At 35.4% G+C, this 117,530-nt stretch overlaps 1 non-coding gene and 1 pseudogene across 2 annotated transcripts; both read right to left on the bottom strand.

The window, feature by feature from the left end:
• Positions 1-7,041: 7,041 nt before the first annotated feature.
• Positions 7,042-100,728, bottom strand: LOC147826788 (ribosome biogenesis protein NSA2 homolog pseudogene; annotated as a pseudogene). Its single transcript, XR_015453476.1, has 2 exons — positions 55,472-100,728; positions 7,042-54,492 (listed from the first exon to the last, which is right to left on the bottom strand). The product of XR_015453476.1 is annotated as a ribosome biogenesis protein NSA2 homolog pseudogene (transcript).
• LOC147826789 (small nucleolar RNA SNORD36) lies at positions 89,820-89,886 on the bottom strand. Its single transcript, XR_015438748.1, has one exon. It is a non-coding gene; the product is annotated as a small nucleolar RNA SNORD36 (small nucleolar RNA).
• Positions 100,729-117,530: the final 16,802 nt, after the last annotated feature.

Genomic DNA, 117,530 nt, shown 5'->3' with positions numbered 1-117,530 from the left:
AACAAAAATAAAAGGAAACATGTGCAAGAAAAAAAATGCCAAAATAGAAGGTTAATTCTGAGAAACAGAAATGTAGACTTGCTATGTTTTCATCTATGTATATTTCAGTATTTTGACATTTAAAAAGTAAAACATTCTCCCAAACTCAGCAGAAAAATGTAAAATGAAAAGTAGCATACCTCCTATTTTCTCCAACACCCATCCCCTTCCCTGGAAGTAGCCACGGCCATATATTCTTCCTTCTGGAAATCTTACGTGTTTGTGTAACTCTGTGCAGTCATGCTTCAGTATCCAAAGGGGACTGGATGGGCTCCAAGACTCTACCATGGATACCAAAATCCATGGGTGCTCAAGTGCCTTACATAAAATGGTGTAGGAACTTGCATGTAATCTATATACATCTTCCTATATATCTTAAATCATGCCTAATTATACAAAATATGTCATAAAATGTAACTGCTATGTAAACAATTGTTATACTGTATGGTTGAAGAAAGAGTCCATATATGTTCAGACATGATTTTGATTTCTTCCAAACATGTTCAAACCATAGCTGGTTGAAACCATGGATGCAATCCCACAAGCACTGAGAGCTGACCGTGCAGCCGTAGATAATGACATCTCAGCTTTTCAAGCTAGCAATATCAAACAACTCTCAAATTATTTCTAAACAAATTGAAAACTACAGGAACTTAATTTGTTCATTATTTACTTTCTCTACTCTTTTTGGATCATTTTAACTCAGTTTCAAGGAGATGCTGGAAAACTGTTTCACAGGAGAAATATGCATATTAAAGAAGATTTTATTTCTTAATCTTTCTGTGACTGGCTCTTCATTCAGATTTTTAGTTTATTTTTTATTCCATGGTTCTGAAATGTTGATTCCAGACTATTGAATCCCCTAGGAATCTCAGAGATGCCAACTAACTATGATATTTGGTAAAGGTAAAAAATCAAGCTTGAAGTAATCTTAATTTAATAAATCTTCACTGGCTTTCAAGACTATTCCCCCAACCATCTTCTAAAATATACGGGGCATTATGGACATTAGTTCCACTTCTAACAGCTCCATGCCAAAGCACATTAGAGCAGCAAAATATTGAAGGCATGTTTCCTTTTTCCTTTCTTCCTTCTTTGCAGGATACATGGTTTCCCTCTCTGCCCATCATTCAGAATTTGGAATTGTGTAGTTCCAAGTCATGAGCTCATTTACATCTGTTTTATTGAACTCAAAGGTTCACTTTGGAAATTTCCATTCACTCACTTTAGTAGTGAAGCTCCTGTAAGTGTGAAGGTACAGCTCCCTGTATCCTGAAAGTTAATATTATAGAAGTAAGTTTTCAATAGGAATGAAATTACTAACCAGAATCACAGGATGCAACAAAAATGGTCACAGAAACTTGTCAGAAATGATTTGGGGAAGCAGGACATTGTGCATATAAATTACCTGAAAGGCCTCTCAAAGAGGTGACATCCTGTGCAACCTCTTGGGTACACAATTTTAAGTGCTCTGTTCTGCCTTCTTCTAGTGGTTACTTCTGTGTCTTGGGAACTAAATTTACCCAGCAGTACTCAAATCAGAGTAGGGTAATAGGTTAATGTCAAATCATGGGGAGCTGTAAGTTCACCCTCTCATGGCTCATATTGTTCTTGAGAAAGCTTAATATTAGCCTGCAGCTCCACTTTTGCATGAATCTGATTTCCCCATAATGAAATGAAGCCCAAGAATCCTGCTTCAAGCATTTTCCTTCTTCCCAAGAAATCTGACTGCTTGCTTCTACACTTAAAAGCATTCTCTCCAGGTGCCTTTGAAATCTCAGGACCAATGGGCCTTGCCCTGGTCAAAGTAGAACTTCCTTCTCCTTGCCCCTTGCCCTAATAATCTGGAAGGACTGGTGAGGTTCCAGGTTTGCAGTCCCAATGCTTGTCGCCAGTGGGTTCACCCCCACAATCATGCTGAGATGAGTTTCTGCAGAAAAGCTGCGAAGCTTTGCCCTGCAGTTGCACATAGAACAGATGAACTGCTGGTGAATTTGAGCAGTCCATCATATTCATTTGCAGCTGTTATCAAATTTGCTTGCTTCCTTTCCTGCAAATTCCAGAGTTTTCTTTTGCTGTGCTATACATTAAGTTTTATTCCAATTTTTTGGATTTTGTGTTTTCTGTATTTTAAAGAAGGGAATGGGATTAATATGAGAAAATGGAAAACTAGGAACAAAATCTTTGTAAATAGGGAGGAATGGAGGGGTTGAAGGGAGGGCTGAGCAAGGGTGAAAAATAAGAACCAAGAGGGACTATGTAAAGGTGCAAATTTCCAATGATGAATGTCATTATATTGTATACCTAAAATGTACCAGTGATTAGAATGAATAATTGATAATGTAAAATAGGAAGAAAAGGTCCAAAGGGGTAGGGGTAGTGGGAGGGGCAGGGGAAAGGAAAGAAGGGAAAGGAAAAATGATGAGAAATGGAGAAAATGGAAATAAAGTCTTTGTAAATAGGGAAGGGTGGAGGGGGTGAAGGGAGGGCTAGGAATGGGAAAAAAATAAGAACCAAGATGCATTATGTAAAGGTACAATTCCCAATGAGAAATGTAATTGTGTTGTATACCTACAATGTACCAATAAAAGAATTTAATTAAAAAAAAAAGAAAAGCTGGGAAAGTTTGTTCTGAAACATCCTTCCACTTCTTTCCTTTAGTTATTTCTTTAACTATGTGACCAAGAATGAGCAATGTGATTCTAAAGGAATTCAAAGGGAAATATCAGGTAGCCTGTATAAAATTTGATTATATAATTGAAATCAGTTTAAATGTTCCAAATGTACATTCTAACAATTCCGAGATGTGACCCAGCTAAGCATCCACGTCTCTTGATATACATGGTCATGAATGATTTTCCAAAATTTAAAATATGTGCATAATCATATGTATATGCTTCTGTCTTGAATAAAGGTCAGAGTACAAGTGTAATAAGATAATATAAAAGCTTATACTGAAACAAATTTTGAAAGCTATGCTCCCATGCACATTAAGCCATGATTGTGTTAAATCTCCTTACTGTTGAGTTAGAGTGGTAATAACATTTAGCATAGACTCTGTGGTTCAATGGATAAGTGAATTAAAACAAAATGTTCAAACACTGAGATATTGTGGAGTCATTCATTTAAGGTGTAGAGCTACAATTATTTTTTATCTGAGTACTGACATTATACGGGATGAGATGATTGCATATGTTATATCAAATGGAATTACAGTAAATACTATGTCAATAAAACTTTTCAGACAAACAAACACGTTCTATTTACTCTGAAGAATTCCCTATCCGTGGCTGTCCATAAATTGCATTAGTGTGCAGGATAAATCACATGTATTCAATTTAGAAATATTTTAAATCATCTAATGGAGATCTCTGATACTAGATTTACCTTTACATGTCACAGTTTCCACATTACAGATATATATGCACATGTGTCTCTGACTAAATAAATAAGTCTACTTTTCAGGAATATTTCAGAGAAGAGACCTCAATAATCTGAAACCAGACTAAATATTTGTTAAAATTCCTTTAAAATCATATATATGTATATGCCTATATAGATATATGTATGTATACACATATATCATATATCTATAACATGTATATGTGTATGTGCATATATGTGTGTATATATGTATATATGTATATATGTATATATATACACACATATGATTTTTAGCTTGGCAGAGGAAGAAATAAAGGCACTGTTGACATGACTGACAATTGGCTGCAAGCAGTACTGTCTGTGTACTAGGCATGTTGATAGCATATACTTTCGAATGAATTAGATTAAGTGGTACAAGATTCAAAGAAGGTACTTTGTAACTTAAGCAATGATTCATGTTAAAAAAAAAACTCCTCTCTTTATCTAATCTCCTTCTCTGAAACATCTAAGACCACTTTACTTTTTGAATAGATGGTTTAAAGCCCACAAATAACTTTCATATAACTTTTCACTGGAGTATAGAAAAGCTGTTTATTTTAATGTTTATTTTATCTCCTGCTACTTTGCTGAACTTATCAGCTCAAAAAGTCTTTTGATGGAATCTTTAGGCTCTTCTAAGTATAGGATCATTTCACCTACAAACAAGGATAATTTGACTTCTTCCTTTTCTATTTTATAAATCTTTTTATTGCTTTGTCTTGCCTATTTACTCTAGCTAAATTTTCAAGAACAAAATTAAATTGATATGGTGACAGTAGTCATTCTTGCCTTTCTGACTGTAGAATGCTTTCAGTTTTTCCTTATTCAGATTGGTATTAGATGTGGTTTTGTTGTATGTGGGTCTTACTATATTGAAGAATGATCCCTCAATACCTAGTTTCTTCAGGGCTTTTATCATGAAGGGATGTTGAATTTTGTCAGAGGCTTTTTCTACTGCAGTTGAGATATGTGTGATTTTTATCCTCCATTCTATTTATGTGGTGTATTACATTTATTGGTTTGTATATGTTGAACAATTCCTGCGTCCCAGGAATAAACACAACTTCATCAAAAACATAGGAGAAATAATTGAAGATATAGTCAAAGGCTTCTGGAAAAGGACTCCAATAGTACAGGAAATAATAGCAATAATCAACAAATGAGGCTATATCAAATGAAAAAGTTTCTATATAGTAAAGGAAACAATGAATAGAATAAAAAGAAAACCTACAAAATGGGAGGATATTTTTGCCAATTACTCTTCTAACAAAGAATTAATATCTAAAATATACAAAGATCTCCAAAATCTTAATACCAAAAAATCAAATAAACCGATCGATGAATAGGTACAAGAACGGACACTTGTCAAAAGAAGAAGCATAAGTGGTTAGTAGGTATACAAATGTGTTCAACATGATTTACCCATTAGGTAAAATGCAAATCAAAACTATATGGAGATTTTCATGTTACGTCAATCAAAATGGCTATTATCTATATTATAAACACAATAAATGCCGCCAAGGATGTGGAGGAAAGGAACCTGTCTACAATGCTCATGGGAATGTAAATTAGTACAGCCATTATGAAAATCAATATTGAGGTTCCTCAAGGAACTAAAAATAGAACTACCACATGATCCAGCTGAATCACTCCTTGGGACGTACTTGAAAAAATTCAAGTCAGCATTTCATAGAGATACCGCATATCCATGTTTACTATAGGACAATATACAACAGCCAAGATATAGAACCAGCCTAAGTGCCCATAAATAGATAAATGAAGAAAAATTTTTTAAAAATAATGCAAATATTCAAATATTCAGTCATATTAAAGCACAACATTTTGAAATTTGCTAAACAATGTATAGATCATCATGTTGAGTCAGGAAAACATGTATCACACATTCTCCCTAATATATGGTATCTATAAAAGATGACAAGCAAGTAGAAGGGATATTATTATAAGTCAAGAGGAAGGGAAGGAGGAGGAAAAGGAGGTATAAGGGCAGGTAATAGGGGGCATAAATATGGTCAAATGTATTACACACATTGCAACCCTCATCCTCGCCACTGAAAACATGCGAAACTGCAGAGGAAGATGAAGCAAGGAGAGTAAAGGGGGCATGATTAAAGTATGTTATGTGTATGTACAAATTGGCCAAAACCCATTAATCTATACAAACAATATGCACTAATTAAAAATGTAGAAAAAGACCTGAAACAAAAATATATGTGAACTTTGACTTACAATAAAAATGTTCCAACCCAAGTATATGATAATTGAATACCTTCAACTATTCCCATCTGCTACTACCACTCCCAAGAGAAACCTGGCAACCAGGTTAATGTATGGTTAAGGAAAGAAGCAAAAATGAGAAGAAACAAAAATGAAAGATGGCCATCAAAAGAATTACCTTTATTTCTTCTATGCTGTACAATTAATAAAAAATTATATCGAGTATTACTTTACATTTTATTTTTAAATTTAAAGTTCATAAGTCCATGTGATGACATAATAAGAACGGGTATTATATGAAATAATGATATACATAGACGTATTTTTTGATGATTTTGAAGGTTCTCAAGTGTTTTGATTTGTCTGAAAGCTATGCTCACATGCCTGGTTGCACATTAATGTTTGGTTGATAGGTTTTTAAGTCACATTTCTCTAAAATATCAATTTTGGATATACTTTTAATATTGGCTGCAACAATATTATACTTAAATGCAATGCTATTTAAGTGGTAGTTTTAGCATATAGTATAATTTCAAGCATAATAATGGACGTTTTTTCTAAAGCAATTAACTTGTATTTATTGTGAGAAAGCATTATGCTAATTGTCTTAAAGAAATGCAAAGGAATTCAAGATAAATCTTTTCTTTGAATTTATTATGTTCTCAGTGTGCAGAAGAAAAATATTTACATAAAATAGCTTATGACTTAAAGCAATATATAATGAACCCCAAATAAATGGATTGACATTAAAGCATTATAAGAAGTCATACGTTATGCCTCCCTTAACAAGTATTTTCTAGAATTGAAAGTGAAATAGTATGGTACATTGAAATATAAGGATTTGCTTTCTAGACAATGGAACATTTGTTATAAATTTTCTTTTCTTAGTGGGGAATCATGTGGAGAGCACATAATAAAGCTAAAGTGACATATCCAAATTATATTATATTTTTACCAAATACAAAGTATAGTTTGAATAGGAAATTAATAAGATGACAATATGAATTGATGTAGGGAACAAGAAAAGAATGTTTGCTATCACCAATTGAACATTACACAAAAGGATTTTGTTATTGCCAAAAGGAAGAAAGGAAAGAAAATACAGAGACTTTGAAGGAAAAAATACCATTGTTATTCACACACAACAAACACATTCAAACAAAATGCAGAAGAAATTATAATGAATAAGTGAACTTAGCAAGGATGCCAGTGAGCTCAATATACAAAAATCAATTGTTCTTTATATAAAACCAATAAAAAATTAGAATAAAGTAAAGAAACTATTTAGAATTGCATCAAGACATCAACTATCAAGGACTAAATCAAATAAAAATACATTAAGAGCTCTATTCCAAAATAGAGAACATCAGTAAGAGAAATGGAGATAAATATAGATGTCATTAATGTTATAAATTGGAAAGGATGATCTATTTTTAAGATTTCAACTTCCAACAAAGTCATCTATAGGTTTGATGCAATTCAAAACTTTATGTTTTCTGTATGTGAGGAAAATGGGGGGAAACTGTCAAGCTGATTCCAAAATGTATATAAAAATGATCTAATCAAGCCAAGATTATACTGAATACATTATAAGTTGCTGTAGTTTGATAGTAAAGACAAAAATAGAACAGAGGAGCAAAATAGAGAATAGAAGTTGACCTGCAGGTATATGGATTATGACACAGTCACCCACACAAATCAGTCAGTGAAAGGACAGTCTAATAGTGGAGCTGTAGGAACTGGTTATCTGTGTGGAAAAAGTAAACCTTGACTCTTATAGCACATCATAATCAAAAATAAATTTCCATTCAGACATTATGCCAAATGCCTGTAACTCAGGGAGGCTAAAGGACAAGGATTCCAAGTATGAGCCCAGCCTAAGGAACTTAGCAAGACCATGTCCAAAAAAAAGCTGGGAATGTTGTTAGTTCAGTGTGGAAGCCCTGAGTTCAAGCCCCAGTCCTCACTCTCCCCCAAAGAGGAACACAGATCTAACTGCAGAATTAAAACATAACTAGGGAAAAATATGAAGTTATTTTAATGATTTAGGAGTACACAATGTTTTAATGGACAGATCACAGAAAGAACTAAATATAAAAAGAAAATAGTTAATTGGACTCTACCAAAATTAAGAATTTCATATGCAACAAAAGACATCATTGAGGGTCTGGGGATTTAGCTCAGTGGTTCGCTGCAGGCCCCACAAGAACAAGGACCCAAGTTCTATCCCCAGTACTGAAAAACAACAACAACAAAAAAGAGACATCATTGAAAAGTGAATAGGTGAATAGGCAAGCAACAGAATGAAGGAACATGTCTGCAACAAAGTGACAAAGTACTTACAACTACAATATAAAAAGACATCCTCCAAATTAAGAAGAAAAAGAGAAAAGCCAGCTAATTTTTACAAGGGCAAAAAAAGGTTCTTCACGAAGGGGCTATTCAATGATGAGTCCTATGAAAATATGTTAAATGTCATTAGCATAAATACGCAAGTTAAAACTAAAATATGATGCTATTTTACATCTCTCAGAATGGCCAAAATGAAAAATACTATTCATCTTAAGTACTGCCTAGTATGTAGAGCACTTGGAATGCTCACATATTGCTCATTGCAATGTAAACCAGTTCAACTACTTTGTAAAAACAGTTTAGTAGTGACAACTAAAGCTAAGTATGTTTGCCTATAGCAATTCCACTTCTTCATATAGACCCCACACAAGTAAATTATACCCAGAAAAAGAAATGAGACACAAAGGATACATATTTTCTGAGTCAATTTGTTTTCAGTTCATAAACAGAAAAAAATGAGTTCTAGAGTAATATAAGATACACTAGTATTTACATTTCATAGAGAGTTATTTTCTGGTAAGGGACATAAGGGAATGTCTAGGTAACGTACTGTTCCTTATCAGTATCTGTGGAAGTTATACAGGAGCTGAGCCGGGGAGATTTAGCTCAGTGGTTCTACCACCTGCCTTGCAAGTGCAAGGCCCTGAGTTTGATCTCCAGTACCAGAAAAAAAAAAAAAGAAGTTATACAGGAGTAAATTTATAAGAAATTTTAAAGGTGTGCTACTTAATATTGGTGCACACTACCAAGTATAAATGACACACTCTTAAGGAAAGAAGATGAGGTAAAGTAATTCACCTTCCAGCTATAAACTTGGAAAATAAATAGCTCAATTAATCCTCTCTGATCAAGGAAGTTATTCTCTCACAATTTCTTTTCAATTACATTAGACAGAACTGTGGGGGGGAGGACTAAAGAAGAGAAAAATAAGGCAATTTAGGATAAAATATTTCAAAACAAACGTGTTAAATATGTTCACTTTATCTGTTTTCCTTCCAAACTGCGTGTGCACGCGCACACACACACACACACACACACACACACACACACACACACAGCTTTTTCACTTATTTCTCTGAATCTCAACTGTAAAATAAATAACTAGGATCTTCAGTAGCAACAACAGAAGCTAGTCACAAATATTTGCCATTCTACTATGGCTTAACATCTTCTGAATGAAGAAGTTTTTTAGAAATCCTACAAATAAAATTTGTACGTTTAATGCCATGTCCCTTCGAAATCTTGGAGACAAATATAAAATAACAAATCATCAAATACCTCTTATGGTAGCACTGCAGCTAAATTGTTACTGCAGAGACTGGTAATTGAACAGGTCACATTCACAGTAGCGGTCTTTGTGGTAATTTATTATTATTACCAACTTTAACTATCCACCTTCATCTCCTAATTTCTTTTGTAAAAAGCTATCTATTTGCTATTCATAGAATCAGGACTTTAATTGGGTTGGCTATTATACCCAATGTTTAAAATTAAACTGAGAATAGAAAGGTTTCGGAATAAACTGACAAAATATGTTTTCGGATGGTATAGGGAAAGAAATACTTGAAAAGGTGATGCTATCATCCCAAGAGAATATTAACAAGTAAAGGATAGAACCAAATACGGTGTGCCACATATATTTGCTATGTTTTCAATATAACAAAATAATTTAGGAAAACCTTTGAAATTTTTTTTTCTTTTCCTTTCTTCTCTTTCCCCTTCCCCTCCCACCACCCCTACCCCTTTGGACCTTTTCCTATTTCAAATTATTAATTATTCATTTTAATCACTTTCATCCTTATTTACACTTTCAGTTTCTCATGCTAGAGATACTATTTGGTATTTACACATGTGTGTCCTATTTATTTCACTTAAGAGTATGGCCTCAATATGCATCCATTTAGCTATAAATGTCTCTAGTTTCTCGTTCTTTATGGCTGAGTAGTACTCCTTTTTATAAAAAAACCCACATCTTCTTTATCCAGTTTCCAGTTGATGGGCACTTGGGCTGTTTCCAAACCTTAGCTATTACAAACTGTGCCTCTATAAACATAGGTGCACATATATCGCTGTGGTATGATTCTTTTAACTCTTTGGGGAAGATACCCAGTAGGGAATAGCTGGGTCAAATGGGACCTCTAGTCCTAGTTCTTTGAGGTATCTCCATACACATTTCCACAGTGGTTGCACCACTCTGCACTCACACCAACAATGGAGAAGGGTTCCTTTCTCTCCACACCCCCGCCAGCATTTGTTATTGGTTGATTTCTTGATAGCAGTCATTCTTTGTGAGATAAGGTGGAATCTCAGTGTTGTTTTCACCTGCATCTCTGGAATGACCAGTGATGTTGAACATTTTTTCGTATATTTATTTGCTGTTTTTACTTCTTTGTCTGAGAAATGTCTGTTCATTTTGGATGCCCATTTTTGAATTGGGTCTTTGAATTTGGGAGATCTGATTTTTTTCAATTCTTTACATATTCTAGATAGTAGACCTTTGTCTGAGGTACAGCTGGTAAAAATTTCTTCCCATATTGTAGGTTGTCTCTTAGCTCTGTTGGTAGTTTCTCTGTTGGTAGTTTCTCTTGCACTGCAGAAGCTTTTTAATAAGATGAGATCTCAGTTGTTGATTCTTTGTGTTAGCTCCCATGCTACTGAAGTTTTGTTCATAAAGTCTTTTCCTATGCCAATATCATTGAGAGTTCTACCTAATTTATCTTCCAGCAAGTTTACTGTTTCTGTCTTGATATTTAGCTCTTTAACGCACTTCAATCTTAGTTTAGTGCATGGTGATAGGTATGGGTCTAGTTTTAATCCTTGGCAGGTTGAAATCCAGTTTTTCCAACACCATTTACTGAACAGGCTAACTTTCCTCCCATGAGGGCGACTGGCTCCTTTGTCAAAGATGAGGTGGCTGAGCATGTCTGGAGTTGTTTATGCATCTTCTAATCTATTCCACTGATCTTCAGGTCTGTTTATTTGCCAGTACCATGGTGTTTTTTTATCACAGTAGCTTTGTAGTACAGTTTCAAGTTGGGGATTGTGATACCCCAGCCATGTCTCTGTTGCCTAGAATTGCTTTTGCTATTCTAGGTCTCTTCTGGTTCCAAATGAATTTTTGGACTATTTTCTCTAGTTCTGTGAAGTATATTGTTGGAATTTCAATCGGTATTGCATTAAATCTATATAGTAGTTTTGGAAGTATGGCCATTTTCACTATATTGATTCTTCCTACCCAGGAACAAGGGATATCTTTCCATTTTCTTATATCTTCTTTGATCTCCTTCAGAGTGCTGTAGTTTTCAGTGTAGAGGTTTTTTGCTTCCTTTGTTAGGTCTGGAATTTTTTAAAGTGAGTTGAATTTCTATTGCTTGGAACAGTCTGATCATTATTTTGTGACTATCTCCCTTAAATAGGCAAATGACTCATATTTTATAATAAAGCATTACATTATTTCACGTAGTTTAACAAAATCAAAAAGTTGCAGAAATACATGCACCTGCTTTTTCTAATAATAGACTCTGATAAAGTTGTTTATACCTGAAACAGGCTGTATCTCAATCCTGCATCATCATCATATGCTAGCTAGGGTGATTAGATTGAGAGGTGTGATACTCATCTCACTGATGGATTTATAGCTAAAAGAGATGTTGGGAAGTGAAGCCTGGCTGGAGGAGGTGAGTCATGGGGGCGTGGCCTGGAAAGGTCCATCTCCTCCCCTTCCCTCATTCCTGCTCTCTGCTTCCTGTGTGCCCTGCCATGAGCAAGTCCCCTTTGCCACGCCTCTCTGCCAGGCTGGCCTGCTTTGGAGCCAGCCAACTATGGAATGAAACCTGTATAAAGTGATCCAAAATAAACCTCTCCTTTAAGTTGCAGGTATCGGGTATTGTGTCTCTACTAAGAGAAAGTAACCTTATTTTCATATTTTGGATTAGATTTTCCCCAAACAGTACAGAGTAAGTGTTTCATTTTAGACTGCCCTCATTCAATCCATGCTTTCATATACTAGATTATAGTGTCAGAATTATACAGCTATTATTAGTGAAATATTTTAAATTAAATTCTTAATACTCTATTTGAAAATGTAATGAAAATCATATTAAAATTGACTGACACTTAAATAAGAATGACAAAAAATCAAGAGGAATAATTTTCTACTGTGAAGGAGCATCTGACTTATGTTGTCAGATTCTTTGGCCATTTGAGTAGAGAAGTAAGATGGCCAATACCTACATAAAAATAGATCAGAGGGAGTCAGACCGTTCACTCATGAAAATGAGTCATGCTAGCTCTTCATTTGTTATAATGCCTATTTAACTTTCTTATGATTAGAAGATTTTCTAGGATACCTGTAAAAAATAGGAAATTATGTGTGTACAGGTATTAACTTTACGCTGAGGGCTGTGTTGCCATGTTATGCACATACATTTGAGTATGCATTATATAATAAATTTGACAAAGAAATATCACATGTTTTATCTACTGTGCAAAGCACTAGGAGCAAGTTCTGGTGTGTTATTTCATGGTAGGAAAACTATATACAACAACATATTGTACATTTCAAAAGATAGGAGATAGGATTTTGAAAATTTTCACCATAAGAAATGATGAATGCTTGAGATAACCTGATTTAACCATTACATGCATAATATATACATGTATTAAAACATTTCATGATATTAATATTTACACCTTTTATGTTAGGTATCAGTTAAAAAATAGAAATCAAAAAAGAATTCATAGCTAAGAAAAAGGTTAGCTTCTTTGAAGGAACTGTGAAACTTTCTCCTGTGTAATAAACTTTTGTGACTGAACACGTAACTCTTTCACTGTGGTTTCCACAAAGCTCAGAGGGAAACTGGAAGGTCAACTCTATCAAACAGACTTTCTTATTTTTCTGACACAGTTTTTCTATTTATATTTACATGTTTTGTAACCCCTAATCTATTTACCCATTTTATCACAGTTTTATTGGTTGGGGGTTTGTGGGAGCTGCTTGAAATCCTTTATGGTATGAGGTTTGGAGAAATAATTAATTTGCTGATTAATAGGTTGTATTGGCTAGTAATGGCTGCATATAAGTACCATAAACTAGTGACTTAAACAAGAGAAAGTCACTATTTCACAGTTCTGGAGGTCAGAAGTTCCAAAACAAGACACTGACAGGGCTGGTACCTTCTGAATGCTGAGAAAGAGAATCTGTTTACACCTCTCTCCTAGATTCTGGAAGCTTGCTGGCCATCTTTGGCACTTCATAGCTTGTAGCTGCATCACCATAACCATGAATTTCATTTTGTTCTTGTGAGTTAGTTGTATCTATGTACAAGTTTCCCCTTTGTGTAAGAACACAGTCACGTTGGATTGGAATACACCCTAATCATCTCAAGTGGATGATCTGCAAAGACCTTATTTCCAGGTGATGGCACATTCACAAATACTGGAGTTTAAGATTTCAACCTCTTTTGGGGAGACACAATTCAATTAGTATCAGAGATTACACAGAGAGTAAGAGCACAGATTGCAAGGAAATCACATCTATGTATGTGCCTTCAAAGTCTATACTTTTTTTTCCTTTTTAATCTACCAGGTAAGCTTACTTGTGCCTCCTCACTCCAGATCAGCTTGGAAATTTCTCCTCCTGCTTGTCCCCTCCTGACCATCATGTGACTCTTCCAATATCTCCAGCCATTCAGGGTACAGACAGGTGGTGCAAAGGCAAATGTGTCTTGTTCCTCTGGCACACACTATTTTACAGCAGGGCTTTTTCATGGTAATTTGTTAAAGAAAAGTGTGGTGTGTGGTCTGAGAGTACTGTGCTACCATCTAGGTTTTATTATGACCTCTGTAACAGTGATCATGGCAACGACATGAACTTTGCCTTCTTTATATCAGCTATGCAAGGATACTGCTTCTTTTTATTTACAGTGCCTTCCCATCTTTCCTTTGATGCCCATCTTTTGTGTGGTGTAGGTGATGATGATTTTGAATGGGTTAGGGGTAGCACTAAAATTAATGTAATTAGATCAGTTTGGCTCACTACAATAATAGCAATTACTTCCCAGTCCCCTTTTTTCCTTTCCCCTCCAAGACTGCAGTGAACATATGGATTACAACAGACAGCATCTCCAAATCTCTGAGGGCCCCAGGGACATCTCCTCTGAGGTTTGTCTCCTGAGGGGGGCCTTTCCTGGGATGCAGTGCTGGAGGCTGGGAGCCAGGCTCTTGCAGCTCAATCAGGGCTGGCGGGGGAAGGGTGTCCTCTCTGCAGTCTTCAGCCTCCTCATTCCCTGATGGCACAGCTCAGCAGGCAGCACCTGTGTGTCCTGCCATGCGGCACATGGGAACTTTCCCATCCCAGCTGTGCCTCAGCCTCTAGCTTCAGAAGCTGGGCTCCAACGCTCTCTGTGCCTCATTGCAGCCCAGCACTGGGTTCAATCTGCTGCCCCTTCTCCCTGCCCTCAGTCAATAAAATTCTTTCTTCTCCTTGCTGCCAGCATTTCTCTTAAATGATATAAAATAACTTTTAATTCCTGGATAAAATCTTCAGAAGGAAGACAGTTCTGCTTTTCTTATCTTTATCTCCTCTCACTGTCCTCAGATCAAAAGAGATGAAATTTCCCTCCTTTCTCTTTCTGTCTAAGCAGGGCCTCCCTTATGTAAAGCTCCATTTTATACAATCTGCATCTTGAGAGTGATTTTAATAAAGTGTTCCCTCTGTTGACAGTCTGGCTTTCAAGCCTCCTGTCTAGCCATGCACTGAAAATTCCCATTAGGGATGCTAAAGGCTGGATTTCATCTCTTCCTCTTTCTGTTTGCATTTCTTCAGTAACAATCCTAGTCAGCTCTCTCTGTGATGGATGCTTCAGCTCAATAAGGGAAAAGTCATGCATTCACAAAAATGTAAAAGGACAAGAAGTTCTTTCTTATACGTACACATACAGGCAAACATGAATATGCACACACACATACACACCCCCCAAATATCATCTCCACTACTCCACTACTTAATAATAATCTATACCTCTTCTTGAGCATGTAGTAAGTGGCCAACATGGAATCAGGCACTTGACATATATTATCTCATTTAATTCCAGCAACAACTGTGAAATGTGGGGCTTTTTATTTCCATTTTCCAGATGAGGAAACTGAACCTTAGAAGAAAGACATCATTTTGATCATGTTCAATTTCTTACAATCACTTATTTAGAATTTATGTACAAATAGCCAGAAACTTTTTGCTTACTTCAACCTAAAAAGCCTTAAGTACCAAAATTGCACCTTACCTTTAGGTCTCATTTTAATTCTTACAAAGCTGGCATTCTTATAGACCAATTCTAGATATTCTCTCCTGTTCTCACCCCAGATTTCCACCATGCCTGAAACTTCATCTATGGCTAGGAATTTCCCCGTCACCCATGGTATCACCACGTCCCTAATTGTCAACCACAATCTTCCCGCCCATGTGTAAAACTGATTCTCATTTTTGCTACATAAAGCTTCTTTCTCATCAATGTCCTGTTGTCCAAGCACTGTTTATGCCTAGTAAATAAAACTATCATCAATAACCTACTAGCATTCAGTAATTTCAATAAAACAAAAGTGGGGAATAATTTCAGTTCGAGAATTTACAGTTATACCCAAGGCAAAGGAACTGACAAAGGTTTGCTCTCCTCTTCCTCCAAAGCTCAGCCGACCTGCCAAGAACCAGAAGTGGAACTTGTTCAGGAAAGCTGCTGCAGCTCTCCAAACATTTCTGCTTGCCCACCAGTTTTATTCCTAGTCTCTCTCGTGCTTGAAATGTTGAAATATTTTGTTTTCTGAAATCTTTAACAATGTATGTTTATTTCACATATGATGAGGCCAACAGAATTCTATTCTAGCTGGGACAGACTTTTAGAGTTCTTTCAGAAAGCAAAAGCTCTTAGATCTAAGAGTCAGCACAATTAATGAACAAGAGAGGCAATCTCATTTCATGTCTTGTAGTAGCTCAGTTGCATGGAGGTCGATTTTCTTGGCTTCCATGCCTGAGTGGCATAAAGGTCAGACTAGCCTCAGCTCTTCCCTATTTCCTGCTCTGGAGAAGGACAAGGAGAGTGGCCCTCAGGAGAACTGTCCACAAGTGACACACTGTTGCCTTGGCAAAGGATTTGGACAACATACTATTTTGAACAAGGTACATTTTTTTCTGGAAAAAAACCCCCAAAAAACTATAGTTAGTGGCAAAACTGATGTAGCTACAGAAAAGAGCAGGCTAAAGAGGAGTGTCTTGTAAAAGGATTTCTAGGTTTGTTATTTTCATCATTCTAACATTTTGATGAATGCATAACTATGAAACAGGCTGGAGGCTGACATGTTAATGATGGAAGGTGTATCTGCTCTTCATTTGCTTTCAGACTTGAGCATGAATGTGTTAAAGGATGCTAAATCTTGAAGGATGCTATAAAAGTTTAGGCTTGCTAAACTATTGCGGCTGTGAGAAAATGTAATTGTTGAGTATTTATGGACACCTGTAAATTTCATAACACACAAAAGAAAAACCAGTTCATGAAGTTCATAGGAGATGCATATATATCTTTTCTTCACACTACTTTAATGACACAGTGGATTAAGAGGTATGGAGATTTACCACAGTGGAACAATTTTTATATGTAATTTGATCATCATTTCTAACCATGCATTGATTTTTAGTTTCCTAGTATCATGAATTGGCTAATGAGTGATTTCAAAGATTATTTCCTCACACTTACCTTATACTACTTTTTTAAAGCAAGTACTTAAAAATCTAATTGAATAAGGAAGCCTTCTTGAGGCAAAGGTGAATATTCAACTTCCAGTTGCAAATAATTTCTGTCACCCTTTTAAAACATTATAGGGCTGTGGTGGCAAACCTATAGCACACGTGTTGCTTTTAAGACAAAAGATGTTGATATATGAGTCATTTTCTTCTAAACTAAAACCTTCATATTCAGGTTTAACTGTAGTGTTGGCACTTTGCAATAAATAAGTGGGTTTTGGGAAGCAGTTTGGGCACTCGTCTCTAAAAGGTTTGCTGTCACCTTTATAGGACTTCAGGTTTGATACAATAGGTTCTGAAAAATAAAATAACAAAGACATTTCCCCTAACTCTGACGATTGTAACGTTCTGAAAGTAACACTAAACATACCTAACAATGTCAGAAAAACATATCAATGTTCGGGGTAAATTATTTTCAAGTAAAATCAATGATAGGGAGAACACATATAATGAAAGAAGTAAATCATTGATATCAAGAAGAAAACAAAGGACCCATTTCAATTAATTGATATTTTAAGTAACAAGGAAAATTAAACAGACCAAACAGATGAAACAGACCATTCTTCTATACTGTGCAATAGAGGATTAAAAATTAACAGTAACATAGCAAGTATGTAACATAGCAAGTATGTATTCTAGTTACCTAAAGTTAATGGTTGACTTAAAAGAAAGCAGGGACACATTTTATCTTTCTTTATTGCCTTATTTCTAGACATAGAAGTTAATGGAGAAGAGATGGGAAAATGATGTGAGAAGGATGTACTATAAATCTACTCTGTGGGGATGATCCCTAGGGGGATATTCACTTTCTACCATCAGGCACAGCAACATTCACTTTGCTTTCTTTTAGGACACTACTTGTTGAACTCTGTAATTGCAATTGCCTTACATTAATTCATTTCCTATGATAACGGAAAATATATTTAATCCTCAAATTTGATATGTAAAGTAATTAAGATTAACTCCCAAGATACTGTTGCAAGAAACTTGTTTCATGGATATGACTAGAAAAGCTGATATATTGGTCAATGAGAGAATCTGCTTCCAGCTCAGACAGAGATGCAGGTGAATGTCTTCCAAGGAGCGGTTGTACCACCCTTGCCATCAGGTCTGTGCAGGAAATGTTGACTCCTGGCATAAAACTTAGCTTACAGAAGAAAACACAGAGAGAGTGCCGAAGCAAGTAGGAAGAGGAGGACAGGTGGAGATTTGGACTGTAAGTTAGGGCACCACACAGTCATCTTCTTCTCTAGTAAGTAAACGAGGCCTTTAACATTGGTTTAACACATTAAAGTTCAATATAAATCAGTTAGAAAAGAATTAGGTATTTGAGCAAATCTATAAACAACAGCTAAGACTTTGTGTGAGGGGTCTAAAGCAAGTGTGACATCTTGATTCATAGAACCCATTGTCAGAGCCTGAGGAGTGAAATTAGAGAGATTTCCCAGAATCTGGGAAGTGGGCCAAATAGGACCAGAGCTGTTCTTCAGGCCCAATGGTGCTGGGTTTGTGTTAGGCAATTTCCCACCACTATAAAAATAGCTGAGATGATCTATTTATGAAGGCAAAAGGCTTATTTTGGCTCACAGTTTTGGAAGTTTTAGTCCATGTAACTTAGCACAGTTGTTTTATGGCTTGTACCAAAGCAGCACATAGTGATAAGGGGAACATGGTAGAACGAAGCCACTCAACTCACGGTCAAGAGCAAAAAAAGAAAGAAAGAGACGGGGTCCCACCGTCTGCATCAAGGGCACAGCGCCAGCAACCTCAAACTCCTCATTAGGCCCCTTCTGTTAAACTTCCGAAACCTCTTAAAAGCTCCATTTTGGTGAAAAATCCTTTAACATATTGAGACTTTCGGGGCACTTAAAGTTCAAAGTATACCCAGGTTATTTGGAGATTCCTAGTGAGGAAAGATTCTACTTACATTACAACTTACTGTATTATAGAGAATTGGTTATTCTCAAAAAAGTTTTGTGTCCATATCAAATCCCCAAGTTGAACAATTACTCCAGATGCATTACATATTAACAGCAAGACCAAGTGGGTACTGCTATTACAAGAGGATTTTTGCCTCCTCTTGTTGGCTCAAATCCCACATCTGAACCATCAGCAAATCTTTTTGGTTTTCCTTTCAGAATACCTATAATCTGACTACTTCTTATAATGTCCACTGCTACTACCTTGGTCCATCAACTCATTCCTTAATTGGAACAATATTCTCCTGACTGGCCTCACTATTTCTACTGTACCCCTCTCCCAACATCATTGCTCAACCTGGCCAACAGAATGGCCCTTTAAATTCTTAGGTCAAAGTCTGGTACTCAAACCCTTGACTGCCTCCCTCATTTTTCTTTGGTTTTCAAGAATCTACAAAGTCTAGCTAATCCCTCACTGCCTCCCATCTTGGACTTAACCTCTTGCTGTTTCTCCTCATGTTCAACCTGTTGTGGCCAAACTGACTTTTCTACAGTTCTTCAAATACACCTGGCCTACTTTCATCTCAAGGCCTTGGTATTGCTGACTAACTCTGCCTTGATTATTCTTTTCTATATCCTCACTCGTTCATTTCATTTTTGCTTTTCAATTTTGCTCAAATATCACTACTTCTGAGTCACACCTAAACCATTAAGTTGTTTTCAATGCTTCTCTCCCTGAAAAAATATTCTATCCTCTTCCCACTTTTTCTCATTACAGTTTATCAATTTATATTATACAGTTACTAATTTATTGCTTTTCTCCTCCAGAATTTTTAGTTTTAGCAGAGTAATAGCCTGTTTTGTTCACTTTCTAGGTCCCTAGTACAATACAGGTATCTAATATAGAAAAGCAACTTTATAAATATGATTTATAGATTTATTGACTGGATTAATGTAAAGTTAACCATTGTGGGATAAAAGACACCTTAAGACTAGTAAGCTAAGTTTTATTTGCTAGAAAGAAGGGAAAATGAAATGGTTGGGGTAAGGGAATAATGTAAGAGAAGAGGGACTATTTGGCCCATAGCCAAGTTCTAGATAATTTTCAGGATCTTAGATGGTCATATTATCCATTATGAATTTCCCAAGGATATTAAGTATACTGTACCTATTATCTTGAGTTTATAAGAGAATCCTAGGAGGTTTCAAGAAATTAACCAGCAGGGCTTAAGTCATTCTATTTAGATATGAAAGTCATTTACAGGTATGGCTAATATTAAGCTATATGTTTGAGACCAGTATATCTCGGTTGGAAAACATCCTTCCAGACATTTGGATATACTAAAGGAGGAGGAAGAAATGATGATTACACATTCATTGTCAGTGCTTCCCTGATATGATGAAAGTAAAGGAAAAAAACCAAACAAATGATACTCAATGTCACAGATTGTTCTGGCACTCTGAGTCACAGAAACAGAAAAGGTATTACACAGGCTTACACAATTTTACAGGAAACTAGCACAGGGTTCTTCTTTTCTCTTTAATCCTGAGGCTAAATAGTATCACACAAATGATGAACCTGGACTATCTGGTCAGTAGTTCTCAAATAAATGGTTAGATTTCTGTATTAACACTCACTGAAAATATTTCCACTTTTTTTGTCTCAACATATAAAAATTAATAATACATAAGTATGTATTCATTGTTTATGTAAATATGTGTAATATTCTAATCAAGAAAATACTTAATATTTGAAATATCCACACTGAGAAACTGAACTGAGCAGATCAAAGCTTACAATGAATCAATTTCCCAAAAAAGCTATATTTTTTCCCAGCAGTGGAGATAAATAAGTGTTTTCTTCTGTTTCTCTTGTAATTAAACTTGTTTGAAATTTCCAAAGAAGTGTGAAAAGGATAGTTATACAAGTGTAACAGCTCCCTGGTGTCTGGCCTTCAATGGGTCTCAGAGTCAGTGGGGAAAATATCTGAGTTCAAACTAGCTTCAAATAAGCCATGCTTCCTACATTCTGGGAAAGCACGCTGTAGTAAATAAGTGAAAGAACAAAAGTGATCTGACATTCATCTTTGCTAAGCAGCCTATTCACCAAACAAATAGCATATGTCTTAATGGTTCAAATGGGCTCAAGCAGTAGACACGTTCTTCAAATACTCCCAAATGGATGACGAAAACTGCAACTGAAATATATTGGTTTCAACTATGTTGACGCAAGTGAGGTACTTTATTCCCAGAGCCTTTTTTAGCTTTCATGATGTATCACATCTTCTAGTTGTTTTTCCTAATCCCTGCATGGTTTGGGTCTGAGAGATGGGTGGTACACAGGGGAATAAATCACAGTTGGTCCCATATAGCAGGAGTGGGGGTCATCATTATGCCACACATTGTCATTCTTCAGGTACATGGTGTCACAGATTTGTCTTCTAGCCAATTTCAACACATTTCTGGGAGGCAAATCAATGTTAAAATAGCTCCAAAAAGTCATAGCCTCAGAGAATATCACAACCTAGCTCTAAGTCATGAATATCCATACCACAGGATTGAAGATACATTTTATTTCTCAAACTAATCTAGGGCTGATCCCTGGAGAACTGACATGTCGACACAACTCAGCGCACACACAAAAAAAGTGGAAAATAAAGAGATGTGGATTGCAATTCCATTTCTACCATGGAGTGGCTGAGGACATTTGAACGAATAATTGAAATTCCTTGGGTTTCAGCTTTCTCAGTTGCAGAGTGCTCTTGGGCAAAGTGCTTATTTACTGTGGACTTCATTTAATTATCCATTCAAAGTAAGCTTTCTCTGGTATTTTATGGCATTATTAGAGAGACCTTTATTATAATACTGCTTTTGGAATACAGTTAATGTCCCTCCCTTCGGTAGATATTTAAGAGAATTTTGAGTGGAATTAGCCAAGTAATCAATGAAGGTTAGAGCCATTATGAAGGTTAGAGCCATTGAAGTTTAGAGGCATATGAAGGTTAGAGCCATTGTGGCTTGGGTTGAAAAGTCATTGGTAGGAAATCCTTCATTTTAGCATCTAGTTACAGCTTTGTCTTCTGCTACATGAATTACCTTAGCAAGTTACATTTACAAAATCCCTTATTTTGATAAAATTTTATTTTATGTTTTTTTGGGGGGTGGTACCGGGGATCGAACTTGGGACCTTGAGCTTGTGAGGCAGGCATCAGAACCACAGAGCTAAATCCCCAGCCTTTTACGTATCTTAACAATTAAACTTTTAACATTAAAATTTTGATTAACATTATTAATTGTACATATTTATGGAGTTCAGTGTGGTATTTCCACATATGCAGAAGTGTACACTAATCAAAGCCAACTTCTCTTTAGCTATCCTTCACTCCCTCCCCATCCTTCCCTCCCTACCCCAATCTTTCCAACTTGTATTAATCACTGTTGTACATTCAGATCAGCAGCTTTCACATTTAGTTTTCATATAAAAGACAACATGCCGGAATTGTCTTTTTGTACTGGCTTATTTCACCGAACATAGTATTTTCCAGTTCCAACCATTTTGCTCAAATGACAGGATTTCATTTTTTATTTATGGCTCAATAATATTCCATTGCGTATATACACAGATTACATTTCTTTATCCACTCATGGGTTGATGAGCTTTGAAGCTCATTCCATATCCTGCTACTGTGAACAGTGCCAAAAAAAAAAAAAATGGGGCATTCAGGTATCTCGTTGGTGTGCTGATTTCATTTCCATTGGATACCCAGAAGTGTGCCAGCAAGACAGAAAGATCATATGGTAGACCTATTTTTATTTCTTTGAAGAAAAAATGTTTGCACTAATTTACATTCCATCAGTAGTGAATAAGAGTTCCTTTCTCCCCACATCACTGCCGACACCTGTTATTTTTTGTTTTTTATAACAGCCATATCTAACTGGGGTAAAATGGTATCTCATTGTAGTTTTGATTGTCATTTTCTTTCAGGTTTTTTGGGGGGTTTTTTTGGTACTGGGGACCGAACTCCAGTCCTTACACTTGCAAGGCAGGCAGCAGTGATTGGCATTTTCTGATGGCTAATGATATTGAGCATTTTTTTCATATATCTGCAACTTAAAGATATTTAAGTACTTTTTGTGATGCCCGAGAGTGGCCATTTGTTTACATTAACACAAAAGTAATATCAATGAAATGCAAGGGAAAATGATTTGGCACACTGAAATATCAAACACTAGAATGGGACTTCGCATAAAGGTCTACCTCTGTTGGATGCTATGTCGTGATTCTGGAGGTTGGAAGTCTTGCCACTCAGTAGGGCCCTGTCAATATATCAGAAGGTCAAAATCAAGGTGATGACTTGCTGGAGTCTTATCCAGAGCAATGGGGAAAATTCCCTTCTTTCAAGTTGCTGCCAGCTTCCAGCTCACTGTGGCCCCAGGTCCGTGGCTCCAGTTTCTTTCACTGGGTGTCAGCTACCAACCCATTTCTACAGCTCCCACATTCCTTCTCATGTGGCTCTTCCACCTTCAAAGGAGCAACAGCCTCTCAAGTAGCTAGGTGTTGTGGCACATACCTGTAATCTCAGCACTCTGGAGATTAAGGGAGGAGGATCACAAGTTCAAGCTGAGTCTGGGCAACTGAGTGACTTAGTGAGACCCTGTCTCAAAACAAAAAAAATTAAAAAGGACTAGGGTTGTAGCTCAGTGTGAAGGCCCTGTGTTCAAGCCCTAGTCATAAAAACAAAAAAACAGAAGTCTTGTCAAGGCCACTCTGACTTACCCTTCTGCTTTCCTCTTCTGTCATTAGCATATACTTTAACAGTTCACATAATTAGATTAGGTTCCTGAAGATAATCTCCCTGTGCTATATAATATAACCCAATCATGGGAGTAAGGACTCACTGCATTCAAAAGTTGTGGATAGTAGCCATGTGGAATCTATGGGGCATTTCTAGTCTTCTTCATCTGAAAATTATAAGGACTAAATAATAATAAACTATTTATGAGGATAAAGAGATAATATAATCTTTTGCAAACAATAAATAGTGCTATATCCCTGCAAATCATGATAAATGAGTGTCTTCTACTTTTGTACAATTTAGGGATTCTGATGATTTCTGTGGCTGGGCCCCATTAACTACTTGATGCTGAACAAACATTCCCCTTTCATCTTGTACACAGTCAAATCATGAATCAAAAGCAATTTAACCTACATCCACTTAACCGAAATCAACGGGGTGAGGCGGGGGGGTGGGTGTCAGTAAACAGAAATATGAGAAATATGATTCAAGTAACCAAGTCATATAATAAATATAAAATAAAACTCTTAAATATACAGAGTCATTATGGTTTAGATAGTTATTTGAATAACTGTCTCAAAACCCTCCAGTTTTCTTCTGGAAATAAAAGGTAATAAATTATATAAAAGCAGAAGAAAATTGTTCATCTAATTTTTCTACTAAATAATAATTTAACATTCATTTCACTGAACATTTTGGTTCTGTTCATCCACTTTGAAAAGGTATCTGAATCACTGTAGAAAATTTTTACTGTTAGTGAAGTGCCTAAAGCATCACATCAATTGCCTCTGTAATATTTTAGGGTAAATTAAATTAAAAAATCTTGATGTTTAAAATCATTTTTGATATCTATTGAGAATCATCACTCAGTAACTTGAGAGCAATACTGTACTTGAAACCAGTACTTACACCAGATACTTAAGATGACTTTTAGCTGTTACATTTTGAAAACATTGGAAGTTATTGGTTCTATTTTTTTCTCCTACAAATACATCATTTTCATTCATGTTGACCAAACTATTTTTATATGACCTATTTAAATGTAATTGTCCATATACTACAAAAATTTTCACAATACAGGTTAGTGATATTCTAAGATATTTTCCACTGGTTTTCAATTAAGAACTTCAGAGAAAACTTAGCAATTTGTTCACAGGAGCCTGCAGCATCTTCCCCTTAATTCATACAGTCCACAGAACAGCCACACGACTCTTCATCCTTCCCTACCTCGGTATGCCTCTCCCTGGTTTATGTTCCTTCCTCCTCTCTCCTTTCTTTTCTATTCTTTAAACTTTTCTTTCTTTTTTCTTTATGTTTCCTTATTTCCTCTTCCTTACTTTTATTTTCATTGGATATATCAAGTTTAATTCTTCTGGCTTGAAAACTATACTCTCAATTGTATTCTTCCTTGATTACTCTCATGAAATTCAAAAAATATTTGCATTAATTTTCCTTAAAACCTCATCCCACCATATCACATTGTTTTGTTTTGGTGTTGAATACTGAACCCAGGACCTTGTACATACTACTCAGCTAAATCCTCAGTCTATCACACCATGTTTTATATTTGAGAGTTTTGGTGTGGACTGCTTTGCATATATTTCTTCTCTTTTAGTTACTGTCTATTTCCAAGCAATAAACCTTACCAATAGTTTTCTTATCCATGCTTCTCATGTTCTCCTATGTCCTGGATTTCTTTATTTTTTGACCTAGAGTACAACAATTTTTAAATAATTCATAGACTAAAAGAACAGTTTCAGGTTTACAGAAAAAATGATCTAAAAACCAAGTGGTTACGTACCCTCCACACACATAGACACAGGTTTCCTCATTATCATCTTGCATTATTGTAGAAAATTTTTTATACTCTTTGAACCAACACTGAAACCTATTAAGTCCATAGTTTCTGTTCTGGTTCCCTTTTTGTACAGTACATTTCATGGCTTTTAACAAATCCCACATTTTACATTCCCACCACTATATCGTTTCATACAGAACAGGATCACTGCCCTAAAATTCCTGTGTGGTCTGTTTGTTCACTGCTGACCTCCTTGTCCCTAAACTCTGGGGAATCACATATTTTTTTCATTGCCCCTTGGTTTTACCATCCCAAGACTGGCATATAGTTGGAACCACACTGTATGCAGCCTTGTCAGACTGGCTTCTGTACTTGGCAATATACATTTAAAATTTATCCACTTTTTTCATGGTGTTCTAGCTCATTTCTATTAATCACTGAATAATATTCCATACAGTGGATCTCCATTTGCAGTGATATCTTTAAAGCACATTCTGAGCCATAAAACTAAAATTGTTTCAATTTCTACTTAAGTTACATTTGAGCAAGATATAAAAGTCCATAAAGCTGTTTTAAAAATCAATATATTGCCTTAATGCACCTAGTATAACTGGTGAGTAATATGGTATCAACTTAATTTCTGTTTCTTTTCTATGCCTAGAATATTTTGCTATGTTTTGTCTCTGATGCCCTAAAATTCACAACATGTCCAGGTATAGGCCTTTCTCGCTATTTTGCCCTTTATGAAACCCTTTAATTTGAATTCTTGCATATTCAGATAATTGCAAAAATTATAAGGCATATTAGAATATAATATTTTCAGATAGTTTCTGCCTTTTATTTACTTTTCACTGTTTCTGGGACTTCTATTTTTTGGATATTAACATGTTAACATCTTCCCTCTATTTCACTTTTTCTTTCATTTATACATTAAATTTATTTATCCTTGTTTTCTGGAAAAATTCTTCATACTGATTCTACTTTACTCAATTTGTTAAGGTAATTTTATGGCCCAGAATACAGTCTTCTACTTAGTGACTATACCCTGTGAGCATGAGAAGCGTGTGTATTTTGCAGCCACTGAATGGAGCAGTGTATACACCTCAGATTACACTAACAGTGATGTTTAGGTCAAATTGCAGAATTGTATTCTTAATTATATTCTGTGTCATTGTGTCTTTATTTTTATTTATTTATTTATTTTGGTTTTTTAAATAGTTACCATAAAGTTTGCAATATGCACTCACTCTAAATAGGAATGTAGACTATGCCAAGGAAATGTAACTATATTACAAGTGCATGATATAACCTCTTTGGAGAGGGCTGGGGTAAAAATGGCTAAGTAATTTCAGAAATGAGTGGAGTCAGTCTCATATTAAGCATCATACTCTAGTTGAGTGATTTCTCCATTACAATGGTTAAATTTTTTGTCCTGCTACATATGTATATAAAATTCAGCAGTTAAGTGAATGGATTGAAGACAGTAAATGCAAAGTTCCTCATTTTTGGAGTAGGAATTTACAGATAAACAATGGAAGGAGGCTAGAATGAGTCTGGTGATAACAGAGTTAGACACAACAATATGAATTCATATATAACTCCATATATACATACAGTAACATGTACGAAAACTATAGATCACACACACCCAGACACACACACGCTTCTTTGCTTTTGTCAGGAGAACATGTCTATATCTAGAAACAAGAGCACCCAACAGAACAAGCATACCTAGCTCTAAAATCTTGGCTAATATTATTCTCAAATAAAGGAATCAGGGCTCTTTTACTAGAAGATTTAAGTGCTGGGGCAGGAATTATACATATGAGTTTGGAGAACCTTGTAGTTCTGGAAAGTAGAAAGTAAGACAATGGTAAAGAAAAATAAAATCCACATTGTTAGGAAATGTGAAAAGGACACAGGAACCAATGGCCAAAGTTGGAATAATTAGAGTTACACAATATAGTCTTATTGGATTATTCTCATGTCCAGGAGTCCATATAGATAGAAAGGAATTATTGAATAAATAAATAAATAAATGGAATAGAAGAGAAAAATCTCCCATGCAGAATCTCAAATCACTTATGTAGCTACTACACTCTCAAGAAATTGGAAAATAACCTTCAAATCTTTAACTGTGGTTCTGTGAATAGCATTTTTTTCCAAAAAGAATACTCCAAAAGGAGAAAACAAAACAAAACAAAACAGTAGTTTTGTAGTGAATAAATCTGACCACACTACTTCAGCCAGGTGAAGGATGAAAATGCTGTCATGCTCCTAAAATGTGCTTATGATAAAATGGATTGAAAGGATACTTTACTTCTGTCATCTCCATTCCTAAAACACATAACCCCAGTCAAATACTGAGAGAATTTAAAGAATTCCAGTAGAGAGGCATCCTACAAAATACCTGACCTAGTATTTCTGAAAAATGACAAGGTCATTAAAAATGAAGAAAGGGGGCCGGAGATTTAGCCCAGTGGTTCTGCCGCCTGCCTCGCAAGCACAAGGACCCAAGTTTGATCCCCGGTACCCCCCCCCCAAAATGAAGAAAGTCTGAGAAAATGTTACAGCCCAGAGGAGTCTAAGGTGACAATGGCTAAATGTAATGTGGCATCTTGGATAAAATCTGAGAGAGAAAAATGATTTTTGGTAAAAACCAAGAACATTCATATAAATTATGGACTTCAAAAATGATTATTATTCATTAATTACACCATACTGTGAGGTATTAATAATAGAGGAAGCTGGGAAGCTGGGAATAGGGTAATGTAGATGAGAATTGCCTGTACTATCTTTACAGTTTTTCTGTTAATCAAAAATTGCAAATAAGGTTAATTTTTAAAATTATCACTGTAAAATATTCATTACCACATTATCTATACAAGTAGAAAATTAAAAAGCAACCCTAACATCTAATAAAGAAATCGGTAAATAAATGATTTATCAATATGAACAAAACAAGTAAAAAAGCAGCTTATGTTACTGTTTTAAAAATTAATGTAAATGATGCATAAACTCAATGATCAAGTGTAGTTTCCTCTGGCAAGTGAACCAAGAGGGAGGATAGAAGAGGTTTTTGTTCTGTAATGTAAACTTGCTTATTTTATTTCATGTTTTAATACTATATATGTAAATTTGTTGAAAAATAACATCATTGAAAATATTGAGGAAGTCAGGCTCTATTTTGAAGACAAAGTATCTTTATGATGTTTCATTCAAATACAGTGAGTCCTCCTTGCTGGTGGGGCCATCGCCCAGCACAGACCTGAAAGCTTAAACCCTGTAACTGAATGTGCTTTAGAACAGATGCCCGTTATTCTCTCAAACACATCAAGTCCCTACTGACTGATGGAGTCAGTTCTAGAAAGTCTGAGGTAGTCCTCAAAGAAGCCACATACAATTATACCATACAGCACAGTTTACCTTTTCTTCTCTTTTACCCAAAGATTAGCTCTAGTGTTATTGTTTCTATCAAGTCTTTCTTTATTTATTCATATTAAAGGATGTTCACATTTCCACAAATTTTTCAGGCTTTAAGAGATTCACCAGGTGTCTGTACCTGTGTTCAAATACATTTCCTTCATTAGATAGTAAGCTTTATCTGAATATTATCCTGGTACCTAACACAACCCTTGAACATAACTAAATTTTTCTATGTTTGGTTAAATGACTGAAATTTCCTAGTATTTGTATTAAAATTACCATCTTCATGGCAATAATATTATTCTTAAAGCCTGGCATTATGGACTCTCACCAAGTTTTCTTAGTTTATATGGAGGTACTCTGATGTGAGAATAGCTGTTCAAATCAGTGTGTTTGTGAGGAGATGGTTAGGTAGTATCTTACTCAGCTGCCATCTCGCTCCATTTCTCTACAGGTCTATTCTTGATACTACCCTATATAAGAAGCATATGTTCTAACCAAATACACATTTCAATTTGTACTACTCAATGAGGAGCCATACTTTTGGGAAAGTGCAAGATAATGACTGTTGAAATTCTTACTGTCATGAGTGGTACTGAGAAGCTCACTCTAGGCTCTATTATTCATGAATATAATCTTAGGGTTTTATAGTAATTGAAGAGTCACTAGAAGATGGTGGCTGAGCATACAGTTTCTGTAGGCAAACTGTCCAGATATGAAACCCACTTCCTCAATTTATTGGCTATGAGATCTTGGGGAAATTATTTAAGCTCTATGTTTCCTTGTTTATAAAACAGGGAAATATTAGCCATCTTATTTATGTTGTAAGGATTGAATTAGACAACACCTTGATGGGCTTAAAATAGGATCTAACACACAGCAGGTGCTCAGTCAGCACAAGATGTCCTAAGGCAGCAAGGTGGAGGCACTAGCTCCTTAATTCATCAACTAACAAGAAAGCACACAGCCCAAGTGCCCATCAACTGGAGACTGGATAAAGAAAATGTGTTTTTTTTATAAAATGGAGTACTACTCAGCCATAAAAAATGACAAATTAGAGACATTTATAGCTAAGTGGATGCACACTGAGGCAATACTCTTAAGTGAAATAAATAGGACACACATGTGTAAATACAGAATAGTTTCTCTGGTGTGAGAAACTGAAAATGTAAATAAGGACTAAATGTATAATAGGTAATGTGAAATAGGAAGAAAAGGGGCAAAGGGGAAGGAAGTAGGAGGGCTAGGGGAAAGGATAGAAGGGAATGGGATTAATATGAGAAAATGGAAAAATGGGAACAAAATCTTTGTAAATAGGGAGGACTGGAGGGGTTGAAGGGAGGGCTGGGCAAGGGTGAAAAATAAGAACCAAGAGAAACTATGTAAAGGTGCAAATTTCCTATGATGAATGTCATTATATTGTATACCTAAAATGTACCAATGATTAGAATGAATAATCGATAAAGTAAAATAGGAAGAAAAGGTCCAAAGGGGTAGGGGTAGTGGGAGGGGCAGGGGAAAGGAAAAAAGGGAAAGGAAAAATGATGAGAACTGGAAAAAATGGAAATAAAGTCTTTGTAAATAGGGAAGGGTGGAGGGGGTGAAGGGAGGGCTAGGAATAGAGAAAAAATAAGAACCAAGATGCATTATGTAAAGGTACAATTCCCAATGAGAAATGTAATTGTGTTGTATACCTACAATGTACCAATAAAAGAATTTAATACAAAAAAAAAAAAGAAAGCACAGTAGAAGGAGACATTGTAAAGATGTGGAAAGAGCCCTGGAGTAAAAGTAAGAGGAAATAGATTGAAGTCCTAGTCTGACACTCACATTGTGTCAGCAGCCAAATCATTACTTCCTTGAGTATCAATTTCCTTACATTTAAATGTAGAAAATAACACCAAGCTCACAGCATTGTTTTTGAGGACTAAGTGAGGTGAAACAATGTGTTATAAAATGTGAAGCATTGTTGCTGTTTCATCATCAAACACACAGTGAGGAACATTTGCACTCTATTGCTTAGCTGGGAGAAGTACGGTACAAGTTTGTGTCAGGCAATACTGCTATTAGATCTACTATTAATATCTAATGGTGTCATAGACATTTTAAATCCAAAGGAAATGGAGTCTTCCCTTTAAATCTAACAAACTGAAAGGACACTCTTGAAAGCAAACTGAAAGCAAACACTAAAAATAAAATTAAATTAACACCTTCATAGTAAAAGCAGTTACCATATAAGTACAGTTACCATTTTTTTTAGGCTTTTCTGGGTAAGTGATAAAAAGATCCTCATTATAGTCCTTTCAAATTCTTTTAAAATAAGGAAAATTGAATTTTATAACACTGAAAATTATTATTAGCTTTAATTTCAATTTAATGATAAAACTATCCTAGAAATTGAAGATTGTCTTAAATGTGGCATTTCAAATGGAATTTGAGATAATTACTGTACCTACTCTATATAGTCCAAAACAGAAGGGCTCTTGTGGCATTTAGCTCATCTTTGTAGAATGGGGACTGGAGTGAGGGAACTGCATAAGCAATGCAAAACAAGAAATACAGCTTTTGCAGGTCTTTGTACAACTGTCCAAATAGTAAAAACATGGGCAAATGATACCTTACTTAACAAATCAATCCAGCTTTTTAAGCTGAAAGATTTATATTTTTCATTTCGACTTTTAGTCAATTGAGCAAAGCATGTGAGTTTTCAAGCAGGTCAGAAATCACTTGCTTCCTTTTTATGCCTCATTTTGCTCCCCTAAATGCCTCTTCTGCTGATAGCACCAGTTACTCTCAGTCATCCATGCATAGTGGCTTTTACTTCAGGGCACTTATCAGGCTTCCCACCTTCATCTGGACATGGACCTTAATTAGAACAATAATAGAAAGAACATGGAAAAGATGTCCACCTCAAGGTGTTTGTACCTTTGAGTCCAAAGACTTTATTGAAAAGAGTGAATTTTATAAAGGGGTTTCTAAGAGCTAAGGCCTGCTAAGTGGTAAGAGGAGAGAAAGAAAAGCATAGGGGGAAAAACAAATGGAAGGTGACAGTGCAATTGAAGAAAGGACATGTACATTAAATAAGAGAACAAGAAGAAATGGGTACCACGAAAGCACAAAAAAGAAAATGTATAACCACATAGTACTGGGGAAAGAGAGCCATTTTTCATGATAAAATTTCTTTCAAAATAGGCAAAAAGAGGCATAGGGACTATTAAAATAGAAAAAAAATCGTAAGTCAGCAGATCAGGAAAAAAAAGCATATGGACAAGACAAAGGTAAGTAAAATGAAAACACTGGGTGAATTTGGTATATATTATTATGTAATTGCAATAATAATAATATTGGTCTCTTCCTAAATCTGTTTTCTCTCCAAGTCCACTGCTGAGAAAACGTTACTGTATTCAGAAATAAGAGACTGGAGGAATAAATTATTTGGCATCATGGAAATAAGGCAGTTTCAGGTGCAAAAATTAGAACCTTAAAAAATTCAAAACATTCAGATGTAATACAGGGTCCCCATTCCACATCAGCCTCTCACAGGAATGGCATTTGACTATAAAATACCATTTGACTTTCAATACCATGTCCAGCTACAAGGGCATCCCACCGAATAAGATATACTATTTAATTTTTAAGTGATCTTTATATTAGAAAAAATAATGCCTAAATTTGTGAAAAAAATAGGAATAATTAAACTTCAGAATAAAATAAAAGGAACAATGTGAGGATTTAACTAAGATATAGAAATGCATTATACAATATTGTTTCCTAAGTACTATAAAGGCAGTGTGTATAAATCACAGCATACATATAGAAGAGTAAGGGATTAATTCTGCATGGAGTAAAGGGCAGAGGGGGGAAGAAGTTCCTCCTTTGCTATTTCTTACAGGACCTCAATAAAAAAAAATCCCAGGACAAAATATTAAATTCCAACTGTAGGAAGGAAATTCTACTGAGATATAAAGTAAAATAGTCCCAGTACATTGCTCTCTGGAAATACAATAATACAAAAATAAAGTGTACAAGTCAAAATGTATTATTAGATAACTTGACACTTATATGTTCAGAAATTGTTCTGCTACACAATGCAATACTTGAAGCACTGGATTTATGGCCTTTTGGCAAAATGAAAGGTACTTATATCATTAATATAACATAATTATATTTTTCATTATGAGTGTTCACTGTTATGAATTTCCCTTGTAAGGCTGCTTTCATTGTGTCCCATAGATTCCAATATGCTGTACTGTCATTGTCATTTAATTGTAGAAACTAATTTCTGCTGTGACCCATTGGTTGTTCAGGAGTGTGTTGTTCAACTTTCATGTGTTTATGAAGTTATTCTGGTTCCTTTTGCTATTGATCTCCAATTTCATCGCACTATGATCTGATAATACACAGGCGATAACTTCAATTTCTTTGCACTTACTTAAACATGTTCTATGAGCGAGTATGTGGTCTATTTTGGAGAATATCCCATATGCACCTGAAAAGAATGTGTATTCTGATTTTGTGGGTGCAACACCCTGTAGACATCAGTTAAGTCCATTTGTTCAAGAGTTTGGTTGAGTTCTAGTATTTCATTGTTTATTTTTTGTCTAATTGATCTATCTATTTGTGACAGTGGAGCGTTGAGGTCCCCCACTACTATCGTATTAGTGCTTATTTGATTTTTCATGTCTAATATTTGTTTTATATAGTATTTGCTGCATATATATTTCTGATTATCATCTCTTCCTCTTGGATTGTTCCCTTTATAAGGATGTACTGGCCTTCTTTGTCTCTCTTAATTAGTACTAGTTTGAAATCCATTTTATTTTCAAATATATGCTTTTTATAGGGCTCCGGTCAGGTGGAGTATTGTATTCCACCCTTTTACTTTCCATCTATGAGTTTCTTTTTGAATTAAGTGTTTCTTGTATGCACCTTATTGTTGGATCTTACTTCTTGACCCATTCAGCCAGTCTACTTCTTTTGATTAATGAATTGAGACCATTAACATTGATGGATATAACTGATAAGTATTGACTTATCCATGTCATGATCATTTCCTGTTGTTGGATTCTCCCCATTTGTATTTAATTTCTTGACTAGCCTGTTGGGTTCATTCTGTTGGGCTTCGTGGGGTTGTGACCCTCATAATCTTTTCCTAGGATTTTGTGTAAAATTTTTTGGAGTGTTGGCTTGGTATTCATGAAGTTCCTCAGGTGTTCTTTGTCGTGAAAGTATCATATTCTTCCACTGACTTTGAAAAACAGTTTTACAGGATACATCAATTGGGGTTGGAGGTTGTTTTCCTTTAGAACATGATATACTTCACTCCAGGCTCTTCTTGACTTGAGGGTTTGTGTTGAGAAGTCTGCTGTGATTCTGATGGGCTTTCCTTTGTATGTGATTTATTTTCTCTAACTGCTTGTAGTATTTTGTTCTTCTGTTGGGTTTCTGGAATCTTGACTATTATATGCCTAGGTATAGATTTTTTTATCATGGCTGGTTGGAGTCCTATATGCCTCACTAATCTGTAGGTAAAATTATTTTCCCCTGTTTGGGAAGATTTTGGTCATTACTTCTGTGAACAGTTTTTTTCTTTATGTCGTTGGCACTATCTCTTGTTACTTCATTGACTCCAATCAGTCTTATATTATTCTTCTTTGAATCATTCAGCAGCAGCTGGATTGATTTACTGTGGTCCCCTGCTATTTTTAAGAAATCCTTCTTTTCCTGGTCACTAATTGCAATCTTGTCTTCTATATCTGATATCTGTCCTCAGGTTGGCTCATTCTTCTGTGTAACCTTTCAATGGAGATTTGTTTTTTAGTTACACTTTCAATTTTATTCAACTGCTAGGCCTCACAGAAATTAGTATATTTAAGAATTTATTATAAAGCTCCTCTACAACTTTTAAAGTCAAGAGGTTCTATTATGATTTTTTATAAAATCAAACAGCATGACTTAAGAGTGTCAGTCTTCTACTTAAAATGTGTCCATGTTTCCATTCAATGCAGTCATGGTAACATCTAGTCATTAAATGGTTGGATTACTTTTAGCAGACTACCAGAACACTACCTAAAAATGGTTTTACCAACTTTAGAAAAGTACCTACAAGTGTTATGAATCATATCCAATTAAGCCCTTACCTAATATCTAAACATCTGCTCTTACCCTGGGCTTTATCCTTTTGGATTACCTTCTAAGGTTTGGTCACACCAGCAAACTGAAAGAGATTTTAATCTAAATAAAGAATTTATATTAACATTACTCATCTGTATAACAGTATTTTAGAAACAGATTTGTTCCTTTTATGTCCACTACTAGCAATATGATGTTTATGGTGTGATCCAATCTTTCATGGGTGAAAACTGTCACAAATACTATGCTTGTTTTCATATTGAATATCAAGCTTCCTTTAGTACAAAACTTTGCTTTTAAAAAATAAGCAAACCTTATTTCTGTAGTGTTCAGTGATTACCTGAAGTGATTTTTCTTTTATCTCCTAGAACTTATACCACACATTACCTATTTTTATTAGTGGTGAAATAGTTTGATAAAATCTAACTGTAAGAAAGGTTCAGCTTCTGTCAAGTGATTCTACCATATTGGATCATCATTTTCAAGAACTAGTCAGTCCTTTTCTAAGTGTCTGTCTATGTTCTAAAACTTCAACTATGTTTATACAACTTAGAAATGTTACAGAAATCTAAAATAGCAAGTCTTATTGGAGTACCTATGTTTGTTTTCTCAGTACTTTTTTTAATTTTAAAAGTGTAATTTAACCTATATTTTGTGATTGTTTTTTGGTCTGTGTTTTGAAAGTCTTTCCCTTCTCTTTTTCCCAATTTCAAAAATGAAGATATATTTAGATATTGAATTTATTTAGACATTGAATGATCTTGTTAAAGGCACAATTGATCATACTGGTTGTGAAGACAGACTTTTAAAAATAAACAATTTAAAGCATGTAGTGATTAGATTAATATACAGATATCCCAAAGCTCAAGCCATGACAATTTAATTCAGATCACAAAATGAGTTACAACCCTATCATGACTTTTTTTTATTTAATTGCAAATAAAGTTTCTTTTCAGGGCATCAGTGCAACTAAGTTGGAATTGGTAAATTCCAAATTTTTAATGCCATTATTAAAGTACTATAAATACACTGTATAGAGAACAAACCTAAACATTACTTTTTCTTAATGCTACCTTTTTTAGGACAAATGGTGAATGATGGATGTAGAATAGACTTTAGCAGATTTCATAGCCCTAGACCCCTAAATGAAGTTTGCATTGACCTTTACTTATATTTTCAACTACATTGGTGGCTTTTTCAGGAGTGACAAATCTATGTTGCTGAATACCCACTCTTTAATGCAAAGACTGATGTTTATTTTCTCAATGGTACAATCTCACTAAGCTCTTAGCAGACCCCAAGTAAAAGACCAATTTGTAAAACAGGGCCATTTTAATGTACTTACAATTTAATAAATAATTCTTTTGATGACTGCAGTTATGAAAAGTGTGGTAGTATTCATAGTAATGGTGGTTTTCCTGATTGGTCTGTAGTCTTCAATAAGTGTAAGAAGTTATTGTATGAAACATCTATCAGACCAGTAAGACTGCATTGATGCATCCATCATTCTCAGGATTGTTGGTTACCTGGGCATATTTACCCCAAATAACCTTGCCTCCTTGTGTCACAAGGCCCAACTCACTCATGTTCACTTCAATCACTGTACCTTTGGTAATAACACCCAAAGTTGTATATAGTGGTGATGAAGAATTTTTTTCACACCAAGTATTGGCAGGCAAAAGGTGACTTTCAGTTCAGGATGTGTTACATGGGCCTTCTTGAAATGCAAGCCCATTGGCCTAATGAACCTTTCATGTTTTGGTGGTTTTCTTGTAAAGCCATCTCTAACAAAGCAGACTAGTAACCATCCTCTTCCATGCCTTCTTTTTTCTCTTTCCAGTTCACATAACTTTCAATACTTCTGTCTCTCCCTGCAAACGAACTTTGGGTAGAAGGACTTCCCATTTTCCCACCTTTTCTTTTCATTTTTGTTTAATCATGTTGGAAAGTACTTTCGCCTGAGAATGTCCGGCTCTGTCCAGCAGATAGGCAGGTACTGCTCCCTGAGGAGTCTTTTCATCATGTTTTTTTTTTGGTGTTTCTCTTTTCACGCATCTTGATAGTCTTCTGCATTTGTATTTTCTTGGCATGATGCTGTTTATGGTAGAGCTTAGCCTTCAGGCCAATCTTTTTTTTTTTTTTTTTTGCCTTCTTTGAACGTTCATGGGCCTCTCGACTTTCCTTCTTTCTCTTTTTCTCATGGTAATCCTAACAATACCCATACCATTTATGGTGTAACTCAATATATTCATTTTGTGGCATAGTGACAGCTGCAGAGCCACCGGGGGCAGCCTCTGGCACGGGAAGAAAAGTTTCAACTTTGGGGTATCTCCGACACATGAGCTGACTCCTCACAGTCAGAAACAGGAAAGCTTCAATGGAGGTTTTAATCTCCTGGATATCTGTTTGCATCTATTTTATAAACAACCTAATGGTGAACCTCAAGATTCTAGAAAAAGAAGAGCAAGACAAACCCAAAGCTCATACAAAAGAAGAAATTATAAAGATCAGAGCAGAAATCAATGCACTGGAGACTAAGAAAATGATACAAAAAAACCAATGAAGCAAACAGTTGGTTCTTTGAAAGAATAAACAAAACTAACAAACCCCTACCTAATATCCAAAAAAGGAAAGAAAAGGCCCAAATCCATGCAATTAGGAATGAAAAGGGTGAAATTACAACAAACCCAGCAGAAATCCAGAGGATCATCAATACCTACTTTGAGAACCTATATGCCAATAAGATGGAAAACACAGAAGAAATACGAATTACCAAAGTTGAACAAAGAAGACCTAAAAATCCCAAACGACCCAATATCAATAAACAAAATTGAAAATGTAATTAAAAACTTACCAATGAAGAAAAGCCCTGGCCCTAATGGCTTCACTGCTGAATTCTAAAAGACATTTAGAGAAGAACTATTGCCATTACTGTTTACACTTATCAATGAAATTGAAAGGGAAGCAATACTCCCAAATTCATTCCTGGAAACAAGCATCACCTTGATTCCAAAAGCAGAGAAAGACCCACCCAAAAAACAGAACTATAAGCCAATTACCCTAATGAACATAGAGGTAAAAATCCTCAATAAGATATTGGCAAACATGATGCAGAAGATCATCAAGAAGATCATTCATCCCGACCAAATGAGATTCATCCCTTGGATGCAAGGATCGTTCAACATACACAAGTCAATAAATGTAATACACTATATTAACAGAACCAAAGACAAAAACCATATGATCATCTCAATAGATACAGAAAAAGACAAAATCCAACAACCATTCACGATAAAACTCTACAGAAAATTGGAATAGGTGATATGTATCTCAACCTGATAAAAGCCATCTATGAAAAACCAACAGCCAACATCATACTAAATGGTCAAGAACCGAAATCCTTCACACTAAAATGGGGAACAAAGATGACCACTATCACCAGTCCTGTTCAATACAATTCTGGAAACATTAGCCACAGCAATTAGACAAAAGAAAAAAATAAAAAGAAATAAAGATAGGAAATGAAGAAGTTAAATTGTCATTACTTGCAGATGATATGATATTCCATATAGAAGACCCCAACAATTCCACCAAAAGTCTTCTAGACTTAATAAACAAATTCAGTACAATAGCTGGATACAAGATAAACACAAAAAAAATCAATAGCCTTCCCGTACATGAAAAATAGACTCACTCAGAGAAAAACTGGACAATTCCTTTTACAATAGCATCCAAAAAAATGAAATAACTAGGAATCAATCTAATGAAAGAAATCAAAGACCTCTACTCTGAAAACTACAGTGCTATGGAAAAAGAGATCAAAGAGGATATGAGAAAATGGAAAGACATCCCTTGCTCCTGGGTAGGAAGAACTAATATAGTGAAAATGGCCATACTTCCAAAACTGCTATATAGATTCAATCCAAACCCAATTGAAATTCCAACAGCATACTTCACAGAACCAGAGAAAACAATCCAAAAATTCATTTGGAATAAGAAGAGACCTAGAATAGCAAAGCAATTCTAGGCAACAAAGACAAGGTAGGGGGTATCACAATTCCCAGCTTGAAACTATACTACAAAGCTGTGATAAAAACAGCATGGTACTGGCAAAAAAAACATACCTGAGGATCAGTGGAACAGATGAGAAGATGCAGAAACAACTTCAGATGTACTCAGCCACCTCATCTTTGACAAAAGACCTAAACATCCTCACTGGAGGAAAGACTGTCTCTTTAATAAATGGTGCTTGAAAAATTGGGTTTCAACTTGCCAAATATTAAAACTAGACCTATATCTCTCACCATATACCAAACTAACATCAAAATGGATCAAAGATCTAAATATTGAAACAGAAACACTAAACCAGCTGGAAGAGAGGTTAGGTAGAACTCTTGAAGACCTTGGCATAGGAAAAGATTCCATGAACAAAACCTCAGTTGCATGTGAACTAGCACAAAGAACAGACAACTAGGATCTCATTTTATTAAAAAGCTTCTTCACAGCAAGAGAAACTACCAACAGAGTGTATAGATAACCCACAATGTGGGAATAAATTTTTACCAGCTGTTCCTCAGACAACGGTCTAGTATTAGAAGTCCCATTTGACCCAGTTTTTCCCCTGCTGGCTATCTCCCCAAAAGAATTAAAAGAATCATACCATAGTGATATATGTGCACCCATGTTTACAGTGGCACAGTTTGTAATAGCTAAAACTTGGAAACAGCCCAATTGCCTAACAACTGGTGACTGAATAAAGAAGATATGTTTTGTTTTGTTTTTTATAAAATGGAGCACCACTCTGCTTTAAGAATGAGAAACTAGAGACATTTATAGCTAAATGGATACACATTGAGGCCATACTCTTAAGTGAAATAAATAGGACACTCGTGTAAATACTGAAGTTTCTCTGGTGTGAGAAACTAAAAGTGTAAATAAAGATCAAAATATATAATAGATATCGTGATATAGGATGATAAGGGCCAAAGGGAAAGGGGAAGTGGGAGGGGTAGGGGAAAGGAAAGGAATAAATACGAGAAAAGGAAAAAATGGAAAAAAGTCTTTGTAAATATGGAGGGGTGGAGGGGTTGAAGGGAGGGCAGGGGAATAGGGAAAAAATAAAAAGCAAGATATATCATGTAAAGTTACAAAGAATGTCATCATATTGTATACCTAAAATGTACCAATAAACTTAATGAATTTAAATATATATAACATAATTATAAAACATTTAAAAATGATAAATATTTTCATTTAAAACCAAGTATCTGATTCAGATTTTCACTCTAATAGCAGCCTTCTCACCTCTAAATAAAGTTGGGTGTCAGTGGCTCACGTGTTTTTTCCTGGAAGAATTATTTGGGGTCTTGTTGAAATCTATTATATTACTATAGGTGACATTCCCCAAGTTAACATCTAACTTTGTCCTTGGAATTTGTGCCCCAGTATCCTTTCACAGAATCCATTTCCAGTGGATTACTGCCCTCTCCCAGGTTTCTACTGGGACTCTTTTGAAGAAACAATAACACTCTGTAGATCAACATGTTAAATTCATATTGCTGAATAGCTTTTATTTAATGGACTTTGGAATTCTTCTGAAACCTACTCTTACTGCAAAATACTCTACAAAGCATAACACAATTTGCTTTAAAGAAGCCACTCACTCCTACCAAAGTTGAACCATTATATCTTACATTTAATGTTGCAGACACTGAGCTTATAAGTTTACTAAGTCAGATATTTTCTTCTCCCTCGTTCTACCTATTTTTTCTTAACTCTGTCTGGATTATCCCATGGTCAACTTTTGTTTCAGTGAAATTGCACCATCAGGAATGTTGGTTGTGGGCTATTTAGTAGCCTTGTCACCAGGCTGAGCTCTAAGGAGAACAGTAAGGGGACTGCATGGGTGAACAAATTGTGTTTACTTCATTTAATAAAAGCAATAGGGCAAGTGCCCAGAGGCAAAGTCTTTAGTCCAAAGGTCCATGGTGGAGTCCAAGAATGAAATGAAGCATAACCAGAGATTACAAATGAAGCTCCCTGGAGCCCAGGTTTGCAGCAAAGAAATTCCTTAATTGCTGTGTGTGGTGCCTCCTGTTCTCTGCTTTTCTGTCTTTCAAGCTTCACTCTTTCTGGCCAGCTCTACATTTATAGAATCTTGCTCATCTTAATTTCACATACTTTTTAACTAACTGGTTCAATCTAAAATGTTATGTGTTATTTTTTTCCGTTGTATCTCAATGGAACCTCTATTAGAGACAGTACTGATTCATATCTTTCTAGAGAGATAGCCTCAAAAAGAATTGTTAATTGAATATATTTCAAAGAAATATAATCACAGCTTACTACCACTACTATTTGGATGCCAGCTCACTTAGGCACCTCTGAGTTTTTGGATACTATTAAATGCTTCAGTATACTTTTCACATTGTACATTTGATTTTAATCCTATTTTATAATAGATCTGATGCTTATAGCTGTCAAAATTATGATAAATTCACTTTCTTCCTCAATATCTTTTGTTCATTACTAAAATCAGTAACAATATAAGTGATTTTGTGACAACACTGTTCTCAAATATGGGAGTAAAGGGAGTGATATATGATTAGAATATTTTTCAGGAAAGTTGCATCTCTTCAGTCTAATTAAATAGGAGTCATGTACTAGAAATCTTTGTATTTCCTATGGAAAATTCCATCCTTTCAACTCTAGTTCTTTTCCTCCCACGGTATTTCTTTCCTTTGCTTGGCTCCTAGTTTTAACATCAAAACCTGCTTGTCAGTTACCCTCCCCTCCTCTATGTCTAGGATGTTAAATAACAGTATCATTCAAGTAATGATTACATCACAGCAGTCTTAAAATTGAACATCACACATTTCAGTTCTTAAATACTATTTAGGTACTTCAACCTGTTTCTTGGTCAATGCAATCTCTATATTTTGGCACTTCCTTTCCTTTCAAGGATCAAAGGCAATAAAATAAAAAATTGAATTCCCCCCATTTTCTTTTTGAAGCAAATCATCTCTCTCTTGCCCCACTTGGTACTTTTAGAAACCTTTGGATGAATTACAGTATGTCATAAATAGTGAGTCCTTTGCTTCTTCCTCTTCCTAGCAGGCTCTACAAAAGGAAGAGAACAGTTAGTGTTATTTTTCCTTTGACAAAAAGTGTGTTAGCTAGGGCCGGGGATTTAGCTCAGTGGTTTCACCGCCTTCTGTGTAAGCACAAGCACCCAAGTTCGATCCCTGGCACCAAAAAAAAAAAAAAAAAAGTGTGTTAGCCCAAGGGAGCAGCATGGAGACATTTAAAATTTCAGAGAGGAGAGCAGAAGTGAGAAGAGGAGAGGAGACAGGACAGGGGGAGGGGAGAAAAGATGATTTGTGCAATGACATCAAATAAGAAATAAAGTAACAAAGGCATCACACCCATCTAAGTTCCACCAGAATGTGACCTTGACCTTGGTTTCTCTCTTAGATAACTTCTGTATCCTAGAAATTCTATTAAGAAGTGTGAAGATTAGAATATTTGCAAAGTCCCAAACATAAAAAATACTCAATGACCAGTCAATTACATGATTGTGATGTTGGTGAACGTAAAGTAGATGGCAGAATGAAGCCAACCCTTTTTACTCCTAAGAAACAATCCCTGTGAAGGTAAGAAGTAGAGATTGTTCATTAAGCTGTTAAAAAATGTTCGCCAGTGTAAAAAAACACCACTAAGGCAATGATAAATGCTCTAGGGTCTAATCTTATACAGAAGGTTCTAGGAATTCCTCTCAATTTATGCTACAAAGAAATCATAATCAGAGGAAAGAAAAAATACTATTGTCTCCTAAATAAGATGAAGAAGTCTAAATGAGGTTTGAAAGGGCACTGAGAATTTTTTTAACTGCCTATTCTTACTATTAGAACTACTGTAATCTTGATTTTTCTTTTTTTCAATGTTTAAAGAGATGGAGGTATTTATTACCCTGGTCTGATTTTTTTATTCATTAATTTTATTGGTACATTTTAGGTATAAAATATGCTGACATTCATTATTGGGAATTTGTACCTTTACATAATATATCTTGGTTCTTATATTTTTTTTCCTTTTTAAAATAGGAGCTCACAGTGAAACGATGGGAGGTTATGATCATTTGTAATTAACTTATAAACACATGAATCAGGCTGACTTCAAAAAAGAACAACTAATAAATATCACTTCCTTCTTGTTTATAATTTACCCTTTACAATTTAAAAATCTTCATGTAATCTGTATGCAATGGCTAAGAAAGAATCCTAGCTTCATCTGTCCCCAAAGGTCCCTATATTAATGTTTCTTCAGAGATCTGGCAACCATTCATGATGCTCACCTATCAGTCTGAAAAATGGGGAAATCATTAGGCAATATTAGCAAAAACCTGCTTCTTTTCATGCTGATACTTCAGTCCCATCCAATTTAGGATTAAATAGGTCATAAAAGAAGGAAATGCACGTCTTAGATGGAATACGGCTTACAAGAATAACAATATCACAAAATTTGCATTATGTTAAATACAACATAAAAGAAAAGAAAATATCTTATTCTCTTCCTACATATTTTCTTATCCGTTAGCTCCTTTCACTGTATGCAACTATACTGCAACTAGCAATATCTTGCTAGTTTCTAAAGCTTCAGGTACAGTAACCCTATTTGTGTTTTTCAAAATAAAATAATAGATTTTTACTTTTCTCAGTCCTGTCCTGTGCAAGCATATCTACCTACCACATACATGAGACTTTTTTCTACATAGTAATTAAAAAAGCTTCAAATTTATAGCCTATGACTTGTTACTGCATTAGTTACTTTCCCATCACTAGGACAAAATACTCAATATTCACAACTTAAAGGAGAAGATGAGTATTTGGCTCATGGTTTCAGTGGACTTAGTTCATGGTCAGCTGGCTCCAAGGCAGAAGTGGTATAACAGAAGGGTATGACGAAGGACAGTGGCTCACCCCATAGCATTCAGGAAGCAAACAGAGAGAAAGGAAGAGACAGAGACAAGAAAACACACTGCTAGGTCAGGATCCAAGTGAACCATCTCATTCAACCAGGCCCTACCTCCTAATAGCACATTGCACTATTCAGATTTAATCCACTGATATAGCACCCCATGATCCAATTACTTTCCAAAAGCTCCACTTCAGAATACATAAGATATTTGGGTAAATATTCTAGAACTTACATAATAATTATTTCACAAATGTAATCTAGAACAGGTATATCGCAATTCAAATGCAATACTGTTTGTGGAAACAGCATAATCTAGATTAAGAATCTGGATCTCTACTAATTTCACGTCTAATCACTTACATTATTAGTAAAGACAATTTAACCAGCTCTCTATTTTATCATCTGTAAAACAAAAACTTTAAAGCTTGGCTTCAGAAAGCCATATGGGTCACAAAAATAATAAACGAGATATGTATTTGGTACCATACACTCCATGGAGGCACAGTACTACAGAGACCAAGTCATTCCTTTGTTGTTAGAGAACACTGATTTGGATAACAAATCAAAGCTGGAACAGCACTAATCTGACTACATTTGCAATGCATTCACAGGATAGGTGTGCAGATATAGCTCATGAGAAGTTGCTTACCAAATATAATACCTTTGAGATGTGGAGAATTCACAGAAGAACATACTCTGGAATGACTAATGCATATATCAACAGGCAAGAAGAATTCCTACCACAAGCTATTCTTCTAAAACAATTCATACTCATTAAACTTCATTGGCACATTTTGGAACTGCCAAAGGTAAAACACCAATGAGAAAGGGCTCACAAGAGGCCTGGAAGGAATTACAGGGCAGAGGGAATTTCAATGGAATACTGAAGTTGGGTTATTCCTTCTAGTGAAAATTCTTCTTTCACTTAAAAACAATCAAGTGCCAGATCTGCTTCCAAATATTTCACCAGTAGTGTGGCCCAAGAGGACAAAATGCAAGGCAGATGCATAAAGGTTAAAAGAAGTGCCTGAGGCATAAGAGCTTTAGAATGACACCTGGAGATGACTCTAGAGATTATTTCTAACACAGTTACCTTATGCTGCATGAAAGATGATGAAAATTGGACTGGGCAAAAAATTAAAGATCTGCTACTCAGGATCACAATACAAAAAACCAAGTGCTAGAAATGTAATATTCTTGTTGGAAAGCTATCAAGCCTTTCTCCTGTGCATCCAGGTATATTTTTTGGATGAGCAACAGAAACTCATCTTTTAGAAAATGTACTGATTAATTGTTGTAAAGATAGCATGTCTGTTAAACTAGAAAATCCAAACACTTCATAGGAAGGGTAAGTGTACTTGGAAAGTGGAACTGGAAAAACAGACTCTCAGGTCCCTAAATTATGCAGGGTCACTTATCATACTCTAGGACACGAATGTTTCATTTCTCTACTTTTGTGAAATGCAGTATTTCAGTGTGTCTCTGGTCTCCTGAAGTTGTTGTATTGAATCAACACGACTTCCTTTACTCCCTTATGCATTATCTTCTCTACCTCCTTTCTTCTGCTATCTCATCATTCTGACTCATATATGACTTCTCATGGTCCTTGGTACACTGTGTTCTCAGCTTTCTTCCTTTCTTTCTGCATCTGCATAGTACCAAAGTAAGAAAGAATTTAATTGATCCAAGTAATTGCTCATCCTCCCTTTTTAGATAGAAATTTTCATTAGAGATTTGGCCAATGTATGGAGAGCTGACCTTGGCCTATTCTTGAATAGTTGGAGAAGATATCAAGGGCAGAATACTCAGTGGAAGTATGGGTTAGGTCCTTTCCACTGAAGACTCTGGGAGTGGAAGGCTCCTTGAAGAGTTCATCTCTTTTCACTTATTGTCAAATTCTGAAAAGTAAGTACCAAGCAGTTACCAAGTACAACCAACCACCCAACTGCCAGTGGAATACCTTGTCTATGCAGAGTGTTAGATATGCCAGTTGATATCATTTGTTTCCTGAAGTGAAATATCTACAATCCTAATACTCAGTAAGAAAATCTAACACAGAAAGATCTATATAAAAGGGTGGGAATGATTTTTAAAAGGCAAGACAATTATTATCATTATTAATTTACTAGAGGGCAGTGTGCATAAGGAAAAATTACTGAACTGAAAGAGATCTGGATTTTTGTCTTAGTATACTTTCTGTAAATTTTACCATAACCTTGAATTACTTACTTTATCTCCTAATTCCTTGTTTTTTTATTTCTAAAAAGAGGGTGAAGACTGAGGGTTGCAACTCTACAATTCTATTAGGTGGGGCTATTAATTATCTAAGAAGGGCATAGAGTAGAATATTTAAGGTGATCATGTTGAAATAATCTAACACCAAGATTGCTGGAAAATAATATCATATAATTTGACACTAATTTAATTTTGACACTAATTTAATTACTACATTTATTTCAGTCTATTACAATTAAAATATAATAGCATACTACTTGAATTGTCTGATTTATGGATTTTATTTTTTTGAGCTTAAAAAACAACGAGCATGCTGGGTGTGTCGCCTACGCCTCCATTTCCAACACTCTGGGAAGTTCAGGCAGGAAGATCACAAATTTGAACCCAGCCTTAACCGCATGGCAACTTAGTGAGTCCCTGTCCCCAAAATTAAAAAAAATTAAAATGCCAGAGATGTAGTTCAACATAAAGGCCCTAAGTTTAATCTCTCACACCACCAAAACACTGTCAGTGAACTTATAAGCATTTCTCCTATTTAATGAACCATACCTCAAGTTGAAAGGAGTACTATGGTTATATTAGATGTGAACTCAATATGACAAGGTGCATGGAAAGGAGAGACTGTATTGTCTTCCACAGTGGAACAGACATCAAAGTTTGATATGGACCTGTGGCTTACTCTAGCCATTCATCTGTAGATTGCAAAATGATTAATAGCCAGTTCACATAAAAACCATACTGTTGTTCAGACTTTAACTTATTTGAATAAACTGAATGCAAAAGGTGCTTCAATTCATGTAACTTAAGATATATTTCATGTTCCCTTATCTCCAATAACACTGTAGAAAAATGTTACATTTAGGACCCAGTGAGAGTTGTGTCAAATTTTAATCCTGTCATTTATTGACTGTACAAAGTGTCTTGGGCAAGTTGTAGTGTATAATAATACCCAGCCTTCAGAGTCATTTCAAAGTCTACATGAGACAATGCATGAAAAGTTTCTAACAGGGAGCAGGTATAGACTGGTGCCCGATACATGCAGAAAGCATGGTGTAGACAGCTGTAATCATCATTCTGTACAGGTGTCATCCAAGCCCTATCTCTTTGATCTGCCCACTTCCACTTTTTTGTATTCTTCACAAGTCAATGATCTCTAACTGATGTTCTTTACAAAATCACACTGTCACATCCCCTGCCCCAATTTATCTGAGAAATCTACTAAAATTCCTTCCTACTCAAAGGGAATCTACTCACAAGGGCTTAAATGAACTTCACAAGAGACATTCAACATAGCAGTCCTGTAAAAACATGAGGGTGGCAATTGCTACAGAAAATTTCACAGAAGCACAATGATGAAAATCAAGTAACTTGACAGAGATCACTTAGAGGGTAAGTTATAAATGAATATCTAAGAAGATAATTTTCTAAAATAATTGAGGCAATGGTAATATAGAGCCATTTCCCATGAAGGTTACATTGAAGAGTTCAAATTAGGAAGTGATGTTTTGCCAAGTGCCATACTGCAGAACAAGGATACATCATCAATTACTGTTGAAATGAAATATAAGGACAGTCAACAATGGACAATATCCATACTGCAATAATTTTAACATATTTAGAAATCCAGTCTGCAGCAAACAAAAGCTTTTCAAGATAATCAATTCGTAGAATTTTTCATATGGTATAAGTGCATATAGAGCCAACAAGATAATATAAAATATTTAAAAGTATTAAATCTCATTGTTTGTTTACCTTTGAGGTAGAAAACATTTCCTAATGTCTTCAAATTCTATGCTCAGTAGTTAATGTTTAAGAAACAAAACCTGTCACATGAAGCTGAAAGCAGATATAGAAAAAGTGCCTGTATCTGTTTCTCTTAGCAATGAATAACATCATACGTTAAGGCACAGTTTTCTTTTTTTTTTTCCTTAAATTATTTTATTGGTACTTTTTAGGTATACAATATGTTTACATTTATCATTGGGTGCTTGTACCTGTACATGATGTATCTTGGTTCTTATTTTTTTCCCCATTATCTGTGCGCCCTTCACCCCCTTCACCCTTCCCTATTTACATAGACTTCGTTTCCACTTTTTTTTTCTTTTCTAAAAATTTTTCCTTTCCCTTCTTTCCTTGCCCCTTCCCCTCCTGCCACTCCTACACCTTTGGACCTTTTCCTATTTCAAATTATGAATTATTCAATATTAAACCTTTTAATGTTTATTTACACTTTCAGTCTCTCACACTAGAGAAACTATTCGGTATTTGCACATGTGTGTCCTATTTATTTCACCTATGAGTATGGCCTCAATATGTATCCGTTTAGCTATAAATGTCTCTAGTTTCTCGCTCTTTATGGCTGAGTAGTACTCCATTTTATAAAAAAAACACATCTTCTTTATCCATTTTCCAGTTGATGGGCAATTGGGCTGTTTCCAAGCTTTAGCTATTGCAAACGGTGCTGATATAAACATGGGTGCACATATATCGCTGTGGTATGATCCTTTTAATTCTTTGGGAAAGATACCCAGCAGGGGAATAGCTGGGTCAAATGGAACCTCTAGCCCTAGTTCTTTGACCTATCTTAATAGTGATTTCCACAGTGGTTGCACCAGTCTGTGCTGCCACCAATAATTGAGAAGGGTTTCTTTCTCCACACACCCCTCCCAGCATTTGTTATTGGTAGATTTCATGATAGCAGACATTCTTTCTGGGGTGAGGTGGAATCTCAGTGTTGTTTTCATCTGCATCTCTTGAATGACCAGTGATGTTGAACATTTTTTCATATATTTATTTGCTGCTTTTACTTTCTTGTCTGAGAAATGTCTCTTCATTTCAGATGCCCATTTTTGAATTGGGTCTTTGAATTTGGGAAGCCTGATTTTTTTTCCAGTTCTTTATGTATTCTAGAAAGTAGTCCTTTGTCTGAGGTACAGCTGCTAAAATTTTTTTCCCACATTGTAGGTTGTCTCTTAGCTCTGTTGGTGGATTCCCTTATAGTGCAGAAGCATTTTAATGAGATCCCAGTTGTTGATTCTTTGTCCTAGTTCCCATGCTACTGAGGTTTTGTTCATAAAGTCTTTTCCTAGGCCAGTCTTCAAGACCTAACTTATCTTCCAGCAAGTTTAGTGTTTCTGTCTTAATATTTACATCTTTAATCCACTTTGATCTTAGTTTAGTGCATGGTGACAGATATAGGTCTAGTTTTAATCTTTGGCAGGCTGAAATCCAGTTTTTCCAACACCATTTATTAAATAGGCTATCTTTCCTCCAGTGAGGGTGGTTGGCTCCTTTGTCAGAGATGAGGTGGCTGAGTATGTCTGACGTTGTTTCTGCATCTTTTAATCTATTCCACTGATCCTTGGGTCTGTTTCTTTGCCAGTACCATGCTGTTTTTATCACAGTAGCTTTGTAGTATAGTTTCATATTGGGGATTGTGATACCCTTTGCCCTGTCTCTGTTGCCTAGAATTGCTTTTGCTATTCTAGGTCTCTTCTGGTTCTAAATGAATTTTTGGATTGTTTTCTCTTGTTCTGTGAAGTACATTGTTGGAATTTCAATCAGCATTGCATTAAATTTATACAAAAGTTTTGGAAGTATGGCCATTTTCACTATATTGGTCCTTCTTACCCAGGAACAAGGGATGTCTTTCCATTTTCTTATATCCTCCTCGATCTCATTTTTTAGAGTGTTGTACTTTTCAGTGTAGAGGTCTTTTGCTTCTTTTGTTAGATTGATTCCCAGATTTTTTATTTTTTGGATGCTATTGGAAAGGGAATTGTTTCCCTAATTTCTCTCTCAGTGAGTCTATTTGTGTGTAAGAAGACTATTGTTTTTTGAGTGTTGACCTTATATCCAGCTACTCTACGGAATATGGCAATTAAGTCTAGAACTCTTTTGGCACAGTTTTTTAGGTCTTCTATGTAAAGTATCATATCATCAGCAAATAAGGACAGTTTAACTTCTTCAATTCCTATCTTTATTCCTTTTATATCTTTCTCTTTTTTTAATTGCTGTGGCTGTTTCCATAATTATATTGAACAGGAGTGGTGGTAGTGGGCATCCTTGTCTTGTTCCTGATTTTAGCATGAAAGTTTTCAGTTTTTGATTATAATATGATGTTGGCTGTTGGTGTTTCATAGATAGCCTTAATCAGGTTGAGATAAAGACCTTCTATTCCAATTTTCTGTAGGATTTTTATCATGAATGGGTGTTGGATTTTGTTGAATGCCTTCTCTGCATCTATTGAGATGATCATATGTTTTTTGTCCTTGACTCTGTTAATATAGTGTATTACATTTATTGATTTAAAAATGTTGAACCATGCTTGCATCCCTGGGATAAATCCAGCTAGTTCAGGGTGTATAATCTTCTTGATGACCCTCTGTATTCTGTTTGCCAGTATCTTGGTGAGGATTTTTGCATCTATGTTCATTAGAGAGATTGGTCTATAGTTCTCTTTTTGGGTTGGGTCTTTCCCCGGTTTTGGAATCAAAGTAACACTTGCTTCCAGGAATGAATTTAGAACCCTTGCTTCCCTTTCAATTTCCTTGATGAGTTTAAAGAGCAATGACAATAGTTCTTCTTAAAATGTCTTGTAGAATTCACCAGGAAAGCCATCAGGACAGGCTTTTCTTTGTTGGTAAATTTTTATTAAATTTTCAATTTCACTCATTGTAACTGGGGTGCTTAGAATTTCTATACCTTTTTAACTTTGGCAATTCATATGTATCTATGAATCTGTCCATTTCTTCTGTGTTTTCCATTTTATTAGAGTACAGCTTCTCGAAGTAGGTATTGATGATCCTCTGGATTTCTGCTGGGTCTGTTGTAACTTCACTTTTTTTGTTCTTAAATGCATGGATTTGGGCCTTTTCTTTCCTTTTTTGATAAGGTTGGCTAAAGGTTTATCGATTTTATTTATTCTTTCAAAAAACCAACTCTTTGATTCATTAATTTTTTGTATTGTTCTCTTAGTCTCCATTGCATTGATTTCTGCTCTGATCTTTATAATTTCCTCTCTTGTATAAGCTTTGGGTTTGTTATGCTCTTCTTTTTCTAGGATGTTGAGGTTCTGCATTAGGTTATTCATTTGAGTTCTCTGTTTTCCTAATATGGGCATTCAGTACTGAGTAGAACTGATTTCATTGTGTCCCATAGATTCTTGTATGTTGTACTGGCATTATCATTTACTTGTAGAAACTGTCTAATTTCTTCATTAATTTCCTCTCTGACCCCTTGGTTGTTCAGGAGGGTATTATTCAATTTCCATGTGTTTGTGGGAGTTTTGCAGTTTCTTATGTTATTGATATCCAATTTTATTGCACTATGGTCTGATAATATACAGGGGGTAACTTCAATTCTTTTACATTTACTTAGACATGTCCTATGAGCTAGCATGTGGTGTATTGTGGAGAATGACCCATGTGCAGCCAGAAATAATATCTATTCTGATCTTGTAGGGTGGAACACTCTGTAAACATCTATTAAGTCCATTTGTTCAATAGCTTGGTTCAGTTCTGGAATTTCGTTGTTAATTTTTTGTCTAGATGATCTATTTGTGACAGTGGGGTATTGAGGTCCCCCACTACAACTGTATTAGTGCTTATTTGTTTTTTAATGTCCATTAATATTTGTTTTGTATAGTTGGAGGCATTCATATCTGGTGCATATATATTTAGGATTGTCACCTCTTCCTCTTGGATGGTTTCCTTCACAAGGATGTAGTGACCATCTTTGTCTGTCTTAATTAGTTTTGGTTTGAAATCTACTTTGTCTGCAAAGAAGATAGCTACCCCTGCCTTTTTCTGGGTTCCTGTGGCATGGAGAACTGTTTTCCATCCTATTGCTTTCGGTCTATGAATTTGTTTTTGAGATAGGTGTATTTCTTATATACAGAATATTGTTGGATTTTGCTTCTTAATCCATTCTGTCAGTCTATTTCTTTTGATTGGTGAATTGAGACCATTAAGATTGATAGTTATAATTGATAGATATTGACTTATCCTTGTCATGATGTTTTACTGTTGTTGGTTCTTTTATTTCTTATTTTTTCCCCCTTTCCCTTTAGTTTCTTACCTTGCCTGGTGGCTTTCCTCTGTTGGGCCTCATGGAGTTGTGACCTTCATTGTCTTTTTCTCGGATATTGCTTAGAATTGTTTGGAGTGTTGGTTTGGTGTTCATGAAATATCTCAGGTGTTCTTTGTCATGGAAGTATCTAATTTTCCCATCAATTTTGAAAGAAAGATAATTTTGTAGGATACAACAGTGTAGATCAGAAGTTATTTTCTTTTAGGGTTTGAAATACTTCACTCCGGGCTGTCCTTGATTTGAGCGTTTGTGTTTAGAAGTCTGCCGTGATTCTGATGGGCTTTCCTTTGTATGTGATTTGTTTCTTTAACTGCTTGTTGGATTTTGTTCTTCTGCTGGGTTTCCCGGATCCTGACTATTGTATGTTTAGTTGTAGATTTTTTTTGATCATGACTAGTTGGAATTCTATATGCCTCACTTATCTGTATGTCCAATTCTCCACCTCTGTCTGGGAAGTTTTCTACTATTATTTATGTGAACAGTTTTCTTTTAATGTCAATTGTACTTTCTCCTGTTTTTTCCTGGACTCCTATCAGTCTTATGCTATTCTTCTTTGCATCATCTAGCAGCTGCTAGATTGATTTCCTTTGATCCCTTACTATTTTTAAGAGCTCTCTGTTTTCATGGTGTGTAACAGCAATCCTGTCTTCTACATCTTTTTTTTTGGTACTGGGGATCAAACTCGGGTCTTTGTGCTTGCGTAGCAGGTGGTGAAACCACTGAGCTAAATCCTCGGCCCCATCTTCTATATCTAATATTGTATCTTCAGATTCCCTTAATCTGCTCTGCATTGCTTTCAATGGAGTTTTTAATCTCCTGCATATCTGTTTGAATCTGTTTCATGGATTCCATTTCTTTCTTATGCTGGGCATTCATGGCTTCCAGCATGTTTCTAAGCTCAACTATTTTTTTCATCTGTTTCTGTTCGAGAGCCTCTAATCATGTCTTTCACTCTGCTCACCATCTCTGTAGTTAGCTCAGAGATTATTTCTGCTTTGAATTTTTCTAGAGCCTCATTTATCTGTTTTCTTACTTCCTGTGCTATTAGTTTACGGTGTCTAGGTGTTTGATTATTGGATTTTTCCACCTCATTTCCCTCAGCATTTGCTTTTTGTGGGGTGCAAGTCTGAGTTTGTGCCTTGCTAAAATGTCTTTTCATTTTTGTTTTTGGTACTGTCCTTTGTTTAGTTCCTGGGTTGATTCATTGAAGTTGCTTATTGTAAGTATCTTTGTTGATGCATTCAGAACCCTTATGGAATGATTGCTTCTCAGAGGTGTCTTCCAGATATAGCTGGTCTTTAAGTTTTGAATCTCTGATGACTCTGAGGCTATCTCATTTTCCTTATACCAGGAAGGACAACTGATTAGGTCAATCACAATATCTTAGCCCAAATGATACAATCAGCAACACAGTAACATCAAGTACCTCTTAGAAAATGACAATTTGTCACAGTTATTAATCTATCACCTTTGACTGTGTGAATTAAATCAAAATCGAGGACCAACCCAACATATAAACTCTTCAATATAGCAACTTTATCCTTCAGGATGAGGAGTTAGAAGGAGTTGATGAGGGAGAAATAGGTAGGTAGAAGGATAGGGGAAGATTAGCAATGAGGCCAGAGGGCACAGGCAAGAGAAGCAAAGAGAATAGATGAAAAATAAAGAAGAAATACAAATTAGGGCCAGAACAGGAACACAAAGGGGAGATAAAGAACAATGTGGAACAGCAAGGGAGCGAGGCAGAGAAAGAAAGAAAAGAGAAAAGAAAGAAAAAAGAGAAAAATAAAAATTTGAAAAGAGCAGAAAAAGAAAAAAATTAAAAATAAGAGCAATAAAAATAGTGGTAATTTTGAAAATAACAAATAAAAGATAAAAATGAAGGGCCTCCTTCAGGATATGTCTCTGCTGTCATAATAGACAACGTGGGCAGCAGTGTTCAGTTATAAGTCAATGAGTCTCAGTAAGGCAGTCACAGACCCGTGAGATTCAGGCAGATTGCTTGCTACAAGTCCCAAGTTAACCTCCCTGTCCTCCTGTAGGATTGAACTCTGCAAGGTTCTTTTGCAGGTTCCAGCTGCCTTTCCCCTGAAGATAGTCCAGGTTCCAATGGGAGGTGATGATCCCTCCAACTTACCAAGTATGGTGGTTTGGTGTGCTTTTATTGCAGATTCTCTTCACTTTTCCGGTGGGCTTCAGTTTTCATCGGGGAGCCTGAGAGAGGCCCTCTCTCTGTTGTTCACTTCTGCAGCTCAGGACAATGGCCTCTATTTCCCCCTGAAGGCACAGTTTTCTTTTAGTGATCATGAAATGTTTTCTTTGAGTTAATCTTTGTGTGTACCCATGTACTAAACTAACACAACATATTGCCTCCTTCTGTAAATGCTTGCTCCTTTTGAACAGAAAATTTAGCCTCAAAATTTGCAATCTTTGTTCTTTAGAACAAAGTACAAGATATATACAAATATAATTGAGCTTCTTCTGGTCTTGGTCTAGAACTGAACTTATCTACCTGTTAATTGCTCCTTCTTTCTCTTCTCTTCCTTTTCTTATGACTGTTCCTTCAAGTCACTCTTTAAATATTTCTTGACTAAAGAAGAATCATAAGTCTCACAATTCCCCTTTATAAACACTTCTGAACATACCAGTATTAAAAATTGTTTACTCCTTTTCTCTCTAGAGTTTGAGATCATCTTTCAGTGAAAAAAAATTAGCAATTTCATTTTGAAGAGTTTGGAATGAGCAAGTCCCCAAGAAATGTTCAGTTTTAGAGAGGGTTAAAAAAACCATAATTCTTTTCTTTTCAAAATTGACGCTCTGTAAATAGTTTTTAAGGCCTAGTTTCACTTCTGAATAGTCAACAAGAGCTGAAAAATAATTCAAAATTCTTTAATATATTCTGTGCTTACAATGCAAAATGTCACTAATCTTCATGCTTTGTGAACAAAGGTACACAGAGGCAAAGTGCCTAATGGTGAAGGGCCAGTGAACAGAGCTGCTCAGAACAAACGCATCAGTCATGATTTGCCCCCTTTTCTCCTCAAATTCTTGACTGGAAGAGTTGAAAAGCACAGGGTAGGGGTTCCTATCTATGTTGGCATGGCAGGGTACAGGCGTCATACAGCTTTCAAACCAGAAGATCCAGCATGGGGATACTCTTGGTTGTTCCCACACAGGAAATAGGATCTTCAAGGTCCTGGTTACTCATTTTTTTGGCCAAAGTGGGATATAATTCCATATAGCTTTTCTCTAATACCTTGGCCTTCAGAATAAGTTCCAAATATTGTCTTAAATTCACCATCTGGCAATTTTTAAAGACGTTCCAGCATTTAAAGAGTCCAATGGGGATTTATGAAGGAGATCCTGAGAAAGAAAACTATAATTAATAAGATGAACAATCAGACATAATTTGAGATATTCTCCATGATAAGGGGCTTCAAGAAAAGGCACTCAGTTTTCTTCTTTGTTAAAGTTTTTATTGTGGCAATACTTTTATGATTTTTACATTGCTTATAGTTCAAATAGACCTGTATACTTCAGAATTTACTATCCTATATTGTATCGTATTTCTTATAAACAAAAAATTCCCTTAAGGACTAACATTTTATTATTTTAAGATAGAACTGGATATCCCATGTTCTTCTTTGGTGTCCATATTTGTAGAATTTTAGGTATATAGATTTAAATCTGATAAAGACAGTCTTATTAATTTGAATATAAAACCCTGGAGAATATATCCTCTGCCCATTTCTCTGGCCTTTCACACTACCGAGTTAATGTTTCAAGAGTTGCTTTATCTCCATTCTCTCTCCTTCCCCTTTGGTCTTCTGTAAACACTCCTGTTTCTTCTTTATTCATGGACCATTTCACTTCAATTTTCATGATTCAACTTGAAATCAGATGTCTTAAGGTTGGGTTAAGATTTTCTCTTGGATGCTTCCTCAGAACCTTGTGCAGATTCTTACCTAACATGCCTAACCCTGCTGGATCATTGCCTGCTCTCTTAGTCATTTCTGCCATCAGTTCAAGAGGAAAGAATTATGTATTACTTTTTTTTCCCCATCAAGTTTATTGGTACATTTTAGGTATAAAATACATTTACATACATCATTGAGATCTTGTACCATTACATGAATATCTTGGTTCTTATTTTTTTCCCTTTCTGTGCCCTCCCTTCACCCCCTCCACCCTTCCCTATTTGCAAAGATTTTGTTTCCATTTTTTTCCTTTTCAAATATTTTTTCCCTTCTTTCCTTTTCTGTACCTCTCCCACTTCCCCTGCTCCTTTAGACCTCTACTTCCTATTACACAATATCAATTATACATTTTTAAATTTAAAATATCAAGACCTAGGGGACATTACCAGAGATTTTATAGAATTTAAAAGGATATAGAAAGCATATTTCAAAAATCTGTTTTGAAATAAATTTGACAACTTCTAAGTACCTTGGAAGACAAATTAATGAAACTAACTCTGGAGGAAATATAAAATTTGAATAGCACCTATTAAAGAAAGTATATTCCTAGCTTGAAAACCTACTTATATGACAACAGGCTCATACACATTTTAACTGATAAATTATATCAAACATTTAAAGCAGAAAAAAAAGGAACATTTCTCCCCTCATTTTAGGAGATCAACATTGTGGTAATCCTAAAACTGGATAAAGATAACAGAAGAAAGAAGTATGAACATAGATAGAAATTTGTTTAACAAAACAAACTATTAGAAGTCAGATCTGGCAGTATGTAGAAGCGGTTTTGTTATAGGGATGGCAGTGTTGGTTCAGCATTGGAAGATCCACCCCCAAAAGTCATCATTTTAACAGAGGAAAGGAGAAAGTCATATGATCCTGCCATTAGTTGGAGAAAAAGTATTGGACTAAATTCTACAGCTGTTCATGGTAAAAGCTATCAGGAGACTAGAAGTAGAACAGAACCTTCTCAACAGATTAAAGACATGTACTCCATACTTCCAGAGAAAATGCCTTATATGAATGGAGAAGATACAATGTTTTCTCCTTAAGGTGGAGAACAAGGGCATACATGCCTACTCTTCATCTGTCCATTAGACTTTGAAACATAAGTCTAAACTAAAATAGTCTGGCAATAAAATGACACAACTGGGATAGGATTGGCAAGGTAGAAGCAAAATCTTTATATGTAGATGAAATGATCATCTACAGAGAAAATACTAAGAAATCTCTAGGAGCCCTGAGAACTTGTATTTGAATTTAGCAGGATTAGAAAACACAAGGTATATATATAAAAATTCAGGTCTATGTATATTTGCTATAAATGAAGAATTGGATATTGAAATTTAAAAGTTATGTAGGAGTACAAAGGACCTAGAAAATTTAAAAAAAACAGTGTTGGAAGATGTTTAGTACCTAATTTTAAGACTTCTTCTAAAGCTATAGTAATCAAGGCAGTGTTGCTGCAAGGAAAGATATATAGATCATTTGAATAAAACAGAAAATCTAGAAATAGAACCACACAAATATGGTCCACTGAGCTTTGAAAGATTATTTAACATTAGCATTTTATAGAATATAAACTCAATTCAAGAGCTGAGGAAAAGATAGTGTTTTCAGCAAACAGCACTAGAACACCTGGTATCCATATATAAAAAATTAACCTCAACCCTTTATTTCCATACATAAAAATAACTTGAAGGGATCTATGGAGAACTAAGACAATGGCCCTTAGTTTTGATTCCCATTATTTCTGTCTCCTGCCTCATCTCATAAAAACATCCATCACAGCATCTACTCTGTTCTCCATTATTCTTTACCTTCAACAAAGAAACTTATCCAGACATCACATCGACTATGATGCCATCTTTGCACTCCCTCAGACGTTTTTTCTTGCCATCAACATCACACAAAAAGACTTTCATAATTGGCCCCAACCTGCCTCTCTAGTACCATCACTCCTCCAAAATGAACTTTGCTCTCAATTATTTCAAGTGACTCTCAGTTCTTTAAATGCATGGAAACCTGGTCTCTCAGCACTTCTCTAAGCATGGTTGTATTTGCCCACACATCTTTGCTTTGCTGATTCCTACTATATTTTGCATTCCTTATCCATTTCTCTCCATCATCTAACCTGCATAGAATCTCTTTGTATTAGCCTTCCAATGATCTTTCCATAGCTTACCTTTTTCTAAATGGTTCTCCACACTGTAGCTGTACACCCTGTTCTTTTAAAATCTGATCATTTTATTCATTTGTGTAAGACTCAATAGTTTCCATAGCCCCCAAAATACAAAAGCTTAATCAAAACCTATAGGGTTTCACATGATCTAGATAGCACTTTGACAATGTATGAATTTCCTTCTTCCAGCACCCTTTTAAGCTGGAAACAACTTTCTCAAGACTTCTGTGCACTTGTCCATTACAAGACATATTTATACATGCTTTCCCATCTTTCCAAAGGACCCTTCCTCTCTCTCTACCCCTACCACTGTGTTTTGATAATGCCTGTATAATAATTAACATCAGTCCCTTTGCCTAGCATAAACATACCTGCCAGCTGGGTAATATTCTTGTATCTAGTCTCTAATATTACCATGTTTCTTTTGCTCTAAATTCTTATTTCAAACTACATTTAACTCCACTTTGTTAAATAATTCTTGCATATTATTTAAATATCAGCCACTTTGCCTGGCACAAATACACTTGATAACTGCGTGATATTCTTGTATCTAGGCTCTAATATTATAATATTTCTTTTTCACTTAGATCTTATTTAAAATTACATTTAATTATGAGACTAATTGACTATAATCTGAATTCCCTCACAGGGTTACAAGCTCCAAGACAGCAGCAACCATGCTGTTTTTATTTAAAATTTCAATGAACTGGAGAAGAATACTAATCTGATGATAGAAAAACAGAATGAATTTGAGGTAAGAAACAACACAGGAAGACCAAATAAAAGAATAGACAATTTCACCATTAGCATGTCAAGGTATAAATCACAAATAAAATTTTCAAATATCTATGATGCTAAGTCATTGGATAAGCACGTTAGGCTTATTTTTTTTCCTTATACACTCAAAGTGCAAAAAATTTAGTTCAATGCACAGATTTCTTGATAAAGACATAGATGTCTTGTGGTTAACATTCAGCTTCAAAAGAGAAACTACATACTATTCCAGAGCAGTGTAAAAAATTCTCTACCTCATACAATTACATACAAGTTCTCTGTGTCATGCAGTGCCGCTCATTTTGGCAGTTAATGAACAGAATCCTACACATAAATATTTAATAATCCTTTTTCAGTCATTCTTGCACTGTTACATAGAACACTGTCATATATTCATTAACATGTAATTTCTATTACAAGAAAATTTCAATATATTAGCTTTTTGTAGAGACTTCCTACCAGTTTTTTTTCCTCTTGTATAGAACTAAGTAAGCTATTGGGACATACATTTTTACATAAAGAGAAGAGCAATAGCAATATATTATTATTCATAATTATTATGCCAAATTCTGTGGAACATAACTGAGAAGCATAAAACATCTTTTGTTTCCAGCTTCCAAAAAAGACTGTTTGGAAGAAACTACCTAATCTAGACCAAATCCTTTATGATAACTTTAGAAGAAATTAGGGACATTATTGGTAAAATAACTAACTGCTTTTGATTTTTTAGACTACTCTAACATTGCAAAAAGCACTCAATTCCACACTTTACTTTAGTTGCCTAAACATAGCTAGTGGCTATGGACAAAAGTATTTTATAAACCAAACTTCAATTTTCCTTTAGTCATTAAAAACTGTAGCAATTAATAGCCATCTATATTCATACAGGGCATAACATTTTTAACAAAGATAAAGGGTCAGTTTAAAAATTCAAGAAAGCCTATATTTGAAAAAGGAAAATCAAATTTGAGACAGTGTGACTGGCAGCTTAAACTCAAAGGATGCTGAGTTATATATAGTGTACCGCCCGGAAAGACACTTAATTAAGGTTGAGGGGTGACTCAGCCAACAGAGCTTGTAAATAAATAATCCCCAATGCTAATTAGAGAAAGAGACAGAATGACTTCATTCATTATTCAGAAAAATTCAGTCCAATTTATGCACAGATTAAATGGCACCAAATTAAATATGTGTCCAATGAAAAGAACTGACTCTAGCGAAGAAGTCTTCTGTGGAATACCAGTTTGGAAGGCCGTTGAACTTTCTGTGATGTACATCCTATTTTAGGTGAATAACTTTAAAAGATTTTACATTTTATACAGTATATTGGGCAACACAGCCTATTAATAGGACAAGACCCACAGCAAAATGGTCATTAGAAGGGACGTCTCCTAAGACAGATCAGACATTTCTTAGGTTTTCAATTTTCTTCTTTCATGTCCACTAAAACAGCTTGCCATAGAAAAAATGCAAATTAAAACAACAATGAGATTCCATCTTACTTCATAAAGAATGGCTATATTTGAGAATTCAGATAATAACAAATACTGGACTGGCTGTGGCGATAAAGGAAAAGTTCTTCATTCTTGGGAGTGTAAACTGGTACAACTACTATGGAAATCAGCATGAAGAGTCCTCAAAAGACTACACAACAAAGAGAGGGATCAACAGAGTAAAGAGATAACAGGGAGAATGGGAAATTTTTTTTGCCAGCTACTCCTCAGACAGAGGAATAATATCTATAATAGATAAAGAACTAAAAAAAATTAGATCTCACAAATTTAAAGACCTAATCAAAAAGTGAACACCTAAGACAAATAGACACTTCCCAGATGAAATATAAATGGCCAATAAATTCAGGAAAACAATACTTAACATTGCTGGTCATTCAATAATTGCAAATTAAAATAACATAGAGATTCCATCTCACTCCAGAAAGAATGGCTATCATCAAGAAATCAACCAAGAACAAATGCTGGTGAGGGTACGGGGTTAGAGGTAGTGGAGGAACACTTCTCTGTTAGTGGGAGTGTAAATTGGTACAGCCACTACAGAAATCAGTATGGAGATTTCTCAAAAAACTAAAACTAGAGGTTCCATTTGATCCAGCTATCCACCTTGTAGGTATCTTCCTGAAAGAGTTAAAGTCATCATACTAAGGTGATACATGCACAACCATGTCTATAACAGTGTAATTTATAATAGCTAAATCTTGAGAACAGCCCATATATCCATCAATAGATCAATGGATAAAGAAAATGTGATATATATATATATTTATTTTTATTCTGCTATAAAGAAAGGTAACTTGAGGCATTCTTATGTAAATGGATGCACTTTGAGACCATAATCCTAAGTGAAATATATCATACACAGAAGTTTGAACATTACATTGTTTCTCTTGTGTGAGAAACCCAAAGTATAAATAATGAGCAAATAGAGGCTAGATATTAGGAAGTATAAAGAATTTGTTGAAATAGGAAGGAGAACAAGATGGGGAAAGGGAGGGAAGGAAAGGAAACAGTATTTAAAGGAGAAGAGAAAGAATTGAAGGAAAATAATGGAAATAGAGTTGGGAGAAGGGGAGAAGGTTCGGAGGGAGGGGAAGGGAAAGGGATGAAAAGAAGAATTGAAATGCGTTATTCTTCCCAGTGACTCTAAGTTACCTATCTCTAATTAGGTAGAAATCAAAATTAAAGAAACTGTCTTCATATAGATTCTATTGTTTAAACTCTTTCTCAAAGATAGCAAGACTGGAAACATCCCTTTTCCCTATTATTGACATAATTTTTGCTTTTTTACTATTATAATTTCTATTAATATTTAATAGTTTACTATTCTTATAAAAGTTTTGATAAGTGTCCCAAAATTTCCCCTAAAATTGATTTGTCTGTGTAGGCACTATGTGGTTTATAGATACCAAAAGATGAAGCAACATTAATGCAGAGGATGGACTAGAGGAAGGAAAAGGTAGGCTGAGAGATGAAAAGTAAGGTCAATGGACTAGTAGAGGTCTAAGATGGAGGCACTAAAAAGGAAACTAACAATATAGTTGAAAAGCATAACAAGAAGGGAGAATTTCTGGATTTTGAGACAGAATGGATATGGATAACAGGAGGGGAATCACAACTAAGAGGTGGAGGTTCGAGGATTAGGGGAATCATTATGTGACATCAAAGAAAGGAAGGAAGCCAGTAGGAAACAGTGGCTTATCCTACAATTGAAGATTTTGTTATAAACTTGTTCAGCTTGAAATAAATATGGTAAATAAAAGTAAACAAGAAGAATACATTGACCTATATATAATTAAAGTATCAATAGTTTGTATCTAGCTGCATCTAAAATGTATTAAACTAGCTGGTTTCCTGAATGACAGAAAGAAAATTACATTGACCATTTGCCTAACAAACTGCCTTCAAATATAAAGACCTTGCTTTGAATCAATATGATCAAGATTAATGCAAACTGTGTATAAGGAATAATTATTAGTACTATATATTATAGTATCAAAATGTAAACAATTGGTCTTTATTTATAAATATTTATCCCTAGTTTGTGTGGTCAAGAGACATAAATGTTTATAATTCTCTGGCTTTCATTTGTAGATTATCACTCATATATTTTCCAGTATTTTTCCTATAGACCAGATATGAAGTTCTTCCAAAGAGCTGGTGGCAATACAAACACAGCATTGTATTCACTAGGAACTGTTATCCGTTCCTGGTCATTTGAACATTTGCCTTTCTTAGATAATTAATAGCTGTGATGTATGTGTGCATGCACATGTCAGATTCTTACCCACCAACCCCAGAAATCCTATGATGAGAAAATAGTTGTGATAATGACTGATAACAACATCAAACTTGGAAAAACAGAGTTTTCTGTTGGATGGACTGGAGAATTTTTAAATTATTGATATACCCTCCCAAGATTTTTTATAATAAGTTAATTTCATCTTCCAAGAGCACCTGCATTTATCATGTCAAGAAAAGAAAACAATCTTAAATGCCTTAGACTTGGAGTCTCTTGGTCATTGGATTGATGTCAGATCAATATTTAATAGATGAAATTAGCTAATCAAGATATCTAAATAATGCAAAAAACAGCTAAGAAACTCAAAAGATGAAAGAATAAGAAGACTGGGTTCAAAGTAGGAAGAGGGGAACTGAGGAATTTTTTAGGCATTATTCATGTAAAGTTAACATTAACCAAATAACTGTTTCTGTTACCAAGCAGCTAAACTCAGAATTCCTTTTTACCAAACTGTGGTCATTGGATAGACAGCAGGATTTCTTACCTACTCCTGACATTTTCAAAATTTGTGTATTCATAAAATACATGAAAAATTACACAAAACATACACAAGTGGCTCCTAAGCTCCTGAGGGTCTACTAGACTTTTTTTAGTTTATTGCTTCATCTTGAATAAATCATACCAATATAATTGTGCCAATCATCCAGGAATCTACTTCTAAGGAAACTTTGTGAAAATGAATGTAAAAAAAATATAAAAGCTATAGAATACTTAAATGTAAATAATTATATTTATTGCATACAGTCTCATGAAAAGCTCTTTTTTAACCTAGACTGTCAATTTGGGACACTTTTATCTGTACCTTTCACTTGTACTTAAAATGGTTAATGAAAGAGACACAGAGTAATCCTCACACAGCACAGGAAAAATCCACAATTACTGAGAGTCAGTTTATCTGATTATCCAGAGAAACAAGCATGGGTCAGCCATAATTACCCTAGACAAGGCATTTTCTGTCAGCACTGAGAATTCTGGTTTTACTTTCTTTCTTGTTTTATCTTTTGAAACTGTCACAGACCCTGCAAAGGCAATCTGCTCTCCCTTCCCACTGCACCTCACAGTCCTTGTGTAGGGATGGTGTTCAGAAGAAACTCAGTATAGCAGGGGATATATGTAAGAACTAACATCAAGTATAACCTATAAAAGTTTAAATTTTAGCCTTAGAAAATTTGGCTCCCCTTTAAAAAGAGACCCATCAGAACACAACCCCAGCCCAATCTCCTGCCCCTGCCCTTCCCCCTTTAACCCCAGTCTTCCTTCGCCCCAGAGCTGGGTGGTTGTGTAGCAAGGACTTTCAGCCTGGGTTTTAAAGGCGCAAGGGTCTAGGAGTCATCCCTACTCTGCCTCTTGTAGCTCATGTCATTGTGCAAATCACCTCAATCCTCTGCAGCACCTTTCTGAGGAAGGGATAATGCAAATATGATCTGCAAAGCTGATGTAGGAGAAAAATGTCTGCGAAGTACCTAGCAAAGAATTCAACACTCTGTAGGTAGCAAATAAATCCATGTTGTTACAATTCTTTGCATAGAAAAACAGAGCCCTAAAAGAAAAAATAAATGTTCAGAACCTGCTATAGTTTCTGCACTGCCACAAGAACAACAGCACTGAGTGACAGCAATTTTTTATTCAGCTGTCAGTTACCCTCTGTATGAAAGCTTATCACATACTAATTAAACTGAGGTATGCCTTGCAGAGGGTGTCTCAGGGCTGTCACACACATCCTCCAGTGAAATGACACCTTCAAGAACTCTCTTATGAGTCTTTGGTATGCATACAAAAGATCCAATCAGCTTCATAATAACCAAAGAATTAGCTGGCTTGAAGGAACATTTGATCATTCCTTGCTATTTTGTCAGTGAAGGTCATAGAGACCACAGTGAATTATCTGGAGCAACAAACAGACAGGGAGACTCAGTAGTAAACTTCTCGGCTGTGGTATGCAAGGCTCAGTCAGTCAGTCTTCCCTTATCCAAAGCCCAGCACAGTGTTCAATAAGGAACAGAGGCCCCTCAATTATTTCATGACTGAATGGATAGACTGGTGTTCTGGGTTCTATGGAGCCAATGAAAAAACACCAAAAGCACCAAGTCTGTCAGATTAGGTCAAGTCTTGACAAGTAGACCCCTAGAAGCCCCGTTAAAAATGTGACATATAAGCATGCTGGATATTGGTTTGTTTGTTTTTCAATAAACAGGAAGCCCATGCTATGCTTAAATTTCAATATTTTGCAGAAGATATTTCTAATATTCAATAAAATGTTTTCCAGGTCTTTAAAAGGAACTATAATTTGAAAGGTGGGCCTTTCCCAAGATGTGTCTGGAAGCCAGGGAAGATCTTGAGTCACAATCCCCCCATGAATTTTCCTCCAAAAAAGTGCTCTGTGGTTAGGACAGGGAGTGAATTTCATCTGGAGGATCTCTGCCACACAGCTTCAATACAAAGCTTTTTCTTTTATTGATGCCCCTTTTAAAGACTGGAGTCTTAATGAGTCACCACTGGTTGATAAATTTGGTCCAATAAAGACAGTCTGATCTAACCACACAGCCAGAGAGTAATTTCCAGGAACACTTCTATATTCTTGCTCCTCTCTCTCCTCTCTCTACCTCACGACTGAAATTTATCTTATGTTGCAGCATATTTGCATGTTAAATTATAATTGTCAGGCTAATCTCTCATATTAATTTATGGGAGTAATTAGAATATGATTGAAAGAGCACTGGATTTGGGGGCCTATAACCACTAGGTTCCAATTTGAAACATGTCACCAACTCCCTTTTTGACTTTCAAGAAATCATAGATATGAACTAGGCCTTCATTTTCTCAGCTATTCTATAGGGCTGGACTATGAATCTCTTTATTACCTCTACAATAGTGAAATTTGTATAAATCCAAGGTTTTATTATGACACATAATAGATGTTCAAAAATATTAGTTTATGTAAAGTTACAATGTTAACAATTTGGTGTAAAATTATTTGGAACTATATCTTTTGATTTGAAGTGATTTTTGTCAAATAACACCTAATGACAAAAGCAGGAAAATGTGTGTAGTATGCTTTCATCTTTTAAAACAATGCTCAAAATCCTATGAATCCATGGTATGTATAAGTCTGTATATGTCTTTAAGTATGTGAGGTTTGGGGGGAAAATCCCAGAAACATTTTAGGTAGATAGAGACATAGTTCTAGGTAGATGTTTATGAAGGAAGCACTGATATTGTTGTGCAGAGGGAAACTGGAAACTAAATCAAAATGGAAAAGAATATCAAAGTTTGCTAAATTTCTCCCCAGAAATGTGTACATATGGTATAATCACGTTTGCTTATTTCAATAAAACTGTATATCACATACATGCATATATAGAGAGAGATTTTAAAGGCAGTTTAATTTATACTTTCCTGCTGAGAAGATCTAGTTGTTTTCAGCACCGGTATTGTTGGCTCTGAGGTGGACAACCGGGAAGTATCATCTGCATCAACTAGAAGGGCTTGTCCATTCCACTTGTGATGACTCATAAGGTCAACGTCATCAGCACAAACAGTTTATTCTATTGCTGTCGTTTCTTTAACCAGCTGTTGTGATGGTTTATGAGTAGCAAAGTTTACTAAGAGAACAGCTCCAGGGCTGGGAATTTGTAAAGGGGATCCAGTTAAAGGCCAAGGAGGCAGGGAGCTGGTAAAAGAGAAATTCAAGTGATCAAAATTACAGTCTTGCAAATAATGACTGAAGAGGCTTGAAAACAGGGAGCTAGCAAAGGCCTTAAGATTAGAAGTTCAAAAGGGGTGAAAGAGTAGGCAGACCTGAGAGGGGGTGGGGATATTAGAAGTTCTTGCTGAGAAAGAACAATTAGAGACAACTTTTTGTGACACGTGACCAAGGAAGTAGATTCCTGTGCATCTGGGGAGAGAAATGACCCTGCAAGAACCCAGTCATGGAATTGTCAAGCTGGACTCTCTAGTGGATTATTTGAGCAAATGAAAATATCACACAGTAGCAAGGGAGAGATCCAAGGATGGCCTTGAAACTATTTCCCAACTCACTTATGGCTATGGATAGAGAACATGTCCAGGTCCATAAATGTGCTACAAGGAGGGAAAAAATGGTGTGCATCCCATGGTGTAATCCTCCAAAGAAGATACATTATTAGTTTTTTTGGCATAGGAAGAGTATGAAAATATACTCTAGTGTGAAAGAAGGAAGCTGCCAGACTAACCACTGCCATTTTCCAACTCTGTGTGTGTGTGTGTGTGTGTGTGTGTGTGTGATGGGGAGGCAGAAATGGATACAGAAAACTAGTGTCCTTCAAGGAGATCTAGGTTTCAAAAGCAGAGGGAAAACGTTGAGGAGATAAGATTTACTAACAATGCTTGATCAAGACATCTGGGCCTACAGTCATACCTGCAGTGGAAAATAAGAGTCAGGCAATAGACCTAAATGAGAAGTGAAGTTTGCTTATCAAAAGGAGCCTATACTTTGAATAATACCTGAGGGTCTCCAGCATGGGAGAAGAAACACAAATTATTAGTCTTAAGATTCCCAAATTTGACTCTGGCTGTTTTGATATAGGTGTCAGATTGAGGCACTGCTTTCCAGAATCACATCCAAGGCTTCACGTGTACATTACAGTGCTGCCTGCAGTTGCTGGAAAAACAGCTGTTAGAACTACTGTCCCATAATTTACATAAAGTGGGTAAGGGAGGATAGAAGATTCACATCTCAAAAACTCCTCAAAATAGCATGCAACAACAAGCCAGGTTAGTGGTCAGAAGCAGAGCAAAGAAAATATAATGTTGATGTAAAGTTAAGTTCAGCTACCTATGGTGTCCAAGCTCATGTGACTTCTGCTCAAGCCCAATTCTCTCTATTGCAGGGACCTGACATTTTCTCTTAAAAACAACCACCTTTCCCAGGATACCTCTAGAGCTTCTTTCTGCTGCCCTTAACTTTGACACTGAAGCTAGGGTTAATCTATATTATTAAATTGTCATCAACCATTTACTTGTAGTTCAATAAGGACAGGATAGTGATGTCTAGGGTATGAGGAAATGGAGAGGTAATAGTGAAAGCTCAGAAACCATTTAAGCGACAGACATTTAGAAAGCCAAAGAGCTTCCTTTTGCTCTCCATCATATCCTGAAAATGGACATTACATGTATCTGAAATGACTGAGAAATTTGTATTTTGAATTAATGTTTTCTAGATAGACCACAGTGCAAAAATGGTGAAAGTTTGAAAGACATGCTTTGGCAGTCACTGATAGTGTACTCTTATTAACTCCAAGGGGAAATTATTGTACATCTATTTTATTGTCAATTGCTTTATGTATGCTTCATTAGGATAAAACAATCAGTGAATCATAGATTTGCTACATATAGACAATATCAAATCACCTGCCCGTGCCTCACTTCCACAAGTGTAAAATGGAATGATGCCGGGGGTCTTGTCTTCTGAGTTTGTAACATATACCACTCATCCATTCCACACACGCACACTTTTAAAACACTGGCAGAAATCAGAAAGACACTCAACTCACAAGAGGTATTATTTGTTATTTCTTTCTTGGCTTTTTTTTTTTTTGCTTAAATTCTTTTATTGGTACATTTTAGGTATATAATACATTTACATTTATCATTGGGTACTTGTACCTGTACATGATGTATCTTGGGTCTTACTTTTTCCCCATTACCTGTGCACCCTTCCCTATTTACATAGACTTCGTTTCCATTTTATTTTCTTTTCTCATAATATATAAAGAATTGAAAAAAATCAGACCCCCCAAATTCAAAGACCCAATTCAAAAATGGGCATCTGAAATGAGCAGACATTTCTCAGACAAAGAAGTAAAAGCAGCAAATAAACATATGAAAAAATCTTCAACATCACTGGTCATTCCAGAGATGCAGATGAAAACAACACTGAGATTCCACCTCACCCCAGAAAGAGTGACTGCTATCAAGAAATCAACCAATAACAAATGCTGAAGGGGGTGTGGAGAGAAAGAAACCCTTCTCCATTGTTGGCGGGAGTGCAGACTCTTGGCTTTTTTTGAAATGGAGAACTTCAGAAAGAAACAGGGAAATTAGGCTTTCCTCCACATAAAGAAGTGAAGCAAAAGAGAGATAGAAAATAAGAAGAAATCCATAGGTATGAGAGGGTATAGATATCTAGCAGCTAGGTACTATTTGACACTGTAGTGTCTTACAAAATGAGCTTCCATTTCCCCTCTCTAGAGCCAATCACAGCAGAGAAGGGTGACTGTAATATTTGAGAGATGTGCTCAAGTGGCATGTATATCATACACAGCCCCTTCTGAGATTTATCATCAAACATTTCAGGGTTTGCTGGTGTTCTGTCAGTTAACTTCTCTCCTGAACCACCTTAACAGGGTTATGAAATGCCTTACACTTCAGTAAAAAAAGGTCCAAATTCCTTTGAAACATGAAGCAACATGAATAAAAGACTTTTGTTGCTTTAAAAATAATTCCAAAATGATATAGGTATTATATTCTTAGAATGTAATATTTCAAGTAAGAAGAAACATATGTCTGAAAAGAAACTCAGCAGTACTTTCATTTGTTGTATAAAGTTAAATTTTAGAAATATATAAACTGATAGTAGACAGAGGAGAGGGATGGCACAGAGGATAAACAGACAATAGAGCAACTCCCGAGAGCACACTGTGGAGTGTCTCTCCCTAGAGACTGTGAAGGTGCAGTCAGCTCACTGGTGATGCTCTGGTGATTGGCTTAACACAGCTGGAAAAGAGAGGAGAGACAGCTCCGCTATTAAGAGTTGAAGAATTGGGGTGTTGTGAGCAGATGTCACTCTTCTAACACAGATGTGTGCATTCTTTCAGATAAGTGATGGCAAAGATGTGGTCATAGTAAAAGCCTTCAATCGGTACCACCTCTTGCCTGGCTCAGAGAAAAGCCACTCTCATGCGTCAATGACTACATTTATGCCAACTGGCTGCAGAACAGGCATCTGCCTCCAACTGAGGGAGGCACTCACTACCACTTTGATGTTGAATAGAGCGCTGCTTTTTCCTGGGCCTAGACAACCCAGTAATTATTTCTGCTGGTCCTACATGAGGCCACTGCAAGTTCAGACAGAAGATCCACCAAATCAGGGCAGGAAGGCAGGCCACAGGTTATGAGTATACCCTGTGGAATGATCAGTCTGGGTCTGTGCTCATGTGGGGCTTCTCATAACAATTATATTAATTATTCTAGCAATGACAAGAATAAATCAAGGAAAAATAAAATGATAATTTATACTGGCTCTTTGGGAATGAGATGTGTACTTGGTAAGGATGGCATATGTGAAGGAAACTTGTCAACACTCCACTTTTCTTCACCCACACAGACATCTGTCAACTCAGTCATGGCATTCTGGCTACCAAGCCCTTCTGAAGACAGCAGTCCCAACAGCTGCTAATACACAACAATGTCAGTCCATAGTATCTAAAACTGGAGTATTCTAATATTGACATGCATATCTACTTTTACCCATCTTGCTTTACGTATTTCTTTTGTTTCTTCCTCAATATCTATGGACATTTTTGAAACTCCGCATCCTTGTTATACTTTCAGAAACCATAGAAAAGGAGGGATGTGTTTCTCCTCTGGCCAGTTTTAGAAAAGAGAATCTGAAAACCTAGGGATTAGGTCTAGCCTTGTCCCCAGAGCATGAGAAAATTTAAACTGACTTAAACTGAATGCTGAGCCTCAGGATGTTACAAACCTCTTCTTTCTCCAAAATTTCCATTTCAGTGATGTTCTCTGAGAGAGTTTGAAGCTTTCTTTTAACGATATTGTGTCTTAAAGCTGTTTTTCTGGCATGTGGGGCATTGTCTTCAGTTACAGAAGTGACTGTATTTTGGGGGTATTTTCTCTTTGCCTTTTGTGACTTTGTTGGACATGTAAATGTGCTGCTGTGAAGACTGCTGGCTTCTTAGCTTGGGTGAAATCCTGCTTTAGTAGAGAACCTCACTTCTTGCTGCCACTCTGTGTCATTGTTCAGATATACCTACCTGGTTCCCATTCCTTCCTCACTCTGCCTTGTTGTTTTGATAGAATTTTGGGTGTTCAATTGCGGATCTATGGAAACTTGTTATCAAGAGCTCTTTCCTTGTTCCTCATCTCTGATGCACTGCCATGCTTTCTTTCCTGGATTCTACTAGTATTACAATCCTTGACCACTCATAGTGCTTCCGATGCCAAAATCTGAGGCTACCCAAAACCAGGTACTTATAATCACCCAAGGACTAGTGCTGAGGTACTTAATTCTCTCTCTCTCTTTTTTTCATTTTCCATGTCTCCAAGAAATAAAAAAGGAGGAAGAGAAGAAGTAAAATGAGAAATTGAGGAATAGAGCGTGGAGTAAGTAGAAGGGTAAGAAGAAAGAGAAATACACTAATTTCATGAAACTGAGGAGCTGGAGCTGTTGGCCCACTAGTTAAGATTCTTTCCAGTTTGATAAGCCTTTGAACTGTTCAGCTCTCCTGTGTGTATCCTACTAGATATCATCCACAGCTAGTACACTCCTGGGGCTCCTTTCTAACCCATCAGATCACTAAATACAAGTTAATTTCAATATTATCCAAAAGAAAACATAATTAGAAAAGCAATGTGCTGTGAAAATTATCATAAAATCCATTCAAAAGCCAAGTATAAATGCATTTGCATTATCATGGTTTAGGGTTGTTTGTGCCACGATTCCTCTCCATTAGAGCAGAAACAAAGTTGACATAAGCTATGATTTCATGGTGTATAAAGACTACCATTGAGAATTGAGCATGGACTACATTTGTGCTCAAATATTTTACAAACTTCCTCCAATATTAACATTTACTTAACTTCCTTTTATTACTATGCTACTTCAGTATAATATATACAGGTTACTTTCACTAGATCTATAATATGCCAAATCCATTCAACAGGAAAATACAGTTCAGAATTGACTGAGGAAATGCTGATGTTCTAAGATTAAAATGAATTAACTTAACTCCCTTAAGAGGCACTGTGCAGTGAACTGCAGGGAGGAAACTATAACCAGAGGTAATAGAAAGAATGTCTCAAATATATATAGGCACAATTTCAAATGAGACATAGCTTTAAACTAGCTTAGTGTGCCACTTTCAAAGACAGAGTGTCTCTGCTTGAAATTTGGCTATCAAATGTCTTTACCAAAATTCCTTGAAAAGAAATTCTTGTATTACTTTAGAGCTTCAAGATATCCTGCAATCTTGTTGCCTTTGCTAGATTATTCCTCCATAACATAAAAGGAGGTCTGGAAGAGATAATTATGTACCCAGAATCTTGGAGATTTGAGCCTCTCAATTTCCACATGGTAAAATTCAGGGGAGTTGTACTAACAACACAGGATTCAGTATAAGTTTAAAAAATAAAGGAAACTTTTTCACTGAATATGTTTTTTAAGTGAGCAATGAATATGATGAAAAATGCAACACTATAAAAAATGTAGAATAAAAAGTAAATCTCGCTCCCATTCCTAAACAATCATGTAAAATAACATCTTCCTTGGAATAATAAAGAGGATGATTATTCTTGGAATAAACATCTTTTACTAGAAAAGTTTTGCGAATGACAGTTGTCTTTATTTTTGTTGGGACAAAATACCTGACACCCACAAGTTAAAGCAGGAAAGCTTTATTTTGGCTTCATATAGGCCCATCAGAAGTTTCAATCTACAGTCACCTGGTTCTAAGGCAAGGTGGCATGGCAGAGTGGGATCCAGACCAGAAACTCTCCATGGCAAGGTAGATAGGAAGCAACAGCTTTCCTTTCCCTTTTATCTCACCCAGGCTACAAGCATTTTGGGTGATGTCACCCACATTCAGGGTGGGCTTTCCCATTATCCATACCCAGAACTATGATAAACCAATTAGCAGACTAAACCAGTACCACACGCCCTTAATCCCAGCATCACACACCCATGATCCATCCAGCTCTAAAAAGCCCTACCTATGAGTGCCTGTGGCTTTGGGAAGATATCTAGATACAAGATATAACAGACCCTTGAAAAGGTGGGGTACTGTTTCAATTATTCAGGCAGACATTTGTGAAATGTCTACTATGTCTTGGGCATCATTCTTCTTGAGATTACATTTTTTTCTCTCTCCTATACTCCCTAGTTATAGCCATTTGCCTCCCCTGGGTATCCAGCTGTTCACCTTGCATTAGAGTCAGTTCTGTCTGGGGGGCAAAAAAAAGACATTAACAAGATCTTAGCTATTAACTCAGCCCAAGGTGCTCCAATATTGGTCCCTGGGGTGGTCCTGTGCTTTGACCCTCATGATGGAGACGTTTTTCTTATATACTTTTTATCACAGCTGTGGTCCTGCTTTGTCCAAATGTGTCACCGTGAAAGCTTTTACAATCTGCCTGGAAGAGCAGCATGTTCATCACCCTGAGCTTTGGTGTTGAACTTCTTGGGCAGGTATATTTGCTTTCTTACTTAACAGCTATGTGACTCTAGGCAAGTAACTTAACTTCCATGTGGCTTTGTTTCCTCATCTGTCTAAAAAAAGCCTAACACTACTGATTTCACAGCTTCAGGAGAATAAGATAATCTTTGTAAAATTCTTAGTATCATGTCTCATGTTACTCCTCTAGTCATGAAAAGGACTGGGATCTAGCATCACTCTTGAAAATCACTTGCCTGAGACAAGTCTAGTCATTGAATTTTAGTCCTATTCCAGATCCTTCCTTTTTAAAATAAGCTTCTCTGATAATGTAAGCTTGCCTATATCTCCAAATATTTTCTCTTTCATCTGTCTGTCAGGTCACTTTCTTGTGCCTTCCCAGAATTCTATGACAGGAAATCCTTACTGGCATCTACTGTCTGCTGTCAGGACACTATGCATCACTTTACACCCTTCTTACCAACTTCCTTTTCTGTCTTTCTCCTTTGCTTCACAATAACTAACTCCACTCCCATGGCCATGAGGGTTGGATAGACCAACAGCTCTACTCTGATTTATCCTGTCAGGAGCCTGGGGTTCCAGACTGGTGGTATGCACCACTCTTGAGGTGATAGCACAGCTAGCCAATTGCATCTTTAAGGAAGGGAATACGTAAATGTGAAAAAAAATTCAACATCAGTTTCCACTAATATACTTTTTACCAGTTACCAAAGAAGTCAAACTTGCCTATGTATAGCAAGTTGATCTCAATTTCATCAGCAACATTTTAAAAGAGTGAATTCCAATTCACCTCTTAAAATGGCATGACTAGCTTGGAGTTATGGAGATAATTCCTACTTCTGAACTCTCTTAATCAATGAGCTTTCCCAACTTTGGTGGCAGCTGGAAATATTCTAAGCAAAGGGCCACAAAATTCTGATAATAGAAAGTACAATAAAAACACAAACTGTTTCATTTCATTGTGTTTCATAGTCAGAAAGTAAAATTTAAAACTATGTTGTTTTACTAGGCTGAAAGGAGCCAAGTATAACACCTTTGAGAATGAAAGATTTCTTTGGCAAAGAGAAGTATTTATAATCAATAAAAATTGCCTTATTTTATTTTGATTTTGAAAGCCACAATACATGTGGAAATATTATGGAATTTTACACACAAGTTAGTTTATATTTTGACATCATTATTGGTTTTGTTGGTTCACAAACTGTACTTGTATTCAGAATCACTGGTATACTCTAAAGCAACCCAAAATGAAAAATTCAGATATTATACTGCTAAAATTTAAAATAATGAAAATACAATCTACTCACCTAAAATAGTGGAACATACTAATTTAGCTGATGCAATTTGGTTGCTTAGACTATGAAAATATTGAAATCAAGAGATAATTTCTAAATCTGCTAATTGGCCCTTCTGCTTCACTGACACAGCAAGTTACATCCTATAATGTGTGTTGGCATTGGTCACTTACAGGAGATTTCCAGGGCACTGATACATGATAGCAGCTAATTTCAGAAAAATAAATATTAAATTTTTTTCTTTGAGTAGTGATAAAGAAAACATTCAATTAGACATCTAGAACAATCCTCCAACTCAAATGATAAGGCACTGAATATATAAGAACAAATGGTCATTTTCTAATATTTCTTGAATGTTTCTCTATCTGTACAATACATTCACTTCTACTTTTGTCTCTTTTCTCCTTTAAATATAAATGAGCCTTCTCAAAGTTATATTGATTCTCTGAGAAGAGGGTTTAATATGCTAGCTCTAGTATGTCACATCTTTTTCGTATAGATATAGGATCCAAGCTTCAGGGAGAAAATAGATCTAAAAAGATGGTTCCTCTCCCAAAATGTCTGAATACAAGAGAGATGACAGCAACTCTATGCTTATACCCAGCAGGCCCAAGAAAAAGTAGGACTTAAATGAATTAGATATTGATTGCTTGGGTATTTTTGAAATTTCTTTTAATGTGAATTGGGTCCCTAGACAAACGATTGGATTTGGTCATTAAATAGCAGCAAAAATAATTCTTGAAAATACAAAAAGCTCACAGTTTGTAGTTTCCTTGTAAGTCATTTATTCTAAGCTTCATCTCACTTTACATCTCCCAAAAGAGATGATTTCTCAGGCCACTGGTGAGCATCTCTTGATAAAGGATATTAATTAGTTTATTAACTAATGAAGGTAATTTTCAAGGTTTATAAACTAGGCCTCTTCACTTAACTTCCATAATCCCATAACTCCTATTGTCGGAAAATTACAAGTCATTCATTTCTTTTCTGATAACTATCCCACATGGTTTGAAAAGGAATGATTTTCTAAACATTTTAGTAACCAGCTTTGGGATTTTTATTCAGACATTCTCAAAAAGATATACTGAAGTTCAGTGTCTCCGAGCAATGCCTACATAAAACCCCATGGGAAGGAAGTCGGCATGGATAAAATATATGAAAATTCATATAAATAGTATTAGTGGAATCTATGTTTCTTGAGAAATTTAATGCATTTTTCAAATTTACATATTGTTATATATGTGCCTGATTAGTACTATGCATCAAAACATTTAATTATTTGCACAAGTGAAAGTAAGCAAACATTGTCACAATTGTTTTAAATTCTTAAAATATCATAACTCCTGCTTTCTCTTTTTATGTTTTATTTCTTTTACTATATTTGAATCTCAGTTTGAAAAGCAAGGATATCCCCTTCCTGTGAAGAAAATCATCCTTCTTTTTATTCTAAGCAAGAAATACCTCTAGTGAAACTAACACACATTTTCCTCTCTTCTGATGCTTTTCAATGCTTTGTATCATTTTCTGCTTACTTCAGCTTTAAAAGGCAGCTACTATTGCTGTTCCCATTGAACTAATGAGAAAAGAGACCTCTAAGAGGACAAATAACTTACCCAAGATTATACAACCAATAAGTTGAAGACCCAATATCTTAAATTCACACCCCTAATTGTGGGATTCCCTGGAAATCTGACACTTTTCTTTTTTTCTGGTACTGGGGATTGAACGCAGGACCGACCTTGTGCTTGCTGGGCAGGTGCAGCACCATGAAGCTATATCCCTAGGCTCTACTTTTCTACAGCTACTTGTCATACATGCACATACAAACACACACACACACAATTAAAATTTACTTTTTGAATGTCATGAACACAATAGGATATTATGCCCCAGTACTTTGTATGGAAAACATAATATGATAAATTAATCTAAGTTCCATAGTAAGACTGCTTCTGGAGTCAAATCCCAGTGCCGCCCTCTTCGCATTAATAATCCATGACTGTTTAATTATTAAGCACACACTAGGTTTCCCAATAAGTAAGCAAGTATCACAGTAGGCCCTTCTAAAAAGCAAAAACTATATACATTTTTATTTGTAAGTAATACGTTTTCATTCTTTTTTTTTTTTTTTTTTGGTGCCAGGGATCGAACTCGGGTCCTTGTGCTTGCAAGGCAGGCAGCGGAACCACTGAGCTAAATCCCCAGCCCAACGTTTTCATTCTTTAATAAGACTACTGGTGACAAAAGGTTACAATGTCCTTATGATCCTTCTTTATGATTAGTGTCTTACTGCTAAAATAAGGAATGTTATCAAATGTAAACATGTAATTGTACATAAAATGGTTGCATGGAGGGCCAAAATCTGCTAGGCATTGTCCTTGGAAAATGGTCATCCCCTTTTTCTTTCCGTGCATGAAAGGTGTCTTAGGTATTTTCTCATTGTTGAGACACAGTACCCAACACCTACAACTCTACAAAGGAAAAGTTTATTTTGGCTTATGGTTTGTAGAGGTTTCATTTCATGGTGGGCTAGCTCCAAGGCAGGGTAGCATAGCAGAGAGACATGGGCCAGGAGAAACAGTTTATAGCCTGGCAGCAAGAAGCAAAGAGAGATCAAGGGAGGAGGGAGTTACATTCTTTCAGACAACACCCCCGGTGACCCACTTCCTCCAACCAGGCTTTACCTCCCAATATCACATTTAGCTACAATGTGATACTGGGTACTAATCCACTGATGAGTATCACAACTGCATGTTCTAATCACCTCCCAAAAGATCCATCTCTGAGCACATGAGGCTTTGTGGGGATATCGATATTCAAATATAAATCATAACAAATAGAAACCTACTTTTGCTGACCTTGGTCTTATAAATAAAAAGAATCTCACACTGAGCTTGCCCAGGAAAGGTGGGGAAAAACGGGGTAAATTCCAGTAGAAGGACAGATATACATATATCAAACCTTGCCTGACCCCTTCCTCTAAAACTAATATTAGTGAATATATGTGGTTAGTGTCTTATTGAAGAAATAGTACAATTCTACATTCTTCTTTTAGCCTACTTATATTCTATAGGAAGTATTGTAAATAAGTGACATACTACTTTCATATTAAGTGTTCCACTTAAAAAATTGTAATGGGAGATGGGAACTAGTTATTTATTACTTTAAATAAACCTATTTCTACTGAATATTGTGCTAAGCAAGATGGTATATTCACTTGAATAAACTTCAGGGAGATGGATCTTTTGCAAATGGGAAAAAGATCAAGAGAAGGATGGAGGAAGGAGGTCATAAAAATGTGTTCTGTACACCAACCAACTACCCAAGAGAAATGCAATCACTATGTACTGCAAATACATACAAATAACAATAAACACAAAAACAACTGAGGGTTAAATATGAGAATCAATGAATAAAGACACATTTCTTTAAATGTTTTGCTAGGATGCAATAGGTTTTTCTTCTTATAGTGAGTTGAATTTGCTTCTAACCTTCTAAACCCTTCAGAAAAGAAAAGCAAGAAAGTAGAGAATGCTTTTGCTGTACTGGCATTGATTTACATTGACTTCCAAAGTGAAGTTTGCACGTCTGAACCAATTTAAATATACTAGACTCTGCCACTCTGAGTAAATTAAGCTACTTTTAATTTAAAGCCACACTCAGTACACAAAACCACTTGAAACAAATCATCTTCTCAAGTCTTACTTCTTGAAACTAAGAAAAAAAAATCAAAAACTGAAAGTCATTTTTAAAGTTTCACTGAGAGGCATATCATTAGACATGTACTAAATAGATAAAGAAAATCAAAGATGAATGAGGAGGAATATAAGTACAACAAATTATAACTGCCTGGTGAGAGAACAACCCTTCTCTCAGGGTGTTTATAAAATCTCACGCATCTATTGCATCATTTAACCACAGAAATCCTGCAAGAGTGGATTAATGCAATTTTATGTAACATTCCTTTGCCTGAGAGTGGGAAGAGAAAGAATTGTCCTAGATGTTTGGGGCTGAGCTCCCTAAGTGGAAAGCTTCTCATTATCCACTGAGTTTGAGTATAGCACTATGAGCTCCAAGAATTATCACTTTGACAATACGCTGCCCAAAGTAGCTACTTTTACTGGAAACCCAAATCACTGGAAGGTTCTAAAGAGATGCAAGATTTAGGGGAGAATAAAGTTGATTATCCAGAGTCTAACTTGATTCCGAAGAACAGAATAAAAGAAGCTCCCAGGTCTGAGGACTGTGATGGGAGCAAGAGCTTTTCATCAGAAGGGACCAAAGTCTACAGTCAATGCTGAGACGTGCAGAAATGGTTGAAAAGAAAATATGGTACCATGCCTGCCTCGCAAGCACAAGGTCCTGAGTTTGATCCCTGGTACAATAAATAAATAAATAAATAATAAAATTTAAAAAAGAAAAAAGAAAAGAAAATGATTCTTTATAGCCACCTTAGTGTAGCATCCCAAATCACTTCATTCTAAGTCCACGTCTTTGCTCACTCCCTAAGCAAACTCATTTGATCTCAGCCTCTCAAAGACTATCAGGGAAGAGTTCCAATTTGGTGAAGGATAGCATAGATTAAAAATAGCACTACCCCCATAAGTCTTAAATGTAGACAATAAGACTGAATGGCTCAGAACGATACAGATTTCTTCTTTTTCAGACCTTACATTCAACCTGACATTAATAATCCTCCTGAATCTGCTCCTTCCTCATCAGTCCCATCCACAATTTCATAAAAGTGTCTCATGATTTTGCACTTGGGTTATTTTGCAACACTGCCACTTCAGAGCTGCTTCCAAAAGGCAAGTCTAATTTCATCATTCTCCTTCCCCCTCAGCTCTCATGAAACTTACAGCTAATTTTCCATAAATGGTAGCTGCCCAGGTGGAATCTCTAAATCCCTAGACTTTTCTTTTTTATTTAAGTGTCAGCTGGGGCCAGCAGGCTATACTCAATATTTTAAAAAGCTTAAAGGTAATCTTGCATTTATCTGAGTATAGCTGTACAGATTGACTATGTGCTGAAATTATTTCAACTTAGTATTTCTGGTATTTCTCTAACTCATTATGATATGTTCTCCTGGGATTCTGAACCTCCCCTCATTTAGCAATACAAGTTTGAACTGACATTGCCTAGTAACTTGAATCCACAGATGAGATTAAGGTAAGACCCGTTTAGAGCAATGACTATTATTCATTGTCCTTTTTCCAGAGCCTGCTGCTGGAATATTATAAATATTCAATAAGTATTTGTTTTTGTGAAATTTTTAAAAATCTGATAGTTTCATACTTCTAATCAGATTGTGTTAATCAATACAGGATGAAAAGGATGATGGAGAAGTTTACCTTAAATAATCAAATCCAGTATGTTTGCTCACAGAATGTTTCAAGACACAGGAGTTAGAAGTAGAAAATACAAACAAGATTTTGGAGGAATAAGGGGAAAGAAACTAGTATTTATGGAGCAACCAGTATGTATTAGGCCCTGTTCAAGGCCCTTTGGAAAAATAACTATTTCCTCATTATCTCTGGGAGAGAGTGTTTGCATTTATCAGATGTAAACAAAGTAAGATACAGGATCCAGAAAGTTTATGACAAGGCATGTGCCCAATGGTGGTCCTGTTTTGCTTATTTTTCCTCTGCAAGTTATACAAGGCCAAGAAGTAAGGCTTTATTCTTATTCTTTATGCTCTATTCTTATTTGGGTCTTTAAGTCTATTTAAAAATATAAACAGTTTATTAGATGTTCATTTCATTTATCTATTATCTTTAATAAAAAGTTTCAGTGTGAAAAAAAAGTTTCAGTGTGTTGTGTGCCAATTCTATATGTACTTATATATTTAAATATAAATATATATTTACATAGGTATTAAACTGAATGATAGAGATGATGATTTAATGGCACAGAGAAAAAGGAAAGCAGTTTCTTTTAACTAAAAGTCATGTAGAAGTCCTCTCTGAGGTCTTCACCCCACATATTTGTGCCTGGCCCCCTCATGTTCTCTGGTATAAAGGAAATGATGTAATCTTTTAACAAATAAATCTAGGAGATGATGGACGATAGAGAACATGTTACATAGAGAACACCCTGTGTAATTTCCTAGTTCAAACCAACATGGGAGCCCTTTGCCATGCATGGTTATTATGACTGGAAATGTGGGTTGGCTAAAGTGGGATGTGCTGTAAGCACACCCTCCCAACATATTTTGGAGGCTTATTAAAAGTTTAGGCTATTTCATTAACAGTATTTTATATTAATAGCATGTTAAGACATTAATTTTGGATGAAGTTGCTTTTAGGATGTGTGGATACTAGAAAGTTAAAATTACATGTGGGGCTCAATTTCTTGCTCTACTATGCAATACTGCTCCAGACATAATGATCTCTCTCTCTCTCTCTCTCTCAAGCTTTAAAATAAGTTGGCTGATGTAGATTGTGGTAGTAATAGACTAAGTGGGCAATGTTCAAATCTCTTAAACAGATAAAAATAGAGCTATGAGCCCTGTGGCCCAGTAAACTATGTTCTTCTGGGTTATTGTTTATTCAGAGATCTGGCATGCATGGGTAGTTAATTATATGAAAGGTTAGGTGTGGATATGGATCTTACACCCAAAATTCCCTCTAGTCTCATGTCCCTCCTCTCAGGATTCCCTTGCAAAACTTGCCCAAAACAGGACCCCTCAAGAAAACTTGCTAACAAGAATTCTCCAATACAAGGTTTGTAGTATTCTAACAATAAATCCCCAACATTTTTATAATAAGAGAATATTATGGCATTTGACTAAGTCTGGCAACCATCACTTTCAGTATTCAAATTTGCCTTATACCCCATAGCCAATATTCCAGAAAACTAGATCTTTTTCTTCTCTATTTCCCATTGTAAAAATATGATTGGGTGATTCTCAGAAGAGGACTGAGTAATCAAAATTCATGCCTGATCTCTAAGTCTCATATAATCAATAGTTTAAGTCATAGCAGCTAGCACGAGTAAAAGAAAGCTCATTTGAATTTCAGCTTATGTTCCATCTTTTATCCACCTAAAGATTGAAAAAATCATGAACCAGGTGGCACACAGACAAAGCAACAGAAGAGCAATGGAACTTAGTCTTACAGGTCTGGGTTCAAATTCCAGCTCTAAAGCTTATAAGAGACACCATCTTGTCATCATTTCCTTTGAAAGATTGTCATGAGGATTAAAGTAAGTAGTCCATTCAGAGTGCATAGAAGATTCTTATTGAAAGTTGGCTCCTCCTTTCCTTTCTTTCCTCTCATAAAGTAATCCTGTGTCTATGCATTCATATTACACCATATTTATGGACACTGACCTCTTTCTCTTTCTCTCTGTCTCCCTCACTCTCTCCCTGGAGGACAATGTGTGCTGGGGGACTCCAGAGCCTTGCACATGCTAAAAGAAGTGCCTGATCCCTGAGCTACACCCCATCCTTAATATTGATCTTCTTTTAAAATGCTGAATGTGGGAAGGTCACAATGACAGGTCACATTATCAGCTCTTTGTATGATATGCAGGAATTTGATTTGCACAATTAAGAAATGATGGACACTGCATAGGATGCAGCTATGGACTTTTCCAGGGTTGAGGTTTTCAAGTGAAAAACACCCTGTAAGAAGCTGCCTGAATTATTACCTTTTAAGACTGAGAAAGAACAGTGGGAGAATCACTTACCTCCCAGTTACAGAGGCTCCCTGCTTGACACAGCACAGACAACTGGGATTACTAACATGTGGTGCCTCCATCTCCACCTCTCACAGGCCCTAACTTGTTAATCAATAGTACCTTTTACAGTTGGCTCAACAGCAAAAACCAATAAGTTCCCAAACACAGCATGACTCTCGCTTTTTTCTCCCTTTCTTGTCTCTTAGAAATTGTGCTCTGTGCTCTGGCATATTTTCCATTCTATTATTTTGAGATTGTGTATTCTCTCTTCTACATGCACAACTTTTCAGTCAAAGCATGAAAGAATCCAAACTGAGTGCTAGAAATGTGCTTTGGTGTGTATTATACTCTGCGTTAAGGGCCATCTTACTTCTTTCACTGATTTCCTCTGACTTATTTTATTCTAATATTACTAATCCTTTATTTTATGACATTTACCCTTATAAATGTAACAGTATCAAGGAGCCAATAATTTAACATTTTCTACAGCAAAATTGCACTAATTACCTCTCTCTTTTTCTTCTCCCTCTGTGTCTCTTATTTCTCTTCCTCTCCTCTGTGATAACAAGTACAGTTGCCTAATGTAAAGAATTTCCATCTTTGCTCGACTTGGAGAGGTCAATACAAAGTATTTGAGTTCAAAGCCAGTGTGGGCCACTGGCACCAATTGTCAGCATACACAGACATTTGAGTTCAGAGTTATGAATTGGTATCTGTCTGTCAAAGAAAATGTGCTCTCTCTCTCATAGATCCTGTAAGATACAAAGACAGAGGAGTTACTAGAATACTCATTCCATCTTTACAAAGGGAGAATAACTCTCTTCTATCTCTACATCTACATATATCTATGTGGAATTAAGAAATATAGATGTTATGTAGATATATTATGTAAATAAAATAATTAAAATAATGTAATTAATAATGACCCCCATCACAAGGGGTAACCATACCACAGTTAATTCAGCAGAAGCTTAATACAGTACAATCTAACAAATGCTTCTTGGCAATCTACCAGTACATTATTTTTATGTACACTTACATATGCTCTCTTCTAATAATATAGAAACATTTCTAAGCATTTTCTCTTACATCCTGAGAAATCAAGGGGACATAACCTTTACTCAACCTCTCTTTACAGTAAAATACTTATCAGTGTACATTTTGCTCACTGTGTCACTGACTAGCCGTGTTCCCCATGACAAGTCATGTCTCTCAAGCCATTCAGGATCCTCAGATTCAAAGTGAGGTTGGAATGGAGTATCTCTCCCAAATCCATGACAAAGTCTGTGTTCTAGCTCCGTGGCAGTTGCATTACCCAGACATGCGCAAAAGTGAGCTTTCCTAACCCCTCCAGTGATGTCCAAGCCAATCAAGTTGACAAGTTTAACCACCAGAGGAGTGATTCTGGAACTATAGGAGAACAACAGGTGGGGCGGCCAAAGAGGTGGGAGAATGAAGGCTATCCATCCAGCAAATTTATATTTATTAATTTTTCCCCATTTGGTCTGCCTCTGTAAGTTAAAGATATTAGTGACTATACAGACAATAGAATTAACAGATACTGTTGGCAAGATGAAAGAATAAAGGTAACCTACCTCAAATCACTTAGTAAGACCAGTGACTGCTCACCCTTCTGTAATCTCCCAGATATTGTCAGTCCTTCTATAACTTTACCATATCATCTTATCAATACTTTTTTCTATTTCTTGACACTCAACATTCTAATGTGTTTCCTCATTTAATACCCAAAGCTTTGCAATGGCTTAGCAATGTTCCTGCCCAGAACACAGGAAGTCCTCTCTCTCTCTGGAAATCTTAGAACACCAGAAATTAGTTTATTTATGAAGAGTATAGTGTAGATATTTTACATACAGATAAAATCCCTCCAAAAAAGCTATTTATATATTGCTGAGTGCCCTAAGGATCTGGCCTTTATAGTAAACTATTCCTTTTCCTAGAATGAGAATTAATTCACTGGATAGATTCATAACCTAATGGTGAGGGGTGATTGTGTGTCTTTGGTTCCTAGACCCTGCTATTTATTTGTGCGCACACTTTTATAATCAGAGAAATATTTCTTCATTTTAAATATGCCATAATTCTTTTCCAAATAGCTCACCACTTTGGTCTATGCTACCCTAGATTTTTCCCCTCAACACTAATTATGTTATAAAATCAAAGATTTATAAATGAATGCTAGAATCAACCCCCATATTATCACACCTAGATTTTACCATTAACATTCCACTATACTTGCATTATAACATATACTTCCATTTATCTATCTCATCATCCATCAATCCATCTTACTTGTTGATGCATTAAATTGTATACATCTTTCTACTTCCAAATTCTTCAACATGGATATCTATGCTACATTATCTTTTACAGTAACACGAAGTCCTTGTATGAAATTACTTTTGAATCTCAGAATGAAAATCCTTTTACTAAGGTTTTTTTCGTTTTTGTTTTTCGCTATTGCAATTGAGACCACAAAACTACCAATTATTGCCTGATCAAGAAGAATCTAAGGTTGTCACAACCAGCCTGCTAGAAAGAACAAAACATTAGCAAATATATAAAATGGTGTTTAGTAAAGCCTACATAAAATTAAAATTCTAGCATTTATTCTTCATTCAAGGATACTATGATAATAATATTAGTGATCACTTTATAACTTTGTGCATGGACAATTGATGGCACAGCAAGTTATATCACTAGAAGTCCATTACTGGATGTAGGTCTACAAGGTTTCTGGAGGGAAGGCAACCATGACATTGTGCGTTCTAGGTTAAGTGTCTGACAAGGGCACAACTCCAAGTCTACTCTATCCACTTGTTCATTAGATGTCAGTCCAGAGCAGGCATAAAGCCAAACTAGGAAATAATACAAACAATAATTTTCAAAGTTAATGATCTAAAATAATTAGAACAAACATAGCAGTTGTTTGCAAGTTTTTTGGCAAACCCAAAAAAACAGTGAGGAAAGAAATTATTTAAACCTTTTAATAATCATGTTTAAGTCTCAAATTCAGGTGGTACTTTTTCTACCTCACTTCCATTCTGGTTGGACATACTCCCTCCCCTTAGAAATTTCTATTACTCATTCATCATACCATGCAAAGAACAAATTTTAGTTTTTCTGTGATGTCTTCTCAGTCTTTTCCTAGCAAAACGGTTTCCTCTGTTCAGTTCTCAAATCAATTGCTAATGCATCAATTATTGTATTTATAATTTGATTTATAATAAATTCATTACATATATGTCTGTCACATTATCAGTACACTATACCTTCATTATTTTAGAAAAATGCCAATCATGATACTTGGATTCTGTAGGTGCTCCAGGGTTGTGGAATAAATTAAAGTTAAAGGCCAATTCACATAATTTCAAGCCAGTTCATATAAGGGAACATTCTGTGATACTTCTGTGATTCTACTGAGCAACTATAGTGAAAAAAAGGGTAGGTTTGCCACAGATAGTAATACAAGCTTAGATCCTGAACTATGAACAAAAATATATAAGATCTGCTTCTTATAAAGTCCCAACTTAATAGATCCTAATTGAATCACAAGTCTTCATTGAAATGTGGGGCTGATTAAGTGGGATTGTTACCTTGGCAAGCATATGTTAAAACGGACCTCTCCTCCTTTTACAGAAAAGCAAAAATATTTTATAAAAGATGACTTGACTTGATGTCATGCCATTCTTTTGTTTGAATATACATGTTTTCTATATTCCTACTTTTATCTCACATCCTACTTCCTAGTGAGCTTTAAAAAGGGAGCTTTGATGAACAGGAAAACATGTGCATTCTGCTCATCATCCCCAGGGAAGTGGCACTATGGGTCTCTGCCATGTTTGGCGATTTCTTTCCCTACATCAATTTATCAGAACAGGTTCCCTAGCATGACAGTGACACTGCTTGCATTTCCCCAGCAAATTTATCAGCTCCTGTCATTATAAATCTGAGTTTGGATATTTTTAGCTGGACTGGGAAGAATACAGTTCTCTGGAGACTCAATATCAAGGCTGCTATATGAATCAGCCCAGCAAGGGGATGGGATAGCTGCAATCTCAGCCACTGTGCTTTTTTTTTCTAGAGCAGAGATCACCTCTTTGACTCTTTGCCAGAGATTCTCTGTAGGCTGCTCCAGCTCATGGGGCCAGAGCAGAGTGCTGTCTTCATTTGGCAACACAATGTACCACACGGCCAAACCACTGCATAGACTTTTCCCTGAATGATGACTGCTCAGGTGAAAGGAAAACCCTCTGAAGGGAAGAGGAGGAGCCCTCAAAGAGCAACTCTCCACACTCAAGTGTACGTGGAGCACACGAGGCAGACACACATCTCTAGAGGGAAAGGTCAGCCCCAATGCACTTCGGTCTGGAGTGCTTTTATTTTTACAGCTATTTTTTCCCCCAACTTTCTCAATGAACAGAAGAAGACAGGAACTACAGCACTCTCACAAAATCCCTCCAACCTGACAAATGAGCAAAATATTACCGTAAAGTCAATAAGAGGATTAACTGTCACTGAATGCAACGTACCTCATGATTTCAATCACTCTTATTTTCCATGACTCAGATTTGGGGCAATTTCAAGACAAATCAGTTTGGAAAGTGAGTTTTCACAGTATCCTTTCTTCATATCTGTGAGTTTTTTCCCTTGGTTATTAAAATACTCTACTGAGCCCAAAGAGTCCAAAATTCCCAAAGCTGATAAAATACAAGTTTGCAAAAGCAGTAAAAACACAAATGGTGCCTCTGACTTCTCTGGAATCATCACTGACATGGAAGGCATATACCATACGGTTGGAAAACATTTGTGTAATTTAGAGTTTAACTTACACAGGATGGGCACGGATTATTCCCAGTTAATCAGGGAAAATAGGCGGGCCTCCCACAACAACTCCTAAAAAGTAGGAAAATTAAGAACAATACAGCATATTAGTAAAAGCTGACCAGTTCATTCTGACTCTGCTTTTCCAGAAATGAGGATGGATTAGATGGGGACCTGTATTAATTGGCCAGAAGTGAGAAAAGGTGACTGAGAACCCACAGTACAAAGGTTCAGTAATAAAAAAAAATAAGCAAAGGAAGAAGTACTAAAAGAAATATAGAAACAGTTAATGATTTCAGAGGAATGACAAAAAATGTGGGATAGAAAATCAAGAGAAGTTCCTGTTTTGAGGAGGAAGAGACAAATTTAGTAAAATAGAATGTCATATTTGGAAATATGAGGAAATACTTCCTCTTTAATGATTACATTTCATTTGTATTGACAGAGTCAGACTGAATGAGTTGAAGAGTAAATAGGAGGTAAAGAAGTAGAGATGACTAATGTAGATAACTGTTTTCAAGTTTAGCTAAGAGGGGGCAGAAGAAATGGGGTGACAGCTAGAATGAGACATGCAGCTAGGGAAGGGTTTTATTAACAGGGAAAGTTATTTAGTATATCTAGGTCTCCGCTTCCTTGTCTATAACATAGATATAATCATAAGCCTTAACTCACAAATCTATTATTAGGTTTGAAGAAAATAATGTGTGTGAAATGCCTAGTACTCAAGAGTGTCTGATACATACCTAGTAAGTACTCAAAAAATGAACAATTATTATTGCCACTATTATTTAGTATACCTTGTTCAGATCTGTGTTATGATTCTAGCTACATATCATCATAGTTATTTTTAATACATGTCTTTTTTAGCTGGAAAATATGTAATAACCATTTAATAGGTAACTTTTGTTGAATAAAACTTCCATTGAATTGAGTTGAATCAAAAAAGCTAAAAAACATAGACAATGCATATTAATAGCAAAAAGAGTCCTAAGAATTCAAGAGGAAGGGAAAATCTTCTTAAGACTTTTGGATCAAACCTAACCTTGTCCATGGTCAGCAACTGACAGCATAGCCTGGATAGGGCAGCAAAGTGCCTCCTCATGGCATGAATCACAATGTGAGCAGCAAGTCACTTCTCATTTAGATTTATGAAAGTCATATTCTTTATTGACTCCTAGAAGAGTTCCTAATCAGAAAGATTCCAAACGGGTTTCAGCCATCTCATTAGGACACAGGAAATTGGATAAAGAGGATAACCTCTGAAATTCTCCCTTAGTCATTGATCTTTGGGAAATTAGCTCTCTATGGTTTAGATCACTCTGCAGATTATAAACATGTCCAGTAAATATAACCTCTATCTAGATTTACCCAGCAATTGCAACAGCATTTGGCTGCAGAGAAAATGCCTGCCAAAATCTGAGCAGCTGTAGCAGGTGCTGTAAATTAATGCAGGATACCTATACGGTTCTGTATTCTGCTGGGGCTCAAAGCATTCCAAGTAGATTATCTGCATAGATTTCAGGGTGGCAGAGTGGCACTGTGAACACACAATTCCCACATCCATTTGCTTTCCATTTACCTGAATGTCAGAGTTGCTGAGCAAGAAAACTAAATTGTTCAACAAGGAAAAATTTTGTAGCTACACATGAAGACACATTTCAGTAAAAACAGTATTTAAAGAAAAGGAAAATAGTAACAGAAGGAAAGAAAGTGAAAAGATAAAATGATTAGGTAAATAACTTTAAAATATTTTTTCTTTCTAAAATATGTATTATATACACAAAACTTACATATGTTTTTATATGTGTATATGTGTATGTGCACACCCATTTCACTTGCCTAAGACCCTATGCCTTTATAAACACATCCAGTGACTTAAGTCAAAGAGTCAAAGGATTCAAAACATTCCTTAAATGGTAGTGCTAGGTTTTCAAGGAATGCCAGTGAACTGATCAGCATTAATGTAATCAAGGTATATGTTTATGTTTGACTGAACCTAAGCAACAAGGGGGTGAGTGGACATAATTCAGGGAGACAGCAAAAATGGTGAAAAGGATCCTTGAGCTCAGGGGATACAGATTCTTCTTCATAATCCTCTTTTGATAAAAACAACAATAATGTAAGAAATAACAATGTTAAGAAAGGATTATCTAGTAAATTATTTCTATCCATTTATAAGAAAAAGGCACAGAATGTGTGAATTTAGCACATAATTATAGAAACATGGGTTGGATCTCTATTTATTCTATCTCCAGAGAAGTAATACAGCGTGGAATAAACTGCATTAGTTTTGATCCAAAATCTAACTCTTATTTCTCTTAACTTAAATGGAAAAAAAATCAGGGCTGCTCTGTAGATTTGTCAGGCCAGTACACAAGCAAATATATCTGGCCTGAGGGGTCAGTAGGTTCTTAAATCCAGGCTATGCCTGCTCTCCCCTTTAGAGGTGGTCACTTTTTCTAATCTTTATGACAGCACCCCACAGTGTATACTCAAGATACCAACCTTTTAGAGTTGATGTAATCACAAAGCATGAGATACATTAGCTCTTAACACAGTGCCAACTACATCATAGATATTCTCTGAATACAGCTGTGGTTCTTATCAGTTTTAAAAATCTAGTCATTTGATTTCTCAATGTAAGTAGATATAAATCATCACTCAAAACTAGAGACAGCTAATTTCTATCTCTTTAGATAGAAAGAGAATTTTAACTCCTTGTATGGACATGGACATGTGACCTTCTGTACACAACAGCCACATAGACGCCAAGTCCATTCTTCTCTTTGTACTCCTTGCACATCTACACCCAAAGTTAGAAAACACTAATAAATGGGGTAGATGGTAATGGGGAGCACATACACTGTTACACAGAGCTTCTGTGATCTAGAGGGTAACAGAAACTGCCAATGAACCTTGGGTTTAATGAGTAAATGCTGTCAGACAAACCTGATGAATTGTTCAGGCAATTATAAAATGCTGCAGGACAATCACATGAATTCAGTCACTTGGATATGAGAAGAGGGTGCTCTTAGAGGGAACTGAATGAATAAATGGCCAACCGCCCAAAAAGAACAGAATAAAATAAAACCCATCAACTTGTAGGGGCAGTGGAGAGAAACTTCACAGATGTCTGTATCAGCCTTCTCTTCTGTTTATCTATTTTTATTAATGATCTTCAGAATGTAGTAAACAGTGTGCTAATGAAATCTGCAGATGACAGTAAGCTAGGATATGCTGCAGAGCATCAATGAGGACAGAGAAATAACACAGATGGTCTGCTAGGAGTTGCAGACCTTGGGATCAAATAACACAATGAGAGTCAGATTGGGAAGAGGCCAGCTTCTACATGAGAGTGAAATGAATAAAAATACAGATATACAGAGAAAGGGGGGGAGACCCCAAGAAACCGTCTTTGGAGATGGGTCTGTTGGAAGGAAACTGAGGCTTGAAGGTGTTATCATCTGGGTGAGTTTGAGTCCAAAATGTAGCAACCTTCATGGAACTATTACTTTGAATTGCAGATGGGAAGACATCATAGTAAAAAGAGGTGCAAGTGTTCTTGCTACCCAGTTCTCAACTGATTGCACCAGGAATACTGCCTTTTGGGGGGAATCTCTACAAGTGAATCTGGAACAAATTGAGAGTTTAAGAGCAGAGATATAAGTAACAGGAAGCCTGTTATAACAGAAGATTAGAAGAGCAAAGTATGGCTGACTTGGCTAAAGGACTCAGAGGAAATCCCAGTGACAGTCTATAAAATCTGGAAATAAGGAAACTGTAAGGGTAAAAGCCAAAATATCAAAACAAAAAAGAATATACTAAGTTAAAAAGAAAGTGCAGCCTGAACAGTGGGGAGGGAGGATCCAAGTATTTCAACTAGGGAAACAGTATCATGTAATGTTCTGGGGAATTCAGAGGAACAAGTTCACATATTACTCAGAGTAAGAAGCTTAGAATGATAAAGAACATTTACTCTAAGGCAAGGAGAACCTCCAGGGGAGTGTTGTTTAATCCATTCCTGTCTCTGGATAGGAATATATCTAAGTCATTTCTGGTGAATTATAATGTATACTCTTTCTAAAGAATTTAAGACATGGAGTATATTTTAAGAGAGGCAGGTACTATGGAGATTTTGATGTTATCTTTCTACCTGACACATTTGGAAATCTAGTTGATGACTCAACTTCAAACCATTCTGACCTAAAGCCATTAAATTAAACACTACATACAACTGGTTTCCAATAGAAAAAACAAGAGTCAAAATACCTAGTTACTTCATGAATTTGTTTGTTGATTCACTAATTCACATACAGATAATTGATTCCTTATCTCAGTTCATTAACCAACCACTCAATATAACTTAGTTGCTCTCTGGGGAAAGGGCTAGAGTGTATCAGGTAAATTTACATGAAAAGGATCTGTCATAAAAGGCTGAAGTTATAAACAGATGAATTTCTTCTCTAGTCCTACTTATTTTTCCTACTTACATGAACTAAGGTGGTACAAAGTAGATAGAAAAACAAAAGGACTGGAATAGAGAGAAGAGTAGTAGGAAATTTTTTTCTACCTGTCATGATCTTGGGAAGCTAAATGCTAGATCAAGAACATCTGGCACTGAATCCCAGCAGTGTCACTGATTAACTGTGTGCCCCAGCAAACCATTTTTCTGAATATCAGTCATTTCATTTGCAAAATAATACTGTATACTGTACACGACCTTTGAATGATTAAATGAATGATACATAGTAAAATGTCAAAACTATATGATATATAGTAGCATTCACTACCACTGTAGACTCTAATTTACACAGTTCCTATCTTTCTAAATAAAAGGGTTTGTTGAGCTCTATCTTAAATCTTTAGTTCTGTGTTTAAGGTTATTCCTGGAACTCAGAAATACTGATTAGGCTAGGGAGACAAAATTAGCACACATAAAGAAAAAGATGTCACTCTACATAGTGGTAATCATATAGAGTAGATAAGGTAAGCGAAGTGAATGTTAATTACAATCATTAGAGAAACTCTTTCAAGTTCAAATTGAAAAAATGGATAACATTTTAATGAATAGTAAGTCATTAGGATATGTTGGGCTGAAGACATGTAAACCTCCCCAGCAAGTATGAGGGCACTGAATTGTAATTGTGATGACAGCAAAATAGGAATAGTAAGTGGACTTGATGAGACAGACAACTCAAAAATCCTTGCAGATTTGCTATGGATATCTTCTCAGTAAAGTCCTAATTCAATTATACATTCCCTCATCTTGCTTTCAGCCCAGAAAATGATGGCATATTCATGGAATATAGTTACCTGAGCAACATGATTTTGTTCATTCATAATAGCACTACAAGTATGAACAAGGAAGCACGTTTACATGAAAAAGATCTGTCATTTATCTCAATACCATCCCGTTGCCCCCTTTTTCCTTTCTTTACTAGCTCAGTTTATTTCTCTTGCTCCCCCACCCAATATCTTTACTTCATTCCTTTCAATTCAGATAGACCTATTTGCTGTCTAGTATTTCTTGCCTTTTTTAAATTCTGTGTAGTATTTAAATGTCACTTATATTTTCTGAAATCTAAAACATATCTTTTTCCTTTTCCCTTTGAAAATTATAAAAATATCACCCTTTCCATTGAATTCTCTAGGTAAGAACCCCTTTAACATTGTTTAACACAATCAACAGACCAAAGTTCTCAGCACTTACATGTATTTGTTTGGGCCCACATTTTTTCTTCCAGCAGAAAGAAAAAAAAATGAATGGACAATATGTGATGTGAATCAGTGACAAGTAGAGAGGTCCATCTACATGGAAATATGATACTGAGAAAAGATGGAAGGCACAGGATGGGAGCCAGTTACACAACAATGTAGTGGTTCATGTATGAGCCTTTCTTTGTTGTAATTGAAAAGGGATTTGAAAACAATCAATCTAAGTGAGAAGTTTCTACTGTCTTTTTATTTTTAAAATTCCTTAAATATGATTCTTAAATTTATCTTAAGTTTGATGCCTAGAAAATGTATAAAAGGTTACCTTTGCTAACTATACTTACTTAGCAATAAGGACATTTTCATAAGATTAAAGTTCTTATGATAACCTGCAATATGATTTAGATATCTGCAAAGGGCTACATTCACATCTATTTTTATTTCCGGATCTAGAAATTATTTTCACTTCATGAGCTTATTTGTATAAGCTCAATGGCCTGAAGGGATAATAGTGCATGTTGTTAAAATATCTAATGCTGTACTCTGTATGTGATGGACACTCACAACATATCAATGCTGGCTGTTCTAATCCTAAAATGCTTAATTACTTGAGCCTTAAATTCAGATTCAATTTATCTGGGCTCTTCTTTAGGGTATTAAAATAAAAGTGTGAGTTTTATATTTTAGGAAACTTTTCTGTGATAGAACTTATGTTACATACTACAGTTGGACAAAACTGACCACTTTTTGGGATGTATTGCTTTGTTCCTCCTAAACCAAGACAATGGAGCCTTAAGTACAAATAGACAAAGTTAACTGAAAAAAAATATAAATGTTCAAAGATTACTAGAAATTTCAGTGCTTATAAAAGAGAATATAAAGTTGAAAGCTTATACCTGGGTATGTATCAACTTCTGACAAATCCTCTCAACTGTGAAATCATAAAATTTTAAAATTAAAAAAAAACTTGAAATATGTATGGCTATGTTTTAGGTTTTAGTCTACTAAATAATTTTCTATATTTGTTTATTAAATTTTTAGAACATTCTAATTATGCAGTTTAAAATGATAAACATGTACTGTGCATTATTATGTGCCTAATCCTTAATTATAAGTAACAAAATAAATTTCTTAAAAATACCCTGTAATCATGTTTTGTCTATGGAGGAAGGTCTCTTACCATAATACTCTTTAAAATGAAAACTTATGCATTTCCTGCATTATCCATTTTTTCTACCTCCTCAGTAATCCCTGACTGTTGCTTTCCATCTTCTATTTTCCATTTCTCCATTCCTTTGTCCATTTCTCTTTCTTTACTACTCACTTTCTCTATGTCCTATGTATTAATATTCTCTTCTCAATTCAGCCAGGCCATATATTCACCTCCAAAGCTTAAGCAAAAGAAAGTATTTAAGGAGCCAAATATGTTAGGAAATATTCAACAAAAAGGAGTATGAGGATCTCATGGAGGCTTACACAACAGTTGAACATAGAGAAAAAACAACTAGAACTCTGAATTCAGCCAGGACTTTGACTTCACAAAATGCCAAAGCCATCTGTGACCTGAAAGACCAAAGAAGATGCTCCTCTTGTGTTTCCACACCTTCTCCCGAGACAGAGAGTCACAGATAGCACCAGAATCAGTGAGACAGAGGTTCTACTTCTGCTTCTACCATGTGACCAGCTGGGACAAAAGTTCGGTAATTCATGCCCTCTGAAACTCAGTTTTATAATTTGTCAAACCAAAAGTAATATAAGCAAAAAGATATTCTGATTCAATTCTGCAAGCATGTTCTGAGCTCCTCCATGTGCCAAGTGCCATTTTAAGTGCATGTGATAAACCTGTGAACAGAATGATGAAGGGCTCTGCCATTATGATGTTTAACATCCAGGAATTGATTGAGAAAAGAAATACATGGGTAGAGGGATGGATGGATGGACACACAGACAGAGAGACAGACAGACAGTACTCAGATACTGACACAGAAAAAGTTCACTAAAAAACTGCTATCAGCCAGTCACACATACTTCACCTACAAATGTGGGCATTTTTTCCTTGAATGAGAATCAACATTTTCCAGGTGGAAAAGACATCTATGTTTCCATACAAATACAATGAGTACACTAGAAAGTAGAAGTGTTTGTGCGTGTGCCTGTGTCTGTATGTCTGTGTGTCTGTATCTGTGTGCGTGTGTGTGTGTAGAAAAACAGAGAGAATATATGCCTATACAATCGCCCCTCAGTGTCTATCTGCAAGGGTTTGGTTTCAGAACTTTTCAAAGATACCAAACTCCACAGATGTTCAAGTCCTTTATACGTATAAAATGATGCAGCATTTGCATATAACCTACACACATCCTCTGGCATGCTTTAAACCATTTCTAAATTACTTGCAACACTGAATACAATGTAAGTGTATGCAATTAGCTGTTACATTGTATCGTTTATTGCTTAGGGAATAAAAACAAGAAAGGCTGTATATATTGAGTACAAACACAATATTTTCCTCTTATTCTTAACTCACAGTTAAATCCACAGATGTAGGACCCATAGATATGGAAAGCAGAGTGTGGTGTGTGTGTGTGTGTGTGCGCATATATTATACATAGAGTATCTATGAATATTTGTAATAAAGTTCTTCTATTACACAAGTTGCATAAGGCACATGAAAACAAGGAACACACTTCGACTTTTTCACTAATTTCCCAGACTCCAGTGGTTAATTCTCAGCATATTAAATGTCTTTATGAACACATGTATATCATTTATAAAAGTGCATGCATGTGAACAGGCTTCAGGTTGCAGTAATTGTAACTCTTCTTTGTAGTTCTGACCTCTTGGATGTATTATAAAATATACATGAGCTGTACTCTAGCTGTAAGCTGACTTAGCTACACTCACTGAGGCTCAACTCTTCTGTTACAAGCCCTTCCAGGCCTCAGTTCTGATGTGGGATGTACATAGTAACATTTAGGTATATGCAAGGTTGAATATAATTTAGAGGGTAATAAGCTTACTTAATATATAAAATATGTATATATGGAACATAAAGTCAACTTTAATAATGTTTAGACCAGTTGTGTTATATCAATTTTAAACAGTAAGACTTATTCTAATGAAGCTTTTAGAAGCTCAGAGACTGGTACCCTATTATTTCATTTTGAATCTTAGTTCTGATACTTGCTAACTTTGTGATCTTAGGGAGTTTACATATTATTCTGAGCCTCAGTTTCCTCACTCTTTTTTCATTTTACTGTTTTTTAAATGGATGTAATAATAGCACATATTCTGTGGTACAATGTGCCACTTGAACACATGCATATATTATGCAATGAACAAATCAGGGTAATAAGCGCATCCATCACCCCACACATTCATTTCTTTGTGTGAAGCCATTCAAAATCCCCCACCAGCTATGCTGAAATGTGCATTGCATTGTTGTTGACTGTAGTCATCCCACTTTGTAAGAAATATCAGAAACCATTCTTCCTTTCTGATTGTTAACTGTACCACTGACTAATCTCCCCTCAACCTTCTTGCCTGCCTCCTCTCTTCAATCTTTAGTAGCCATCATTCTACGTTCTGTGATAACAACATTTTATGGATTTTTTGGCTTTTAAATGGAGATAATAATGGTAGCCCTAGGATTTTCACATCAGTTAATGGACATAAAGCATTAGTATGAGAGCAATATGCTTTATTTAGTTTATTAGTACATGTGTGTAGTACATAATGTTTACATTCCTTGTGTGAAGTTGATATATGGACATGTCTTAATTTCTTGTTTCATCCCCTTTCCCTTTCCTCTCTCCATCCTCCACCCATCTCTTAATCCCCTGCTTTTTTGTTCAGATTTGCAGTGTGTACATTCCTCGTGAGGAGTTGTTACGTGGACATAACACATCCTAATTCCTTTTTTGATCCCCTATCCTTTCCCTCCCTGTCTTCTCCCTCCTTCTCTTGATTCTCTCCCCTCTGAGAAAGCTCTCTCTCCTTTTCTATTATTTATCTTCTATTTTGTTCTTCATATTTGCCCAGGGTTTGTCCTATAAAAGAAACCATATGATATTTAAGTTTGTGTATCTGATTTATTCCTCTTAATATTATGGTCTGAAGATGCATCCACTTTCCTACAAGTAAGCCAAGTTTATCTTTCTTTATGGCACAGTATTACTCCATTGTGTGAAAATACTACATTTTCTTTATTCATTTATCTGTTGACTGACACATAGGCCACTTTCAAGATTTAGTTATTATGAATTGTGCTGCTATGAACATAGGTATGCATGTATCACTGTAATATAATGCCTTTAATCTTTCAGGAAAAAGTTAGATAAATGTTAAACAGTATTATCCCTTAACAAAACAAGTAGACTGGTATAAATAAGAAGTCATATTATTGAATGATCCTTAAAAAATATGAAGCTCTTTTTACCATTAAGCCAGTATTTTTTGCCAATATTTAGATTTTAAAAGTTTACATAAAATTTTATACAAAATCTGAATCTCTTTACAAACCACAAGAAGATATTATAAATTCTTTGAATAAGAAAATATTGAGAAGGCAAATGTATATATAAGACTATATTTTGCATTAAAGTCAGTTGCTTTAAAAGAGCTCACACTCATGAAATACCATAGTTGAGTTAAATAAGTAATTCAGTTATGGACACACACACACACACACTCTTCTAGCTACTTCAAAACAGAAAATTCAGCACTCAGATTTTCAGATAAACGCAGATTGCAGCCTAGCAATGAGAATCCAGCATGATCTCGGCTATGTCCTCTTCAAGTGCCTTGTTTTATCTGAGCATATTCTTTCATGTGAAAAATGAGGATTTTAAGACAGTAACACATAAAATTTCTATGTAGGAACAGAGAAAATACAAGACTAACAAATATCACTCTAAAGGTTTTTTTAAAGCAATATTTAGAGAAATACATCAAAGTGAGAATATTTTAATTCTCCTAGGATGCTGGAATAAGGTGATGTCAAAGGAAAAACAAAAGAATAAATCAACCAAGTACATGGCTTTGTTCTATATTTCACATCATCTCTATGTGTTGCTTTTGCTTTTGACAATATGATCAGGTAGCTGATTCTACAAACACTTCAGACCTCCCACCTGAAATTTGTGTTTCCAAGTCTCCCTGTAAGTAAAACAGGCAAAATGTAAGGAATGGCAAGGATCCAAGTTCCAAGACTGCTCACAATGAAATAAGCCTGTATTATTTACAAATCACATTTGACCTGAAGTCTAGGAACCTGTGACTTATAATGCATGCTGTAATTGGTAATTATTGATGAACAGCTAAAATTAGTTACTGTAAGTCTTCTCTAAAGTAGGCACAACTGGAGGAAGTTGTAAGTCTTCATTTTCAGGCATCTATTTAGATCCATGTCACCTTTAGCAGCATGTGAAAATGCTACTTTTTTGATGAATTGGTCCCAGAAACCTTCTTTGATCAACACAATGACAGCTCTGGCAATTGCTTCCAAGCTTTTTCTTTTAGAGCAAAGTTGCTGTACAGGAGATATCTACAGTACAGAGTCCTTGAGAGTGAGAAAGCAGTTATAGCAAGAACCTCAATGTTCACAAAGCAACTGAGCAAATGACAAAAGTAAAGGTACTCTCAAAACCTACTGTCAGAACAGTCCACAGAACATGCACTAGGGAGAGACACTACATCTCCTCCACAGTGACTTTCTGCAATTAGTGAATAAAATATCCTGGACACAGAAGAGATTTAATATTACACAATTTGGGGGAGAGTGTTACATTTCTTGGTTTTTTTAAATGTCTATTTTTTCAGATAATATTTATTAGATACCCAATACATGTCTGACTCCAGGCTAAACACAGTGAGACAATCATTGCATGTGGTTTTCACAACAAAATACGAAGGTACTTAACTTTTATTAATAATGATCACAATACTTTCATTGATCAGAATATTGAGGTCCTAATGAGTTACACAGTTTGCTCATGGTCACACAGTTGTAGGTGATGGGGCCAGAGCTCACATCATGGCACAACTGTCAAAAAACCCTGGATATTTATAACATGTTTTATAGGCTTTTTTTAGAGCCATTTTTCCCCCAGAGGGTGGGGATTAAGAGTCCTACCAGAAGAGAAGCATATGGAAGCAATCATGCAATTAAAAACAATCAGTTTCTCCCTTTGACCCAAGGTTTAGGTGAGGGGTCAGTATACTCAATATATTAAGAGAGAAAAAACAATTGTAGCTCTCACCCTAACAGAGGAGGGGAGAGAGCACTAACTTTTTTCACTATTCTCAAGGGAGGAAGTAGATGAGCAGGAGTCCTTTGGAAATATTCTCTATCTGAACTGAATCCAAACTCCAAGACATTGAGCATTCATAATACCCTTACCTAAGGCAGCAAAATAATGCAAATCCTGAGAAACATAGGCAGGGATCAACAAATTGTCTAGCAGGAAACATGAGCCATAACATCTGGAGAAGCAATCTAATATTCAGATAGGACATTCAAAGCAAAGAAACATTTGGAAAAGAGCAATTGCCACAAATGACTCTCTGCTCATATAGAGTGATTTGAATTTTATAAAATTAGCCAGCAAGATGCCCTGGAAAAAAGCACACTATCACTGCCAAAAACTTAAGGAAACATAAATTACAAAAAAGGTAAGGGAACTGTAGAAGGTCACATAGCAAGTTGGCTCCAGAACAGATACTGGTTTCTAAGTTATCTGCTTTAAAATCTCAAAATAATCTTATCCCCTTAAGTAACATCCACAATTTCCAGATGCTAAGGATTTTGACTAGCTAGGTATTTGTTGCTTGAAAATAAAGTTGTTCAGAAAATAACAATCACATAACAAAGGAGGTTCATCAAGGTGAAAAAGGGAGTAAGCCAGCAACATTTAGAGTCCTATGAACTATTTTGCTAAATGATTGCATTGCACATGGAATTCTAATTAATGAAAACTTACCTGTTAGGTTCTGGAAACTACCATTTTCTGGGTTTTCTAGACCCTCTTATGGGTAATGGATAATAAAGCCCAAAGAATTTCTTTAACATAAACTAATCAACAGAGGATCTTTAAACTTTTTGTGTAATCAACAAATCAAAAAGTTAAATCACTGAGTTGTAACTCTTTCATAAATTATTAAAGCTACTTTCTAGTTGTCAAGTAGTAATGGACACTTTTCGAATTTTATGTTAGAATCATGTCATTGAATGACTTAAAATAATCCTAATCACAGGTAGCAATTGGCCAGGAACCTCCACTTGAACTCAGTAGTCTACATATCTATCCTAATACCCTGGAAACTAATCAGTCCCATTCACTTCATAATGTCCTAACTAGAGGACAAGAGGGGAAAAGAGCCTAGAGGGATGCTTTGCAAGGAGAGATGTACACCACGAAATATATATATAGTCAGGTCAAACTGACCTGGGTTGCATGAGGAGACTAACATGCAAGACCTGACAAGCCCATAAATAACAATAAAAAGATCAAGTAGTAGGAGTGGTGAAGGAATGATATTCATCTAACAAGATATATATACAGGTTTTAGGAATAACAAGAAGCAAGGGAGTGAAATATAGTAAAGAAAAATATAGTTGTGTTATCAAAGGTAGATGAGATAACAGGAAGTTAAAAGTCTTTGGGAATTTATAGCAATTTTCTTAAGTTTCTGTATAGAATATGATTTATGATACACAATAAATCCAACAACAGGGAAATAAACATGTACTCACCTTAAGGAACTAATAAGTAGCATTGCAAAATATATATATATAAAATATGTTAGATAAATTATGCAGATATTATTTAATATTATATATGCACCATTAAAATAATCCTTACCTATAGATTACACTAATAGAAAATGAATACAACTTGAATACAAATTTTAAAACAATATACAAACGTCTATATTATGAATGATTTCAGCCATGTAGGACAGTATGAAATTTAAAATTTTTTATCCAGGTTTATTGAAAGTTGCTTTTCCTATTTTTCTATTTCTTCATATCTTTATATAATAAATATTACTTGTGTTAAATGAAATAGCATAATTTTAAACTTTTAACAAGAGAATACAATCCCTGTAAAGAAAAGAAAGACATACAGAATCCGCCAAAAAAAGTGTATACACACTTCAGCAGTTCACCATTCTCATAAATATCTGGAAGCTTATGGTCACCACTTTGAGCACCTCTTGGGATTATAGAGGTCAAAGGGCAACATGTATTCATCCCATAATGTCTCAATAAACTTAGTATTAAAATATTTATACAAGTTTTTCTTTTCCTGGTGTATACGCTTTTTTGGTGGGCCCTGCAGTTCCATTTTAATGAAGAATTAAAAATCAACTTATAGTTTAAGGCTTGTGTTTTGCTTTATATCCCAAGGATCTAAGTCATCTACAACATCTTCAGTTTGTCTTTGGCTCAGAACCAAACTTAAATGTCTGCAGGGTACTCAATAGCATTTTGAAGTGAAATTTAACAAATACCTGAGAAGGGTCCCTACACAGACATTCTTCCTTATTACAACTTGAAATGCTATTTGGCTTTTTGCCTCACAGCCAAAACCTGCTAACACTATAAAGTACACACTCTTTGCTATGGGAATATGACATTAAATAGGACATTTTATTAAAGAGAATTTGCTTAACAAAACAAGTTTATTGAATTCTACACTTATTAATTATACTTCTTCATTTTTGTTATTTGTGGTGCTGAGGATCAAACTCAGGGCCTTGCACATGCCAAGTAAGCACTTCACCACTAAAGTATATGTTTTGGAAGAAATTAAACAATTCCTAGAAGCAAAAGATAATGCCAGGATAACATATCCACATCTATGGGACACAATGAAAGCAGTTCTAAGATGGAAACTCATTGCTGAGAATGCTCATATCAACTAAACAGCATGAGCTCAAATGAATAACCTCATGATGCATAACAAGACACTAGGAAAACAATAGTCCAGAACCACTCTTAGTATGAGGAAGCACATCATAATTATCAGCATGAAATCAACTAAATTAAGACCAAAATATACAAAAAATCAGTGAATTAAAGATATGGTTCTTTGAAGCCTTGGCCAAATTTACCAAAAAAAAAAAAAAAAAAAAAAAAGGAAAGACCCACAACACAGCAATTAAGAGATAAAAAAATGTAATGTCACAACAGACACTGCTAAAATTCAGATCATTAGTAAATACTAACAAAAGCTGCACTCCAAAGAAGTGCAAAATCTTGAAAAAATGAAAACATTCCTAGACATATATGCATTACCAAAAATGAATCAAGAAGACATAAAAACTGTGAAGAATCCAGTAACAAGCATTGAAATTGAAGCAATAATAAAAGTCCTACCAAGTACGAAAAGCCCAGTAACTAGTGGATTCATCACTGGACTCAATAAGAACTTCAGAGAGGATATAAAACCAATACTCCTCAAACTCTTTAATGAAATTGAAAAAGAAAGAGTACTTCCAAACTCATTCCTATAACTGAGCATTACCTGGATTCCAAAACCAGACAAAGACCCAACTAAAAAATAAAGCTACAGGCCAATGTTTTAATGAACATATACACAAAATCCTCAACAAGATATTGGCAAACAGAATGCAACAAATCATCAAAAAGTTCATATATCATGAACAAGTAGGCTTCATCCCAGGTATGCAAGGATGGTTCAATATATTCAAATCAATAAATGTAATACATATAACACAAATAAAAGGACAAATATCATATGATCATCTAAACAGACAAAGAAAAAGCCTTTGACAAAATCCAACATCCATTCATGATAAAAACGCTGAAAAGACATATGCAAAAAACAACTTTATCTCATTGTGATAAAAGCCATTTATGACAAACTAAATGCCAATATCATATTAAATGAGAAAAAGCTGAAAGCTTTGCTTCTAAAATCAGTAATGAGACAATAATGTCCAGTATCATCACTTCTGTTCAACATAGTATATTAGCCACAGCAGTCAGGCAAGAGAAAGAAATGAAAGTGATATGCATAAGAAAGGAATAAGTCAAATTATCATTATTTGCAGATGACATAATCTTTTACATACAGGACCCAAAAATGTCCACCAAAAGACTTTTGGAATTAATAACCAACAATGCAGCAGGATACAAAACCAACACACAAAATTCAATTGTGTTCCTGTATACCAATATTAAACCCATCAAAAAAGTAAATTAGGAAAACAGTATCACTCACAATAGCATCAAGAAAAATTAAATACTTAGGAATTAAACTAACCAAGCAAAAGACCTCTACCATGAAAAGTACAAATGCTCTGAAAAAGGAAAACGAAGAGGACATCAGAAAATGGAAAGATATCCTGTTTCTGGATAGGCAAAATCAATATTGTCAAAATAGCCATATTTCAAAAACTGATGTACAGATTTAATGCTATCTCAATCAAAATACCAACAAACATTCCTCATTAGAAAACTAGAGAAAATAATCTTAAAATTTATATGGAACCAGAAGGGACCCAGAATAGCAAAAGGAATCCTTGGCAACAAAAGCAAAGCAGAAGGCACCACAATCCTGGATTTCATTTTCTATTACAAAGACACAGTGATTTAAAAAAAAAAAAAAAAACAAAACTGCATGGTACAGGCACAAAAGCAGATATGCGAATGTATGGAATGAAGCAGAGGATGTACAAATAACAGGTACATTCAGCCACCTGATATTTGACAAAGGGGCCAAAACATACTCTGGAGGAAAGATACCTTTTAGCAAATGATTCTGGGAAAACTGGCTATCCGTATAGAAAAGGTTGAAGTAAACCCTTATCTCCCACCATGTATTAAACTAAAATAAAAATAGACCAAAGATCTAAATACTGAAACATAAACATGTAATCTGCTAGAAGCTAAAAGAAGTAAAACTCTGAAAGTCAAAGTCAAAGACTTTCTGAACAGAACCCCAACTGCACAAGAAATAACGTCAAGAACAGGATTACATCCTATTATAAAACTGCACAAAAAAAAGAAAACACAGAGTGAACAGACACCTATAGAATGGGGAAAAAAATTTGCCACCTACACTTCAGATAGAGAACTAATATATAGAATATATAAAAAAGTAAAAAAAAAAAAAGACCTCCCAAAATAAAAAACCTAATCAAAAAATTGAAAATTTGAAATGAATAAACACTTCTCAGAAGAAGCACAAATGGTCAATAAATACATGAAAATATTTTTAACGTTGCTCACCATTACAGAAATGCAAATTTAAACAACACTGATATTTCATCTTACTGCAGAAAAATAGCTATCATCCAGAAATCCAATAATAACAAATTCTGGCAAGGCTGAGGAGAGAAAGGAATCCTTTTATATTCTTGGTGGAAATGTAAACCAGTACAAGCACTACGTAAATCAATAGGGAGGTTTGTCAAAAACTAAAAATAAAAATTCCGTTTAACCTAGCTATTCCCCATTTAGATATCTGAAAGATATCTAAAAAGAGTTAAAGCAGCCTATATGTCCATCAACAGGTGACTGGATAGATAAAGAAAATGTGGTAGTTATACCCAATGGAGTACTACTTTGCTATAAGGAAGGATAAATTTGAGTCATTTGTAGGAAAATGAATGCATCTTGAGACCATAATGTTAAGCAAAATAAATGAGATGCACAGACTAAGGATGGATAATAGATAATAGGAAACAAGGAGACAGATCTTTCACAAATAGGAAAGGGACCAAGAGATGGAGGGAGGGCATAAAAAAAACTAAGATGTGTTATGTACAGGTACCAACTTCCTACAATGAATGTAATCATTATGCACTGCAAAGATGTACTAATAAAAATTAAAATTAAAAACAAAAAAACTTAAAATATATTGAGAGATCAGGAATTTATAAAATATGTCAGAAAAAGGCAAACTGAAGAGTAGGACTTGATTGTAGAGTATTAAATGCTGTAAAAGAAGGTGTGGACTGGAATACTATAGCCTGAGCAAATAGTTTAGTTCCCCATTACCAGCACCCAGGAAAGAAAGGATATTTATGGAAACTTTCAAGAATTATAGTAAAGGAGCCCAAGAGAAGACATCAATAATAGTCTGCCAGGCAATGTTCTAATTTTAAGTTATTAATACTAAAATCCCTGAGGCTTTTCACCTTGAAATAGTGGCATAACATACTACTAACACTCTCAAGACCTAAAGAATATTGGAGCTGAATAGGGCCTTAGAGAGCACTTTCTACAAAATCCTTTATTGCATAGATGAGGATATTGATGTTCAGGGAAATCTTTTCTAAAATGCAAACTGGATCACATCATCACAATGCTTGATATACCTTAGTGACAGCATTTCTGCTTCCAGCTATAATATACTAGCTTGTATTCTACTAACCATGCATGAGGGGTGTTGTTTGAAGCCAACAGAGAATGAAGACAGCTGCACTCTCATAGATTGGATTGAAATTCAGAAAAAAAAAGCCATTACACTTGAAGGAATTATTCATAAATGGTATAGGACAGAGTTACTGTGCTGAAACAGTAACAAACAGTTTTCAGCAGCATCACGGAACTGAGAGACAAAATCTAACGTTTGGGACCCATGAAGCAAAAGGATCTACTCTTTTAACCAAGACCTCTGAAAGGCTATTTCCTGCCAAGGGGGGGGGGGGGTGGATTTGAAAGAGCAGGCTCTCACAAAGACTGAAAGATAACCTTGAATCATCTCAGTTCCTTATTGAACTATGGTGATCTCTTTCTCCCTAAGGTTCTTCCAGAAGTAAAGACAAGACTCTCTCAGATAAAATGACATCAGCAAGAGCCTTTAAAATTTTTTCATACACAACGCTTGATATCAAATCCAAAATTACCAAACATACAAACAGACAAGATCAAATGACTAAAAACTAGAAAAATGGGCCTATCAGGTGGCTTACATAGAGCAATTACACAGGGATCTTCAGATAAATAATTTTTAGTAATATATTTAATAAAAGATGATATGATGAAGAACTGAAAACAGTAATAAGAAATAAAATGAAAATTTTAGATATGAGAGTATATATCTGAAATTTAAGACTTAAAATTAAAAACACAGTAGCAGTAAGATGGACACAAAATAGAATTAATGAACAACAACAAAACAAAAAGGAAATATCTAGGTGGATGAGTAGAGAGAAAAAACGAAACTAGAAAAGAACATACAGTTATTGTATACAGGTGTAATATATAAACAAGTAGAATCCCAGGAGGGAGAAAAGTAGGGAGGGAGGGAAGGAGGGACAGGGATAAAGGGGGTAAACATTCGCTTCTACATGGACCAAGTATTTTTAAAACCTAATAAAAGAATCAAGCTCAGAAATAAGAAGTGCTACCAAATGCAAGCAGAATAAATATATAATACCCCAGTAACTCCATCAGAATTAAATGGATTGTACAAAGTAGTTTGAAAAGCAAATTAATGCTATACTAATAATAAAAAATTAGGCTTTAAAGCATTACTAGAGATAAATAAAACTTCATAATGACAAAAAGGTCATTTCACCAGAAAGACATGAACGTTCTCTTTTTTTAGGGTACTGGGGATCGAACTCGGGACCTTGCACTTGCAAGGCAGGCAGCAGAAACACAGCTAAATCCTCAGCCAACATGAACATTCTTAATGTTTATAGATATAACAACATAACTTTAAATTATATAAAGAATATGTACGTCAAAAATTAACATTGAAAATTTTAGCATATTTTTCCCAACCACTGACACAAAAATCAGTAAGGATATACAAGATTTGTCTAGCATATGTTACAAACTTGTTTACATTATTCTGTGTTTAAAATAATGTTATTTACAGATGCTAATTGAATGTTTACCAAAATTTACCGTATGATTGACTTTTAATAAAAACAAAAATTTTATATTTTAAACCACCAAAATCATACAATCTGTGTGCTCTGAACATTGTGGAATTAAGCTAAAACTCAAATACAGAAAAATAAGTACATAATTCCCAAATGTTTGAAATTTAGCAACATACTTTTAAACAACCTATGTGTAAAAGAAAAAGAACACAATATAAGTTTAAAGATATTTTAGTTAAAAAGTATAAATATATCCATATTAAAATGCAGAGAATGTGAAATTCTGAGTAAACAGAAACAGCTTTATATGCATATATTACAAAGGGACAAAGCTGAATATCATATTCTAAGCTCTAACTCAAAAATTTAGAAAAGCATATAAAATCAAACCCAAAGAAAGTGTAAAATGAAAAAGAACATAAATCAATAAAACAGAAAATAAATATACAATAGAGAAAGTCAATAAAGTTAGCAATTTATTGTTTGGAAAAATTAATTGCAAACCTCTAACAAACCTAGAGTGGTTGTGCAAGCGTAAATCTCAGTACTCTGGATGACCAGTCAGGAGGATCCTGAGCTCCAGCTCAACCCGGGCACCTTAATGAATTGGTGAGACACAGTCTCAATAATAAACCAAAAGGGCTGCAACTCCAGCTCAGGGTGAAGGTCGTTGGTCAATCCCCAGTACAGAAAACAAACAAACAAGCAACTCTAACCAGCTGTATTATGAAGAAAAACTATAGATATCAGGTGTAAAACAAAAGGGACCTCTATAGAGATCTTATAAGTGTCAAAAAGATAAGACTTATTTGACAGTAACACGAATAAATGAATTTCTTGAAAACTATAACAAGATAAACATGAGAAGAATTGAAAATCCGAAGAATTCTGAATCTTTTAAATAGAATAATTAAAAACAATTTCAGAATGGAAATTCAGTCCAAGATGGTGTCACTGGTGAATTCTCCCAAATACTTAAGGAATAAATTTTAATAATTTAACACAAACTCTTCCAAGAAAGAGAGAAAAATACAAGAATTACTGATACTTTTTATGTGGTCATAGTAACAGTTCATTAATGTAGTTTTTTTCATTAATGTAGTCTCAAAAATCATATACGTTCTTATATTTGTATATATACATATTTTCTCCAGAAATAAAATGCTGGTAATGTTGGTCTCATATTTGAAACTGTGTCATCATCATTCCCCTCATTAACAGAATAAATGGAAACATGAAAATGTTTTAATAGTCCCAGAAAAAAATTCATTACATTTTGATGATTAAAAAACTGTCCACAAATTAAGAATATTATTTTAATAAGGTGAAGTATTCTAAAAAAAGAAAAGAAAACCTAAAATAAACACCATACTTAATGGTGAAATGATGAAACAGGAAATCTAGAATGAAACATATACACTTCTCATCTCAGCCCTCTTTCCTGTCTCCTCTCTGGTCATTTGTCCACATGTGGCACACACTTCCCTCTTCCCAGATGCCTACCAGGCCTCTGCAAGATCAGGTTCCAGTTCCCTCCTGAATGTTTCTTCTGCTCCATGCCAGCTCATATCTCACTTTATTACCATAACCTTGTTTTTTTCTCTTTCCAACTAATCCATGAGCTCTTTTAAGGCAAAATATATGCTCATTCAACTTCCTATCTTCCAATACATGACACACACCAGGCATTGAAGAACTGATGAATGCTAAACTACTAACTGTAGTGCATTGTCTAAAATCTCCTAGATATTTGTTGCCAGTGCAGACCAGAACTTGGACTTTCCACTCATACCTAGTCCACTTAACTATCAGCCTAACAGCAAAAAACCTTAACTCTTCTTTCTTTGTTTCTCCAACTTATTGTTTCCACATATAGGTCAAAAGCACAGATCATTACGATAACCCATAGGCCTTAGTTTTTATTCTAATAAGCGCAATAACATATCAGCGATTTCATGCCATATATCTTACTATAGTATCTAAGACTGTGGGGAGAAAAGAGTAAAGCAAATTCATTTAAACTCCACCCCACTGAGGAGAAAATCTATTTCAGTTGTTCCATTGATGTATATTGTATGCATCTTTTTGTACCTCTACCACCTAGTGAGTGTATGCTTGTAGCCTGAAAATAACCATGGTGGGACTCCTCTCACATAGTAAAAGCTACATGCCAAGAATTTTCTCTCTGTCCCTCCCTCCCTTCCTTTTTCTCATTTATTTTTATTTTTTAGGGCTGACATTTCCTTTTACCCTACTAATTGATCATACCAGGTTCATTCAGACTTCCTGACACTGATACAGCTTATTCCATCACCTCTGCTTACTGCCCAAGGTAGCCACCATAGTAACAACCAGACAGCAACAATGTAATTAAAATAGGTTAATATTTTGGAGGTAAACCTCCTATACCCACTTTGCCAAGTTCTCATGATTCTGATTAAAGTAATTTGTCAAGAAGCCATCAGAATGCTTCTTTAAAATCATCACTGAAATCTCAGGGCCTGCCTTTCAGTGGAAATATTCTAAAACAAGATTGACACTTAAATCACTTAGGAAATTGTAAATGATGATGACGTGTATTCAAAGAAACATCCATTAAAACAGAAATTTATTTTCCTCCATAGGATAAAAAGCAAAAAAAAAAAAAAAAGCAAACCTCAAATAGAGGGGACATGCATACCATAGACCACTTTATTTCTCACTTTGGAGTTTAGATGAGATGAAAATTGATCCATCAACATCTCCATAATTGCCAGCAATACCACGAAATAAAATTCTGAGTATTCACCAATCATATTTTAGTGCTGAGCACTTCAAGCAAACAGCTGTTAATGATGCCAAATATAGTCTTCACAGCATGCAAAATGAACTAATGACCAAGCCCACATTTTAGATTTCAGAGAGATTCTTTTGGTTGGTGCAATTAATACTAAATTCAGCAGAAATCACAATCTCTCTCCAAACAGAGGTCACAGGGAATAATTGATTACGATGCCATGCTGTTCCTAGTACCAAAAGTAAAATGGGTCAGACCTGTTGTGTGTGTGTGTGTGTGTGTGTGTGTGTGTGTAAACAGATATGTGCACCCTATTTCTATTCTTTGAGCTTTTTGTGTGTAATCATGAAAAAGAATTCCATGGGACTCCTTCAGGCAGGGTTGAAGAATCAGCTGAAATGCTTCAATGAACTGGCACCAATTGCCAAGGCAGGAGAGTATAGGACACAGCTGCCCCTCCATGGTGTTCCACTGGCAGACATTATCAGCTGGATGGAATTGATTTGTTATCCATTACATTATAGTGATTTTCAGGAAACACTGAGATTTGGACTTCAATTAGGTATGTCTCCAAATGTTTAGAATTGATGTCATTCACATATGACAGGAAAGGAATATTTAGTAATGTGTCATTAAAAAAACACAATTGTATCCCTTGGTGGACAGTATTATATGCACATTATAATTTGTACCAGAAATTTCCATATCATCAGACCTCCCACTAATGCTCTAAAAGTCATCCTGCAAATTTAGTAAAACGAATATGTCATCTCTTTTTACTATGTATAAAAACTTGGGGAGCTTTTTAAATACAGTAGAAATAATGCTTTGGGGAATGTTTTTATATCTGTAATATGTCTTGTATGTAGGTTATTCTTAAATGATCAATAATTCAGTGCTCAGTGTTTACAAAATACTGTAATAGTTCATTTTCAGCTGTATTATTTTAGAGTATCCTCACAGCAACTGTATGAGATATGTAATATAATGTACCTCATTTTGTAGATGGTAGAACAGCTAGCTCAAGGTCACAAAGATAGTAAGCAGGATTTGAATGCAAGGGAGTCTGTCATCGGAATTTTGAATCATAGCAATGATAACATAAAGCTTCCCAGGACCCAGAAGGCTACTGAGCAATTCTGAAGAACCATTTGGAGTGACTCAGATTCCAAACCACAAGTACAAACCAGGTTAAATCAGCATCACATCACAATTTTGGCAATGGAACAATGCCAGAAAACTGCATGTGTTTTCGATTTGGTACTACTGAAAGACACCATACACTCATTACTAATGAATATTTATACCTACAAAAAATCTATCACTATCTTCTTTATGAATTAAAGTGTTTGACCCTAAAATAGTTTTAATAATTTATTTAGAACATATGCATGCATCAGGCTTTTAAAAGAACAAATAAAGTTCCAAACAATAATCTGAAATATTTGCACGTTTTGAAAGTATGGCTAACCATGCAAAAAGTACAATTCCAATCCACTCTGACAGAAAAACAAAATAGCAGATTGAGTGAAATTTGTCTTTGTATACTTTCAATGTTACATAAACCATGTTTCCTATTTAATTTTAAAGTAGTCCTATTAGGTTATTAGATTAGGTTTAATAAATGTATATTTAAATCAAGTGAAAAAATATCTACACACATGTAGTTAATGATCCAAATAGTTGTGCCCCTAATAAGAGGGGCCATGAGACAAAGAATATGTAGTTTTCTATATCTGGAATGTCTCTTATATAAAATATTTACCCACACAAAAAAGTCTCAATTTCAAATCTCATTTAATGGTTTTTTTCTTTACCCTATGGCTTATATAGTACTGCTTCTAGGACAATAACCTCTCTGATCTTGTATTTCATGGCTTCCTATACTTATCTTGCTTCTTCTCTAGGTTACAAACTCTTCGAGAGCAAAAGCTCTCTTACACATCTCCCTATTCCCTCAAGTAGCAGAGTGCCTTCTACTTTGAAGCACTCTGCCATCTGAAGTGATAAATCAGGTTAGTACCAAACCATCTCTGTTATTTGAAAAATGTTGATATTATAATTGGTTAACTTTCTGCAACATGTCAAATTTTAAAACCTTTACTGAAAACTATTTGGAACAGAATTTCCTATAAATAAATATGTAAAGTATAAATATTATAAAATATGCAAACATGCTTATTTTCAAAATACAGAATCTTATACTAAGAGTAGTTGGCTTTTTGGGATCTAATATTTTAGTGTTGAATTGAAGAAAAAAATAAATATGAATGACAACCCTTTCTTCATTCTTCATTTTTATTTTGTTGAAAAGTGAAAGAGAATGGAAATACTCAAAGAAATTACAACCAAAGTGCTCTGTTCTTTAAATAATGTAACACATTTAGGTGGGAAAAATTAACACAAAAATTGTAGTAGGCTTATTTTTCAATTTTCTATGAAAACATACTTTTAAATAATATGGTTAAATCATTCTCATATATTCTACTTCCTGCACTATTATCTTTTGGAGGAACAGTGAAACTATTTGAAGAAACTGCATAGTCAATTAATGCCCTTTGTTTCCTTGGACATTTCCATGTTCTATGAAATGTGCTGGAAGTAAATAAAAATAAATCTTCAATTTCCTAATATGCTTGGTTATGAGGATGATCCATTTAAGAAATGCTTATCTAAAATATCTTTAATGTGTCCCTGGAAAGAAATAATATGTTGAAATACAAAGGGATACTAAGTCCAAGTCAAAACCACTGTTTATGATTCATATAATAAGAAAATGTGTATACTGGAAAAGTGTGTCATCTTCAATGAGCTGCTAAACAATGTAACCTACTCAATCAATCATGTTATTGGTACCCATGGCCTATCTGGATCAAGGATCTATGAAACAGCTTGTAAAGGCTATAAAATGATCGTATAATTACAGAGACAACTTCTGTGTACTTTTAATAATTATCTTTCAACATTTCAGGTGTAAGACTGTGAAATATCCAATTTAAACTAAATCAATTCACAGCTATTTATACTGAGGTTCACTGCAACTATTTTGGCACTGCTTACCCAGGTGCAGCTAAAACATAATTCTCAGTTTCTATCTATTCTTTCAAAGGATATGGTCAGTACGGAAAAGGTAAGCTGAGTATGGTAGGAATGCTTTATAAACTATAACTTACACAAGGTCCCCCATGGAATTAATGTAGAGATGAATGTACTAGAGCTGACATGTGGATGAAAACAATATTTTATATGGTTGTGTCAGCAAACCATGTGCCTGTCATCATAATTTATGGCATTAGCTATTTTGCCCTTAGCAAAAAATAACTGTATGCAATGTAAGCAATTATTTGGATTTTGGGCAGTATTTTGAGTAGAAATGTTTTTAATTAAAATTAACTAAAAACAGAGTTTTTGAATTACTAACCTCCACATGATAGGCACATATTACAATAATTTAATATTCTCAATTTCTAAGTGACTTTAAGATGTTTCTTAAAAAGTAATCTGAATAACATTAATGACTTAGAAATTTAAGAAGTTATGTAAATTGGTCTAAATACACAATTATATTATAAATATATTAATAACAAGTAATTTGGGGGAATTTTAATCATTTCTACCATAACATGACTTTTGAAAGAAACCAAATAACAAGAAAAGGAAATATCATTAGCCAACAATCAAATAAATTTCATTATGCTAAAATTCTGATCATATTAATTCTTCTAGGTTTTAATTTTTTAATAATTAAACTGCTATAAGATATAAAACTCTGACACACTGATCCTTCTCCAAGAAGAAAATATATACCAAGAGAAAAACGGATCCTGAAAAACAGATTATTTGATAAAATGATAAATAGCCAAATTAGAATAAATTGGTCTTATTTTCAAATAACTACTTCTTTGTTATTACTTTCATGAAACTAAACTCAATAGTATGTATGATTTCCTCAAAAATCTCTCTTTCAGTTATCTCAAATACTCAGAAATTGACCACTTCACATATACCATGCCATTTTCTGATCTAGAATAGGCTGAAAGTCCAACTACAGTTCAGTATAGTCTGATATCTTGTGGCCAGCATCAGGCAGGTTGCTACCATCTACTCACCTCCAATAGTTAAGTTGATATGCTCTCCCTTGTTGACACTCAGGCAGCAGTCAGCTTCCAATAACTGGTCAAAAGCTGTCTTTATTTGGAAAGTTTTAAATAATGAATTTTAAAAGCACCACAGGACTTTAAACAATAAAAATTGTGCAAAATAGAAAAAGAAAAATGACATATAAGAAGGCTAAGAGTGTTTACTTAAGCTTTGCATATTACAGAGAAATTGGTTATGGCTAAAAAGAAGTGGTAAAAGATCCTCTATCCACATAGATCAATGTATAACCATCTGAATAGGAAAGAAAATCTTTTCCAAGAAGGATTCCCACCTTTTTATGTTCGTTTTCTTTTTGGATTTCCCCCTTTAAATAAAGGTCCTCTTTTGGGAGAAAAACACTAGGAGATAGGATGTCACAGGCCTTGGGACAAATAGAGAAGTGCTTAGAAATAGGATAAGAGGTGCTTTAAGCAGAATTAAAGTTAGAGGGTTGCTATGGTATGCTGCTGGATTTTGGTTTGTCTCCCTCTTTGCCCTTCACCCTTTGCTAGATAAGACCACTTCATACATTCTTTCATTTCAGGCTTGCATTGGAATTCATAGAAAATGCAAAATCTGTGTTCCTGCCAGTTAGTGGCTGATGTTTAAAAACTCCAGTACCACACACAAAAAAAATAGAATCAAATGTTTTCTCTTTTTTTTCTGCATAAAGTGGTTCTGGCCATCCCTCAGATGACCTCAGTATAGTCTGCAGAAGTTCTGGAAAGCACCATGGCATCATGCGCTGAGGGTTAAGCTGTGAAAAGTGAAGGGCTAATTACTTCAGTTGCCTCTTTGCTTTCTTTTAAGTTAGAGTCTGGTCCCCTCCATGCTCACATACATTAGCAAACACAGTCCTATGTGGCTCCTCATTGATTTTTAAGTTGATTGTCTCTTTGTCTTCTGCAGTAAACTACAAAGTAAGCCCTTGAGAACAAAGACCATGTCTTAGTCTTCTTTGTAAACCTGGATGGCCTAGTTTCTAGCAATTGATGGATATTGCAGAAAAAAAGTAAATGAAAAGGATTAACTTACACAACTCTTTTGGTTCTCTCAACAGTTTCCTCATTTTCAAGATAGATATAAAAACATTAATTTTAAATTTTTTCTAAGGAATATAAGAAAAATGTTTGTAAAGAAATACGTTACATGGTTATGTGGTCTGTATTCATAAATGCCCTCTCCTTCCCTTCCTCCTGCTTTGAAAAACAACCTCAATAAAGAGGGCAGAGAGCGGTCTGTTCACTTATAAGTAGGACATAGAAGAAGGAAGCACTGATCTTACTAAGGAATGGGGACAATTTTCTCCTGCAGTTGTTCAAGCAAGGCCCGCAGAGACTGACGAACCTATGCTGGAATCATGGGCCCATTCCACTCTAGCTAGAGGAAACGGAGAAACTAGTCACTTCTTTAAACCTCAGTTCTGGCAAAAAAAAGGAAAAACATCCACTTCCTAAAAGATTTGTACTAAATTAAATGATAAAATGCATGAAGACAGCTTATTATAGAGATTGGTTCTAAGTGCCTGATAAATGTTGGCTAATCTAAGTCTGTCTAACCAGCTTCCATTAAAATAGTACAATAACAAAAAAGGTAAGTTTCATAAATGGAGATATAACCCAGAAATTTTTTTTTTTTTTTTTTTTTTTTTTTTTAGTACCAGGGATCGAACTCAGGTCCTTGCGCTTGCGCAACAGGCAGCAAAACCACTGAGCTAAATCCCCGGCCCCCAGAAATACTTTTAAAGGGAAAAATGTACAGCACCACATCTGAGACTTAAAACCATAATTAAAGTAATGGAAACTGAGTTTATGCATTAATATCCTTCTAGCAGGTATGACAAAGAAGCAGACTGTTAAGTTTCGTAGTTATTTCTCTGGAGGGGGATAAAGGAAGGGAAAGGACAGAGAGCTGCAGGGCACCCATTGAAATACTGGGAAGCATTCGCTTATTCTCTATCTTCTTATACAAAATGCATCTCCTGAATACGGGCCAACCTCATCCTAGTCTGCCCTTATTCCCAAACAAGAAAGGAGTATTTCTGAGGATCTGCAGACATTTCTGAGTCATCCTGCAGCATTCTATGTGGAACTTCTCAGAGACAGCTCACTCCCCTTGGCCTTGTGAATGCCCCCACCCTCAGCCAGTCCTCCCCTGGATTCGTCCTTGTAGCAGCTGTCTGCTCAGCTTCCACCACCGGTAGCCTGCACTTCACATCTGCTCCTCTGCCTAAGCTTTGCTAGCCAGCATTTTTCCTGGCCTTCCACCAAGACGCCCACAACTCCTGGACAGTAAATAGATATGTACCAAAAAGACGGTGCACCTAAACTGAAAAAGCTGACAAAAACCAGGAGTCAATCCTAAGTACATTAACTCATTTAATTTATACTTTGTAGGTAATTATTTTTCTATACAATTGTATTTGATCTGTACTTACTTCTAACATACTACTTTTAATAAAATGAGAAGCCATTCATTGCAGGTCTCCTCTATGTTTTAAGTAACATCATTTTAACCATTACAAGTAGTCTATCATGTTTTGCATGATAAAAATTAGGGTTCAGTCTGGTGACATGATGTGTCTACCTATGAGTAACTACTAAACCAATGGAGCTGAGATTTAAACCTAAGTCTTTAGTTCTTAGTTCAAAATCCATCTAACAAGTAAGATGTCACAAGCCCATTTCTAACTTCTAACACAAGTCCTGACAAGTCAAGCCACTCCACAGCTTACTGTTTGAAAGTTCAACCCTTATCTAATTATGAGATCACTTCATATACTCTTTAAACATTATTCTTTCTCATTATCATAAGACACACAAAAAACATATTCACAATTTCTCCAAACTCATCTACTAGTGAAAACCAGGCATAGAGGTGGGGATGCTGTTGGGACTCATGTGCTGCACGTTTGGTGGGATTTCAGATTCCTGTCTATGAATTGTAGTGAAATGAGATGACCAGAACTGTATCAAAGATCAATGAAGACAGTGATTTATGCTCCTTGAGGGATCCAATAATGAGACTAGTCCATCTGCCAGTTCATCTGCCCACAATGTAATGACTTCTCAGCAGCATTTGTCAACCACTCTATTCTTCCGAAGAGATATTTTTCTCAGATACCACTGCTCTCTCTTCCTTTACTTCTCAAACCAAGAACTTTCTTTTACAATTTTATGTATTTAATCTTCTTAACCCGTGTCTTATTTTTGAAAATAGGCTTCCTCAGCATGATTCCAGCCTATCTTTTTAATTTATGTCTCCAGAGATTTACACATCACATAACTTGCTCAAAACTCCAGAACATCTTTTTCCTACCCAGATATCTCTGAGATCTAGAGTTGACATACAGTAGACCCTTGAAATCTTCTGCTTAGATGTCTCTTGAGCATCTCAAAGGTAACATTTCCCAAGTGGAACTTCCAATACACCCCTTTCATCAGCATCTCTCTGCTAGACTGTCACAGCACCTCCAAATGGGTCTCCTAAGTACCTCTTCCACCCATGTTAAATAAGATGCTATTTCAGAAACATGGTTTTGATCACTATGAGACCCTGCATAAAATTCTTTAATGGGTTCCCACTGCACTTAGAAGTTGGACACATTATAAAAGCCTGCCTGTTTCCATTTTTGCTTCATTCCTTTCTCCCACTCTCTTGCTATATTCTAGAGTAGGAGACCAAAGCTATTTTTCTGTCTCATGATTCTGGTTCTGGTGGTCCTGTAGCCTATAACATTCTTTCAGAGGTGTAATTTCATCCTTTCACTCTCAGTCAAACATAATCTCTGAGAAGCTTTTCTTAACCACCCTTTGA

Source organism: Heterocephalus glaber, unplaced genomic scaffold (genome assembly GCF_053883595.1).
Source record: "Heterocephalus glaber isolate CG9 unplaced genomic scaffold, H.glaber_assembly_v1.0 deba00001461, whole genome shotgun sequence".
NCBI classification, from domain to species: Eukaryota; Metazoa; Chordata; class Mammalia; order Rodentia; family Bathyergidae; genus Heterocephalus; species Heterocephalus glaber.
This window is presented reverse-complemented; position numbering and strand designations above follow the sequence as displayed.